We start from the raw sequence: 144179 nt of genomic DNA, 5'->3' as shown, positions 1-144179 counted from the left end.
AATCTCTTCCATTAGTTTTGTAATACTTCTTTCTCTCTCTTTCCCAATTTTGCTCCTACCTCCTGACAACCTCCTTTTTTGAACTCCATTACTGAATCCTCTTCTTCTTTCTGTCCCCCAAGACTTTATCCTGGCTGTCTTTTCTTTTCTCTGTCTATACGCTTTCCTTTGGTAATCACATTCATCAGTGGGCTCTTGAACTAGCCCCCTCGTGCCTCTAAATGAATATCTGCAACGTTGGACCATCTCCCTCTCTCTTCCTTCCGCACCCTCAAGCTCAGGCTTTCACTTGGTGAGTGTTTTCTCTCATGCCTAGAACACGACTTCCCCACATTTCACCTTCCTCGCCTCATGGAAGTTGTTATTCCTTTTCAAGGCTTAATCATCGACTCTCCTAGATCTGGAGCTGAACGGGGATATTGCGAAACCCATAACAATTTAAACCTTTATTTGTATAGCGAGAACTGATGCGTCCAGGGAGGCTGAGGCCTGGTTTTTACATAAGTCTATGATGTTGTGATTGCCTGTTGACAGTAGGTAGTAATCAGACATGAGACTTTCCACTCAACCTGGCACTTTCGTGTATATAATATAGTGCCTCCCTAAGAGCACTTTTTCACATGATGCTGGAGTGACTCCACTCTCTTTGAATCTTTCGGGCCACACTCTGCCCTGTCTTAAACCCTTAAGTATTTTCTAACTTGTATAATAGCTATTGTCCAGGTATTTTTCAGTCATGTTTCAACTCTCTGTGACCTCTTTGGGCGTTTCTTGGCAAAAAATATTCAGGGGTTTGCTATCCTTCTTTTCAGTTTATTTAACAGATGAGGAAACTGGGGCAAACAAGGTTAAGTAACTTTCCCAGGGTCACATAAACTAGTAAGAGTCTGAGGCCCAGATTTGAACTCATGAAGATAAGTCTTCCTGACTAGAGGCAGGTACTCTATACACTATGCTAACTAACTGCCCAAAGGTAAGTGGAGTCCCACCAATAAACCCACCAAAATAGTTAAGCCTACTTTTGTTCTCATTTGTATCTATAGCAGGAAATTAAAGGTTCCTTCTTTCCTTCATACCTATTTGTTTTGGATCAGAACCAATAACCTTCACAAAAATGATAGATTGAAGGGGAAATCTAAGCAAAAATTCATCTTTGACCATCCCCAGGAACTTTAGGGGAGGGAGTGTTGGAAAACTCCCTTTTGCATTTTAATAATCAGTTAAGTCAGATGCCCAAACTTTGAGTTTATAGAAACATTAGTGGAAGTCCAGGACTGGAAGACATAGATAGTAAACAGACAATATTAAGACTGAGTTCAAGGAACCAATCCCAGAGTCAAACCAGACTCGAAATCATGACCTTAGTTTATCAGAGCTTCCCTATTAGAATGCTGGTTATAGATTAACTAGAGAAGAAGGTATTTGAATCATGAAGTACTCTGGACAAAGTTTCATGTCTTACTTAAATTGGTTAGGAAAAAACGTGGGATATTATCTAACTAAGGCAGCATATGGACATTTCCTAAAAATGTTTTTGGAAGTGGACATCTCAGGAGTACTCTCACTCATGGGGCAATATATGGTGCTGGAGACAGAGGAGGGGATGCTGGTGGGGGGAATAATCTAGAGAAATGGCTTGCAACTGTTTTTAAACAGATTTTTTTTGGACGAATGATTTCAATGCTGTAGGAGTTCCCATTGTCGAACCTTCCCTCCCACCAAAGCCGATCACCAAACTTCTGCTAAGTTATAGTGTTGGAGCGAGGACAAGTGACTTGTCATGATCACAGAGGTCGTATGTGTACAGATGTGAGACCTATGACTCTCGGCTGATTTCAAGGTGGTTCATATCCAAAATGCCCACTCTGATTCTTGAAAAATTAATCAAGATATTCACTGAAACACATATCCCATGTGCCCTCATATTGTGCTACAGGGTCACAAATAAGTATAAGACACGCGGAATAATGTAGGTAAACCAATTTGCAAACTTAAAGCCAATATGAATGTCAGCTATTATTATGATTAAGTCAATGAGGATTTATTACTGAGCTTATCATGTATCAGGCACTATGATATTGTTACCTACCCCACCAGTAGCTTCAATCTAGTTTCAAAGAAAGGAACCGAGGTTTGTAGCAAATTTGAAGGGACAACAGAACAAAAATAGAAGAAAAACCTAGGACTGGTTGGCTAAGAAATCCTGAACGTAGGGGCAGCTGGTGGTGCAGTGGATAAAGCACCGGTACTGGATTCAGGAGGACCTGAGTTCAAATCTGGTTCTAGCCATGTGACCCTGGGCAAGTCACTTAACCCTCATTGCCCCACAAAAAAAAGTAAAAAGAAATCCTAAAGGTATCATATGCTGGGAGAAAAAGAAAGAACTAAACAGAGTAATGGCATGAGAGTCTTGATCAACAAATAGTTGTTAAAAACAAAGAGCTTATGGGGCAGATCTGCAGAGAATCTGAGGCCCACTTCTGCTTTCAACTAACAAAAGGACAGAGAGATACTGTTCAAACTTTAGCCCTGCCTTCTGCAGGACAAGAAAGAGTATGAACTTGGAAAGAAGAAAACACAGCCCTACGTGGCGGTGCATTTATTGATACTGTAGACATCAAAATGAATCATAGCCTGTCCCTTCCCCTGGGAAGTTTTGGGCTTTTTTTTCTCTCTCAAAGTTGTAATTGCCCAGTTGGACAAATTATTGCAATTTCAGCCTATTGCAAGCATCTCAGTGAAGCTCATTTGCTGACTTAATGAAATCCAGAAACAATATGTGATCTTACAATCAGCCCAAGCTCATCCCCTGAAAACTCTGAGGTCTAAAGGAGAGAGGTCCAACTCAGGAGAGCAAATTAGTGGTACATTAATATGAAAATGTATTCAAATACATTCAAGGGAGTGGGGGTAGGGGCAAGAGATACATCGTACAGCCTCCTCAGATCCTCAATGCCACTGGCCATAAAAGGGAAGCTCTCTCATTTTTTAAAGAGCATGTACAGGAATTCTATACCTGCCTTGTAGACTACCAGAATATCCCACTACCACCTCTTCCTTCTTTTCTTTTCAGATTTCACAGCATCCTCAACTCTTCCTAAAAACAGAAAGTCACATTTGACAACTGCTACAATAAAGTTTATTGTCAGCCTGTGAAGCGAGAACATAGCCTCAGCTTAATTTATTGCACCAGGCAGGCTCTTACACGTGGTGGTGATAATGACAACAATGCAACTTACTATCTATAATCACATATATTGCTCTAGTAACAGTACTGCTGGGAGAACGAGGTGTACTCAGCAGACTCTGGATATGGTGCTGAGAACTGCTGGATGCGCTGTTGGCCCTGTGCCATTAGACAATGCAGGTCCATGGAACTTTACAATGCTGGGATGTGCTGCAGAACTGTGAGGGATACATACAGTGTTTGGAGAGGGGGTGCTGGGGGCGGACTGACAGGTCTCTGTGAACTCTAGTTACGTAATACTGTTGGACTATGCTGGTGGAATGAATAACTTGGGACTGGGGGCTTTCGAGTATGAAGGGATGTTAAAGATCATTTTAGTGTCATACCCACATTGCGAAGATGAGGAAACAGATTATGTGACTTCCCCCAATGCCAGTTTGGTGGAAAGTAGCTTGAGATGAGAACTCAAATCCAAGTTTTCTGACTACAAATTTAGTTCCATCATACTATGATGTTACCACACTTTCCAATGATCCTTCCCCACCTCCTCCATTAAAAAAAAGTTCCTGGGTCTAATTCTCCTAGCATTGCTACTTTAGAATCCTAGAAATGGAGAATTTAGGGGCCATGTTGTCTATTTATATTATTGTAGGGTCATGGATTGGAGCTGATAGGGAGCTCAGAAATTTCTAGAGCAAATCCCTCCTTTTACAGATGAGGAAACATGCCAGAGATTTGGAGTGACTTGCTCACAGTCTTTAGGTGGGAGAACTCCTAGGTTGAGCTGGGGCTAAGCAGCACGTTCAAGGAACAGAGCCACCATTCAGAGGTAGAGGAGGTTACCTGCAGCATCTGATAGCCATTCAGGCTATACAATTGCAGTGCAAGGAAGAGACCACAGAAGAGCAGAATCTCAGGAGTGGAAAGGACAGCTCCACGCCTGAGCAAAACTCCCCTCTATTTTTTTTTATTTTTGGTGGGCAATGAGGGTTAAGTGACTTGCCCAGGGTCACACAGCTAGTAAGTGTCAAGTGTCTGAGGCCAGATTTGAACTCAGGACTCTCCTGAATCAGGGCTGGTGTTTTATCCACTGTGCCCACTAACTGCCCCGACTCCCCTCTAAATTATAGAGGACACAGTAAGGAAATTCTCTCTCTCTCTCTCCTCTCTCTCTCTCTCCTCTCTCTCTCTCCTCTCTCCCTCTCTTCCCTCCCCCCAGGAGAAAGGCTCTTCCCCAGTCAGCGAACAAGAGGAGGGACCCAGTAACTGGAACTCTTGCCATTGGATTTGTAGTTTGGGATAACCTGAAATATTCATAGAATGGTTATGAGGAGGGTACGATGTAAAGTAAGTTCTTATTTATTATTCCTTCAGGATGCAGCCAGGCTTCCAGGCTACTCCTTTGGCTGTCTTTCAAGGCCGCCAATACTTGGCCATTGCAGGGTGATGGTCGAGAAAGCGGAGATGTTCAGCCGGCCACTGACAATGGCAGTGACATTCACACAGAGGTCAGCACTCCATCCAGGGTGCCTTCCTGACACTCTGCTTGGCCTGGAAGCTGCTCATTAAAGCCAGCGGGGATTCTCAATTTAGGATAATGGGAACTTAATGGGGATTATTTTGCTTTCCCTCTACCAGCCAATGCTTTCATGGCAAAAGCTCTGCAGCCCAGGCTCTGCTGCCAGAACAAATTGCATTCTGAGCAAAGGAAAGCTGTGACCAGGAGACTGCTCCACAAGACTGCAGCAGAGCTCAGCTCAACTCTAGTTGCCCCATCCCAGCAGCCTGATGGGTACAAGCTTTCAGGTTGGCTTCTGGGTTCCTCAGTGGCTGTGTACTTATTGCCCTGCTCTCTCCCCACCCCACCCCCAAGTACAGAGTGCGATGACCTTTATGGAGCTGGACCCACAAATTCCTGGCATCCAGGAATGGGGGGGGGGGCACATTTCTAGGTATGTAAGTCACTATTGCTCCCTCTCCTCTCACCTGTCCCATTCACTTATTTTTCAAAGTAATTAATTGATTGATTAAAAAATCTCATGGAATGAAAAAAGCATTTCTATAACATAGTATAACAAAAAAAGATGATTTCATGTGAAACTGCAATATATTACATCCCAACTTGCCATTCCTTTTATAAATATATAGTAAAGTCATCATGTAAATGTCTTTCTTTTATTAATTCCCCCTTTTTTTCTTCCCTCTCTACCCCTTTCCTCCCCCCCACCCCCTGCCCTGTCATTTCTGCAAAGTGTAGGGAGTGCCCTATGGTCCCATAGGTCTCTACTGGATTGTTTTGTAATAACAACAAATGTAAAACAGAGCTTATGTAATGACGGACAGTTTACAAAGCACTTTCATCCCAACTACCTTACTTCCATATTATAAGTAGGTTTAGCATTAGATTGGTTTTCATAAATCAGAAGGTTGGAATGGGACAATAGTTGTCTTCTAGTTCAAGTAATTACCACCCAAATATACCTGAGAGATTCTGACTGAAGACCTCCATGCTATCTTTTTTTTTTTTTTTTTTTTTAGGCAATGGGGGTTAAGTGACTTGCCCACAGTCACACAGCTAGTAAGTGTCAAGTGTCTGAGGCCGCATTTGAACTCAGGTCCTCCTGAATCCAGGGCCGGTGCTTTAACCACTGCGCCATCTAGCTGCCCCCTCCATGCTATCTTTTGAGATAGCCCATGTTACTTTGGGACAACTCTAACTGTTAGGAAGTTTTTTTCCTGACCTCAAACCTAAATTTTCCACATTATACCTCCTACGCATAATGGTTTCCGGTTTTGTCCTCTGGGGCCAAACAGAATGTGCCTTCGATCAGTCAATTAATTAACAAGGGTGCCGGACACCGTGCTAGATGCTAGGGATAAGATATAAGGACAGAAAGAAACACAACCTCTGCTGAATTCAAGGAGTTTACCTTCTGTCAGAAGAGAGACCATCTCTCCTCCGCATCCTTGGGAAGTGCCCTCTCCATCCTGCAAGATCAGATCAGCTGTGAAGCTCACAGGAGCCTCTGTCCCTGGGGCCTTGCCCTCCCTCCGATACCATTTAAGAATCAACATTTCGGGGCAGCTAGGTGGCGCAGTGGATAGAGCACGGCCTGGAGTCAGGAGGACCTGAGTTCAAAATCCGGCCTCAGACACTTAACACTTACTAGCTGTGTGACCCTGGGCAAGTCACTTAACCCCCATTGCCTCACTAAAAAAAAAAAAAAAAAAAAAAAAAAAGAATCCACATTTCAGGGGGGCAGCTAGATGGCGCAGTGGTTAAAGCACCGGCCCTGGATTCAGGAGTACCTGAGTTCAAATCCGGCCTCAGACACTTAACACTTACTAGCTGTGTGACCCTGGGCAAGTCACTTAACCCCCATTGCCCTGCAAAAAAAAAAAAATCTAAAAAAAAAAAAAAGAATCCACATTTCAGGAGGAAGCTCTGGTCAGCCAGCTCTTCATTTCCTCACCTGGCTCTTGTCTCCAGACCCCATCATGCCCCCTATTCCCACTCCCTGAAATACTTGAACACACCTGCCGTGTCTCTCCTGTCTTCTCTTCTCTGGGTTCAACATGATCATCTTCTTCAACCCAGGCCTCATGGAGTATAGACTGAAGGCTCTCCCCCATTCCTATGGGCCTCCTCTGGGTGGTTCCCTGCTTACCAGTCTGATGAAGGCGAACACAAAGGATGAGAAATGGTTAAAGGACTGGCCCATACCTGCTAAGAGGTGGAGCTAGGACCTGAGATCACGGCTTCACTTTTTATTCAGTTATGTCACCTCTAAAGACCAATAGTTCTCCACATGCAGAGAACTTCAAATCACTCACATCTATTTGGTGTTTCCAAGTTTATAAAGTACTTTTCTCATAACAAGTCAGTGGAGTAGGTCATGTAAGCAGTGTCATGCCCATTTTACAAATCAGGAAACAGAGGCTTGGAAAGGTTACATGGTTTATCTATAGCCATACAGGTGGTAAGTATTGGAACAAGGATTTGAATCAAAGCCTCAACTTTAAGTCCACACACTTTCTACCAAACCACCCTGACTTTCTGTGTAGGTATTTAAAATACGCATCTATTCTTCTGTTCTTAGTATCGATAATTATATATGATCTCTCTCATAGAGATTTCATAAAAGGAAATGACATTTTCTTCACTGGTTCACATTCATCTTAAAATTTATATCTATCTATCCACATGTATACATATGTATATATACATATACCTATATACATAAGTGTATGTGTATACATGTATATATATGTATATGTGTATAATATAGTGCACATATATAGTATATATTTATATATTTATTTTCAAAGAAGCAACTGAAGTAGGGATTTTAGGGATTTTTCTCAGTAAGTAGACCAAAGAAATGTGAGAACTGCTGTTCTAAACCAGGGGTGTCAAATTCAAATAGAAATAGGGACCACTAAACCATATAGAACACCCACCTCTCAGGGTGGTTGAGAAGCTTAAGTGAGATAATAATTATAAAGTATTTAACACAGTGCCTGACACATAGTAAGAACTATATAAATGTTAACTATTATTATATACGGTTCTCTGTGGGCTGTATATTGACTTAGAAACTACATATTACTATTATCTATGTTTTATTATATTTTTATTTATTTTGTCGAATATTTTCTAATTATCTTTTTTGAGTGTTTTTTGTTTGTTTTGTTTTTGTTTTTTTTTTTTTTGTGAGGCAATTGGGGTTAAGTGCCTTGCCCAGGGTCACACAGCTAGTAACCCAATTATCTTTTAATCTGGTTTAGGCCCACTCAGGAGCGTTGTGAGCTATGTATTTGATACCTCTGCTCTAGAGTAATCCAAATTCTGTGTCAAATGGTCAGCTGATTGATTAACTTTTGACCTGCCCTTTTCTTATTACATGTTTGGATCACTCCAGACAATTCTGAATATCAGAAATCCAATGCGGTCTATGCTGCTGATCCATTGACTAGGAGCCCTTAAATCCATCCCATATCTAAGACCCAATTCCACAGCCCATTGAGCCTTTGGTAGAATCTCTGACTTGACTATTGTAGCGTTCTTCATGTATAGCACCATGGACATCCTGTAGTGGCACTCCTCTCAGTATTACAAATAACAGCTACAGAACAGAGATAACAGGTCACTGAAACAGAAACAAACTGCATAGATAGATAGATAGATAGATAGATAGATAGATAGATAGATAGATAGATAGATGGATGGATGGATGGATGGATGGATGGATGGATGGATGGATGGATGGATTGGATGGATGGATGGATGGATGGATGGATGGATGGATGGATCGGATTGGATATGGATGATAGAAACAAACAATATGCATGTATACATATATATGTATATGTGGCACATTAGTAGGCACTTAATAAATTGTTCACCTACTATCTGTACAAGAAAGTCCACAAAATCACTGTCTTAGCATGTTCTAGGTATAGATTCGTTAAGAGGAAGAAGTAGCCATCTACCCATTTGGGAGGGAGGGAGTTCGTTTGAGCTCTGTGGGATGACACAAGGGAGAGAAACTGAGAATAGGGAAACTAAAGGGGAAAGCTCTAAGAGTGGAAATAGGAAAAAACAATGACTATCCCAAGAAGTCAGGAACCAGAGCTCATTGACATCAAGATATTTTTATAATGGTGATTATAAAATGTAAGAGCTAGGAGGGACCCAGATATCATGTTATCCAACACCCTCATCTTACAGCTGATTTGGTTAATTCATTGGAGCAGAGCTGAGACAAGAAACCCAGATATTTGTCTTTTCCTGTTGAAGCAGCTAGGGTGCACCATATTGCACAGAGTTCTGGGCCTGGAGTTGGGAAATCTAGACTCAGACATTTACTAGCTATGTGAACCCTGGACAAGTCACATAATCTCTTTTTGCCATCAGTTGCCTCAACTGCAAAATGGGGATAATAACAGCATAGTGAGAATACAAGGTAATACAGGGTGGGTCAAAATGAAGAGGTCTAATGTTTTAATAAGTTTTTGAAAGTATTTTTTCTTTTTTTTCACCATTTACAAGATTTTATTTTTTATACCTTCATGTAAATTCATTTCCTACATATACTGTGTATGATGCTGTGGTATGGTATATTAAAAACAAAAAATAAAGGAGTTATTAAATATTCATGACTTCTGGTCCAACCTATATTTGTAAAGTGCTTAGCACAATGCCCTAGCAAATAGTGTTTTAAAAAAATGCTTATTCCCTTCCCTTCCCACCCACTACCAGTCTAGCATTTTTTCTGTGATACTACAATGCTGCCAGTGATTAAAATAATAACAGAGTCAGGAGCTATGTGTCAGATTATCTTGGTTGGTATACATGAGCTTTAAGAAAAAATATTAGGAAAAATCATCAGGATAAATGTATTCTGGGAGGGCATCTAGGTGGTATAGTGGATAAAGCACCGGCCCTGGATTCAGGAGGACCTGAGTTCAAATTTGACCTCAGACACTTGACACTTAACTAGCTGTGTGACCCTGGGCAAGTCACCTTAACCCTCATTGCCCTGCAACAACAACAAACAACGACAACAAATGTATTCTGGGAGGGGGTGAGGATGCTGATGGTGGTGATGATGGCGATAACTAACATTTATTTAGCACTTTAAGGTTTGCAAAATGCTTTTCATGTTATTTCATTTGAGTGAAGCAGATTAAAAAGGTGCCTCCACTCCATAAGATTCAGTATCTATTTCATGAATGGATGCAAAGTAAAGTAAGTGAGCAGAACAGGAGAACTATTTACAGAACATCATCAACATTGTAAAAAATTGATACTTTTGGAAGATTCAACTCTGAAAAATGCACTGATCCTTTCTAGCTGTAGAGTCCAATGATGAAGCATGCTATCCCCTCCTGAGAGAAGTGATGGACTAAATTGAAGAAGGAGACATTTTTGGACACCTCAATGGAACAGATTTATTGCTTGACCAGGCATATTTGCTACAAGGGGGTTGTTTTTCCTTTTTTCCTTTTTTTTTATCAGTAGGAAGAGGTGAGGGGGAGAAAAAAAATAAATGTTGGATAATTGAACAATAAAATTTGATTTAAAAAAAGATGAACATCCAAAGATTTCCAGTGAACACATGTCATTGGTAAAAACCCTGATGATGTTTGTCCACATTCAAGGGCTTAGCTTGTGAGTCCACACTGATGCTATCACATAGAACATGAAGCATCAGTTCTCCTCTATGCTCATTCCTCCCTAGGTCCTGACTTTTCTGGTAAAAGGCAGCAGGGACCAAAGGCAGCAGCCACCCCAGCCACAAGGCCTCTGCTCTTCCTACCCACTCCCTGTTCACAGTGTACTCTCTGCCAAACAGAAGTTATCACTTCACATTTCTTACATCTGATGTACTCATGGTCTATATTTCACTTTGGATTCTTACAGCATAAGCATGGTGGAAATAACCTCCTGGTTGATCTCTCTGCCTCAAGTCTCTCTCCCCACACCCAGTCCACTCAGTTGACAAAGCCATCTTCCTAAGTAATGGGTCTGACCTTGTTATGACCCCTGCTCAATAAACTCAATCGCTCCCTATGGACTGCCAGAATCAAATATAAAATTCTCTGTATGACATTCAAAGCCATTGGGGGGGGGGAGGAATGAGGGTTAAGTGACTTGCCAGGGTCATCTACAGCTAGTAAGTGTCAAGTGTCTGAGGCCAAATTTGAACTCAGGTCCTCCTGAATCCAAGGCCGGTCCCCAAAGCCATTCTTAACCTGGCCTCTTCTTACCTTTCTGGTACTTCCTACCTTTCACCTTGTAGTCTGTCATCCAGTAATGTTGCTTTCTTGGTTGTTCCTCAAACAATATCTTCCATCTCCTGAATATGGCATTTTCTCAGGGTTCTCCCTCATGCCTGAGACACTCTCCCTCCTCATCTCTGTCTCTTTGCTCCTCCTTCAAGTCCCAGATAAAATTCTCACTTTTATAAGAGGCCTTAATTCTAATGCCTTCCCTCTGTTGATTATCTCCAATTTATCCTGTATATATTTTCTTGGTACATAGTCATTTGCATTTTGTCTCCCCATTAAACATAGAGAACAGGGACTGTCTTTTGCCCGTTTTTTTTTTTAATTCCAGTACCTGGAATTTTTTATCCCATAGTGCCTGGCACATAGTAGGTATTTAATAAATATTTAGACTGATTGACTCATGTATTTCTAGAAGGGGAGGACCACCTAATTGGAATGGAGCTCCAGCTGTTCTGAAAGAAAAGTCCATAGTTTCTCAGGTCTTAAGTAGGGAAGGGTTTCTCCTACTGTACATTAATTTAGATGGTAGACTAGATCTGGAATTAGAAGAGCCTGAATTCAAATCCAAAAACTGGCTATGTGACTCAGGACAAGTCACTTAACCTCTATCCTCATCTGTAAAATGGGGGTAATAACAGCACCTACCTATAAGGGTCATTGTGAAGATCAAATGAGATAATATTTATAAAGTGTGTTGTAAAGTTTAAAGTCCTTTACCACTTATCATTATTCAAACCCAGATTTGGACATAGGGCTAGACATATATAGGCATATAGACATAGAGAGTAGGAAGGGACATTAGAGAACATTCATTCAACTCCACATTTTAGAGAGGAGGAAAATGAGGTCCAATGAGGAAGAGGTGGTAAATAAGTAGCAGAAAGAGGATTTGATGAAGATCAGTCTTTCTGATTCTAAATTCAGCACTTTCCCCTCCACACTTCACAGCCTCCCCTAGAAAAACTTGCCCACTGTTGGACTTGAACAGGGACATCCTGGACACTTCATTTTCAGGCTGGGATTTAACTCACATAACAATCTTCAAAGTGGGAACTAGAAGAGGAAGGAAATATTTTACTAGGGGAAAATAAAATGGCAATCAGTTCCAAAGGCTTTTGGCTTTGAAAGAAATTAAAATACAACTTCTAATCTAAACTTGAGGATATATTAGGTCCTGACTTCAACCCCAACCGGTCTACCCAGCCTCCTAATGATGGTCTTCACCCTGTCTTGTGCTTGCTCTAGTCATTATCTCAGAACATTGTATAAATATTCATTAATTTTCTAGGAGTCCTGAGGGAAGTCGAGTCAATAGTTGGGCTGGATGATGACAGGAATTACAGAGCTGCCATAAACTCCTGGTCGTCATTGTCTTCCTTATAAGCAGGGAAACTGAGGCATAGAGGGAAGCAGGTGAAAGGGTTGGGCTCATGGCTCTATGCTGAGTCAGTGGGGAAACCAGTAACCTGGGCCTAAGCATTTTTCTATGATCTCCAGGAAGTGGGATATGAGTCGATTCAGCCAGGGTGCTTTCCGCTGCCCACACTTGCATGTCAGCAGATAAGGCTCTGGCAAAAAGGCCCTTGAATTATCAACCTTTGACACAGGCTCATTTTTCTCTCAAGGGAGAGGCAAGGGGGTGGGGACCTGGGGGTTTGGAGTTGGAAGAGAGACATCAGGGATCTGGGCACTGGAAATGAATCCTTATTCCGTGTTGACAAGGTATCTATGACTAAGAACATACAAGGACAGGATTCTGTTAATGATACAGCCCGTGATGACTGGATCCGGGAGGCAGTTGTGCCTCTAGAACTATAATAAGAACTGGACAGGATTTACTTTGCCCATGGCCTTAATAACCATCAGCAACACAGTGGTCCAGTCTAACCCACGATTCTTTAACTCAATCTACCCTGTCAGGTGTTGAACACAGCTGCTAGTCGTTGGAAAGGGGCCATCCTCAGGGGTGGAGGGAGGTTTCACAGATCTTTAGTCTGTTTCTATTGCCAATAGTGGTAAAAATGAATTCTTTTTTGCAAGATGATTATAGACCATTTAGTCTAGCTCCCTCATTTTACAGTTGAAGAAACTGAGGCCCAGGAAGGGTAAATGATTTGTAAAAGTCACACATGTAGTATCTATCAGAGATGGAATTTGAACCCAAGTGGTCTGACTCGAAAGCCAGTGACCTGTCCACTGTACCAAAACTGTCTATTGGCTGGGATAAATCCTAGCCTGTTTAAATACTTTCCTATCAGTTGGGATTTTGATCATAATTTTTAAAAAGTGAATTGGAATAAGGCAGGATGATAAATCACATTATATAATGCTTTAAGGTTTAAAGTCTTTCACAACAAACCTGTAAAGTGGGTGCTGCATTATTTTTTGTTTGTTTTTTTATTAAATGAGGAAACTGAGGTCCATAAATATGGAGTGACTTGTACAAAGTCCCATAGCAGCTAATAAATAGAAGAGCTACGAATTGAAACAAGGTTTCCTAGGATCACCTCCCTCCAAGGATTATTGTGAGGATCAAGTGAGATCATACTGCTAAAGCATTTAGCACAGTGCCTAGCACATAGTAGGTATCCTATGAACACTTGTTTCCTTCCTTCTTATTCCTTAAATCTAACCACTTTCCATTAGATTGGAAATTCCTTGAGGGCAGGGATGGTCTTGCCTCTTTTTGTATCCCTAGTGCTTAGCACAGTGCCTGACACATAGTAGGTGCTTATTAACTGTTTATTGATTAATTGCCCCTCTTCCCACTCCACATCCTCCCTAAGACAAGACAAGCACATCTGATGCCAAGGCACCAAACAGTTTTATTTTTGCCTTTAAAAAAATTATGACCTAGAAAATCATAACATAAATATTTCCATATACAAAAGAAGGGAAGGAAATGGGGTTTATATATGAAGCAATAAATATATTATATACACCTTGTTTTTTTTTAATTATCTTTTAAGAGTTATGAGAAAATCAAAGGAATGTCCATCAATTGGGGAATGCCTAAACAAGCTGTGGCTACATGATGGTGATGGAATATTATTGTGCTACAAGAAATGACAAGCAGGATGATTTCAGAAAGGCCTGGAAATACTTGTACGAACTGATGTATAGTGAAGTGAGCAGAACCAAGAGAACATTGTACACAGATTGTTTGATGAACTGTGAATGACAACTATTCTCAACAATACAATGAAGGACTATTGATGAAACATACTATCCACCTCCAAAAAAAAAAACCTGATATTGATGGAACACAGACTGAAGCATGCTATTTTTTATTTTCTTTCATATTTTTCTTTTAGTCAAGTTTTCTTGTGCAAAAATGACTAATGTGGTAATGTTTTTACATAATCGTACATATATAACCCATCTGGTTGCTTACTGCCTCGGGGAGGAGGGAAGAGAGGGAGGGAGGAGGGATAAAAATTGGAACTCAGAACTATAAATAAAAATGTTTATTACTTTAAAAAAGTAATGAGATAATGTCAACAGAGCCCTGCTTATCTGTGTCCCCTTTGAATTTCCTTCTGTTCTCTTATGTGTATTTTAAAAATGTTTCATTGATTCTATTTCTTCTTTTCTTTTTGCATTCCTATTACTACCTCCTACACCCTCCCCCTCCCCACCAAACGGAAAGACCTCCACTGTAACAAAAGTATAAGCAAGTGAAATCATGTTATGTCGTAATGGTTGTGTGTGAGCTGGGATTCAAATCTGAGGCTGGCTTGATGCCCAGTCCTAATGTTCTTTCCACTGTGTCATACTGCCTTATATGTGCTGATCATGTTTCTTTCCTGGTCTCCCTCAAAAACAAACAAACAAAATAATTTATAAAGCACTTTACCCATACAGCTTTATTCGAAAAAAAAATTATTTACCTGAGATATAAGTAGTATATTGTTAGTACTACTAATAAAAATTTAAAAACTCTTTAACAGTCAATAAACATTTATTATGCAGCTACTGTATGCCAGGCACTGTGCTAAGCACTAGGGATATTAAAAAAAGGCAAAAGGGGGCAGCTAGGTGGCGCAGTGGATAGAGCACCAGCCCTGGATTCAGGAGGACCTGAGTTCAAATCCGACCTCAGACACTTGACACTTACTAGCTGTGTGACCCTGGGCAAGTCAATTAACCCCAGTTGCCTCACCAAAAAAAAAAAAAAAAAGGCAAAAGACAATCCCTGCCCTCAAGGAGCTTATGATATAAGGGGGAGACAATCAAACAAATATATGTGGGTGTATATATGTGTATATATACACATATATGTATGTATATATCCCCCAAAATGCTATATACAGGATAAATAGGAAATAATTAACAGAGGGAAGGCACTAGAAGTAAGAGGGGTTGGGAAAGGCTTCCTGTAGAAGATGAGATTGTAGTTGGGATTTGAATAAAGCCAAGGAAGTCAGTAAGGGGCAATGAGTGGGGAGAACATTCCAGGAATGAAGGACAGCCAGAAGAAATGCCCAGAATCAGGAGATGGAGTGTCTTGTGAGAGGAACAACAGGAAGCCAGTATCACCGGACTGAAGAGTACATGACAGGGAATATGGTGTAAGAATACTGGAAAGGTAGGAGGGGGTAGGTTATGAAGGGCTTTGAACAACATACAGAGAATTTTATATATGCTTCTGGAGGCAAAAGAAAACATTGGAATATATTGACTGTTTGGGTGTTGGGGGGAGGGGTGTAAAATGATCAGACATTCACTTTAGGAAAATTACTGTCTTAAAGGCAGTTGGAGATGTAAGATTGGGGGTCAACAGAGAGGTTTTAAACAGGTTAGGTAGGAGCAGCTAGGTGGTGCAGTGGCTAGAGCACCGGCCCTGGAGTCAGGAGGACCCGAGTTCAAATATAGCCTCAGACACTTGACGCTAGCTGTGTGACCCTGGGCAAGTCACTTAACCCCAACTGCCTCACAAAAAAACAAAAACAAAAATAAAGCAAAAAAGGTTAGGTAGCCTAGAGAGTCATCAACAAAAAGATGGTAATTAAGTCCCTGGGAGCTGATGAGATCACTAAGAGTGGTATAGAGAGAGAAGAGAAACTTGTCCAGGCCAGAACCGTGAGGGACACCTACAGTTAGAGGGTGTGATCTGGTGGAGAAACCAGCAAAGAAAACTGAGAAGGAGCCATCAGATAGGTTGGAGGGGAACCAGGAGAGAAGGGTGTCCCAAAAACCTAGAGAGAAGAGAGTATTAAGGAGTAGAGAGTGATCAGTATTACCAAAGACTGCAGAGAGGTCAAGAAGAATGAGGATTGAGAAAAGGCCATTGGATTTGGCATTTAAGAGATCATTAGAGAAAACTGGAGAGAATGGTTTCAGTGGAATGATATGGTTGAAAGTCGGATTGTAAAGAGTTAAGGAGTGACATAAATACTAAATAAAATGGACATTTCCATATACATAATAGAACATAAAAAGATTCTATAGGGTATCCCCAAATCCTTAAAAGTGCACCAAAAGCACCAAAGCTTTTGGAATACCATATATATGAAACTGTGAACTTCTATTTCATGTAGCTTCATGCTCTCTTCTCAAAGCATTTCCAAATAACGGGACTTATCCACCTCTTCCCTGGATTACTGCAGTAGTTTTCTAATTCATATCCTGGACTCCTGTGTCTCCTCAGTTCAAATTAGCTCCTTCACACTCCTGCTGGATTAATGTTTCTTATGCATAGATCTAAATATTTCAATCCTTTCTCAAAATCTTTCCATGGCTCCCCATTATCTATGGAATAAAATACAAACACCTTAGCCTGGCACTGAAGCCCTCCACAATCTAGTATCAGCTGTGCTAGATATTAGAGGAGAGATTGGCAACCTTTTTCTGTCTAGGGTAAGAGGGAAATGTTTTAGGCTTTTGGGGCTAAGAAGCAAAATGGAGGATATTGTGTAGGTAATTACAAAATAAGAGAAAAAATAAATTTCCATAAAATTTTTGTTTACAAAATTCAAAACATAATTTAACAATTTGGTACATTTTTATGCTACTAGTCTACTGATGAGAAAAATGGAATTCCTTTTTGGGAGGAATAATGTTTTGTTTAATTGGGGTGCAAATCTAGTGTTCCCTATCATAAAACTTGATTGCAAGTGTTCATCTGTTATTTTTGAAATATGGACATTTCTCTTGTACTTGTACTAAAGTTTGAAAAAATGCTATTGGAACTGTAGTTTGAGCTCAGGAAACATATATACTCCAAATTTGTGTAGGAATGAAGTTATTTTTTTCTTAGAACAGTATAAAGAAGATTGGCTAGACTTGTGATTATTGCCATTCTGAGTTTATGCTTCTTATATTTAACAGCTCAAGAAGGGTATGAAGCAATTTGACCTGATTTCTGATTGTCATCAAATTAACTTTATTGCATTATAAGTTTTACACATTAGTGCTGTTCTGTCTTGTAATTTTAGGTTGAACTTATTTCAAAACATTATCAGGTCTGCAGGAAAAGATAATTCCAAAGTCATTCAGTCTTCAATAATAGTGGTTGAGGGTAGTTCTCATCAGAAAAAAAAAAAACAAAAAAATAGTCTTGGTCCTGAACACCAAAAAAAAAAAAAATGCAATGAAACTCCCTCTCTCTCTCTCTCTCTCTCTCTCTCTCTCTCTCTCTCTCTCTCTCTCTCTCTCTCTCTCTCTCTCTCTCTCCTTCTTCCCTCTTTCCTCTCCTTCCCCTCCCTCTTCTCCCTCCCTCCCACCCTCTCTGTCTGTCTCTCTAACAAAATGAGTATGCACTAGTAATAAGATAAATAAAATATTGTGGCATGCCAACATATGTAGCAATTGAAACTGTAGAATTATATTTGCATTACTGTGATTTGTAGTGGGTTGAGCAGCAGTGGGAAGCGATGAGTGGGCCACATATAGACTCTATGACAACTATTCAACTCTGCTGTTGTATTGGGAAAGCAGCCATACCGAATACATAAATGAAGGAGCATGACTATGTTGCAATAAAACTTTATTTTAAAATATGAAAAACATTTTAAACTTTGGGGCCATATAAAACCAGACAGCAGGTTGAACTTGGCCTTCTCTCTAATATGAGAGAAATCATTGTCGACCCTTGTCCTCAAGGCTATGTTGGCATCTGGAACAATAAGTCATTCAGAGCTCAAAGATTCAAACAAGTAATCCTTTTGCTAAAATCATACTCTAATACTTGGTTAAAAGCAGTTTCCAAGGTAATTTTTTTTTTTGCGGGGCAATAAGGGTTAAGTGACTTGCCCAGGGTCACACAGCTAGTAAGTATCAAGTGTCTGAGTTCAGATTTGAACTCAGGTCTTCCTGAATCCAGAGCCAGTGCTTTATCCACTGCGTCACCTAGCTGCCCCTCCAAGGTAATTTTTTTAAAGTTCAGGATGATAAAAACAGATAAAAGCTGGTGGCAGAGAAGTTCTCTGGAGCCTCAGGATGCTTGTACAGTCAGAGGTGTGTTGGTAAATGTTTCACAATGGACTCTCCAAAAAAAAAAATTAATAAAGTACACTGGACACACTTAAGTTTTATCTGTGTAAAAAAAAAAAGAAAAAAAAAGAAAAAAAAAGAAAAAAAGTTTTATCTGTGTTATTAACATTTCTCCATCTAGACAATTTACAAAACAATAAATCAAGTCCTGGTTTATAGTATTTGCTGATTTTTGAGGTGAGAATACACACACTGGACATTTAGCAATTGGACATCCTTGCCTATAGGACTATGTAAGTATGAGCTATTGTTATTGCTAGCATGCTTTCTTCTCTTAGCTTTAGGACACCATACTCTCCTGGTTCCATCACTATTCTCTCTAAGGACATCTAATTCACTTGCAAGTAAAGACATCACCCTCCTGATGTCATTGGTCCTCTTTGAGAAGGAAGGATGAACAACAAACAAAGAATACCTTATCTCTTTTCAGACTTTAAAGTGGAAATTCCATGAAGCCCTATTCTTGGTCCTCTTCTCTTTCTCCCTTGACAATTTAATTCAATCCCTTAATTTCAATTAGTACCTCTATTCAGATGATTCCCAAATATAAGTATTGAGCCCTGACCACTTCAGAACTTCAAACCTGTATTTCCAGTGATATCTCTCCCTTGAATAAGCCCATTAGTGACCTAAAACTCAGTATTTCCAAAATTAAGCTTATTGCTCTCCCTAAACCACCTCTTCCAGCAAATTTCCATTTTTATGATGTGTCATTATTTCTCTCAGTCTTCCATGTAATTCTTCCCTCTTCTTTAGCTCAAATCATCTCATTAGTCACCTAATCCTGATGATTTGACCTTTTCTCATATTTGTGCCCTCTCATCCATTCTGCTAACACAAATTCCCACCTGCCCAGACTACTGAAATAGTCTACCCAAAGGTCATCTCACCTCAATTTTCTCTCCCTTTAAGCCATCTTTCATATTGATGTTGGACTAATCTTTTTGTTTGTTTGTTTGTTTTTGGTGAGGCAATTGGGGTTAAGTGACTTGCCCAGGGTCACACAGCTAGTAAGTGTTAAGTAACTGAGACCAGATTTGAACTCAGGTCCTCCTGAATCCAGGGCTGGTGCTCTATCCACTGTGACACCTAGCTGCCCCTGTGTTAGACTAATCTTTAACCAAAGATCAGACTGTGTCACTTTCCTGCTCAAGAAATCATTCCTGGCCTCCCAAGAGGAATAAAGAAAGAAAAAGGAAGGAAATATGCATATTTATTAAGCTTCTACTATGTACCCAGGACTGTCAATAACTATACAAATGTTATCTCATTTGATTGGAAGTAGAACTCAGCCTCATCCCCTGATAGCCAAAGCTTTTCACAATTTTGCATCAATACTTTCTCAGTGTTGTCTCAATATTGTCTCTATGCTCCAGTCAAACCAGACTACCCTACATCCCTTGAACACGCCATCCCCAATTTCCTATCTCCCTAGCTTTGTTCCCATAACTTACTACTCTTAGAATGTCTTCCTGCTTCCTATTTGCTCAATTTTGAAGCTGCCTCCTCCAGAGTGCCTTCCAGGATTTTAAAAACTAGTAAGTTAGTATAACTTAGCACTTTCCCTCTTAGAACTCATGTAACACTTTATATTGTACCTATGGAATATAGTCAGGTCATTAAGTACAATAGATAGAGGGCTGGCCTTGAGAGTCCCACTTCTGACATATGATTCCCATGCTTCCAGGCAACTTTTTTTTTTTTTTGTGAGACAATTGGGGTTAAGTGACTTGCCCAGAGTCACACAGCTAGTAAGTGTTAAGTGTCTGAGGCCGGATTTGAACACAGGTCCTCCTGACTCCAGGGCCAGTGTTCTATCCACTGTGCCACCTAGCTGTCCCCAGGCAACTTTTTGAGACTATAAATTGTGAAGAACTTGTGACCAGTCTAGGGAGAGGGAGTTTCTTTGTCTGGGGGTTCCCTGTACTGATAACTGTCTAATGCTCTATCTCTAATATATTTATCCTGAATTATTTTGCTCTCTATCTACTTTATGTCTTCAAGAGGACAGGGGCTGGTACTTTCTTACCTAGTACTTTGTCTTCTGCATAGATAGATGGTACAGTGGGTAGAGAGCTGGATCTGGAGTCAGGGAGGCCTGAGTTCAAATCCAGATTCAGACATTTACTAGTTGTTTGACCCTTGGCAAGTCACTTAAAGTCTATTTGCCTCAGTGTCCTCAACTATAAAATGGGGATAATAATAGCACCTACTTCCCTGGGTTGTTGTGAGGATCAAATGAGATGATATTTGTAAAGCCCTGAGCCCAGGGCCTGACACATAGTAGGTGCTATACAAATGCTGGTTATTAAGCACAAAGTAGGTGCTTAATGAATGTTTATTGAATTGAACTGGAATTAGTTTTCCCAGGTTTCTGGGTAGAGGTTTGAGCCATGTGAAAAACAAAGTTCAGATGCCATTTCCAATAAGAGAACTATTCTGAGTCTATCCCTCTCTATATTTTATATGGATTTCTTTGTGTGTTTTTTCCACAATACAACAAAAGCTCTTTGAAGGCAGGGACCACCTATGAAAAGATTGTCTTTGTATCTGGTCAGCCAGACTTTATGTCAGTCAAGATTGTGAGTTTCTTAAGGACAGGGACTATCTTTTGTCTCTTTTTGTATCTCTAGTGCTTAGCACAGTGCCTGGCACATTGTAGGTGCTCAATAAGTGTTTCTTGATTGAAACATTTATTAAGCTGTTCCTATGTGTCAGGCACTGTGCTAAGTGCTGGGATAACAAAGAAGGGCAAAAAAAAAAGTTCTGTTACAGGAGAGACAAAATGTCAATAATTAGGTACATAGGGGCAGCTAGGTGGTACAGTAGATAAAGCACCGGCCCTGGATTCAGGAGGACCTGAGTTCAAATCCGACCTCAGACACTTGACATTTGCTAGCTGTGTGACCTTAGGTAAGTCACTTAACCCTCATTGCCCTGCCCCCCCCCAAATAATAATAATTAGGTACATAGAAGCTATGGATACAGAATAGATAGAAGGCAGCCTAAGAGGGGAAAACATAGCAGTGAGAGGGAAGGAGAGGTAGTAGGGACCTGATGGGATTTGAAATGGGTCTTAAAGGAAGCCAGAAAAATCAAGAGGTGGAAATGAAGAGGCAGAGAATTCTAGACATGGGGGGACAGCCACTGCAAAGTCATTGTGTCTAGCACACAATATTTGTGTGATTGAATTGACCTAGAAAAAAGACAGAAATTAAACTGGGCTTCAGGGCCCTGGTTAATGCACTTAACATTTCCAATATTGTATTATACTTATTTGATTTGTCTCAATGCATTCATCTTTTCTTTTTCATCACCTTCCGTACCTCACATAGTACATTTCAGGGGCAGCTGGAGTCAGTAGGACCTGAATTCAAATCTTACCTCAGACACTGGCTGTGAGACCCTAAGCAAGTCACTTAACCCCAATTGTCTTAAACATCCTGGGTCATCTCCAGCTGTCCTGATGTATATCTTGCCACTGCACCTGGATGGCTTTGGAGGAGAGAATGAGGTTGGTGAACTTGTACGGCCCCACCTCACTTAAATCCAATTCGGTACAAGTCATGACATCATCCCGATGTCATAGTCCTCTTTGAGAATGAAGGCACAACAACAGTACTTTTCAGCAAATGGTTAATGTTGGATTTGAATCAGAATCCTTTCTGCTCACATTCAGCTCCCATTTCTCTTTATTTCTCTGACTTAGCCCCACCATGACCCTTTGAAGACATTTGTTTCTCTGCTTTTCTTCAACACACACTTAGATAGAAATGTGTTTGCATAAATACTAGCAGATGAATTTTTAAAATATCACTTTTTTCCCTCCTGGCACTTAGTGAGAGAATTCAGCAAAGATAAACAGAGGAGTATCACATTAGAAACACAACAGATGGGCTCCTGCTAAGGGCCTGGACTTCCCCAGAGTTTTCACATTTTGGGGATGTAGGATTATGGCAAAATCTCCTTGTGATGTTCTCACTCAGTGTTTCTTGGGTACAATATTAATTGCTTAAAGGCTGGGCTTAATGCATACTTTCAGCCAAATTTTCCCTCTGGGGAAAGACAACCACTTCATGGGAGGAATTTGCTTCCCCAACTGATCAGAAATTTGGTTTAATTGTAGAATCTAGGAAAAGAGAGGAAGGAAGATTTCTTTTTTTCTCTACTCAAGGTTCCAGGTCAGAAGGGAAATGAAACAATTGGCTTTCCAATTTAGGTGGGATTTTAAAAAAAAGGAAAACTGAAATGATTTACTTGGTTGTCCTCTGTGGTTGTCTTTGCTGCTCCCCTTTCAATCCTAACTGTACTTCCCAGAAGCACACCCAAACTCAAGGGAGCTAGCTAGTCTTGGCCCACTTACCCAATCCTAGCTCCTAACCCTAGCCATGGCCTTGAATGAGTGAAGCATTGCATCCTCTATTGGTCAGTTGCCAACTCTCCACCTCCAAGCAGGATGGGACAGCTATGTTGAGGATTAGAAGTGAGTAACGGAGTCCAAGGAAAAGAGTTCTCCTGGGGAAAGAGGGTGTGGTAAGAGTAATGAAAATAAATAGGATGCTCTGCCTGGGTAAGCCAGAGTTCATTTAGCAAACAAATCCAAGAGGATAGGCAGGTGGAAGGGGAAAAAACAGTTTTTTCCTAGCAGTACAAAGCTGGGGAAGTCCATAGGATTATATATTTAGAGATGGAAGAGACCCTTGTGATCACTCTTTATTTTACAGTTGAGGAAATTGGTGTTTATGTGATGCTCTAACATTTATAAAGCACTTGACATGCACTATCTTATTTGAGACTCATAACAACCCTGTGAGTTAGACAGTAAAATATCATCATTCCCATTTTATAGATGAAGAAACTGAGGCTCAGAGAGACTAAATGTTTTATTCATGGTCTCACAGCTAGTGACCATCAGGGGCAAGATTAGAACCCAGGTCTTTTTTTTTATTCCAAGGCTAACATACTCTCCATTATTCCACATTGCTTATGATGACCACCTATTCAACAAAACTAAAGATCTTTTTTTTTTTTAATGAATCTCATTCTATTTACCCTTGACCTTAAATAAGATCGTAGCTCTAGAGCTGGAAGGGGCCTCAAAGGGCATCTACTCCAGCATTCTCACTGCAATGAGGGTTAAGTGACTCACCCAGGGTCACACAGCTAGTAAGTGTCAAGTGTCTGAGGCTGGATTTGAACTCAGGTCCTCCTGAATCCAGGGCCCATGCTTTATCCACTGCTCCACCTAGCTGCCCCCCAGCACCCTCATTTTACAATGAGGAACGGAGGATTCAAAGAGCTGAAGTGATTTAAGGTTAAGTGGCTCTGGGCCACAGCTCGCTCAAATGTGTTAGAGGGAGGATTTGAGAGCAGGTTTTCCTGACTCGGAGGCCAGCCCTTTATCCTTTGCCAAGCTGCTTCTCAATCTAAACTAATAAGTTACCAGGTCTACCATATTCTGGTTAGTGCATTCATCACCAGCTCTAGCAGCCCTCCCCTCTCTCTATTCCCACCAACACCCGAGCTCAGGCCCATATTACTATCTGCTGAGGTGACTCCAACAGTTTCCTCACAGACCTTCCCACTTAGACTCTTCCCTGCTCCCATTCATCCTTTTCATTGCCAGAATACTCTCCCTAAATTTTCTTAGGTTACTCCTCTGCTAAACAAACAAACAAAACATTTTTCGGCTCCCATTGCCTTTGGGGAAAAGTCATACTCCTCCTCTTGAATTCAAGGGCCTCCCCAATCTGTAATCACCTAACTTTCTAACCCAATCTTATGCTTATGTGACCTTGGACAAACATCCTGACATCTCCATTTTCTCATTTGTAAAATGAGAGGATGGGATTAGTTGACCAATAAGCACAGTTCCAGCTCATTATCTGCTATCCTGATACTATGTTATTCCTCTCCTTGTACTCTATGTTCTAGTCAAACTGCCCTCTACTCATGCCTTATGCTATCATGTCTTCATGCTTTTATGATTTCTTATGCCTAGGATGCCCTCCCTCCCCATCTTTACCTGTTGAACTCTTACCTTTCCTTTTTGAAGGTCCACACAAACATCGTTTCTTCCAAGAAGCTTGGTTGAGGATGACTTTCCCCCTTAGATCTCACATAGTATTTTTGTAAGTCTTTCATGTAATTGTCATGTAATATTGCATATCATAACTATCTCCTTCTAGATTATATTGGGATAGTACTAAAGTACTATGTCAGGATCGACTATATAGGGATCTTACTCCTTTTTAGACTGTAAGTTTCTTGAGAACAGGAACAGTGGGTTACCATAGTAACCTCCTCCTCCTCTTGCTGCTGCTGCTTATCACCTTTGGGTAAATCATTTAATCTCTGTGCCTTAGTTTCCCATTTGAAAAATAATAAAAAAAAAAAGATTGGATTTGATGTCCTTGATTCTGTCACGACAGTGTTTTAGCTAAATTTTTATTTATGTTTTTTTTTTTCATTGAGGGGAGGGTTTCAGATCTGTGATTTGTTGGTATAGGGAGTACCTGGTGTGTAAACACTCCTTTCACAGAGGAAAATCCAAACCCCTGTACAATTTATAGTCTTAGAGAGTTACCTGGGGGTATTGAGAGGTTAAATGACTTTCTCATAGTCATACAGCTAATATAGGTCAGTCAGAACTTGAACTTAGGTGTTTTTTACTTTTTGACCAGTCCTCCCTCTCCTGTGCAACACTGCCTCTCCCATAGGGGTGGGGGGGGGGCATTACATTACATGACCGTTGAAGAATTTATTGGGAGACCTGGGGAATTTTTCAAGGCTGAGTTATGATCCTATGGGAGAAGGGGAAGGGAAGAGAATAAACATTTATATTGACATTATTATATTTATAGATGTGCCAAGCACTTTGTTAATTATTTTCTCTCTCTCCTTTCCTCCCTCCCTCTCTTTCTTTTCTTTTCTTTCTTTCTTTCCTTCCTTCCTGCCTTCTTTCTTTCTTTTCTTTATTTTTCCTTCCTTCCTTCCCTCCCTCCTTTCTTTCTCTTTCTTTCTTTCCTTCCTTCCTTCCTTCCTTCCTTCCTTCCTTCCTTCCTTCCTTCCTTCCTTCCTTCTTTCTTTCTTTCTTTCTTTCTTTCTTTCTTCCTTCCTTTCTTCCTTTCTTTCTTCCTTCCTTCCTTCCTTCCTTTCTTCCTTCCTTCCTTCCTTCCTTCCTTCCTTCCTTACTTCCTTCCTTCCTTGCTTCCTTCCTTCCTTCCTTCCTTCCTTTCTTTCTTTCTTTCTTTCTTTCTTTCTTTCTTTCTTTCTTTCTTTCTTTCTTTCTTTCTTTCTTTCTTTCTTTCTTTCTTATATTCTCATTTGAGCCTCACAACAACTTCAAAGTAGGTGATAATAAGCAATAGATGCCTCTTATCCCACGTGTGGGTCCTGCCTTCCCATTTCTTATACCTCTGTCCATCTGGTTTTTGCCCCAAAGGCTCTATGTCCAGTCTTGAAATCATGAATTTTCCTGGGGAGGAAATGAGGAGCCACCAAAGATTTTTAAAGAGAGGAACATCATCAACAGATTTATCCATAAGGAAGATTCCCACTAATCCACAAATGAGTAGGATCTGCCGCAATAGGGCAAACTCATGGGGAAATTCTCAACACTTTCAAGTTCTGACTTTCACTTGTGATTTAAGGCTATGTGAGACCAGGAACAGGGACTTTCAATAATATCCAGCCCTCATTTTCAAAGAATATTTTAGGTTGTTCACAGTGCTATTGGCCCTCAAACTGTTGTTTGCCCCTTTTGGAGGAATTTCGTGGAAACCAGAAAGGCTTGCTTTCATCAAGTCCTGTGCTTGGCTCTTTCTCTGCATATCTATCTCAGGGTTGTTTTCTTCCTATCTACTGAAGCCTTAGTATGTAAAATATTCACTCTTACATCAGGTTTTTCACTTTCCAAATCACTAGCATCTGGTTTTACCCTTGTGAATGATTGCAGTGGGAGAACAGAGGGAGGAAGACCAAATCAAAAGGTCAAGTTCAAATCCATGGACTACAGGCAGCTGCAGTATTGGATTAGAGCTGCCAGGGTAAACCACTCAAATTAACTTGCTTTGTTTATCACTATTTTAACACTGGCTCCTGAACTTCCTGGTTTGGGCCGGAAGGAGCCACAGAAAGCAATGTGAGAAAAGTCGCCCATTGGCAGTCAGATTCAAAGGCAGCCTGTCTGAAAGGATTATCATCTCCCTCTACTTCCCAAAATGTCCAGTCTGGAATACCACAGTAACAGTACCAGGCATTTAGAGCCCTTTACTCTCTGCTTCTAGTTTGCCTTTCTAGGCTTATGATATATTACTCCCCTTCCTGCCCTCCACATTTTAGCCAAACTGACATAGAATCATAGATTCATATCTTTAGAGCCGGAAGTGATTTTAGAAGCCATCTAATCCAACTCCCTCATTTCACATAGGAAGAAACAGAGGCGGAGAGAGTGATTTGCCGAAATTTACACCAGTAGTAAGTGGCAAAGGGGAGATTTGAAGTGTTTTAAGAATCTGATGCGGGGCAGCTAGGTGGCACAGTGGATAAAGCACCAGCCCTAGATTCAGGAGGACCTGAGTTCAAATCTAGCCTCAGACACTTGACACTTACTAGCTGTGTGACCCTAGACAAGTCACTTAACCCTCATTGCCCCGCAAAAACAAAAACAACAACAAAATCTAATGCGCACCAGTGCCTTTGTCACAAACCTAGAAAACCCTCCCTCCTCAAGTCCATCTCCAAGAATACCTAGCCTCCTTCAAGTCTCAGCTGTCAGTCACCTATCAGAAACCTTTCTGGATTTTCCTAGTTGGTAATGCTTTCTCCTTTCTCAAATCATCATTTATATACTAATAAGGTTCTGTATTGTATTCTTCCCCCACCTCCCCCATGTAAGCTCGTTGAGGGCAAGGACTATTTTATTTTATTATTTATTTAGTCTTTTGTCCCCGGGTCTAACTGGCACAATGCTCATAACAGGCATTTAATAAATATCGATTGGATTGGATTGGGCACATATTAGACACTTAATAAAATGATTACTTCACAAATTGGTGAGAAGCAGTGGGGTGAAGAGAAATGTATATTAGACTTGAACATCTTCAGGGCATGTCCCGTAGCTCTGTCCACCTTTTTTTTTTTTGTCCTACAGGTTCTATGTCTAGACCAGGCTGTTATTGACTCTCAACCAATAAAGAAACATTTATTAAGCACCTACTATTTTCCAAACACCGTGCTAAACGCTGGGGATACAAAAAGGGTTAAAAGGAAGTCCCCCTCCCTCAAGGAGCACACAGTCCAATGGGGGAGACAACAAATATATACAAGCCAGCTCTGACCCTAGCTTCCTTCTCCCAAACTCAGCGTTCTCAACTGTAAAATGGGAATTATAATACTTGCACGGGTTTGTTGTGAGAAAAGAGCCTTGTCAATTCCTAATAGGCTATGGAAACGTGAATTATGCCTTCTGTAGAGTTTTGTTCTCCTGATAGGTGAGTCGCAAACGGGGGGGGGGGGGGGCGGGGATAAACCAGGAAAATCCCCATGAAATTAGTCCATTAGGCAGGTTTTACAAGGGCAGAGGCTGCTGGATCTCCCTCCCTACACAGAAAAGGACAAAAAGTACCCATGATGTGGCGGAGAAGGCACCAGTTGTCCCTGTGGGAATAAGCCCCTCCTGGGGTGGTCCCTAAATTCTCCTGGAGAAACAGTCACCTCTTCTTTTCAGGCGTCTTTCAGGGCCAGGGAGGGCCCGTCCCTGTAGACGGCTCGGCTCGCCCTGTTCCATTTTCAGCATCTTAGAGAAGGGGGAGTCGAGCTGGCCCCGGGACAGATCGGCTGCCAAGTTCTCTGGGTAACAGCCTTGCAGAGGCCTTTTCAAAGAGCACTTCAAGCCTGAGAAGTCAGAACTTGTAAACAAAGGAGGATGGCAGTCAGGTGACTTCTCCAGCTGAGCCTTCTTAGACAGCCAGGCTTTTGTAGTTCCCGAGGGGGGCCTCCCATCGCCTGAGTCAGACGGGGTGGGACGGACCACAGCTCCAAGTTCACCTTTGCACGCCGCCCGCCTCCCAGCTCCCCTGCGCTCCCGCCCTCCCTGCCGCCCACTCAGATGCTGTCAGCCTCCTCGGCCAACTTGCTCTTTTTAGTGCCTATTTTTCTCCCTCTCTTCTCTCTGGGTAGCTCCTCTGCTATTTACCCCCAAAACACACCCAGAGATCATCAGAGCCCGGGCCTGGGGAAGTTCTGTGACTCATTTGTTACTTAGGTATTTTGGGTTTGTTGCTGTTCAGTCCTCTCTCTCTGGGAAGAGCGATGCTAAGCCAAAACCGAGAAGAGAGGAGAGGGGAGGGCTGGCGGGGGAAGGGCTAATCCCAGCTATGGAAAAACACCGCGGAGGTGCTGCTGTCAAAGCTGCGACCCAGGGAGTGCGGAGGTTCCGAAAAGCAATGGAGAGAGGAAATAATCCCCTTATTAGAACATCAGCTAGGGCCCCCGCATGCACACAGCTCAGTCTTCTCCCTCAGCTGAGAGGCATCTTCCGGGAATCCAATGGGATTGTGCCTGTGGGGGAATGTTTGGGAGCAGCAGCTGAACTCAAACTGTATCGGGAAGGCCAAGGTCAGGTGGAAGGGTGCGTAGTTTGGGGGTGAATTGGGGATGGTCCATCCAAAACAACGGAGACCTTTTGCTTCTCTCTCATTCCTGCCCCTCCCGAAACAGCCGCCTTTGGTGGGACTCACCAGATCATAGCATCAGAGTTGCGGAGCTGGGAGGGAAACTAAACCATCTAAACCAAACGCCTTTGTTTTACAGAAGAGGAAAATGAACTCCAGGAGGGCTGAGATGTGTGTAGGTGGTGTCAGAGGGGACGGTGTGTTCTTGCTGTAGGGCCCTTTGTCAGTATCCCGTGGAGGCACCACCTAGCTTGGATATAGGTCAGCCTATTGAAGGAGTCTGGAAGGCTTCTTGGAAGAAACTTGTACAATGCAACACAATACAACACAATCTGATACTGTGACAAACACTTATTAGAAACCTACTGGAGGCAGAGCACCTGTTAGTTGATGGGGGTAGGGGAATATCAAGTTTAGACAACTTGAAACTTTAGACAAAGTCTAAAGGAATTGAAGACATGCAGAGGATAAGACACCAACCTGAAGGATCCAACACAACATACAATAGTACACACCAAGCGCAGTAGGGAGTTTCAAAACAAAGTGTTCTGTGGAGTCTGAAGGAGATGTAGTAGGAAGAACGATGACCTTAGAATGAGAAGATCCGGATTCACTAGCCCTGGGATTGTGGGCAAGTGACCTTGCTTCTCTTGAGACTTGCCTCATCTGCAGAATGGGGAGATATGACCACTACTGTCCAACTCCCAAGGCTTTTTATTGGGAGGAAAGCCTAAAGCCTAAAAACACAGTATAAATGGGAATGGTTATTATATTTGGGAGGTAGCCAATTGCCCCCCAAATGCTCCTGTCTCTTCCCTTGTATTTGTTGTTGTTTGTCCTTCTGGGGATGTCATGACTTGCAGTGAATTGGATTTAAGTGAAGAAGGGCTGTGCAAGGTTAACAATTTCTCTCTTTCCCTCCAGAGCCATCTGGGTTCAATGGCAAAATATTTATCTTGTGGCCCTGGATGTTTAAAGCAATTGGGATTAAGTGACTTGCCCAAGGTCACACAACTACTAAGTATCTGAGGTGAGATTTGAACTCAGGTCCTCACAGCTTCCGGGCCACTATTCTATTTACTGTGCTACCTAGCTGCCCCTGTGTTTCCACTTATTCTCCTCTGAAAGGTATACTATATTAGATTCTAAGTTCTATTAGGGCAAAGGCCCCTGTGTTATCTAAACTTTTCGTTTCCTCTAGTGCCTAGCATATAGCAGATCTGTTGAATTGAATTAAATTGAACTTTTGGACAGTAACCTTTATTTCCTTTACTGATTTTTAAAAACCAAACAATGATTATCGCCTGTGACATTTGTAGGTCACTCTCTAGATTTGGGCTTGTTTTCCAGAGACTATTTTATTTCCTCCTAAATATCATTCATTCTGCAAATAGTTATTGGACAACCACTATGTGGAAAGCACTTGGCTAGTCAGTGTGTGTGTGTGTTTGTGCAACTGAATAAAACATAGTCCTTACGCACACAACTTACTTATAATTTACTTAGGGGCTAGGACATGGACCAAAATAACTACACTACAAAGTAGAATATAAGAAGTATCTTCTAAGCGTTAGTAAATGCTACTGTGGTTCAGGTTGAGGAGAGATCACTTCCAGCCTTGGGAGTCAGCTTTCTTCATAAGTCTTAGGGGCAGCTAGGTGGTGCAATGGCTAGAGCTCCTGCCCTGGAGTCAGGAGGACCTGGGTTCAAATCTGGCCTCAGACACTTAACAATTACTAGCTGTGTGACCCTGGGCAAGTCACTTAACCCCAATTGCCTCATCCAAAAAAAAAAGAAAGAACTGGATAAGTCTTAAAGGATGGGTAAGGTTTTGGCTCAGGATTAGTTGAGTGGATTTTTTTTTTTAACTTAAGCCTGGAAGGCAAATTCAGGGTCAAATTAAGCACTGATTGATGCTCCTGCAAGTTTCAATTACTGTCTAATCTAACAGTCGGACATCAGTGAAAAGATTCTAAAGTGTCTATAACTATTTCTGTTTCTTTAACATGTCATCTTCTAACACAGGTTATACTAATATTAGTTGGTTGTTTGTGCTCAGATTCTTCAATAACAAATTTTATTTTTTATATACCAGGGGTAGTCAAAGGAGCCCTCCCTTTCTTCCCAACCCCTCCATATCTACCGGACTGGGAACTTCTCTTGGAGTTGGATGTGTCTGCTCTGGCCTAGTGAGGAGGGATACATTCTCTGTCCACTTGTGAAAGAATAGACATGATCAGCAATTCTTGGTTGGTTCTTATATCTCCCCCTGATTGGGGACAGTGTCTAAAGAGGACTGATAGACCCACTCATTCTTCAAGAAGATCAAAGCGAGGCAGTTTGGGTTTCTTTTATTTCTTATAACTCTGCCAGCTCCCCCTTGGAGTAGGGGAGGGGAGGGGAGGGGAGGGGGTTTCTTTCCCTTCCTTTACCCTCCAGCTGCAGTATGGTTGAACATGATAGCAAGAATATAGGCTTCTCTTAGGGAACCCGAAATCGGACTTCAAATTCTTGGCTGCCCCTTCTATTTTATATCTCTTTCCCTGAGTCTAGGTGATCAAACAGTAATGTTTAGAGCTAGACCTTCTCAATCTTTCCACTTACACAAAGTTCACAGGAGAGTCTTGGTTGGTTGTTGTCCTTCATTCTTGAAGAGAACCAAAATGACATCAGTATGTTGGAGGCAAGGAACAGTGTGACCGACTGTGGCTGATCAGACAATAGGGACTCAAGAGACTCTACCATAGGTTGGACACAAATAGTCAGTATGAACATTTGGAGTGGACATGGCTCTAAATTTGTGCATCTCTTGGTTCTTTTGAGCTATTGCAATTCTGCTTTACTCATAGAGCATAGCTCCTACTTCCTTGCGGACACACCATGCTGGATGGTCTTTTGCTATTGTCTCCCATGTTACTCAGTTGATTCCAAAGTTCTTCAGCGACCTTGAGAGTGTCCTTGTGTTGCTTCATCTAACCACCATGTGAGCACTTGCCTTGTGTGAATTCTCTGTAAAATAGTCTTTTAGGTAAATGTATATTTGGCTTTGAATAACATGGTCAGCCCACTGGAGTTGCTCTGTACTTTAGCTTGAGAAAGAACCTCAGTGTCCCATACCTTATCTTGCCAGCTGATGTTCAGAATCTTCCTAAGACAATTCAAATGGAAGTGATTCAGTTTCTTGACATGGTGCTGGTATACTGTCCAGGTTTTAAAGGCATGCAGTAATGAGGTCAGCACAACATCTCTGTAAGACCTTCAGTTTGGTAGACTACCTAATACCTCTTCTCTCCCACACTTTCCTTTGGAGCCTCTCAAACACTGAGCTAACTCTGGAAATGTGTGTATCAACCTTATCATGTATGTGTTCATACCTGGAAGGTATACTGCTATGGTAAGTGGACATCCACAGCATGCAAAATTTCTCCATTTTCTATAACTGATGGCTCTACATGGGGATGGTGTGGTGCAGGCTGGTGGAGAACATGTGTTTTCTTGGTATTAATTTTTAAGCCAAAATTACTACAAGCAGTGGAGAATGGATCCATACTTTGTTACATCTCAGCTTCAGAGGTTGTGTTGAGTGCACAATCATCTTCGAACAAAAAAATCATGCACCATTTCTCCCTCCACTTTAATCTTGGCTTGTAGCCTTTACAAGTTAAATAATTTACCAACAGTTACAGTAGCTGTTGAAAGAGTCTGACAACATTGCTGAAAATATCATGCTAAAAAGCATGGGAGTAAGCACTTCTTCCCTCCCTGCTTCACTCCTTTGGCTATATTAATGTTGAGAGACAGACCTTTCAGCCTTCCCACTTGCATGTAATTCGCAGGAGACCCTAGAAAGAGATTGGAAGCTGTCTTTCTTTACTCCTTACAAGTCTACTGAGTAGGAAGCTCATCCTGTCTCAGTCACTAATCTTCTTCGGCACATTCTATGTCCTCCCACTCACCCTACAGAGATAGGCAAGAACTAGCTAGAAACCGCTGACCATTAATGTCCTCTAGTAAGCAGAACAAGTGTCTTTCCCAAACAGTGCTTTAGTGGGCATGCTTAGCTTCATGGGAAAGTGCCTCCTTTGATGACACTATATATATGCATGCATGCATCCATCCATCCATCTATCTATCTGACTATATATTTATCTATATGGCTATATATACATACACATTCATACCACATCAAATTTAGATAGAGTGTGTAGATATAGATGTAGATGTAAATGGATAAAGCACTGGTCCTGGATTCAGGAGGACCTGAGTTCAAATGCAGCCTCAGATACTTGACACTTACTAGCTGTGTGACCCTGGGCAAGTCACTTAACCCTCATTGTCCTGCAAAAGAAAAAAAAGAGAGAGATGTAGGTATAAATATAGAATACATATCTATCAATATCTATATCTATTTAAACTTGAACTACCATCATCTGGACAGTTGCGTGTGGCCTAATTTCTGAAAGATTAGCCTTTCTTTAGATGTGATTAACTGGGGGAAAAAATCAATATGTATATCTATTAAATGTTCATAGGATTTAAAGGTGAAAGGGACTCATTCCACTCCCTTATTTTATTCTTTTCAATTAAGTTTTTTTTTCTCTCTCTCTCCTACCCTCCTCCATTCCCTTATTGTATAGATGGAGAAACTGAGGTCCACAGAGATTATAGGATTTGCCCAAAGTCACACATGTAGCAAATAGTGGAGCAAGGAAATGGTCTCAGGTTCTCTGATGCTGTAGACTGTGCTCTTTCTACCACAAGAATACTTATAGTTTTTTTCCAACCAGAAACAATACCCCCAACTTTCTAACTCCTTAAGTTCCTTTATCTTGTTCCTGCTGTTTTGCCCTGTAACTAAATATTAACTAGTCTCCTATAAGACCTGGTGCTCTAGAGTTGTTTTTTGTGGGGCAATGAGGGTTTAGTGACTTGCCTGGGATCACACAGCTAGTAAGTGTCAAGTGTCAGAGCTCATATTTGAACTCAGGTCCTCCTGAATCCAGGGCTGGTGCTTTATCCACTGTGTCACCTAGCTGCCCTCTAGGTTTTATTGCTTGGCTTTTGATACATTCAGACCTTGGGGGAACTTCCCCCTTTCTCTCCTCTGTCTCTGTCTCTGTCTCTGTCTCTCTCTGTGTCTCTCTCTGTCTCTGTCTCTCTCCCTCTCTCTCTCTTCCTCTCTCCTCTCAGTCTGTCTCTGTGTCTCTCTCCTCCTCCTCCTTCTCCTCTTCTTTTTCCTGCACTTAAATGGAATAGCACAGGGTTTTAAAAACACATTATAATGTGCTTTCCTAACACTGTTCAAGAGCATTTATTAAGCGCTGATAGGGAGCACGTTAAACTTGGTTCCTCCTATTAGAGAACTAGGTTAATCAAAGAAAACAAGGAAGCCAAGCTGGAAGGGGAAGGATGGGGTCGCAGTGGTATCATGACCTCTAATTCAGAGCTTCTCTTTTTTGGGGGTCATGGGCCCCTTGGAAGTTTGGGGAAGCCTAAAGAAAAGAAAATACATAGTATTACAAAGGAAACCAGTTATATGAAAATGTTAAGAGGTTAAAAACCTCTGAATTCTAGGGAGTCTTGGGGTTGATTGAAATATTCACTGAATACCTGGAACCAGCTGCTTCTGTCCTTCCTGCTTCTCTTAGTTACAGAAAACAGTGAATCTACTTCCTGTCTATCCTTGTGCCCCTGTGACATAAGAAAAATACAGCCCAAAGCAAGACTGTTGACGCTTTCTTTTGTCACCACATGCTGCGAAGTTACAGCCCCAGGGGAGAGAATTTTATCTGACCATCAGTTTTTATCCTCTTCCTTTAGGCATCATAAAGGGACCAGAGACCAAGCCGGTTCTTTTCCTTGTGGCCACAGCAGCTGCTGCTCCCACTAGTACATAGTGCTGTACTGGATGCACTTAAGTTATAAATCGTCCCTTTTTAATAAATGAAGCATCCTGGAGTGGGATGGGACCAGTAATGGCCTCTTCCAGGTCTCTCAGGTACTCTTTCTTATACTGAGGCAGTGATTTACTGAAGAGGGCCCTAATGACCTGAAAAAATTAATACACCTGTCAAAGTGCTTCATTTAGAAAGCAGGAATAACTTAAATGTTCATTGTGTGCACTTACTTATCTAGCTTATCTCTAGGGGTGGACTCCCCCAGGGAACCATGGGGCAAGTACCCAGCCTTTGTAAATTACACAAATCTCCAATAGCCTGTGGAGTAGCATGTGATTTTCTAGGAGAGGGATTACAGATTAGGGAAGAGGACTATGGGTTCTCCCTTGTCCCAGAGTACTTGGTTGGGAGCTTTTTTTTTTTTTAATCTTCCCACTGCTGGCCATCCCATTTCCCCCTCCCCAGCTGCCCATGCTGACTTTTTGAGGGCAGAGACTGTAAATTTCTTCATTTTTGTCACCTTGTTGCCTTGGATGGAGTAAATGCTTACTTAGTACATATGTTGTTAAATTGAATGGAATCTGGATGACTCCTTATAAAATGGACCATAAGAAGGACTCAAGGTTTGGACAGGGATTGACTTAGACGTCCCATCTGATTGAGATTCTGTGATTCTTAATAAACTGAGAATGGTGGCATAGCCCTAAGTAGGACTGTGTCTTGGGGTGCTGAATTTAGAGGGTTCAGACAACACTCAGAATCTTGCCAAATTGTAAAAAGGAAAAGAGCAAAGTACTTACTTAGCAAGATTAATTCATCAGAATAGGAAGTGACCAAATGGTTGGCTGGGGGCCTTGTTCCTGATCCCCTTTAATGAAGCTTCATGCTTTTACTTCATTCTTTGGTTTAGGGGCAGTTTGTGATACCTCACCAGTTATAGCTACAGCAGTGGTCTATGTCCTTGGAACTTAGAGCCAGGGAGTTTGCGGACTCTGCCCTGGTGGCAGCTTCATTTTCACAATCCATTCCATCCATCTTGCATTTTCTCTCTTGTTAAACTCCTCCAGGGTGGGGTGGATCCGAGTCCTCTTCATGTTTCCCTTTGCAGTGACGCATTGTCCTGTGTCTTATTGTGACAGCCTAGGACTGTAAGAGGAAAAATTCAGGAACAGAGAGCTGACCCTGGACTGAGTAATCTCAGAGTTGATAGCACAGTTTCATGTGGGATTTCAGATTTAGACCTGAAAGGGTCCTTAGAGATTATCAAATGTGTTTCACTTGACAGATGAAGAGGCTGGGGCTCAGAAAAGAGTGGCTTGTCCAAAGTCACCCTGGAAGTAAATTATGGTCTCAGATTCAATCCCAGGTTCTCTCTTCCAAATCCAGCACTTGTTCCACCATTCTATTCCCTTTATCCATTCCCCTTGATAGTCCTTCAGATATTTATTTCCAAAGACGAATGATCTGAAACCCCCTAAGTCCTGATTTATAATACAGCTACTTGGAACTCATTCTCTATAAACAGGAAATGCCTTGAGAAGCACTAACAAGATCTTATTTTTCACTCCTTTTGAACCTTTAAAAACCTAAGCATTTGAGTTGACATTTGCTCAACAACACAGCTAATGAGTTTGGGCTTCACCCTGAAGGCTCTGGCTTTATATGACAGGCATTGGTGTGCCCTGTGCTGCCTAACAGGTGCTTACATATTCCAGAATTAATCTATAACTCATTTTGCCTTGTAAAATGCTTGTCCCAATCAAGGGAGTTGTAAGTTAAACAGCATGTATTTGCTGTCATGGAAAAGGAAAGTATTTACTCAGTCCTAAACCAATATTTAGACACCGCTCTGCTCGGGGAATATGGAAAATTTAGCACTGGGCAGGAGGAAGACAGTGTGAAAACAGCAGATGAGGGAGGTGGTGGTTTAATGGTATCAGAAAGGGGCTGGGTGTCAGGATAGCTCAATTCTAAATCTGATATTACTCCATGCTTTGGACCAAGATGATCCCAATGCCAATTGCCTCTTTATCCCTATATCCTGCCTACCTTGTCTATTCTATCTCGAAATTTAGTTCCTTCAGTAGTGTTTCCATTTGTTGGTCAGTGTCCAAAGATCTCACTTTTCAAGTACCAACAGCTAAGTAAATATTTGTAAAGTGCCTAAAAGTTGTGATTATTAGCATCTTCTCCCTTATCCTCCACTCTGCAGAATCTAAATGAGATGCAAAGGACAGAAGATCATTTTGTATTGCTTCATGGGTTGCCATGCCAAATATTTCATCTACAAGTGGTCAGCCTAGTGGCGAAGAGCCTGCCCTTACTTAAGTTGATTCTTAGAAAGCAAACAGTTGTCTGCTTCAAGGACCAAGCTTGATTCCATTCTAGCCTGGTAGAAGCTTCTGGTTCATGTTGGGAACCATTGGAGTAGTGGTCATAAACCCCTGGGAGGCCACAGAGTCATTGCAAAAGTTCAAGGGGACACTGATAAATAAACAAACCTGCCTTCTATTGACTGATCTAATAATATGCCATGCACATATATACTATTTTCAAGTGTATGTGGGTGCTACTGTGATGAATAAAAATAATTTTAAAGGACTCCTGAAGTATTTCCTCAATTGATACTAATAATACAACCACTATCATGTGGGTGTTTGTAAAATTTGTTGGCAATGAAAATAGTCTTGATACTAAAAGAGGTTAGGAACCTCTGCACTACAGCCTGCTATCTCTCAAGAGCAGATTTAGATAGCACAAGTGTTATTACACCCTTTTTACAGATGAGAAAATTGAGGCTTTGAGTAGATAAGGGATTTTTCTCATGATCACAAAGTCGGTAAACCAAGAACTGAACTCTTTTGACTCTAAGTTCTACTGGAAACAGAATTGACATTCGTTATGATGTGTTTAGAGACTATTATTTGATTTCTTCCTTAACCTTCTCTTCACCGCTCTAAGTAATATGTTACCTTTATTTTCAAAGCTGCTGAATTATCCTTAGAAGGACATGCATAGGACTAGCCTGACAATCAGATAGAGTAGGCAGCTGCCTGTGTGGTATAAATATTTCTGTTTTGTTTTTTTATGGGGCAATGGGGTTAAGTGACTTGCCCAGGGTCACACAGCTAGTAAGTGTCAAGTGTCTAAGACCGGATTTGAACTCAGGAACTCCTGAATCCAGGGCCGGTGCTTTATCCACTGCGCCACCTAGCCGCTCCTATGTGGTATAATTTAAAGAGTGTCCAGAAGACCTAGTCTCCTAAAATATCTCCCAGCTATCTCTTACTATGCCGGAAATTCTGCCATTAAAGAGAACTGCTATTGATGGAACAGACTGAAGCACGCTATTTTTCACTTTCTTTTGTGTGTTTTTTCTTTTACATAATCATACATGCATAACCCATATCTGATTGCTTGTCACCTGAGGAGGGGGAGGGGAGGGAGGGAAAGAGGGATAAAAATTGGAACCCAAAACTATAGATAAAAACATTTATTATTTTTTTAAAATAGCTTTCAGAATTTAAGGCCCTTTAGCAATAATGACTGGACAATGAACTGAGACCAAAATAATAATAATAATAAAGTTTGGGGTAAGGGGAAGGTCAATCAGTCAATAAGCATTAAAGGCATGTACCAATCACTAGGCTTAGTGCTAGGGATAAAAAGAAGGGCAAATGACAGTCCCAGTCCTTAAAGGGGCTTATAGGCTAATGGGGGAAACACTTTAAAAAAGGAAACAGAGAATAGAAAAATGGGGGTGGGGTAGAGAGGGTGAAAAAATTGCTGACTTGGGCTCCAGAAATGGGAAATAAAGAGACAGTAAACTTGGGCTTGGACCTTAAATGGTGGTTCTGGGAGGAGAGGTGTCCTCCTTCCAATCAGATGAAGGGAAGGACCCTCCAAGGCAGAGGTTCTGATGAGTTTCAAGCTGAAATGATCTTGCAGAATGAAGAGATCCCTGGGGCAAGACCCTGAGATTGGGAAACGAAGAAGTTGAGAGAAGACAGGGTGGGCTTGCCCACATGGGGAGATCACTGAAGGTAAGAGAAGTCCAGATTGTGACTGGGAAGCCTCTCTTAGGCTCCACCTCCATTCATTGCATCAGTTGACATTATTCTTCATGGCAGTTGGTTGCCTGGCTTCAACCAGCAATACTCAAACTAAGCAATGCCTGTGTGTGATGAGGAAGAATTTTTCCTATTTGAATTTCAAAGGCAAATGGAAGAGGAGGTGGACATGCAGTCTGCTAGGTTCACAAACTGCTTAGCCACAGCTCTGCTCTCTCATATGGTCTTTTTTTGGCAGGGCAATGAGGGTCAAGTGACTTGCCCAAGGTCACATAGCTAGTAAGTGTCAAGTGTCTGGGGCCGGATTTGAACTCAGGTCCTCCTGGATCCAGGGCTGGTGCTTTATCCACTTGGCCACCTAGTTGCCCCCTCACGTGGTCTTTTTTGCCCCAGAGTGAGCCCATGTTCCCCAAGAGCTAGAAAAATGGTGATAGTCAAAGACCAAACTCTCAACATGAGGGGGTAGGAATCCAGCAGTGATTTATCAGTTCAGTTACTTTTCTTTTCTTCTCTTCTCCTTCCCTCGCCTACAAGCTACCATCCCCTTGGGCCCCGGGATAAATTTGATGTGGATAGCATAAAGGGGATCTCCGGGAGGATCCTGGCCTGGGCATGGTCACACATCATTATCTACTGTCACGGAGTTTATTACATTCTAGCCTTTTGGAAATGGGGTGGGGGAAACCTAATGACTTGTCCCTCCTCACCTCTGCTCCAGCCATAAAGTGGGCCCCAGCGAGTCATGGGACTGTTCTAAGAAGGCAGCTTTCTGGTGTTTATTGGGCAGGCTCTCCTCAATTCGAAACTGCCTTGATGGTTGAACACCTCCACTGTCCCTCAGACCTAGGCTGGAGCTTGGAATTCGGAAGGTGTGAAATTGTTTCAATACTCAGGGAATCCTCTGACCAATAAGAAACCTGGCAAGGAACTGAAGCATAACCTGACTCAACGGGAAATGGGTGGGCCTTAACATAGAGGTCTTCTAAGGAGCCTCTTTTTCCTTTCTTGGCTCTCTCTTTTGGCCCCCTTCCCGATGGGGGGAGCGGCAAGCAGCTGACAGAAGTACTTTACTTGCAGGCAGAGGAAAACCCTGAAGTAGCTTTGCTCTCTTTGTCTCTGTGTCTCTCTCTGACTATCTGCAGGTCTGTCTCTCCCCTTCTCTGTTGGAAAGCTTTGAGGGTCTCTTAACAAAGCAGGCCAAAAGGTAATCTAATTCCATCCTCAGTCAGTCAATAAGCATTCATTAAGGGGCAGCTAGATGGTGCAGTGGATAGAGCACTGGCCCTGGATTCAGGAGTACCTGAGTTCAAATCTGGCCTCAGACACTTAACACTTACTAGCTGTGTGACCCTGGGCAAGTCACTTAACCCCAATTGCCCTTCAAAAACCCCAAAAAAACCAAGCAAAAATAAAGATATACTATAAAAAAAAAATAAGCATTCATTAAGTGTGACAGGCACTGTGCTAAGTGCTAGGGATGCAAAGTAAGGCAAATAGAGTCCCTGACCTCAAGAAATTCATAAGTTAATGTAGGAAATGACATGCAAATATAAAAAGATATGTAACAGGGAAGGTAATCTCAGAGGGGAAGGGGCTAGAGGATGATGGGGTTGTGAGGAGAGACCAGCAAAGACCTCTAGGAAAAACTGGGATTTGAGCTGAATCTTGAAGGAAACCAGGGAAGGTCAGAGCAGAAGTGAGGAAGAAGAGCATTCCAGGCATCGGAGACAGCTGTGAACAAGCACAGAGAGGGAGAGGGACATGGAGTGTTGTAAGTAAGCCAGTTGAACTGAATAATGCATGGAGTGTAAAGGGGAGTAAAGTGTTAGAAGATTGGAAGGTATGAAGGGGCTTTTTAAAGAGCTTTAAATGCCAGAAGGCTATATTTAACCCTAGAGGTAATAAGAAGCCACTAGAGTTTATTGAGTAAGGGGTGTGATGGACCTGTGCTTTAGGAAAATCACTTTGACAGCTGATGGCAGATAGATTGGAATGGGAAGAGACTTGAGGCAGAAAGACCAATCACAAGGCTGCTTGTTGTAGTCCCAATGTAAGGTGATGAGAGCCTAACCTAGGATAGTGGCCATATTGACATATACACAACAGATGTGCATTGTTCTGTATAGACAGAAATGAAAAAAAAATTGACAAGAGATTGAATATGTGGGGTAAGTGCAAACGAAGAGTTGAGGGTGATACCAAGGTTATCAGCCTGGGTGAAAACCTTGGAGGACGGTGGTACCCTCAACCGTAAAAAGCAAATTAGAAAGAGGGAAGAGTTTTATTTATTTATTTATTTATTTTTACGGGGCAGTGGGGTTAAGTGACTTGCCCAGGGTCACACAGCTAGTAAGTATTAAGTGTCTGAGGCCGGATTTGAACTCAGGTACTCCTGACTCCAGGGCCGGTGCTTTATCCACTGCACCACCTAGCCGCCCCGAGGGAAGAGTTTTAGAAGGAAAGATAACGAGTTCAGTTTTAGATATTTTGAGTTTGAGATGCCTATGGAACGTCCAGTTTGAGATGTCCAAAGGAAGTTGATAATGTAGGGTTGTCTATGTAGAACTAGGAATCATGTACATAGAGATGATAATTGAATTCATGACAGTTAATGAGGTCACCAAGTGAGATAGTATAAGAGGGAAAAGAGAAGAGGGCCCAGAATAGAACCTTCAGGAGACATCTGTAGTTAGGGTATGTGATGTGGATAATGAGCCAGCAAAGGATACTGAGAAGCAGAGATCTGATAGGTAGGAGCCAAACTGAGAGTTGTGTCATGAAAACCCAGAGATTGAAGAGTCTCCAGGAGGTGAGGGGTATTCAACAGTATCAAATGCTACAGATGGTTTGAGGAGAATGAGGAGTGAGAAAAGAGCATCATGGGGCAGGTAGGTGGTGCAGTGAATAAAGCACCGGCCCTGGATTCAGGGGGACCTGAGTTCAAATCTGGCCTCAGATATTTAACACTTACTAGCTGTGTGACCCTGGGCAAGTCATTTAACCCTAATTGCCCTGCAAGAGAGGGAGAGAGAGAGAGAGAGAGAGAGAGAGAGAGAGAGAGAGAGAGAGAGAGAGAGAGAGATCACCATTAACTTTGGAGAGAGCAATTTCAGTTGAATGAGTAGACTGAAAGCCAGATGACAAAGGGTTGGGCAGTGAGTTGAGGATGGCACTAAGTATAACTTGGAGGATGGTGGTATCCTCAGCAGTAATAGGCAAATAGGACAGAGAGAATAGTTTCAGAAATGATGATAACAGTGGAATAAGAGCATTTAGCTCAGTTGGTTAAAGTATGGTGTTAACATGCCAATGTTATAGGAGTTTGATCCCCACAGTTAAATTTGCACAGAGAAAAACTCTTCCCCCTAAAGCCCAGTCTTGGATCTCTAATCCTGGTCAGCTATCTCACAAATTCATGCTGTTAATACAGTAGATGGTTCAAAACAAATCTCTCACAAGAATAACTCAAGGTGCTCCGTTAGGCCTAGCTCTAAGTCAAATTGTGAAGCAATGTTGAAGACATTGACTACATTTAACCCCCTAGTTGGATACGGAAGATTGCTCCGTTATCTTGCCATCCTTTTAGCAATGGATCTTTGGTAGACTGAACCTCAGTGATTAGACAGATAATTCTGTTTAAGAGACAGAAAAGTACTAAAGAGTTTGAGGTGCCTATGAAACATCCAGTTTCAGATGTCCAAAAGGCAACTGGTAAAGCAGGGACAAGTAAGAAGAGAGTATACATCATCATGTTGTTGTCATCACCATTCATGGGGTTTCAATCTCTTAGTTAATTTGGTTGTTCTTCTCTGGATAACCACCAAATTGCCCGTGTCGTGTTTTAGTTTCCTGGTTCCAAAAATGGAAAGATCATAGCTGCCGTCCCATTTAGGAACTGATTGATTGACTCATTCATTCAACCAATACTTATTGAATGCCTACTCTGTGCAAAGCACTATCCTACATTGCTGTGGGGGAGACAGAAATATATGAAACGTGCTCCCTATCTTGAAATAAGTTGGTCTTGTTGGGATGCTTAGATATACATGAGAGCATATGATTAAATGTCAGATGAATGGAAAATGAGAGGCTTTGACTAGATGATGTCTATGGCCCTTTTCTAGGTTTTCTGATCTATGATTCTGCAATTTGGGGAGTGATAGAGATAATAGGAGAGAGGAAGAAATCATTGGTTGGTCCATCATTTTGAATTCTTGACTCCTCTTTCCTCTCCCACCTGCTCCAAGCAGAATACATAACCTGAGATGATCTTTTCTTTGTCATGTGGAATGCTTACCTGATGATAATAAATAGCATTTATATAACACTTATAGTTTGTAAAAGTGCAAAGAGAGACTCCGACAAGAGTAGCATAATATGGTCTCTAAGGAGCGCTCTGAGCACATTCCTAGGATGTCATGATATCAGTCAAAGTTTCTAGGGTCTCGGGCCTCTGCGTTCCCTTCCTCTTCACTCCTTCCTTCTGATTTCCCTCCTAGAAAAGTTGCCTCGGAAGCCACAAGGCCAATGTCTGATCGTCCTATGAGGTTATCCCCAGGTTGTATGTTGGGCACGCCAGGAAGTCTAATGCCCTTCATCTGCCATTTATGCAGAAAGAATGGTGTTGTGGAACACAATGGATGTTGTCAGACCAAGGTGAGGCAGATATTGTAGGCTATAGTAAAGATGTTTGTCTTGGGTTGCCTAGTAACATGGGGCTGGGTCATTTTTATCCACTCCCCTTCCCCTTCCCTAATGTAGAAAACATGGCCCTTTGGTTGGAAGCCAATCTGGAGCCCCCTGGAGAAGCTGCCATGGAGAAGTCCAACTTCATTAATTATTATAAACCCCAATGGGAAATCAAGCAGGCATAAGGCTGGCACCAAGACCAGTAACACTTCCCCAAGATAAGGAAACTAAACATTTGTTTACTGGGAGCAAATAGTGCCATAAGCACACCCACACAGCCCAGCCCCATCCCAAAGGAAGGACTAATAAATGCCACCTGGACCATAATTTTTGCCCTCACACTGGTCATGAATATTAAACAACCACTGTGGCCAGTGCCTTCCCTCTGAGATTATCTCTCATCTAATTTTTTTTTTTTTTGCAGGGCAATGAGGGCTAAGTGACCTGCCCAAGGTCACACAGCTATAAGTGTCAAGTGTCTGAGGCCGATCTCCCATCTATTTTTATATCTGTCTGTCTAACTCTGTCTGTCTATCTATGTATCTCTGTTTCTATCTGTCTAATAGTTACTTGCATGCTGTCTTCCTCATTAGAATGTGAGTTCCCTGAAGGCAATCACCCTACTTTTGTCTTTCTTCATATTTTCAGTGGTAAGCACTTTAATGTTTGTTGACTGATAATCAACAAAAATTAATTTTTGTGACTGCTTAATTAAGTGACTACCATGTGCCACTTTGCTAGGGGTTGGGAATATAAATGCAAATATGAAATAATTACTGCTCACGTGGAATTTATATTCTAATGCAGGAGACACCAAGTACCTTTATAGCCATATACAAAATAACTATAAAGAATAAATATAGGGACAGCTAGGTGGCGCAGTGGATAGAGCACCGGCCCTGGAGTCAGGAGTACCTGAGTTCAAATCAGGCCTCAGACACTTAACATTTACTAGCTGTGTGACCCTGGGCAAGTCACTTAACCCCAATTGCCTCACTAAAAAAAACCCCAAAAAACAAAAACAAAAAAAAAGAATAAATATAAAATAGTTAAATGCCAGGTAGCTTGGGAGGAAGCTTTGAGGAAAGGCTTTTAATATAGCAGTACTTGAGCTCCATCGTGAAGGAGAGAAATTCTATGTGGCAGAAGTGAGGAAGGAATATCCTCCAGGCATGGAGAACAGCCAGTCTAAAGGTGTGGAACCAAGAAATAGACTGTTGTGACTGAGGCACAGAGAGGCCATTTTGGCTGGATCATAGAGTGTGGGGAGAAGAGGAATGTCTAATGAGGCTGGAGAGAAAGGCTGGGGCCAGGTTGTGAAGGTTTATATCTAATCCTAGAGGCAACATGAAGCCACTGAAACTGATTGAATAGGGGCATTACAAAGAGAGATCTGCACTTAAGGAAAATCTCTTTGGCAACAGTGGACAGTAGTAAACAGACTTGAGATACCAGGTAGGAGGCTGTTGCAGTAGCCTAGGTGAGAAATGATGATGTCCTGAAGTAAGGTGGTGGTTACGTAAGTGGAGGGAAGGTGTCAGACATGAGAGTTGTAATGTCAAGATTTGGTGACTGATTATATAGTTTAAGTGAGAGTGAGGATGGAAATCTGGGTGACTAGAAGAATGGTGGTGCTCTCAACTAGTAGGGAAATTTGGAAGGTGGTCAACCATTGGGGAGGGGAAGGACAATGAATTCTACATTGGATAAATTGAGTTTGAGCTGCCTCTCAGACGTTCAATTTGAAATGTTTAACAGGTAGTTAGTTAGTGATGCAAGACTGGAGCTTTGTAAAGAGTCTAGGAAAGAATATATAAATAAGTCATCTGCATAGAGATGACAATTGAACCACTTAGGTGCTGATGATGTCCCTAAGAGACAAAGTGTGGAGAGAAAAGAAAAGAAAACCCAGGAGAGGGGTTTGCAGGATACCTACAGTTAATGGGTGTCACATGAATGATGAACCAATGAAGGAAACTGAGAAGGAATGGGTGGGAAGAGAATCAGAAGATTCTCTGAAAACTCAGAGATGAGGGAATATCCAAGGAGATAGTGGTCAAATGCATCAGAGATGTCAAGGAGGATAAGAATTAAAAGGAGATCCTTAAATTGGAGTATTTAGAAAATTGTTGAAAATGTTGGAGAGACCACTTTTAGTTCAGTGATGAGATTGGAAGCTAGAATAAAAGGAATAAAATAAGAGTAAGAGTAGAGGAAGTAGAGACACCAACTGCAAATGACTTTTCCCTTTTTTCCCCTTATTTTTACACACATCTAAAATCTATTTTCCCCACTACTTCCTCCTTCTCCCCTCCCTGCCCCAACAAAAAAGGAAAATCTCTCCCAAACAAAACCATAATCAGAAGCTCACATCGTCAAACAAAGCAAATTTCCACAGTGGCCATGCCCCAAAAATGTATCTCTTTCTCTCTTATAAGTTCTTCACCTCTCTGGTGGGAGGTATAGAAGGCTTTTTCATGAATTTTGGCTGAGAGATGAGAAATATAGGATGATAGCAATCATGGTAGACTCTAATGAGGGTTTTGGGAAGATAGGAGAAACCTGGATATGTTTAAAGGAAGCTGCAAAGGAACCAGTAGTTAGGGAAAGATTGACAATTAGAAAGGGGGGAATTATAATGGGGAATCTGCTGTAGAAGACAGGGGTGGATGGGGATCAAAGGTGCGTGTATAGAAGGGTTGGCCTTGTTAAGAAGGGTCATCTTTAGGGGCAGCTAGGTGGCGCTGCAGTGGATAAAGCACCGGCCCTGGATTCAGGAAGATCTGAGTTCAAATGTGAGCTCAGACACTTAACACTTACTAGCTGTGTGACCTTGGGCAAATCACTTAACCCTCATTGCCCTGCCCCCCCCCACTAAGGTCATCTTTTCATTCAAAAGTAGAATAAAGGAGGAAAAGGTGGGGGGAATAAAATCAGGAAGTTGTAAAATGAAGGGGCAGGGTTGTCAGGTGAGGAGGAAGAAGGAAGAGGGAAGAGGGAGTTCTCAGTGTATAGCCAAATTTTTTTTTTTTTGAACTATGAGGCCAGGTCATCAGTTGAGAGGGTGGGAGGAAGTATTGCCGGAGGCTTAAAAGGGCAAGAAAAGGTCTATAATAGCCATTGTGGAAAATGGAATAGAGAATCAGTTAGGGAGGAGTAGAGGTATTGTCTTGTTTCAGTGAATGGCCAGTTGAGATTAGATAACATAAATTTGTACTAGATCCAGTTGGAAGAGGCTGAGATGGTGGAAGTGATCCAAGATTTAGGTCTAGTGAGTAAAGAAAGGAGAAAGGAGCAAGGGAGTCAGGGAGAGTGAAGAGTTGTACTGGTTTAGAAAACTCATATCTATCTTTGTATCTTCTGCAGAACCTGCCAGTGTTTTTGCACACAGTAGGTATTTCATAAATAATGAAATACACGATGTCCCTGGTAATGAATGATTTTTTTTTTGAGTGCTTACCGTGCACACTATATTGTGCTAGAAGGGGTGTGGCGACCCTAGCGATTTGACCCCAAACCCAGGCACATGGTCTAACAAAGGAGATATCCTCCGCAAAGCTTCATTGAAACCACACTTTGTTTTCTTGACTGTCCTTGGAAATTCCTGGATGGAGGGTGGTCATGGATATGTAGCAAACACCAAAAAACACTCTCTCCTCAAGGACCTTCGGACATAGTTGAGAAGGTAAAGAGAGGTCTCAGAAACGATCACAAAAAGCTAACAATATAGGGCTGGAGATGGTAAAAGTGGAACAGATGGGACAGAAAGTATGTGACATAGTTCAAATTCAACAAAACATTTATTAAATGCCTGCACTGGAACAGGCTCTATGATAGGCACCTGAGAAAGACAAAAATGACAAATAGTTGCTGCCTGCAAGCAGCAGCATACTGGAGGAAAACAATAGGATGACAAATTCAGCATAATATTTTTTTTTTCAAAAAAGAAGATGGTTAGAATTTCTTGTTTGTTTTGAAGGAACTGGAGATGTTTAACATGGAGAAGATTTGAGTGGGTGGGTAAGTGGGTGAGAGGGAGAAATACTATCTAAAGTTAGTAGGGATTATGTTGGCTCTGTTTGGCTTTGGAAGGCAAAACAATGAAAAAAGGTGGAAGTAGAGAGATTCCTGCTCTATGTAAAATGATCAGACCTGTCCCAAAGCAGGATGGGCTGCCTTGGAATGAAGTGATTTCCATTCCTGGGGGTCTTCAAGTGGAAACTGTATGACTGACCATTTGTCAACTGGGTTGTAAAGGGGATTCCTGACCAGGTGCACATAGGAAGAGATGTCTTCTGAGACCCCTTTCACCTGACAACCCTTCCCTCTCCTTTTGCCACCCTTTGCTATCGTTCCCTCACCCTTTGCACTTTGATTCTGAACAATATCTTAGAAGCCATTTTTAGTTCCTACTTCAGTTGGTTTATGAGAAACAGCCTCACAAGGACCCCTAAAAATAGCCTTCCAAAATTGTTGCTGAGGTTAGGACATTGGACTCTGCAAAATTAAATTTTCCTATCTAGTACGACTTCTCTACTTGCCACAGGAAGGGAAGGAGGCACCCTCAAATAGATTTCTCCTTCCCTGGAACTATTTTTAAGAAAGACAAATCTTGTCACCCAGCCATCTTCTGATCAAAGGAAATGAGTACAACTAGAGCTGTGAGTCTGGCAGCTAGGAGTGGACTGGCTTCCAAAAACTCCCATTTAATTAAAAATAAAACAAGATATGCCGTGTCTGCTTCCAGGAGAGTTTTCCTCCCACCAAATATTACTTATAATCATAACAGATCAGGGAAAACGCGACGACTCAGGCTCATCCCTTGCATCCTCTGTTTCTTCTGCAGTCTGATTCTTGTATAGACTTCTGATGAGCCATTCTTCCTTCTTCCTGCCTTCTTTCTCCTGTCTCACCACCCACCCCAGAACAATGGAAAACAATACCACCAAGGACCCCTACTGAAGTCGTATTTGGAAGAGGCATTGTGATATAATGGGAAAGGAAATGAGCATTTCTATAGCCTCTAGCATATTCCAGACTCAGTGCCAAGCACATAATACAAATGTCTCATTTGAGTCTTACAGCAACCTGTAAGGCAGGTGCTGTTATTATCCCCGTTTTACAGTTGAGGAAACTGAGGCAAACAAAGGTTAAGTGATTTGTCCACAATTAGTAACTTTCTGAGGTCACACTTGATATAAGGCTTTCTTTTTTTTTTTTAGTGAGGCAATTGGGGTTAAGTGACTTGCCCAGGGTCACACAGCTAGTAAGTGTTAAGTGTCTGAGGCTGGATTTGAACTCAGGTACTCCTGACTCCAGGGCCGGTGCTCTATCCACTGCGCCACCTAGCTGCCCCAATATAAGGCTTTCTTAACTCCAAGCCCAGCACTCTATCCCCTCCACCACCCAGCTGTCTGTATAAGGGCTCAGTGTGGTGTGGGGCACTGGATTTGTGGTTCATAGAATCATAGATTTAGAGCTGGAAAGCCCCGAGACATCATCAACTCCAACCCCTTCATTTTTTAAATGAGGAAACTTAGGCACAGAGAGGTTCAGTGACTTGTCCGGGGTCATATAGCTTAGTAAGCATTTGAGATAGGATTTGAACTCAGGTCTTCCTGGCTCCAGGTACTGTGCTCTATGCACAGTGCTGCCTAAGTGCCTGGAGGATCAGAATTCTGCCATGTGACTTTGGGGAAGGCACTTTCCCTCTGCCGGCCTCTGGTTCTTCATCTGAAAGAATTGTGACAACTACTAGTGATTGTCTCTAAATTTCCCTCCAACTCTTAATCCTAGGCTTTCTTGCCTGTTTCTTCTTTTTTCAAATTTTTTCCCCCTTCTTCAGTTTCTTAGCTTCAAAAAGTCTGTAACTTTGGATCTTTGAGAAGCTTATCCCAAAAACCAATTTGTGAAACGAGAGATCCTCAGGGTAGTTGGACCATATATTACATGAAGGGGAGTAATGGTTAAGGAGCCTGGAAATGTAGGCTGGGATCCATATGGTGAAGAGCAGAGGGCAGCTAGGTGGCGCAGTGGATAGAGAACCGGCCCTGAAGTCAGGAGGACCTGAGTTCAAATCAGGCCTCAGACACTTAACATTTACTAGCTGTGTGACCCTGGGCAAGTCACTTAACCCCAATTGCCTCACTAAAAAAAAACCCAAAAAACAAAAACAACAACAACAACAAAGTCAATCAGAGGAGTATGTATTATATCATAAGAGGCAGAATGCAGCACCTTAATCACCCTAAAGCACAGAACAGGTCAGTTCTGTGCTTTAGGAATATCAATTCTTTTGATAAGAATTACTGGGAAAATTGGAAAGCAATCTGGTAGAAATTAGGTTTAGACCAACATTCCACACCATATTCCACAACAAATTCAAAATGGATAGGAGACCTGGATATTATTAAAAATTAAAAGAAAAACCGATTATCTACCTCTTATACTTATGGGTATGTGATGAATTAACCAAATAAAATAGAAAGGCTATCAAAAAAGACAAAATAGATCATTTCAATTACATAAAATTGAAAATTTTTAACACAAATACAAGTAATACAACTAGAATAAAAAGGGAAGCCGTCAACTGGAGAAAATCTTTATATCAAGTAGCTCTGATAAGGATTTGCTATCCAAAAACATAGAGACAACTAACATACATATGTATGTTCAGAAACATATATATACACATACTTGTGTGGTTATATATGTGTATGTATATATGGATACATATAACAAAAGCCATTGTAGGCAAAGGATATGAACAATTTTCAAAAGACTTGCAAACTTTTAACAACCATAAGAACAAATACTTCCAATCACTAATAATAAGAGAAATACACATTAAAACAACCATTTGGTTCTGCCCCATACCCAGCACACTGACAAAGATGAAAATGAGAATATACAATATTGCAGGGAGTGTGGGAAGACAGTCAGTCTCACTAATGCATTGGTTGGTAGATCTATGAATAGTGCAACTGTTCTGGAAAGTAATTGAGAATTATGCGACTAAAGTGGTTAAAATGTCCCTACCTCTTAAGCCAGAGATTCCACTACTAGGCATACCCCCAAAAGGTAATTGACCCCTCCCCCTCAAAAAAGGCTCACATGCACCAAAATATTTATGGGCGCACTTTTTGTGGTAGTAAAAAATTGTGGGGGCAGCTAGGTGGTGCAGTGGATAGAGCACCGGCCCTGGAGTCAGGAGTACCTGGGTTCAAATCCGGCCTCAGACACTTAACACTTGCTAGCTGTGTGACCCTGGGCAAGTCACTTAACCCCAATTGCCTCACTAAAAAAAAAAAAATTGTGGTACATGGATATAATAGAATATTACTGTGCTGTAAGAAATGACTAGCATGAGGAATACCAAGAAGCATTCAAAGACTGATATGAACTGAAGTAAAGTCAACTTTGCCAGGAAAACATCATACACAGTGACAACAATATAGATGGAAAGAACAGTAACCACAAAATAATTTAACATGGATATTGTAAAATTATAATGTCCAAGCTTGCTCCTGAAAAGAGATATGAGAAAATGCTTCCCCCCATTTCTTTGCAGAAGTAGGGGCCCACATTGTGGAACATTGCATATAATGTAAAATTTTGAGGTGAAATTTTGAGCCTGTCCCAGCCCCTGCCTCTCGTTGCCCCCTTGACCCTGTTAACTGAGTGCCCCCATGCTAAAATAATGTCTTCCCTCCGATGATTATCTTCCCCATTTATCATGTAACCCAACATATCTTATTTGTACATAGTTTGCATGTTGTCTCTTCCAAAAAGTTTGAGTTCACCAGGAACAGGGGTTGGTTTTTCCTTATCTTTGTATCCCTAATGCTCAGCTCAGTGCTTGGCACATAATAGGTTCTTAAATAAATGCTTGTTCACTTAACATTGATTAATTTTCCTAAATTATTTTTCTCTTAAAAAAAAAATCCAAGGGCAGCTAGATGGCGAAGTGGTTAAAGCACTGGCCCTGGATTCAGGAGTACCTGAGTTCAAATCCAGCCTCTGACACTTGACACTTACTAGCTGTATGACCCTGGGCAAGTCACTTAACCCCCATTGCCTGCAAAAAAAAAAATCCGTTTTAGGTGATGACTATCTGGAAGTCAGGGAGGGATAGAGGAGGAAATCTGTGAAATATAAAAAACAAAATATCAGTAAAAATCTATTTAAGAACCAAATAGAAAAAAAATTCAAAAAGAAAAAAAAAATAGAAAATCAAGAGTCCTGGCTCTCAAAAAGCTCACACTGTAATAGGGGAGACAATACCTATAGGAGGAATCTCCTGCAAATGAGATACAAAAGGGGGCAAATAGGTGGCGCAGTGGATAAAGCACTGGCCCTGGATTCAGGAGTAACTGAGTTCAAATACGGCCTCAAACACTTGATACTTACTAGCGGTGTGACCCTAGGCAAGTCACTTAATCCTCATTGCCCTGAAAAAAAAAAAGAGAGATACAAAAGTTTGATGACCCTTAGGGTGCAGCAACAAAGGAGATAATAGTTCATCTTTTCTCAAATCATTTCCATTGGGGAGAAAAATTTTGTTTCTAATGTCGAACTATTTGACCATGTCAAAGACTTTGGTCATGAGAACTTTCCTTTCCTGCTCTTCAGTAGCTGTGGCTACTGAGCAGGTAGCGACCGCACTAAAGGATTGGCAGAGGCAATTTTTCAGGGTCCAACTCCACAAGGGTTGAGTCTTTAGATGATGGATGTGGGGGGCTGGGCTGAAAGAAGGGCTAGTGCTTTGGGTGGGGTGCTGCTATTTCTGGGGCTCTTAAATCCTGGGCCATCTCCAGCAGAGTCTGAAGGGAGATGACAGTCAGTGGTTTGGCCCATCTGACACATGCTACTTCCTGTCTTTTCTTCAGGGTTCTTTGCTATTCCAGTTAGGCTGACTTGACTGCCCTGCTGATGGCAGTTGGTTGGCAGTTGGTGGTTGTAGGGGTGTTGGCTCTTTCTCTGCAGGGGTTGCTCCCCTAAATGATGGCTGTGGTGGCTGACCTGAAAGCAAGGTCATCAGTCTGATGGAATATATTGCATAGAGAACAACAGGTAAGCCAGTATAGTTGGACCATAGATTACATGAAGGGGAATAAATGAACCTGGATATGTAAACTGGAACTATATTGTGAAGGGCTTTAAAGGGGAGTGGCATATTCAGATCTGTACTTTAGAAATATCAATTTGGCAACTGTGTGGAAGATGGCTTGGAGGTTAGAAAGGATCTGAGTCAGGAAGATCCATTAGGAAGCTATTGGAAAGATGAGGTGAGAGCTGATGATGAGAGTTTGAATTAGTTAAGAGAAGGGGGATGGATTTCAGAGATATTGTAGATCAATTTACAAGCAAAAGTTATTTATTAAATAGACATTGTACTGGGCACCGTCGTTAACAAACTTTGGTGACTGATTGGATATGAAGGTCAAGGGAGAGGGAAGAGTTGACAGTGATTCTGAAGCTATAAACCTGCCTGATTGGAAAAATAGTGGTACCCTCTGCAGAAATAGAGAAGTCAGGAAAAGGGGAAGAATTGAAGGGAAAGATCTTAAAATCATGTTGAGATTGAGATGAATGAAGGACATACAGTTGCGTAGATACGGGAGGTAGTTGATGATAGGCAGCTGGAAATTACTTGCTCCAGAGAGTAAACTGTAGAGATAGAGGATGTTTTCTCTTTATTGCTACACAAAAAAGTTCCTTGAGAGGTTGGGGAGTGGGGTGGGGGAAGGGTGGGGATGATGGAATGGATAGGATGGAAGGTTCCATGGCAGTTGGCTGAGGTGGCCACCAATTGGCACAGAGAATTGGGGTTGAAGAAACTCTAGAAGGATCCTCTGTTGGAGAAGGAAAGGAAGGAGGTGCCAGGTAGGAGAATGAATGGGAGGAACAGCCAGAACAGGCTGTTGCTACTCCAGGCTCTCCACCTGCAGGCAAAACATATTGGGAAGGGGAGGAGCTTAATTTGTTTATTTAAAAATATATAACTCAGGGGCGGGTGGCTAGGTGGCACAGTGGATAAAGCGCCAGCCCTGGATTCAGGAGTACCTGAGTTCAAATCCGGCCTCAGACACTTGACACTTACTAGCTGTGTGACCCTGGGCCCCCATTGCCCCACCAAAAAAAAAATATATATATATATAAAACTCAGAGCTCTTTTGAAATCTTGAATGGATCCTTCCTTCTGGAACCTCAAAGATCCTGGCCCTAACTTTGGAAGCCTCTAGGGAAATTGGAGGGGATAGAGCCATGTCAAGAAAGGAGGGAAAGGCATACATCAGGGAAATGGAATGGAAACAAAGATTTTGTGGGGGACCGCAGTAAAGCAACCTTCAGAATTAGGAAGAACAATCACTTTATTAAACACTTTATGTGTTTTCCTTTATTGGTAATAACTCTTTTTTTTTTTTGAGGGGCAAGGAGGATTAAGTGACTTGCCCAGGGTCACACAGCTAGTAAGTGTCAAGTATTTGAGGGCAGATTTGAACTCAGATCCTCCTGAATCCAGGGTCAGGGCTTTATCCACTGCAGTGCCACCTAACTGCCTCCTATTGGTAATAACTCTTATTTCCATAGCACTTTAAAGTTGCAAAGTGTTTTCCTCACAACAGAGTAGAGCAAATATTATTCCCATTTTATGAAGGAGGAAACAGGCTGTTTCCTACTGTCACAAGGCTAGCAAGTGTTATAGACAATGAACAGATTCCATCTTCAGAGCTCTTTTTGTGACATCACACCATCTCCTGCCCAGGTCCATGTCCACCCTGATCTATAGCTAGCCTGGAAGTCCTGGCTTGGGAGCAATAACTCATATAATCCCCCTGACTGTGGTACTAGGTGTGGTGCCCAGTAAATACTTGTTCATAGATCAATCTGGAGATGAGAGGGAAGCAGAGAAAAAAAAATAGGAAAATTTAAATCTGCCCCCAATTTTTCCCTCTCAATTTATCAAAGGGACACGAAGGATTTATTGCTGTTCAATCTAGGATGAGCCTTAGTTATCACAATGAAGACAAACTCCTTCTAGTTTCCAGCCTCAATCCTATCTGAGAAGCGGTCCTGGGTTTAGTTCAATGTTTGGGAGGGGAAGAAAGGCAAAGCATGCTTGAGAGGCTGGTGGAGGAATGCTGGGAGATGTGGGTAGACCCTGGAGCTTGACTTTACATGGAGACAATTCAGTTCAATTTAATTCAAGTAGTTAGTGCCAACTGTATGCAAGTCACCGTGTTAAACCCTAGGTTTAGAAAGATGAAAATAAAAAGTCCCTGACCTGAGAAGCATATATTTTTCTACAGAGACAAACAACATAGACACAGATAATCATATGCAAAATATATACTTAAGCATATATCACTTAAAGTAAGGAGACCCGACCTCTGATTTCCTTGGTAGGGGTAATTACTGGCTTAGCAAATGCCTTCTACCAGTATAGGTTAGCACCTTCTCTGCTACTTACAGCTGTAGAGAGCTAGGTAGCGTACTAAGAGGTTGAGCCACTTTACAGCCAGTATTTGTCAGATGTGTACTTAGCTCAGGTCCTCTTAGCTATAAGACTAGCTTTCTCCATGACACCACACTGCCTCTCTTATAGAAAGTAAATGCAAAGTAATGTTGGGGTCTGGAATACAGTGGGAGAAGTTCTTTTGTCGATTAGTCATGTGTGACTTTTCATGACCCCATTTAGGGTTTTCTTGGCAAAGATACTGAAGTAGTTTGGCATTTCCTTCTCTAGCTCATTTTCCAGATGAGGAAACTGAGGCAAACAGGGTAAAGTGACTTTTCCAAAGTCACACAGCTAGTAAGTGTCTGAGGCCAGATTTGAACTCAGGAAGATGAGTCTTCCTGACTCCAGGCCCAGTGTTCTATCCACTGCACCCATGTAGCTACACGTCAGTGAGAGAAGACCTCTAATAATTGAGGGGGAATCAAAAAAGACCTCTAGACATAAGTCCCACTAAACAAGGGGTCAACCTAACCTGAATGGAGAAATCTGCCGATTGCTATCAATATTTCTGAATGGGGGGTGGGAGGGGTTAGAATATTCTAGTCTGGGGTAGCAAGGGTCCTTTCTGTCTTCTTGCTCACCTTGTGACCCTGAGCAGGTTGCTCAGTCCTTGGGTCTTGGTTTTTCCGGTCTGTCCCTTTATGAAATGAGGTGATCAAGAATGATGGCCAACTACACAGGGGAATGTCTGGCTAAATTAATACTTGTTTATCTGGGAGATGCTTTGAAGATGAAAAGCCTTAAGTGCTATTTTTCCCATTCAGGGAGTGGCACCCCAAAACAAGGCCACCATCAGAGGCCCTTAGAGCCAAATGGCTAGTGGACAGGGCTAAAGATGGTTAACAGGCTGAGGGAGGTGGGGAGGAAGAGGAGGGAGGGAGGGGGGAGATGTATTTCCAGATATGCCTGAGCTAAAGCTCTCAAGACACATTTTATCCTGAGTCAAAAGAGAAAGAAGTGTGATAGCAACAGATACTATCACTGTGTTTGGAGATAGATGACTGTACCAGGTCAAAGAAACATTCCTAGAATCTGAAGTTCTGAAGTTGCCATTGGCTATAACTGGATCAACTGATCAATGAGAAAGTAGTTATTATGGAAGTACTCTAATAATAATGCCAGTTCACATTTATGTAATACATGAGAGTTGGCAAAGCGCTTTGCGTTCCCTATCTGATTTGATCCTTACAACAACCCTCTGAGGTGCGTGCTATTATTATCTCCAATTTTTTTTCTTTTTTTGGACCACACAGTGATTTCAGAGTGGTAGGCAGCTCAGGGAGGACACTCCCTCTGCAACTGTTCTGCAATTTGTAATCCTGGAGACCTGTCTCCGGCTCTGGGAGCTAGCCCAGGATCCTTTGGCTAACAAAGGTCTAGGTGTATTTGGAAGGCAGGTCTTCCTCATTCCAGGTCTGACCACCAGACTAAAGGGCTCCAAAATAGAGGCCCTGCGGTCCTGGGGAGATGTGGTGTGATTCCCCAGGGGTTCGGGATTAACCAGTGGAAGGGTAGGAAGATGAGTCTCACCTCACCTTTCCATGATAGCCAATCAAAGGCTACCCAAGGGGATGATTCTCCTCATTGCTCAACATTTACACTCTGCCCAGCCCCACCACTGGCCTCCTATGGCTTGTGACAGGTCTGTTAGCACCTGGGGCATTTATAACCTAATCTGACCCAGGACCCTGAAAGCAGCTGCACAGGCAAAAGTGCCCCCCTTCCTTTCCCCAAGTCCTTCTCACCCTCTGCCCTGCCCCCCACCCCCACCCCATTACTTCTTGGTCTCAGCAGGTGCTAGTTTCTGGGCTTTGGGGCAATGGCCAATGAGTAAGACCCCACCCTACCCTTTTCGGTAGGTGAGAATGAGTCATCCAGGATGAACTAGCTTAGCTGTGTTGCAATCTGCATAGCCCATCTCATTACATTATCCGCCAAATCCATATCCATCACTGTCCAAGGCACCCCCATCCTGCACTTCCACTCAGGCCGCACCTAGGAACGATGGTCAGATTTTATCATTTCTACGGCATCATTTCTCACATCCATCCCCTTCTCCACTCGTGCAGCCTTGACTCGAATTAAAGCCCCAGTTCACCCCTTCCCTAGATGATTGTAATCGAGACTTCTTCAAGTCTCTCCCTTCTCTGAACCAGCCTCCACATAGCTGCCTAAGGGATTTTCCTGACCATGTTACTATTAGGCTTCTCGGTAAATTCCAAAGGTTCCCTATTGACTCTGAGATCAAATATCTTACTTTTAAACCTTTTAAAAGTTCTCTTTTTGTGTGTGGGTTTTATAATGTAAATGGTAACGACAATACGTTAGTGGTTGTTGTTCAGTCATGTCTGTGGACCAAGGAATACCAAAAGGATCCAAAGGGTTTTCTTGGCAAAGATGCTGGAGTAGTTGGCCATTTTCTTTTCCAGTGGATTGAGACAAACAGAGGTTAAGTGACTTGCCCAGGGTCACACAACTAGGAAGTGTCTGAGGCCAGAGTTGAACCCAGTTCTTCCTGACTCCAGGTGTGGCACTCTATCCACTGAACCATCTAGGGTGTATGTGTGTGTGTACATACATATATACAGACACATACACACGTATAAATATATGTATGTGTATGTATATGTGTGTGCATATATATAAAAATTTCTTTTACGGATAGCATGCGTGATCAAAAAACTTTAGAGCTCAATAGGCCAGATGACTTTGCTTCCCAAATAACATCTAGAATTTATATTTATTTAGTGCTTTAAGGTTTTCAAAGCCCTTTGGAAATATGATCCCATTTCATCTTCACAACAACCTTGAGAAGTAGGTTCTATTACTATCTGTCTGAGGCAGACAGAAGTTAAGTGATTTGCCCAGGTTCATATAGCTGGCAAATGTCTAAAAGCTGGATTTGAATTCAGGTTTTCCTGATTCCAGGCCCAGAGACCTAGCTGCCACTCCAAATTCCCTAAGTGCTTTAAGGTGTGTAAAACACATAGGACAGAAGTGGGGTGCTTTTTGTGATCCTTTGTGTGTTTCAAGCTGGCTCAGTGGACGGAGCGTGACCCCATTTAGGGTTTTCTTGGAAGAGATTTTGGAGTGGTTTGCCATTTCCTTCTCCAGCTCATTTTACGGATGAGGAAATGGAGGCAAATAGAGTGAAGTGACTTGCCCGGGGGGTCACACAACTAGGAAGTGTCTGAGGCCAGAGTTGAACTCAGTTCTTCCTGACTCCAGGTGTGGCACTCTATCCACTGTTGCCATCTAACTGCCTTGACTCAGGCCCTATTAACTGTGTGATCACAGGTGAGTCATTATCTGTCCCAGGGAATTAATATCCTCATCTGTAGGATAGGGATAATATTATTTGCCCTACTAATTACCTCACAGAGTTGTTGTGAGGAAAGATCTCAGTTTTATAAGGTGACATCATTTCATGAGTGGGTAAAAAAATGAGTTCGATGTTTGGGGAAGACAGTAAAGAGTCTGGCTTGAGTAGAGGCATCGTTTTGTTGGGGAATAACAGCAGAGAAGAGGAGATAAGGCAGGCGAAAATGATAGAGGGTCCTGAAAACAAGGCAGAGGAATTTAGATGTGATGCAGCAGGAATTAGTGAGAGATTATGGATTTTGAAGCAGAAAAAAATCACATGATAAAAGCAGGGTTTAAGAAGATTAGTCTGGTAGCAGCATATAGGATAGATCTGAGCATGGAGATAAGGGAGGCATGGAGAATAAAGAGAGGAAGTGTCAGTTTATTTGGCTAGAAGTTCATTCGTACATAACAAATATTTCTTTTTAAAACATGGATTTTTATTTATTTTGTTAAATATTTCCCAAATACATTTTAAAAATTATTAACATCCATTTTTTAAAATTTTGAATTCCAAATTCTCTCTCTCCTACCCTCTCCCATCCTTTCAGAAGGCAAGCAATGTATTAATGATACAAGTGAAGTCATGTAAAACACACATATAGTCATGTTGCAAAAGAAAAAACACATAAAACCCAAGAAAAATAAAGATGGTGAAAAAAAGTAGGCTTCAATTCATCAGTTCTCTCTGTGGGAGGTGGAGAGCATTTCACATCATGGGTCCTTTGGAATTGTCTTGGATCATTGTCTTGATCAGAGTAGCTAAGTCTTTCACAGTTGATCGCCTTTACAATGTTGCTGTTACTATGTACAAGGTTCTCCCAGTTCTGTTCACTTCACTTTGCAACAGTTCATGCAAGTCTTCCCAGATTTTTCTGAAAGCATCCTGCTCATCATTTCTTATAGCACAATGTTATTCCCTCACAATCATGTATAACAACTTGCCCATTCCCCAGTGGTTGGGCATGCCCTTGATTTCCAATTCTTTGCTATCACAAAAAGAGTTGCTGCAAATAGCTTTGTACAAACAGGTCTCCCCCCCCCCCCTTTTCTTTGATCTCTTTAGGATACAGACCTAGTGATGTCAGCAAATATTTCTTCAAGACCTACCTTGGGCAAGTTGAGGGTGGATACATGAAGGGCTGGTCTTGCAATTAGGAAGATGTAGCTTAATTTAAGTACTGCTTCTGATTCATATTGGCTATTCGACCACGGGAAAGTCGCTTCAACTTTTAGAAGTTCCCCTGGCTACACTCTAATAGTATAAGTGGCAGGAGAATCATGGATCTGTATCGCTGGTGAGAGTTGCACACTAGGAGTCCCAAACAATGATGGTTTGTGGTATGAGATGAAGAGAAAAAGCTGTTATCTGTAGGTAGTCTGAACTCCAAATGGCAGAGAATCAATAGAGGGAGGCTGATTGAGAGTCTGGAAGTGGCATCAGGAAGCATGGGCAAGGTGGAGCATCTCTGTTTGTTTAGAGGAGGGGAAGGTGAGGACCCTGTGGGAGAAGGCAGCAGCATGGCGGGGTGGGGGGGGCACTTGGAATCTTTCAGGATAAGAGCTGTTTGTTAAGGGGGGAGAAGGCAGAGGGAAGAGGGAAACACCTACAATGAGGCAGGGTGCAAATGAGGATGATCTGCTCACATCTAGTGTGGAAACCAGGAAAAGAACAGTGGGATGGGGGGGGGGGGCGCTCAGGGGGGAATGGTGGTTCATGTTAAAAGTAGGTAAAGAAGGAGCATTGGAGTGACGGGATATTATTTCTCATGGTGTAAGGGAAGTTAGGTGACTGAGAAGGCTAAAGGGTCATGTCCATGTATGTGACGTGTATGTAATATGTAAAGCCAGTGTATGACCTCTATGAGATGCATAATATGTCTTGCCTACCTTCTAGGCTTGTGGTGAGATTAAAGTGAGCTAATATTTATAAAGAGCTTTGTGAACGTCAGAGAGCTATCTAAATGTTAGCTATTATTATTATTACATGTAACAATATGACATCATTTTGTTGTTCATTCACTCTTGCTGACCCTGTGCACCACATGCAGCATGCCAGTGCTGTTCATGGGGTTTTCTCAGCAAAGATACTGGAGGGGTTTGGCGTTTTCTTCTCCAGTGGGTTAAGGTAAACAGAGGTTAAGTGACTTGCCCAGGATCAAACAGCTAGTAAATATCTGAGGCTAGATTTGAACTCAGGTCTTGCTGACTCCTGGCCCAGAGCTCTATCCACTGAGCTACCTATCTGCCTCTAATGTAATTTAATAATATATGATGTAATGATCCATAATAATATATAATCATCATCATCACCACCATTCAACTGTTGTCATTTGACCTTCGTTCTCGAAGAGGACCAATGACGTCGTAGGTGATGTCTTGCCTTGTACGTGAATTGGATTTAAGTGAGGCAGAGCAGTGCAAAGCTGTCAGCTTCACTATCTCCTCTAGAACCTTGGAAGTCCATACTTGACTGTGGATCACTTCGAGTAGGTCAGACCATGCATGATGGTCTAAATGAAATGACATCGTGATTGCTTGTGCTTGTAGGCCTCTTCCTCTGAATCGGGATGTGAAGATGGCTTGGAGGTCTTTCTCACTGAGGCCAGGGCCCCCAGTCAGAGGATCAGGCTCTGCTCTACCTGGGGGGTCTCCAGGATGATTTGACAGCACTGGGCCTTCTTTCCCTCCCTGTCCTTTCTTTGCTGTTTGCAGAATTTCTATGGGGGAGAAGTCCAGCCAGCATGACTGACTTCTCGCTGGCTCCCCTCAGTTTACTGTCAGCCCTTCCCACCCCCTCCCCATTCCCACACTACCATTTTTCAACCTGAAGAGAAAGGGACTGGGAGGAGGGAGGAAGACAAACTCTAGTAGAGTCTGAGAGGCTCTGGGTAAAATCAGTCCCCCCTGTACTCCACTTCAGCACCTTCATCTATTGCCTCAACTCAGGTGAGAGCATTTTGGGTGCTTGTGTATTTTAGAGGGATGTTTGTGGGTTTGCAAAAGCTTTACTTATAAAGAAAGAGGACCAGTGATTCTACGTGAATACCCAAGACCAAGCAGTTGGGTGGCTTAGCCAGTTAGAGTATTGGATTCAGAGTCAGGAAGATTAGAATTCAAATCCTGCCTTCATCTAACTGTAGGACCCTGGGTGAGTCAATTCAACACCCTTGGCCTCCCCTGTAAATCAGGAATACTAATGCTCTCAGTTTCACAGGCTGTTGTGAGGCTGTGGGATGATATTGGTGAAATGCTTTGTCAGCCTTAAGGCCTAGACCTGTAATGTTGGTTATCATTTTTATGTGACTGTGGCAGAACAGAAGCTACACCTCAAACATCTGCATTTTGATTCCTGGTTCCTACCACCACATCACTTCAGATCATTTCAATTTAATTCAATTTGACAATCAGTGATTAAACGCCAGTGACATGCTACTGTGCGGCGTCCTGAGCATATAAAGATCAGAATGATACAGTCTCTGTCCCTAAGGAGTTTACATTCACTTGGAGGGGAGGGGGATAGGAAACATTCAGAGAGAAGTCAAATACAAAGTATGCTGCAATGGAAGCCAAGAAGAGAGCTAGGTAATTGTCCTTGGAAAAGTGAGAAAAGGAGCTGACACTGTCTGGCAATGCTAGCTCCTCTGAGTCCAAGGGGAAATGGATTAGAGGATCATAGGATAATCAATTTATTAGCAAGCATTTATTAAGGGTCTGTTGCATGCCAAGCTCTGGGGACACAATGAATGACATAATCCCTCCCCTCAAGGAGCTTACATTGATCTGTTGTGAAAGAGACCTTAGAGGCCCCTAGTCTAACCCTCTCATTTTACAACTGAGGGGACCTAAGGCCCAGATTGGATAAGTGATTTTCTCAGAGGTCAGCATTAAATGGTAAGTTCCTTGAGGACAAAGATTGTTGTTCCTCTCTTTTTATATCCCCAGTGCTTAGCATATTTCCTGTCACGTAGTAGGTGCTTAATAAATGTTTATTGACTGACAGGTTTCACAGTTAGTGGGCCTATTCTCCTAGTACATCTTAGACTGTATTTTGACCTTTGTGGGCTCAATAGTATATATATATATACACATGCATGTACATGTATGTGTATATATACACACACGCATATGTATGTATACACACGTGTGCATATATGTATATATACACACATGTATATGTATATATAAAAGAAGCCCAGGCCAATTCCTGTTTCACAAGAAGCCAGTTCTCTCCCTGGAAATCCTTTTGAATTAGATTCAAGGCCCAGAACAAATTGCTATTACTTCCACCTGCATAGATGGATAGATAGAAAACAATTTTGTGTTTGTTTTTGATTCAGCAGAAAGGAGCTGAGCTGGTGGAAGCATCAAGCCCCGCACAGCCATACAGCTGACCGATAATACCACTCCAGGCCCTGTTGTAGCTGTGAGGTACGTGCTTCCAAGGCTGGTAACCCTACAAGGAGCAGAGACCAAAAGGTAATTTTCTTTAAGATGATGTGTCTGCTCCACGGGCTGTGGCTGAATCTTGTGTATGGGGCTAGAGGGTTTCTTTGAAGGATAAGGAAGAAGGACTTCTAGCTAGGTAGAAATTACCATGGCTTCATTCATTGCCTATTGGACTAGGTAACGTGTGCTGCAACACGGCCCCTGAAGATGGGGCTACTAAATCAAGGGCAAGCTGAACTGTTAGTGGCCAGAAAAGTACACAGAATCCAGGACCTGAAGTCAGGAAGACCTGGGTTCAAATCCTGCCTCCAAAAGGCAGTGGGCAAGTCACTCCCTCATAAAATAAGGCAAGTGTTAGCATCTATCTCATTGGGTTGTTGTAGGGGGTCATTGGATGAGGGACTTTGCAAACCTTAAAGTGCTCCATAAATGCTAGCTATTATCATTTTTTATTAAATCCACCAGACTGACAGTTCCTTCAGAGAAGAAACTGTTTTGATTTCGACTTTGTATTTCCATTGCCTAGTGTGGTATCTGAGGTGGTTAGGTGGTACAGTGACTAGGGCACTGGGCCTGGAGTCAGGAAGATCTAAGTTCACATCTGACCTCGGACACTTAGCTGTGTGAGCCTGGGTAAGTCACTTAGCCCCTATTTGCCTCAGCTCATCATCTGTAAAATTGGAGACACACTAGAGAAGGAAATGGTAAAGCACTCATATCTTTGCCAAGGAAACCCTAAGGAAAATGCCCATGGGGTCATATAGAGTCGGATACAAGTGGACTACTTAACAACTATGCAGAGCCTGGCACCTAGATAGTGCTTAATAAATACTTGCCAGAATCAGAGAAGAGAAAGGAATTAAAGGAATTAGAATAGGCAAGGAGGAAACAAAACTATCACTCTTTGCAGATGATATGATGGTATACTTAAGGAATCCTCGAGAATCAACTCAAAAATTACTTGAAACAATTAACTTTAGCGAAGTAGCAGGATATAAAAAAAATCCACATAAATCATCAGCATTTCTATACATGACCAACAAAGTCCAGCAGCAAGAGATAGAAAGAGAAATTCCATTTAAAGTAACAGTAGATAATATAAAATACTTGGGAGTCTACTTGCCAAGACAAACCCAGGAACTCTATGAACACAACTACCAAACACTTTTCAAACAAATCAAATCAGATCTAAATAATTGGAAAGATATCAGTTGCTCATGGATAGGCAGAGCTAATATAGTAAAAATGACAATACTGCCTAAATTAATTTACTTATTCAGTGCCATACCAATCAGACTACCTAAAAATTATTTTATAGAGCTAGAAAGAATAATAACAAAATTCATCTGGAAAAACAAAAAATCAAGAATATCCAGGGAAATAATGAAAAAAAATTCAAAGGAAGGTGGGTTAGCGGTACCAAACCTGGAGCTCTACTATAAAGCGGCAGTCATCAAAACTATCTGGTACTGACTAAAAAAAAGAGTGGTAGATCAATGGAATAGGCTAGGCTCAGGAAATGCAGTAGTAAATGACACTAGTAATGTAGTGTTTGATAAACCCAAAGACTCCAGCTTCTGGGATAGGAACTCAGTATTTGACAAAAACTGCTGGGAAAACTGGAAGATAGTATGGCAGAAATTAGGCATAGACCAACATCTTACACCTTATACTAAAATAAGGTCAAAATGGATACACGATTTAGACATAAGAGGTGATACCATAGGTAAATTAGGAGAGAAAGGAATAGTCTACCTATCAGATCTTTGGAAAGGAAAACAGTTTTTGACCAAACAAGAGATAGAGTATATTATAAAATGCAAAATGGATGATTTTGATAACATTAAATTAAAACATTTTTGTACAAACAGAAGCAATGCATCCAAAATTAGAAGGGAGGCAGAAAGCTGGGAAACAATTTTTGAGGCCAGTACTTCTGATAAAGGCCTCCTCTCTAAAATATATAGGGAACTAAATCAAATTTATAAGAACCCAAGTCATTCCCCAATTGAGAAATGGTCAAAGGATATGAACAGGCAGTTTTCTGATGAAGAAACCAAAGCTATCTATTCCCATATGAAAAAATGCTCTAAATCTCTAATGATTAGAAATAAATAAATAAATACTTGCCAGATTGAATTTATTGTGTGTTAGCATAGTGCCAGGCATATAGTCAGTGCTTAATGCATGCTTATTGATTGATTGGAAGGAAAGGCTCTCTATAAATATATAATATGGGTAAGGATTGACTTGCCCATAACAGGCCTTCTAGGCACACTTTCCAAGAGCCCTCAGATGTGAAATGATGGATTGAATCAGGGGCCATGCCCTTGGGCAGGAAAGAAAGGAGAGGGAGAGCCAAATGGAAAGGAGAGGTTAAAAAGTGTTTCTGGATTAGTATTTCCTTCCACAATTGGATATTCTGCCACAAGGGCCCTGGGATTCTGCCATCCTGAAGCTTCCCCTAGAGAAGATCTGCTCCCTTGTCTTAGCGCCACAAGCACTTGGACCTATTCATTCAACATTTATTAAGCACCTGCTGTGTACCAGGCACTGCACCAAATACTGGAACTTTATTGGGGGGACCAAAGGCAAAAATCCCTGGCTGGCTTATACATGCACAATTCATCTGTTCTTTTGCATGGACATCTCCATAGCTCACGGCAAACATAGGGTCATACTTCAGAAGACAGTTTCCTAGGATCGTAGATCTAGAGCTCCAAGATTGTCTACTCTGACTTTTCTTTTTCATAGATAGGGAAACTGAGGAGTAGGGAGGTGAAGGGACTTGCCCAAGGTAATAAAGTGCAGAGGTAGGATTTGAACTCAGCCAGTGTTCTTCCCACTGTGCCACAACACTGCCTGTAGATTTGGGTACCCTAAAAAGGCTTTCTTTTGATAGACTGGTAGATGTTGTCATCAGGGTCCCACAACCCCCAGCTACTAGGGACCCCTCTGCTACTGGCACACCCAACCTAATGGGGAATGGTGATATCTCAGGAGATGAGGTCGAGGACAGAGCTGTGACCTTGTGATAGCGATTCAGCACCACCCAAGTCCTTTAAGATTCTGACATCTCCGTTCTTGACTCTTTAATATTTCTTTCTTTTCTTCTTCTTCTTCTTCTTCTTCTTCTTCTTCTTCTTCTTCTTCTTCTTCTTCTTCTTCTTCTTCTTCTCCTTCTTCTCCTTCTCCTTCTCCTTCTCCTTCTTCTTCTTCTTCTTCTTCTTCTTCTTCTTCTTCTTCTTCTTCTTCTTCTTCTTCTTCTTCTTCTTCTTCTTCTTCTTCTTCTTCTTGCAGGGCAGTTGGGGTTAAGTGACTTGCCCAGGGTCACACAGCTAGTAAGTGTCAACTGTCTGAGGTCGGATTTGAACTCAGGTCCTCCTGAATCCAGGGCCAGTGCTCTATCCACTGCGCCACCTAGCTGCCCTTCTTGACTTTTTAAAAAAAATTTATTTTCCAAAATATATGTAAAAACAAAATTTTAACATCTGAAGTTTTGGGTTTTTTGACTGTTTTCTCCCTCTTGACTTTTTTATGAGAAACTTTGGGGTACAGGAAAGGCACCTGATTTGTAATTGAGAAGACCTGAGTTCAAATCCTGACTCGGTCCCTGGGCCAACTCACTGGGCCTCATTTTTTCCCCCATGATATGTGAAGACTCTAGACTTCTCTGGACTCTAAGGTCCCTTTCAGCCTTGAATCAAGGATCCTTCCATCGTCTCTGGCCAGGACATTGGGGATGGCATAGCATGACCTGGCATATGAGACTTCCCCAGAGATATGCACAATACAGAAGAATACAGAGACATCCAGGACCAGCCATCCAAGAGCTGCAGAGAGATTTGCATTGTTCTTTCTCAAAGAGGCTCACTTTCTCAGTTTCTTCATCAGTGTAATGAGGGGGGTTGGACTTGACGGTCTCTGAATTCTCTTGCAACTCTGATTTCTGATCCATGTGTAAACAGCTCTGCAAGAAGAGCAGAATAACCAAACCTAAAAATGTCAGCCCCCTCCCACTGCCTACCCCCAATTTGGCTTCTCCCTGCTTTTATCTGCCTGGAGGCAGTGTCAGAAGTGGGAGAGGAGATGGTGCAGTTGCCCAGGGCTACTGCATGCCATGCCTGTAAGTCAACTGAGAGCAGGACCCCTCCCCCAACGTTCCTTGGTGTGATAACAGAGCTCCTGCTGTGATCATCTTGGGTGGTTGCCCAAGACAAGGGAGCTGGGGGTTTAGAGACAGTGGAAGATGATAGGATTGCATGACCTCCACAAAGTTGGACAGTAAAACAAATGCCCTCATTGCCAGGACATCCAGAGGTGGCTGTTGGAAAAGTATAAAAAGTTTAGATCACTCTGTAGATCACTGAACTAAAAACCCAGATACCCCTGACATAGCCCTAGCCTGGTAGATACCAGAGACAATGGAAACCTATTTCTTCCCCAGTGCCCTGATAGGCACATGCTTCCTTGGTTTGCATTCCACTGATATCAAGTGTTGCTATCACCTGGTTGATAAAATAGCTGTACATGAGAAAAGAAATATCTTGGCTGGGTAGAAACAGTGTCCTATGGGAGACATTGTGGACTTGGTTCCTGGACAACCCAAAGGGAACAAATGTATTTTGACTCAAGCAGGTTGGGGCTCTTTGGTCAGATATTCCCACCGTATGCAGTAACCTGATAGTGACAGCATGGAAGAGTCGGCCTTGGAGTCAGAAAGACATGGATTCAAGTCCCCGAGTCTTGACACATCCCAGCTCTGTGAGCACAGACATACATATGCTTTAAATACTCATTGCTTGCCTGGGCAACTCTTTCAGACTGTAAGTTACAAACAACTTGCCAGGCTACATTGGGTGAGGGAGCTCTAAACAGTGATGAGATCAAATGTCCAGACCCCCCAAAATAAAATAACAAGGAACACAATAAATGAGTGTATGAATAAAAAGCCTGAATAAATATTCTAAGATTAGCCAAAAAAAGGTAAGTTAAGTCTTTCAGTGAGATTGGTGCAATTTCTGTGATAATATCACTCTCAACATCACTGTCTGTCTTTATCTATATCTATCTACTCATCTCTATCTATCTACATATGAACACACTAGTGGCAGTTTCATGAAACATTCTATTATGTTCAGCTTTCTAATGAAACTTAAAAATGAGTTAGAAATATATAATAAATATATAATATAACATAACATAATACAATATAATATAATATAATCAATAAACAAATGGCCTGAGGGGTAAAATCATGGGTCTCATAGAAGTTACTTGGTTAGAAAGAGAACCATCCAGGCAGATATGGGTCTATGACATAGAAAATGGAATAAATAGATGTTTAAAGGATTCCACAAAAATGATGCATTCTATATCCACGTAAATGATCATGGCCCCTCTGCGTCTCACGTTACTAAATTAAACTGTTTTAATCGTCTCTAAAATATATTCCTTCCAGATTGGTCCCGTCTCCCTCAGGCTTGATAAACAAGTGATGTTTCCCTGGGAAACATAATGTTAAAGAAGGAAAATGTTATGAATGAAATCAGATGGCATGCTTTCTTTTCAGATCCCAGTTGCTCTTGAAGTTCCCAGTAATTTTTACCCAACCTGCCTTTATGTTGATGTTCTCCAGACCGCACACCCCACCCCCCAACCCTGCCTCCTCCCCTGGGGAGTAGCCAGCAGCCTTGGATACAAACTCTTGGTTCCACCCAAGGCAGGCAGGTTGGCTGGAGCAGGGATTCCCCTGGAACGAGCTGAGGGCTTCCTTCCTTATTTCCTACTGAGAAACTCTTCTCTGTCTTTTCTCCCTCCCACCTGGTCTTGGGAAGTAGACTCTGATCCAGTGGGCCCCAGGAGGGAGCTGAGGAAAGAGCAGAAAGAGGGACCATTCGGCTCAGGGCTGAGCCCCTCACTCCCCAAAGCAGGCCGGTCAAGTTCATGTGTCAGATTGCCAGAGTCACCAGGGCCTTCAGGGGACCAGCTCATCTAACTCATCCCACAAAAAGAATCTCCACAAGTGGTCACCAGCCTTTGCTCTTAGACTTTTTAGACAGCCGTGAAGGAGTCTCTCCCCGCATCAAGCCCGATTTTGCCTCTTTGCAACTTTCAACTGTGCCCCCTGAAGCTAAAGAAGTCTAGGCCCCCTTGTGGGACCAAGAATGAAGGCACTGACATAGATACAGCACTGGGCCTGGAGTCAGGAAGATGAGTTCAAATCCAGCCTCAGATGTTTGCTAGCTGTGTGACCTTGAGCAAGTCACTTAACCTCTGTTTGCCTCAGTTTCCTCAACTGTAAAATGGGCCTCCTCCCAGGGATGTTGTGAGGATCAAAAGAAATATTCATTGCAAAGCGCTTAGAGCAATGCCTGGCCCAGAGTAGGTGCTTTATAACTGTGTTCTCTTCCCCTTCTCACTCAATCACCCTTCAGGGTGTTAACAGACAGCTCTCAGGCATCCCCCGAGTCTTGACTTTTCCAGTTTCTTCAACCAGCCCTCACATGGCGTCTCTCTCAGCTGCTCTCCTCTGTTCAAGCTCCAGCTTATTTATCACTGTCCTTCCTAAGATGAAGAGCCCAAAACTGACATGAGAACTCCACAGGCAGGCTGCCCAGGGCAGAGGTCGGCAGCACTGTCTCCTCCTATTCCTGGGGGCTCTGCCTCAGTCAGGCAACAAGCATTTGTGAAGAGCCTGCTGGGTGCCAGCTTACAAAGAAAGGTAAAAATGTGGTCCCTGACCTCCAGGATTTCAAATAACCCTGTAGCTACAAGTATAAGTGTCTGCACATATGTATGTATGCATGTATATATGAGGTGAATGCTGTGCGACATAATGTGTCACTTCTATACTGTATATTACAAAAGGAAGCTGATCTCAGAGGGAAAGAGATGGAGGTGAGGAGTAATTGAGACCCCACCCCCACGAATGGTGAGATTTACATTAAGTAGTGAAGGAAGCCAGAGAAGCCAGGAGATGGAAGTGAGGGAAAGCATTTCAGGCATGGGAGGTAATTACTACAAGGGTCCAGAGTCAGGAAATGAAGCACAGAGTATAAGGAACAGCAAGCTGGTCAGTATCGCTGTCGATGGGGGACACATGCAAAAAGACTGGAAAGGTCAGCAAGGCCCAGCTGGCAGACTTTAAATGCTGAATAGAGGGCTCTGTATTTGATCCTGGAGGTAACAAAGAGCCACTGGAGTTTACCGAATGGGGGTAACATGGTCAGACTGACTGTCTAGGAAAATCCCTTTGCCAGCTGAATGGAAGATAGATTAGAGTGGGGAGCGATGAGTCAGAAAGACCTACCAGAAGTGAGGCAATAAGGGCCTGTTCCAGGGTCTGGGTGAGTAGAGTAGGGGACAGACCTGAGAGATATTATGAAGGTTATTTTGTTCTTTGGGGGGGGGGGTGGAAGAGAGGACTGATAGATCACACCATTGATTGATTACTTTCAATTGGTCAACAAATATTAAGTGGGACCACCATTGTGTTGGGCACTGTTTAAAAAGAGATTAAGAAGACATGGTACCTGCTCTCAAAGAAACAGCAAACTACCTATTTGGGGAGAAAAGACAACCATCCACATGTCTTAGCAGACTAGGCAATATTGTCAATCGATGTCTCTGAAACCAATATGGCTCCAGAATACTTTGAGATTTGAAATAGATTAACAAGACCCACAAATGTGGCTCCATATCCCCATATGCCAGAATTAAGGGGATTAGGGAAATTGTAATGTGAAGTAAAACTGATTTTCATACTCCAGAAATTGCATTCAAGGAGTGCTTTTGACAAGTCAAAAAATGTTTAAATAATATTTCCCCCCAATAACATGTTGTTTTGTTTTTGTTTTTGTTTTTTGCAGGGCAATGAGGGTTAAGTGACTTGCCCAGGGTCACACAGCTAGTAAGTGTCAAGTGTCTGAGGCCGGATTTGAACTCAGGTCCTCCTGAATCCAGGGCCAGTGCTTTATCCACTGCGCCATCTAGCTGCCCCCCCCAATAACATGCTAAAACAATTTTTAACATATATTTTTTGAAGTTTTGAGTTCCAAATTCTATCCCATCCTCCTTTCCATCCCTCCCCTCTCCCTGAGATGGTAAGCAATCTGATATAGTATATACATGTGCAATCATGTAAAACATTTCCATATTAGTCATTTTGTACAAGGAGACGAACAACAAAAAAGAATGAAAGAAAGTTTGCTTCATTCTGTATTCAGACAATATCTGTTCTTTGGAGGTGGATAGCACATTTTCTCATGAGTCCTTGGGATTGTCTTGTATCATTGTACTGCTGAGAATAGCGAAGTCATTCACAGTTATTTGTCATATAAAATTGCTGTTACTGTATACACTATTCTCCTGATTCTGTTTACTTCACTTCGCATCAGTTTATGTAAGTCGAAAAGCCATAATTTGACATTTAATTATTATTATTTTTTTGGTAAGGAAATTGAGGTTAAGTGATTTGCCCAGCATCACACGGCTAGTGTCAAGTGTCTGAGGTTGGATTTGAACTACTCTGGGAGGTTGATACATAAAACTTTAAGACCTGATGCCGTTTGCAATACTGTTGAAAAAGCATTTTGCATTTCACTTTTGCTCTGAATTGTCTCCCTCAAAGTCTGTCTTCTGGCCAACCCATGCCAGGGCTTGGAGCTCATCTGGCTGGTGGTCATTTTCTTTAAGAGCACTGAGTTTAGGAGCAGCTAGGTGGCACAATGGATAGAGGACTGGCCCTGGAATCAAGAGGACTTGAGTTCAAATCCGGCCTCAGACACTTGATACTTACTAGCTATGTGACCCTGGGCAAGTCACTTAACCCCAATTGCCTTGCAAAAAAAACCCAAAACACTGAATTTGTTGCTAGGAACTCCTCTCAAAGTGCAACCAGCACCCACTGAGGGCCCAGGATGTCTGAACCTGTGTAACTCACATGGCTGCTTTCAACACTGGACACATCCATCTCAGGATTGCTGTTCTATCACCTATACTAAGAAAATAAAACACAAAATGGAAAATGCAGTTAGGGGAAGGAAGCAAGCATTTATAAAGCATCTGTGTTCCCGGCACTGTGCTAAGCACTTTTACCTACATTACCTCATTTTATCCTTAGAAATATCCTGGGAGATTGGTGCTATTATTATCTCCATTTTACATTTGAGGAAACAAGCAGGCCGAGGGGAATCGACTTGCCCAGAGTCACAGAGTTAATAAGTGTTTGAGGCAGAATTTGAACTCGGGTCTTCCTAACTCAAGGCTGGTGCTCTATGCACGTTGCCACCCTAGCTGCCTCAAAGCCTGCCTCATCTTTCTTTGCCAAGTGCCCCCTCTAGCTAGCTGTCAAGTGACAGCAGTCAGCTTTTCTGTTGGGGTGTGAGGGAGGGGTGGGGGAAGGGAAAGAATCCTCTTCCCTCACCCCTCCAGGGTTAGACTCAAAGAGACCTGACATGAGCTACAGCTGGGAAGAGAAAGAGACCAAGGGTGGGTCACTCCCTTTTAAAGTTCCCCTGAGTCATGCCTCTTCCAGCTCAGTGGTGGATGAAGATCCTCTTCAAGAATGAGTCACACTTGGCTGGCCGGAAGCTTCATCATCTTTAAAGTGCCAAGCCCTTTGGTACATATATGGAGTGCTTTGGAGTCATAGAGAGCACTGAAAACATTTTCTCATTTATTCCTCAGGATGACTGCAAAGAATCCCTGTATTATTGGAAAAGTTAAGTGACCTGCCTAAGGTCACACAACCTAAGTGGAAAAGACAAGCCTTAAACAAAGGTCTTCTAAAAAAACCAAACAAACCAGAAAACAAAGGTCTTCTGAATCAGCCCAGGATCCTTTTCACTAGGATGAATCATGGGACCTTTCTGGTACAAAGATAACCTTCTGTCCTAGACTGAAAAACTGTGTTTCTGAGTTGTGTAAGATTTGCATAGACACACTAGGCTTGTACATGAATCCTGCGCCGGATATTTACTATCTGTGAAACTGTGGGCCAATTATAACTTCTGAGAGTCTCGGTTAAGCTGAAGTTAATACCTAGGTTTCCCATTTTCCAAGCTTGTTGTTGAGATAATATATCATGGGACCTACTTGACTTTGGGAACCTTTGATATCCCAGGTATCGCATAGAGGTGTTTGGGGATAATCATAATTATGTGAATATGGCTTAAGCCCCAGCCAGTTCACTCTCTTTTTTTTGGGGGGGGGGCAGGGCAATGAGGGTTAAGTGACTTGCCCAGGGTCACACAGCTAGTAAGTGTCAAGTGTCTGAGGCTGGCTTTGAACTCAGGTCCTCCTGAATCCAGGGCCAGTGCTTTATCCACTGAGCCACCTAGCTGCCCCCAGTGCATTCTCAATCAACAGACCAGGCAGGAACTATGAACCAGATAAAAAAGGATTTAATTAGGGCCCAATAGCAAAGTAAATAATAAGGGGAAATTAAGTAGTTGAATCACTCTTGGCATCCTTTCCTCCCATAAACAAATGGGCGACACCAGTGGTTTCAAACTGATCCCTATAGGAAGCATGTTAGACTTAGAAAACCACAAATTAACATTATGTTGTACTTTTATTTTGTTTATTATGCCTTAATCTGGCTCAGGCCACACTGGGGAATTTTGTGGACTTCCCAGGAGCACTTCTGGGTTGCATTATCCCATTAACACCCACACAAACATCCTGGAAAACTGGCGATCCTCAGTGAGGAGGGGGGGGGGGCATGGGATCAAAGGATAATAGTGTGAGAAAATAATGGGATTTGGCAGATACTCAAAGGCCCACCTGGAGATTAAACTAATTGAATTAAGTGAGAGTGATTGACTTTGCTGATTAGCCTACTTCAAATTAATTAGATTGTAACCACACCTGGCTAGCCTTTAAGAAGGTATTGTTTGGGGCAGCTAGGTGGCGCAGTGGATAGAGCACCGGCCCTGGATTCAGGAGGTCCTGAGTTCAAATCCGGCCTCAGACACTTAACACTTCCTAGCTGTGTGACCCTGAGCAAGTCACTTAACCCCAATTGCCTTACCAAAAAAAAAAAAAAGAAGAAGAAGGTATTGTTCTCAGAAGCGAAGGACTCTGAACTCAACTTGAGACCAACTTCAAGCCCAATGAACCAATGGATTTGGATGCTGCCTACCAATCAGCTTGAAGCAGTGTGTAAGGACCGCCTCTACTCCAGACCTATAAAAAGCTTCCACACTCAGTTTGAGAGAGTTCATGGTTGAAGCAGGCTCATGGTGGAGGACTTGAGGAAGAACCTGACCCAGCTGGAACTCTAGTCTAGATAAGCCTCTTCTTAACTTTCTCAACTCCACGTGTTCTCTTTTTTCTAATACCTAGTATGCTTTAATAAATGCTTAATGCCCAAAGACTGGGACTAAATCTTCTAATTTAAGGCCACCACACATTAGGTTTTTTTAGACATTACATTTAGATTTTAAACGTCACAATAGGGACCATCAAGGCCACTTAGTCCTTCACTTTACAGATGGAGAACCTGAGGCCTAGAGAGGTTCGGTGACTTGATGGATGTCACATGGGGAGTAGGATACAGAGCAGGATGTGTGTCCCAGTCATCTGACTCCCAAATCTAGCTTGCCTTCGCTTGTACCTGTCCCTCAGAAACCAGCTGTGCCTCAGGATCCTGAGCTTTGCTTCAGTCCTAGAATCAATCGATTGAAAAGCCTTGGCTCAGCACTTGCTCTATATGCCAAGCCCCATGCTAGGCACTGGGTATACCAAACACAACAAATACAAGAAGCCCTGGTCTTGAGGAACATATGCTCCCTTGACTCTCCCCGTATCTGCCTCTCCTTCTCATCATCAAAACTACCTTTTGCTGCTTCTAAGCTTTGACTGTCCCTGCTGGAGCTATCATCTACTGTGATGTCTCCTTCAAGGGGAATGCTACTTTTGTGAGTCTGCCCCAGGCTAATGGACACATTTTTTCTTTCTTTCTAAATGATTTTTTTTTTTTTTTGTGGGGCAATGAGGGTTAAGTGACTTGCCCATCGTCACACAGCTAGCGTCAAGTGTCTGAGGCCAGCTTTGAACTCGGGTCCTCCTGAATCCAGGGCCGGTGCTTTATCCACGGCGCCACCTAGCTGCCCCTCTAAAGAAATTTTAAAATTTATTTCATTAAATATTTCCTAATTACATGAAAATTTGGGGGGCAATGAGGGTTAAGTGACTTGCTTAGGGTCACACAGCTAGTAAGTGTCAAGTGTTTGAGGCTGGATTTGAACTCAGGTCCTCCTGAATCCAGGGCTGGTGCTTTAAGCACTGTGCCACCTAGCTGCACCCCCCCCCATGAAAACATTTTTAACATTGATTTTTAAATATTTTGAGTTCCAGATTTCTCCCCCCTCCCACTTCTCCCCCATTCCTTGAGAAGGCAAGCAATATGAAATTGATTATACATGTGAAGGCATGAAAAATATATTTCCATATTAGCCATGTTGCAAAAGAAAACACACAAAAGCAAGAAAAATAAAGTGGAAAAAAAGTCTGTTTCAATCTGCATTCAGAGTTCAACAGTTCTCTGGAGGTGGATAGTATTTTTCATCATGGGTACACTGGAATTGTCTTGGATCATTGTCTTGAACAGAGTAGCTAAGTCATGAATGCCTTTAAAAAAATGTCGGGGGCAGCTAGGTGGCGCTGGATTCAGGAGGACCTGAGTTCAAATCTGGCCCTAGACACTTGACACTTACTAGCTGTGTGACCCTGGGCAAGTCACTTAACCCTCATTGCCCTGCCCAACCCCCCCCCCCAAAAAAAAACACATAAAAACAACAACAACAAAAAATGTCAAGGGCTATGGCAAATCTGGATGACCAGCCAAAGGTTACTCAGACCGCTAATAAGTTCTATATTTTACACTTCTCCCCCCTCACAGAAAGGTTCCCAATCCTTACTCTTGACTAGGTCAGGCAGACTCAGCTCTTTCCTCTTTCACCTCTTTCCTGTCTCAGAGGTCAGTCTGTGTGCACAGTCCAACTACGTGATCTTTACTTCCTTCTCTCTTGGAGAAGTTGGTGCTAATCATTGCTTTTCATTCTCCTGTTAAGCTCCCATCACACTTCCAACAGAGAGTGCCAGGCCATGAAAACTATACTGCCTTGAAGGTGTGTGACTATGCTTCAAGGAGGTGATTCGGAGCAGTGGAAGCTGAGGGTTGGAACTGGAAACTTTTGCCCTACATTCGTTCCATTGTGGCAAAAAGTACCTCTCTTTACAAATGTTTGGCAAACTTTAATACACTCTCTGAATTTTAACTCTTCTTGTTACTGCTTATAGAATACTTTGACCTGGGTTTTGCTCAATAAATGTTCATTGCTGAAGATGTTAACCTCAGATAGACCACAGGGTCAGCTAATGCATGAGTGTGAAACTTCACTATGAATTTTTTGGTCTTTTGATGACCTCCAGGTAACTGCCCTCTGGTTCTTTACATTCTGAGCAGGGATCAAGCACTTCACTAATTCACTCCTCTTTAAGGAAAGTGAGATTGGACTAGATGAAGTCTGAGATGCCTTCCAGTTGTAAAGTTTCCTGATTCTATGATTAGCTGCTGGTTTGAGTACCCTTTTCCTTACAGATTCACTCAGGAAGCAACCCAAAATGTCGTGATTAGAGATAACTTCTCCTCTAAGCCGTAGGAACTTAGGCGAAACAGGAGAAAGGCACGGAAAGGAGCTAAATAGCCTGTGATCTGAAGGTTAATTCCTCACTGGTTTGGAGGATACCATCCCCTTAAATGGAAGCAGTGGCGATGGTGTTATTTTTGCCAGGGCTCCAGGACTTAAATGGAATTAACTTCTCTTGCAGAGATGGAGAAGGGAGAAGAAGGAGGGGCCTAGGGTCTGAGTTGGCAGTGTGTGTACTAGAGGTCCAAGTTCAGATTTGCTTGCAGTCAAATCTGCAGTTCATTCCAATCTTTTCTCTCCTCACAGTAAGGCTTTTGTGCATCCAGAGCCTGGGAGAAGGCAACTGCATTTCTGGGCACTTTGATGGGCACTGTCCTCTTGAACCCATGAGGTCATGCTCTTGGAGACAGCCAGTGGGGCACAAAGCCCTCACCTGAAGATCTTTGAAGTTAACATTTTCTAGAGAGCAAAGTGTTAGTGATCCTTAGAAGTACCCACCAATCAAATTCCCTGCCCCCACCCCATGAAAAATCTTTGATTAGGAATAACCTGACTGAACCAAGTGTCTTAGCTAGTATTTCTTACCTTCATTCTCCCATACCCTCTCTTCACACACACACACACACACACACACACACACACACACACACACACACACACGTGTATGTGTATATATATATATATATGTGTATGTATTTATGTATTATATATAAATCATTTATATATGTTATTTTAATTATTGGTAAGTTTCTTTTAGATTTTCCATTCAAGTAGTTCTCCAATTTCTCATCTTTGTATGGAAGAGACCCTGACTTCTCAAAGGTTATGTCAGTGGAGGGAAACTGTGGCAATGCCTACCAAACTGGAAAGGCTTCCAATAGGGGTTAGCATTGTTCAACAACCTCAGATCATTCTAGGTTTTAGTGATCTACAGACTAATCTTATAGGATCATGAAACTGTTGTTTATTAGTCCCCAGTGAACAGACCTTGATGGCATATTTTATTCAGGTCTTTTAAAAAATCTGAGCTGGTCAATGAAGTTTTCTGTGGTTGTCAGTCTCTTTGGGCAGCTCTTCCTTTTCCTTCTCATTAGGCAGGGAACAGTATAAGTATTTATATATTATTTACTATATGTGGTATATATCTATGTATAGATAGAGATATATAGATATAATATCAGGCACTGACACATTTTAAAATTTTTTTCTTATGTGGGTATTGTATTTCTTGCCTTCTTAATGGGAATGGAGGTAGGAAAAGAATTTGGAATGAAAATTTAAAAAAATATATTTTAAAATAATCTCATTTGATCTTCACAACAACCCTGTGAGGTAGGTGCTATTATTCTTCCCAATTTACAATTGAGGAAACTGAGGCAAACAGAGATTAAGTGACTTGCTCAGGGTCAAATAGCTAGTAAGTGTCTGAGACTGAACTCAGGTCTTCCTGACTCCATGCCTGGGCTCTATCCACTGTGCCACCAGCTGCCTCATTGAAATAACTTTTATGTCTTCAGAATTTCATTCTCAAAAGTTTCTTGTCCCTCTTGGGCTCACATTTCTTCCCTCACCCTTGATATTAGACCTTTAGATTACAACTATCTTTTTTTCTCTTCATACTCTGAAATCTCTTTTCCCCAAACAGAATTTGCACATTAAAGTATTCCCAGTTGACCTTTCCTTCTCCACAATGAAATGGTCACTTGTCCCCAAAGTTCTTAACATTTTTACTTTGGGAGCCAATTCTTTCTTGTTGGTTAGAATCAAATCTGGAGTAACAGTTCTCCTTATCATTTGCTTCACCCTTTGAAGAATGAAATGATCATTAAGACAAATTGTGAATTTCTCAGCTGCTTTGATTTTGGAAGAGAAAAATTTCTTGCAGATGTCTGCTTCATTGACATTTCTCGGTCCCCATAACATCCTGCCTCCCCCGTGCCAGATGTGTGATCTGCTTCCTAAACTTCTCAACTAATTCCTTCTCTGTCTCAGTGACCTGTAGTACACACACTCTGATGAAATGTGTCACTTCTGTTTCCTTAATCTATCCTGATCTAGATAAATTCACTCTGCTCCCCAGCTTTCTCTATGTGTGCCTATTAAATAAGGTGTATTGTTCTGCACTCATCTTTCACTTGCGAAATCCCATCCAGGTATTTCTGAGGTATTGAAATAGGTTTTGAAAAGGTAGGGACCACATGCTGTTTTTAGTTTAATTTCATATAGTGCCATGGACAGAAATGCCTCTGATTCTGAGAGCCCCTACTGCTCTCTGTGCCAACTGCTTGTCGTCTTTAATTAAATGCTTTCTGAAACTGCTCTGGCCTTATCTATCTTTGGGAAAAATTTCTAGAGCAGAGTTGAAAACTCAGCTCAGCCTCTGTGAATAACGTTTTGTGTTTGTTTCTAGGACAGACTGAGTCCTGGGGGAAGTTTTATGAAAGGAAGCTGCCCGCGGGGCATAAGTCATTTATTTAGTGGTGGGTGAATACAGTGGCCACATCCCTGAATCTCCTGTCCTGGAAACTCTTGTTGCTTTCTTGTTCCAACAGCTGAAAATTTTCTTTTTCCAGGAACTATCTGTCAGCTTCCTGTTATGGTTGCCAACCGCCCAAGGTGTGACTTTGAAAGAATGGGGGTGCTGCCACAAGCCCCATGTGTGCCTCTGCCTCATTAGGTTAGAGTGTCCCTGAGTACGTGTTCCCCAAGGCTTCTTCCACAGCTCTACTCATTCCCCTGACAGGTTCTACACTGCTTTCCCCTGTGGACCTCATCCTTTCCACCCGGGTCATTATTCCAGCCAGGAAAGAGTTGGCTTCCTCTTTGAAGGCTTTTAGAGAACAAATGATTGGGGAGGAAGAATAGAGCAAGAACTGATCAATTATAATAAACCAATACTGAGCACAAGACAATGAGCACCTTTAAACCAAAGAAGGAAATCTGCCTCTGGGAATTTATAATGAAAGAATATAAACACATAAAAACACCGACTTGTTTATGCAACCCCCAACCCAACATTTCCCCTCAATGCAAATATAAGCCCAGTGCTCTGAAAGTATCATCCTAGGACTGAGTTATTTACAAAAGAAATATACTAAGGTTTTCCAGACCTGAGACTTTTAAAAGAATTCCCTCTCCAGAACAAGAGGAGAAATGGTTGCAATGAGGCTATAGCAACAGGGTCAGGGGAGAAAGGATGTAACACCTAGTGCATCCATGAAGGACTGGTGAGACCCAGGTTGGGTTTAGAAGTGGAAAGAATAGTTTGAACTGTAATTTAATGAATATGGAGAGGAGAGGACTGAGGACTCAGTCAAGACAAGAATGAAAAGTGGAGAGGAGCCTCTGAAGTCAGTTCAAATCTGACCACAGATACTTACTAGTTCTGTGTGACTCTGGGCAAGTCACTTAACCTCTGTCTGCCTCAGTTTCCTCAACTGTAAAATGAGAAAACTGTAAAATTATAGCATCTACTTTCCAGGGTTGTTGTGAGGATCAAATGAGATACTATTCAGAAAACACAGTGTAGTGCCCAGTACACAAGGTCCTGGGCCCAGTGACCCCTGAGCTTCCTTTTTAGCCCTAAGTCTATGATGCTATAGCTTACCAAATTAAGCATTCCCCAACCTTTATGGCACAATATAAATGTCAGCTATTTTTATGATCAGTTATATTTATTATCCTGGCCGTGGCCTGCATTAATGTGGCTTCCTAAGGTACCAACCGTCCAATCAGAGATCTTAAACACACGGGAAGTCTGGCTCATTGTCTCTGATCAGATGGTCTCAAACTTGTGCTGTGGTTGCTGCCTATTCCCAGAAACCCGCTGGTTAAAGTACTACCAGTTTAATAACTACAAATAATTAATGGAGCAGACAATATGTAAATACATACAGACTTGTAGCTGGGGAAACCAGGAAAGGCCTCTTGCAAAGAGTCTTAAAGGAAGCCAGGGATTCTAAGAGTGAAAGGTGAGGAGGGATAGGGGACAGCCAGTGCAAAGGTGTGGAGGTGGGAGATGTAGCATTATACAGGAGGAACAGCAAGGTGAGTGTCACTGCATAATAGTGAGAGTGGTTAGAAGTAAAATGTAAGGAGACTGGAAAGGTAGGAAGGGACTAGATTGTAAAGAGCTTGAGATGCCAAACAGGGGACTTTCTATTTGTTCCTGGAGATCATAGGGAACCACTGGAGTTTATTGAAAAGTGGAGCACCTACACTTTAGGTGAATCACTTTGGCAGCCGAAGGGGAGTATGGATCACAGAGGGGAGAGACCTGAGGCAGAGAGACCAGTTATCAGGCTGCTACAGTTGTCCATGAAGGAAGCGATGAGGGCTTCAACCAGGCTGGTGACTTTGTTAGTGTAGTGGAGCAGGGCACGTTTGAGGGAAGCCATAGAGGAAGAAAATGACAAGAAGTGGCAGCTTGCTTGGCTAGGTGGGGTGAGTGTGAATTGAAGATAATACTGAGGTTGCAAGCCTGAATGACTCGTCCGATGGTGATGCCCTCGACAGTAATAGGGAAGATGAGAAAACTTGGGGCGTAAAGATGATGAGTTCTGTTTTGGACATGCTCAGCTTGAGATACCTGAGACTCAGAGTATTATCAGAGTAAAGCACCCACCCCTGCCTTTTGAAAAAGACAAACCCACCGTTATGCATGATTTTTGTGCTTTTATTCAGGCAGTAATGACTTCTTGACCACAGTCCCTTTTCCACCTTGAGATCAGTGGAGGGAGGCAGGGAAGGTGTTTGGTTTTCACAGGGAGAGTGGGCTCCCTGTCCCTGAGCAAGGACAGATCAGTATTGATTGTGGTAGTCTGAGCAAATAGGGCCACACACAAGCACACGGGGAGGTTGGGTTTCAGGTGCCACTGCACCTTGCTGCCTTGCGGACGTTGCAGGAGCTCCTTCCCTGGGCCTGCTGCTTTCAGATGGGTTCTCTTCTGTCCTTCCCAGTAAAAGCAGAGGTCACAGGAGCAAGCAGGCTGATATCAAATTTCATAGGAAGGTCTTTCGAGTCTATTTAGTTTTCTAGTGTGGTGCCACGGGCAGACTGGTATCTTGTAGAGTGACTTGCATGAGTAACCTTTCACCTTTCCCAGGGCCTAGTGTGGGTCACAGTTTAAGAAACAAAGGGACCAGGGTTGTACCATGAGAGGAGCATCTAGAGAAAAGCATAGACTTAGAAGGGGATTTTGACCAGAGCGAGAACAGTATCTTTCCTTTAAAATGTTTTTGTCGTTGATTTTTTTTTTTCTTGCAGGGGTGGGTGGTGGGGGAAGGATGGTTTACAAATGAGATTTTTTTAGGTTTTTTTGGTGCATTCTGTGTCCTTAATGATGAGGTATACGAATCGATGAGATTTGTACTTCTTTTTTCAATCCCAGAAAAAAAAATTGAGAAGGTGTTAGTAGGCAGGTAGTACTTTAACCAACGGGTTTCTGGGAATAGGCAGCAACCACAGCACAAGTTTGAGACCATCTGATCAGAGACAATGAGCCAGACTTCCCGTGTGTTTAAGATCTCTGATTGGATGGTTGGTACCTTAGGAAGCCACATTAATGCAGGCCACGGCCAGGATAATAAATATAACTGATCATAAAAATAGCTGACATTTATATTGTGCCATAAAGGTTGGGGAATGCTTAATTTGGTAAGCTATAGCATCATAGACTTAGGGCTAAAAAGGAAGCTCAGGGGTCACTGGGCCCAGGACCTACCCAGATCATAAATCCTACCTAGCCGAAAAGGGCTGGGTGATTCCATGGGTAGTAGCAATGGCTTTATGTGGATAGCAGGAGGCAGAAGCAGAATAAAACAGCACTCAGTGGGCAGGGGCTGGGGCAGGGAGAGGGGCCTACAATCTCCTTGTTCCAGTCCTTTGCACAGGTGTGAGAGGCAACTCACAGGTCTACCTCCCACTGCCCTTTTAGTCTCTGTGTGCATGCATGGTTGAGATCCACCTTTTCCCTCTTGATGCCTTAGTTGGTTTCATTCTGGTCTAGTCAAAGGGATAACTTGTTTGACTCCTGTCAGTCAGTCAGTTGGTGAGCATTTATTAAAGCGCCCACTACGTACCATGCACTGTGCTAAGCACTGGGGATACAAAGAAAGGTCAAAAAAAAATTCTCTGCCATTAAGGAGCACCCAGTCTAATGCTTGTGCTCATTCCGGGTGGTGTGTGCTTCTAGCTTCAGATGGGACTCACTACTATATCCTGAAACTAAGAGATAACCTTGGTTCAATTCATTTTTCCATGTAAAGGCTTCTGCAAATTCCTTGTCTGGCACAGTCATCCATCTAGTCTTTGCTTGAAGACCACTGGTGCCAGGGGAAGCTTAGAAGTAGTTACCCCTTCCATTTGTGGTCAGTTGTGTCAGGAAGCCAAACCCTTTCTTCTTAGTGCTCCCACCATTCATCCCTAATTCTTCCCCACAATTAGTCTGATCCCTCTTCCAAATGACACCCATTCAGATATTTGCACGTTGCCGGGTATGTGTGCCTTTACTAAATCTTTTCATCCCTAGTTCCCTGAGCTGATTCTCCTGTGTCACGAGCTTGAGACCTGTGGCTATCCTCATTACCCTCCTTTATGTACTCGTCCTTGTGAAGATGTGATGTGCAGAACTGGCTGCCCAAGGCAGAGCCGTCACCTCCCTCGGGCTGGGCATTCTACCAGCACTTCTACAAATGAAGCCTGAGGTCACCCTAGCTCTTTGGGCTCTGTATCCTATTGCCCCAGAGCTCCAAAAAGTAGTAGAGAGTCAGTTTCTAAAAGTGTCTCATTTATAGCTTAGGGAACAGGTGACTGACAAGAAGCTCTGCGGTGTTCTTCATGAGATGTAAGCCAAGAGATCCAGTTCTTCTCCTCTCCTTTCGTTTCACAGCTTTCTATTCTAAGACCCAATGAATGAGAAGTGAGTCAGATATTTTCCAACTGCCCGCCAATTGGGCATGATGGCTATCACTGGCCTTGGTGGTATCCCTGGGCGCACTGCTGCCTCATATGGAAACCACCTACCGAGGAGGAGACTAGCCTAGCTTAGCTTGGCTTGGGACCCTGTAGCCAGCATTCTTCTCCTGCCTAGAGAAATCAGATGATGAGGTGGAATCTGCAGGCAAAGGAAGGAGTGAACTGATGGGCATCTGAAAAATACTCTTCAGCCTGACAATATCTTTCCATGTTGTATGGCTACTTAACACTGACTTCAGTTTCTCACTGATTGTTAGATACTGCCTTAATGATTGGGATAATACAAACATTTATATAGCACCTACTATGCGCCAGTTGCTTTATAAACTAACTCATTTTGTCCTCACGATAACCCTGGGAGCTATTATTTCCCCCATTTTACAGTGGAGGAAACTGAGGCAGAGATGAAATGACTTGTCCAGGGTCACACAGAGATAGTATCTGAGGCTGAATTTCAAGTCAGGTTTTCCTGTCTCTGAGAAAGCTAGGGTGAATACTCAGCCTGGAGTCCCGAAGACTCATCTTCCTGAGTTCAAATCTGGCCTCAGACACTTACTAGCTGTGTGACCCTGGGCAAGTCTCTTAACCCTGTTTACCTCAGTTTCCTCATCTGTCAAATGAGCTGGAGAAGGAAATGGCAGACCACTCTAGTATCTCTTCCAAGAAAACAAACGATACAAATAATACAACACTGATACAACCAAACAATGACAACTTCCTGACTGTAGGCATGGTACATTATCCTCTGTGTCCCCTTCATTCTTGGTCCTTAGTTACCTGGGTCCCATTCTGGCCCTCTCTATGAGGAGCTGTTCCATGGTTGGATGACCTCTTGTGTTCACGTTGTGTCCATTGGAAGTCTTGCCATTGATAGAATTACTGAATGAACTGGACACTGCCCCTTGTGAGCTCCAAGCAGACCTTGGGGTGGCAGTGACCGTGTAACAGTACAACGCAGCTCATCTCCTCTCTTGGTCAGGGAGGTGGATGGTCAACATGGAAGACTCCATTTGGCCTCCGAATTCTTGTCTGTGGAATTTTTACATTGGACAAACAGCATGGTGTAGTAGTAGTCTCTGACGTCATAGAGTCTGAAGGCAGAAAGACCTGGGTGCAGACCATGGTTCTGATAGCTCTGAGCTGAATGACCATGGGTGGGTGGCTTAATTTCTCTGAGCCTCTGTCTCCTCAACTGTAAGATGAGAGCATTCAACCAGGTGGCCGCAAGGGCTTCTGGCGCTAAATCCCAATGATCCCAAGACTGAGAGAAACAATTCTAAGCATTTCCCAGAGTATCTCATTACCTGGCTGCTTTAGGAGACTTGATTTCCTTAATCTCTGGCTGGAAAGAATGCTATGAGTGACATCAACACGCAGTCACTTAATGGGAGCTTTCAGAGGAGATGCAGGAATGGGGCCATTTCCTTTGATGAAGGCCGCCCCAAGGTGGAGTTACTGAAGAGGGCAAAAGGATTCTCAAGGCCCTTCAGCAACATTAACCAGAGGAGCAGCCAATACTAATGAACAAAGTTTAAAAAAAAAAATCCATGTCTGCAATTTAAGCCTTTTTTGCATAATGTTTTATTCTTTTAAGACTGGTTTTCCTTAGCATTGTCTGAGATTATATAGAAAGTGGGGGGCAGCTAGGTGGCACAGTGGATAGAGCACCAGCTCTGGATTCAGGAAGACCTGAGTTCAAATCCAGCCTCAGATACTTGACACTTACTAGCTGTGTGACCCTGAGCAAATCACTTAACCTTCATTGCCCCTTGGAAAGAAGGAAGGCAGGAAGGATGTGTTATGGGGGAAATGGGGTTACAGGTTGGGTTAGGGGTTGGGGTTCTTAGGAATTCCTCTTTAAAGAATTACACCCTCTTGCACACAAAAGCAGTTAGAATAAGATGGCAGTTTATTTAGGGGCAAGGGAAGGGAAGGGGGGAGGGAAGGGAAACCATGAAAGAAATCCTTGGACTTTTCATGGGGAGATAGGTATGGAACAAAGCACGTGGCTCTGAGGTACCAATCTCCTTGAGCAGGAGACCCGGCAGATATTTTTATAGAGGACTGATGGGGGTGTGACCATCTGCCTGTGGAAAGTTCCTTTAGTGAGGGAGGACCATCCCCCATTGGTGGTAGCTGGGGGAATTGGGTGAGGGGTGGCTACGAATCTCTCAAGCCATCTCTCTCTTCAGGATACTAAGGCAGCAGTCACACCCAAACTTATCTTCCCAGGGGTAAGGGAGATCTGAATGAAGGGTGGAGGTCCGGAAGCTAGCTCAGTCCCATCTGATTCTGCTTATCTCTCTAGGTGTATCTGTCCTCTAGTTTAGTTTCTCAAGGAGAAGATTCCTCGGTGTGCCCCAGAGAACTTCTGGGGTGCTCTGCACCCTCAACAGAAAGAAGGAAGGAAGGAAGGAAGGAAGAAAAGAAAAAAAGAGATTATATGGAAAGTGTTTGTTGATTAGGGGCCAGATTTTAGGAGCAATCAGTGACAAGTCATTTAGACTCTCTGGTCCTCAGTTTTCTCATCTGTAAAAAGAAAGGGTTGGATTGGATGGTCTCTTAAACTCCTTTCCAATTCAGTCTTCGAACTTCCGAGACTGTGGTTTATGACTAGATCTTGGAGGGGGGGTTTAGGGGTCAGACAAGAGAAGGCTACCTGCAGTGATAAAAATGTAAAGACCAGAACTCAATAGAATACTCCCAAGTTCTCTGTGGTTTCAGTTATAGTGGGGAGACTCGTCTATGAGAAAGAGAAAGAAAGGAAGATGACCCAAGAGTGTTCAGAGGCATGTTTGCACGTTGTATAGGACTACTTGGGTGGCTGGTGGAGCTCTGGTCTCCAAGCCCAGTCTGTTTTATTTGCCCTTACATTTTATTCCTGAATCCTTAACTGTAAAGGAAGCAAAACTCACCATCAGAAGCTCAGTTAAGTTGTGAATTTGACCCTTGGCCCTTTTTGAACAATGACTTTCTGAAAAGCATCTGGGGGAGTAGCCATTCTTCTTTCTCTGAGGGCCTTGTTATCTCTGGATTGTACATAAAGTTGCCCCAAGAAGATAATTTTAGAGGAACCTGTGGAGACCACTGCTGTCCTTTGCTTGTGGGCCTCCCCCCCCATCATCTCACAGTCTCTGCCCAGAACCAGGTTGCTGTACTAGGGCACACCTCCATGGAAATGGGCTTTCAACCAAATTGGAAATTCACTGGCTTGGCAGAGTGGTCTAGGACACACTCTCATTCTAAAAGTCTGTGGCCTAGATCCTACTTAGATAAGAAAGTAGCTAAATGTTGAACATTTGGATTTTGGACACCAATTGAATCTTCCAGCAGAGGTGTCAGACCCATGGATGATTGCTTTCCAGCAAAATTCCTGAGTGTGGCCTGAATGAGAAGCTGTAATTGGGAAATGTGTAACAGAATAACCTAAGATACAATACAAATAATGTTAATTTGTGGTTTTCTAAGTCAATCTGGGGCTAGTAGGAACCCTTTCTCTTTGAATTTGACATGGTGATAGGTTTAGCTATTCCTCCCTGGTTTGTTTCTCCCAAAGTTTGGCTCTCAAGCTTTCTGTATGTTCACTGGGAAAGCAGCCTGGAACCATAGAAAGGGTACTGTGACTCTGGTGTCAGAGGATCTGGGTTCAGATCCAACTTCTGATGCTTAGTACTTGTGTGACCTCAGGGAAGTAACATGACTTCCCAGGGAATTGGTGGCTTCATCTACAAAATGAAGAAGCTTATATTAGACTGGGACTGGCTTGAAGCCGAGGGAAAGACTCCTCGGCTTTTTCTAACCCCAATAGATATCTTTCATCTTGAAAGATATCATGTTTCCCGAAGCTGATCTCTGAGAATTTGCTTTGATTAATATTGTTTCTAGGGCAGCTAGGTAGTGCAGTGGATAGAGCACTGGCCTTGGATTCAGGAGGACCTGAGTTCAAATCCAGCCTCAGACATTTGACACTTACTAGCTGTGTGACCCTGGGCAAGTCACTTAACCCCAACTGCCTCACCAAAAAAAAAAAAAAAAAAATATATATATATATATATATATATATATATATATATATATATATATTGTTTCTAAATCTATCCAAGAAGTCTCTGCATGTGTTTGGAGTTTAGTCCCTATGTCAATAGGCTGGGCATGAATAGGAAGGTTTCACTGGTCTCCGAGAAACCTGAATGAGATTTCTCAGGTGTTATCATGAGCTGCTGGAGACAGAAAGTGGGTCTGTAGCCTACGGCCTCTTAGCTTCAGCTCTGTTCTTCACTCTTCCGGGATTTAATTACTTCATAATGTGCAAAAGCCCAAGCCGTCAGTTTTCTCAACCCCAGAGAGGAGAAAAGAGAGCACTGGCCCCTCTCAGCGGAAGCTGTTGGAGAGAAAGAACATCCGGGTCCTAGGGACGGTTTTAGCCTTGCTGCTGTGGCTGTGGCTGCTATATGGGTTTCCCCAGGCTGAAGGCAGGGCCACCATAACCTCCTTCTTTGGGAAGATCTTGTCCCTTCAGTGACTGAAATACTCTTCCAAGTTCACTAACCTGACTGTTTAAATTTAGAACAGGAAACAGATGCTAGACCAGTACGGAAGCTTCTGCAGAGAACGCAGGGATTTTGATGACAACTTTGCCAAGGCTGATAAGCAGGGCCTGAGCAGCTTCTTTTGGCTGGAGGTGGGGGGGGGGGGGCCTGAACTTGGTTCTTTTCTGATGACTGATAAGGGAGAGTAATTTTTAAGTTCAGCTTTTTGTGGTGTATGTTTGCCCTACCTTATTAACTCTCAAACACTTGGAGACCATCTTTCTGCTCAGACTAACTTTATCATTCAAGAATAAATGAATGAATGAAAATGCATTTAGTAAGCATGACTCTGTACCAAGCACTGGGGATAACGATGCTAAAGCAAAGACAGTCTCTGCCTTCAAAATGCTTACATTCTAATATGGGAAGAAAGCATACATGGAGATGTTTGGTGTCCAGGGAGAGGCATTTTGGTCCAGAACGTTAAAGGAATGGAAAATAGGGCCTAAGGGGAATAGATTGACACAGCCCTCCAGGGAGCATGGGCAGAGTTGGTTTGTTTGTAGTTTAAGAATTGGAGGGGCTGGAGGGGCAGCACCGGCCCTGGAGTCAGGAGTACCTGAGTTCAAATCTGGCCTCAGACACTTGACACTTACTAGCTGTGTGACCCTGGGCAAGTCACTTAACTCCAATTGCCTCACAAACAAAAAAACAAAAAACAAACAAACAAAAAAACCCAAAGAATTGGAGGGGCTGCTGGTGGTGAGAATATGACCTTGGAAATAAAGCTGTTGTTGAGAGGATGTCCCAGGAGTGGGGATCAAAGAGCACTGGGGGGGGGGGGTAATTTGAGTATGGATCAGCCCAAAGACTGGAGAATCACGTCATGGTATAGTGACTAGATCGGTAGACTTAGGGCTAGGATAAGCTGGGTTCAGACCCTCCCTCCCACATTTACTAGCTGAGCAAGCCACTTAACTTTTCTGGGCCTCACTTTCCTCATCTGTAAAATAAAGGACCTAGACTTCTAGCTCTACATTATGATCCTATGTGTGGGGCCCTAGGGGTGGAAGGGGGTGGGGGGCTGGCTAAGCAAAAGAAGCCTGCTGCTCCAGCTCAGGACCTATGGGTTGTCTTGGCTACAGGCGCTTCTTTTCAACTATGTCTTTTTCTGAGAGGAAAGGGTAGCCTTATCGACCATCCATATAACTGTAACAAGCAGAGACTTCAAGTACATGCCACTATCTAGTGGTGACCTCCTGACCAAAGGAACCATCTGGGCCTTTGGCATGCCATCATTCTGAATAAGACAGGAAGATGTAGGGTAGATTGTAGTTCACCTAGTCAGATGAGAAATGGTTGAGTGACTGGCCTCAGAGAGTGGTTATCAATTGGCTGATTTTAACTTGGCATTTTATTCATTGTTGTGACCCATCAACATTGTTATCTCTTGTGATTTTCTAAGGGGGAAATAATTCTATTATCCATCCCAAGATAAACCAGCTGCTGTTTGGCCTGGTTCCTTATCCTTCTTAATCATTACTACCAATCAGTTGTCACCAAATCATAGGCTATAGGGGAACGCTCTGTCTCATCAATCATGAAAAGGCTGGTCTCTGCATTCAAAAAGTCCAGGAAGAGCATGGCCTGACTTTGCGTGCATCCCAGCATCCTTACATTGTGTACAAGAATGAATCATGTCTCACTGTCTCATTCTCCTGTGTCATTTTTGAGGGAGAGGGTGATGAAATGTTGACATTACGGCTTGGAGGGGGGGGGGAGGGGGATGTGGATATTTCCTGCTTCATCAAAGAATGAGAATGCCTTAGGGAGACTGTGCTATGGGAAGGTCCCATCCAAAGTCACCCTCAGTGGCTTTCTTCTCCTCAGAAGCCCAGCAGCGGGCAGCTAGGTGGCACGGTGGATAGAGCACTGGCCCTGGAGTCAGGAGGACCTGAGTTCAAATCCGGCCTCAGACACTTAATACTTACTAGCTGTGTGACACTTGGCAAGTCACTTAATCCCAATTGCCTCACTAAAAAAACAAAAACCAAAACCAAAACCAAAAAAGAAGTCCAGCAGCAATTCTGACTGTAGAGCTAAACAACCCAACACCAATTTTTTGTTTGTTTTTAGTGAGGCAATTGGGGTTAAGTGACTTGCCCAGGGTCACACAGCTAGTAAGTGTTAAGTGTCTGAGACCAGATTATAACTCAGGTACTCCTGACTCCAGGGCCGGTGCTCTATCCACTGTGCCACCTAGCTGCCCCCCAACACCAATTTTTACAAAGATCCTTCCCCCGCCACATTGGCACCCACCAGCATGAAAGACACATCCTCTTGGAAGTGTTCCTCAGAGCCTGTGGGAAGGAGACTGCTTTTGAGATACAACTTCAAGATGAGGTGCTCAGCTCCTAGCAAGAAAAAAATGAACACTTTATCCATCTCCTCTCCTTCCCATCAGATTACTGACTCACAAGACATAGCATGTGATCTCCTCATCAAATCACTGTTCTCTGTGCTTGGAAGGCCTTTCCCTACTCTTCTCCCTGTTGAAATCCTATGCAAGGGGCGGCTAGGTGGTGCAGTGGATAGAGCACCGGCCCTGGAGTCAGGAATACCTGAGTTCAAATCCGGCCTCAGACACTTGACACTAGCTGTGTGACCCTGGGCAAGTCACTTAACCCCAATTGCCTCACTAAAAAAAACCCAACCAACCAACCAAACAAACAAACAAAAAAGAAATCCTATGCAAGCTTGAAAGTCTGGCTGAAATGGGATGGCGGAAATGCCTCTTCTTCCATGAAGACTTCCCTGATTCTACCACCCCCACCCTAGACCCAGCACCTTGCTCACACCTCTGCCTCATGAAGCATGACAGAGACCCTCTTAGCTCTCTAGTCTGCTCCATCTCTCCAGATCATCTCAGGAGCTCCTGTGGTTCAGCGATCACTTCTGTGCAGAGTATGCCTCCAACATGTACACATTCAGCCCAATTGGGTTCCTTCATCATCAACTGCCCGCTAGACATCTCTATCTGGATATCCTGTAGGACTTCAATCCTGACAGGCCCAAAACAGAACCTTTTATATCTTCTCTCTTTCCCTAACCTGCCTTTTGGACAAACTTCCCTATTTCATAGTCACCAAGGTTTGTAACCTGGGAATCATGCTAGACTTTTGCCTTTTTCTTACCCTCTTCAACCAATCCGTTCCCAAGTCTTACCAAGCTTACCTCCATGTTATATCTTGCATTTATTCCCTTCCCTCTATTCATGTGACCACATCCCAGTTTAGGCCCCCATCATCTCTCACCTGGACTACTGTAATGATAGGAATGACGCCACCTGCTGGAGACTTACTGTAGAAGAGCTCCACCCATGAAGTGAAGGTCTTTGAGGGCAAAAACACGCGGCTTTTCTTTGGCTTCAGGAAGTGATGTTGGCTAGTGGGAGGAAGAAGGAAGAGACTGGCGCTCTGTCTCACGCTCTTTCCTTTGGACCCTGGTGGAGAGCGGAGCTAGAAATGTGGTCTCCCTTTAATAGATAAATGAATGTAGGCCTTTCTCTCTCTCTTTACCAAATTCTTATTTTCCTTAATAAATGTTTAAAAGTCCAACTCTTGCTAAAGCTTAAAATTTATTGGCGACCACTCATTAGATATTTTAGACAGTTTAGCTAGAATTTTAGCCCTTAACACTATTGCAATTGTCTCCGATTTGGTCCTCCAAAAGGCCTTCCCTGATCCTCCACAACTGTTAATGCTTTCCCCTCTAAGCTTGCCTTCCATCTATTGTATTGATCTTGTATCTACTGATATATATATATATATATATATATATATATACACATATACATATATACACACACATACACACACACAGAGTATTGTTTTCCCCATTAGGCTATAAGCTCATAGTAAGCAGCAGCTGGTTTTACTTTCTGTCTGCATCCCTAGCACTTAGCCGTGTGTCTGGCACATAATTAGTACTTCAGGGGGCAGCTAGGTGGCATAGTAGATAAAGCACTGGCCTTAGATTCAGGAGGACCTGAGTTCAAATCTGGCCTCAGACATTTGACACTTACTAGCTGTGTGACCTTGGACAAGTCACTTAACCCCCATTGCCCTACCAAAAAAAAGAAAAGAATAATTAGTACTTCAGAAAGATGCTTTTTGATTGATTGAATGATAAAGTACAGACTCAAGACCTTCAGCTCTCCTTGTTGCCTCTACTTTTTAGCCAAATGGGTTAACTTGCTACTCCTAGAACTTGACGCTTCATCTCTCTCCTTCATGCCTTTGTGCAGGCTCAATTTTTATGCCTGGAATGTGGGCTCCCACCTCACCTTTGTCTACTGAAATCCTAACTTCTTTTTCTATTCTACTCAAATCACCACCTACAGGCTTACTATAGCAAGCCTTTCCTCATACCCTTAGGGGTTAGTGCCATCTCCCTCCTCCAGTGTTCTCAAATTTTCCTATCTATTTGTTTGTTGCATTCCCGTCAACTCCTCTAATATATGATGTGGTTTGGGGGGGAGTGGGGGGGAGGGTGTTTGTATCCTTTGTAACTAGCACAGTTGCATGCAGTAGGTGCTTAATAAACATTTGCTCAATTTAATTATGGATATATAATAAATGGTGAGATCTATGAGGGCTGAGATAATGCCTTAGCTAATCTTTCTGTCTTTGCTAGGGTTAGAAAAGCACTTGATACATAATGAGTAATTAATAAATGTTTATGGGATGAGTGATCAGTCCAGAAGACCCATATGGGGGCTATTGAGAGCCAGTAGATCCTTTGTAGTTATGGTCAGAATCTGGGACCAAGTCTCAGGGAATGTACCTCTTCTCTCATTAGATACCATATGGACAGGAGAAAAGCTAGTCCTGGGGATGCCATTCAATTGAAAATAGAAGATTCTACCTTTTTCTTTTGTATGACAAGGTATTAAAATGAGAAATGATCTTTAGAAAAAAGAGCAGGCCTACGCCACCTCCATTTACCTCTCTGATCTAGCAAGAGTTAATACAATAATCTTGGACTGGCCCCAACGGAAGAAGGGAGAGGGGCAAGATGGCAGCTGATCACTGACTTAAAGTGTGAGAGGGGGGCTTATAACCCTGTTGCAAGTCCCAGATTTCACTTGGGCCTATCTTCCCTATTCTATTTCTGGCTCTGCAGAAGTTTCACCCTTTGTCCTCCTCATTAGGAACTCTGAGACCTTCTTCCCCATCCCCTTCCTTCCCCCCAACCCCCACCATCTCCTAGGCCTCCCATGGCTCCCAGCAGATGTTTCCAGTGTGCAGATTGTCCAGAGTTCACATCAGTCATTTGTTCCACTTGCTCTGAAACAACAGGCAGCATTCTTGGGAGGAAACAGAGAGGGTGCCAGCTCGAGGGGGATGGGGGGGTAGCACAAAAAGCCCTAGTCATGGGCAGTGGGTGGGAGGGGAGGAGGCTGATTGGCCCTTGTGATGCAATGTTCCCATAGTCCTTGACTCAAGTCATGGCCGCTGAAGCTTGAACCCTTCTTGGCCTACCAGAAGATGATGCATCCCGTTGGGCTTGGGGCAAGAGGCTTTTTGGTCTGACTCGGAGGTGGGGTGGGCCCCAATGCTCGATCCCTGTCCTGTTTGCTTCTGACCCACTGGCCCAATTCTCCCCATGCATTTGTGTTTCTGAAATGGCGAGAAATAGCTGGTGGTCAAATGAACCAATCGATTAATTAATAAGTGTTTGCTAAGCACTTACTATGGGCTGGGCACCTACCTAGGCACTGGGGATACCAGGACCTCGATCAGTCTCTGTTTTCAAGGAGACAGTGTTCTATGGGTGTGGCAATACATACTTATAGATTTATAGATAGAGATGATATAGATGTACAAAACATCGGGGAGGAAGCTGGAGAAGGGTGGGGTGTGGAGGGTGACCATCAGAAAAGGACTTAAGTCAAAGAGTTGAGCTGGGCCTTGAGGGGAAGTAGGGTTTCTAAGTGGTAGAGGCAAGGAGAAGTAGAGCAGCTAAGTAACACAGTGGATAGAGCACTGGGCAAGAAGACTGAGTCAAGAAGACATGAGTTCAAATCTCACCTCAGACATTCGCAAGGAATTTAAGGGAAGGAAAGGGAGTCTGGTACAACTCACAGTAGCACACCCTCAGACACTTACTAGCTGTGTGACCCTGGGCAAGTCACTTAACCACAATTGCTTTAAACATCCAGGGACCATCTCCAGTCATCCTGATGTATATATCTTGCCACTGGACCCTGATGGCTCTGGAGGAGAGAGTGAGGCTGGTGACCTTGCACAGCCCTCCCTCACTTTAATCCAATTCAGTGCAAGTCATGGCATCACCTCCCCATGTCACAGTCCTCTTCAGGAACAAAGGATAAATAACAACAACAAGGAGAGAAGAAGTATTTTCGGGCATGGGAGAAGAGATAAGAGATGGAGTTATATTGTATAAAGACTCTCCAGGAGAATCTAGAGGAATCCAATTTGGCCGGACCCTAGGGTGTATGAAGGGGAATAATGTGGAGCTAGGCATTTGACTCTGGAGGTAATTAACAGGGAACCCTTGGAGGTAAGCTTTAGGAAAACCACTTTGGCAGCTGTGTGGAGGGAGGCTGGACTGGAGAGGGGAGAGGCTTGAGGCAGGGAGATCCACCAGGAAGCTATTGAGTTAGTCAGGGCAAGAGGTGATGAGGACCTGAATTAGCATGGGGACTGGGTGAGTGGAGAGAATGGGCAAATAGGATAAAAAACAGTGGCAGAGTAAGAATTGGAGAGACTCAGCAACCAAGTTGGATTGAAAGGGTGAGGGAGATCCAGGTTGCTATGGAAGGAGATGGCTGTGCAGATTGAAGTTTGTCATGCAGCCACCTTTGCAGGGGTTTGCCAGGCCCATCCTTTAATAACCCTCTCTACATGGCCAAGCACTTTCACCCATGCTATGCCCCAGATGTAGCTGAATCCTGGTGGGGAGAAGCATGATGCTCTGTGTGGCCCCTGGAAGAGAACAAGGAGGGAGCTGGGAGCACCCATAACTTCTTCTTTTGTGTGTGTGTGTGGGGGGGGGCAATGAGGGTTAAGTGACTTGCCCAGCTAGTAAGTGTCAAGTGTCTGAGGCTGGATTTGAACTCAGGTCCTCCTGAATCCAGGGCCGGTGCTCTATCCACTGCGCCACCAACTGCCCCTCATTCCCCTAACTCCTTATAGCAGGCTGTCTCTGTAGGTATGGCTCTGTAAGATTTTTCCCGTTAGTCCCCCCACTGTATTTGAAAACAAAGTGACTGGAGACAATTGGTGCCAATAACATGGAAGAGTTAACATCAGGGAGAGGAATTATGGCTCTGAATGTCCCTTTGTCCAGTGCTCCCCCCACCCACTCCTGTGAGGCGCCAGCAACAGGCCTCTTTGGAGTGTCCACCCAGAGGCCCCGCCTGTGTTTCCTTGGCACCGTTGGCAATATTGACATGTCACTCAGAAGCGAAGGGAAGCGCACACTTCCTGCCAAACTGCAGGGCAGGGATAGGAAGAGATGACTGACTTGCAACAAAGGCCTCTGGACACTTTCATTTTCTGAAGCCAGCCGCAGGAGTGGGTCCTTTCCTTTGAGAGGCTGACCACTAACCTAGTACTTGCCCAGCATGTGGCCTCTCCAGATCTCAGGCCTGCTGCCCCTTCCAGACCCAGGAAGCCTGTAGAATCTATCTTATTCATCTAGTCTAACAGCCAGACACACAAGGGAGCTTTGGTAAAAACAGCTTTCTAACGCAGGAGCTGCACAGACCTTAGCCTCGCCTTGAAGGACAAAAATGTTCACTCAACAAACATTGATCACACATCTGCTATGTGGAAGTTACTGTGCTGAATATGTGGAAGATGCAAAGATGAATCATACCAATGTTGATAGCTTCCTTTTCTAGAGATAAAACTTGAAGGGCTACAAAGTACTTTCCTCCAAAGAACCCCAGGAGGTTGATCAGTCAATGAACAAGCATTTATTATCACCTTACTATGTGCCAGGCTGAGCACTGGTGGTACCTTTGTAATAACCTGTGTAATTCATGATGTAAAAATAATGCAAGAAGTCATTAAGAGAAATTTGACTGAGGAGGAAAAGAAACCCTTGACCTCCTTCCCACCCTGCAAACCTCTAGAGGAGAGACCCTTAGACACCCAGAAGCCACTGGCCACTACCTGGAAATAATGAATATTGTCCTCATTTTGCAGATGAGGACACTGAGGCTCAGAGTGGTAGAATAACTTACCTACACAGTTAATGTCACAATCCCTGTCTTACAAAATTTGTCTATCACTGTTGTTTATTTGTGTCTGACTCTTTGTGACCCTATGGACCATACTGTCCATGGGGTTTTTGGGGCAAAGATAATGGGGAGGTTTGCCATTTCCTTTCTCCAGTGGAGTAAGGCAAATAGAGGTTAAGTGACTTGCCCAGGATCATACAGCTAGTACATCTCTGAAGACAGATTTGAACTCAGGTCTTCCTGACTCTAGACCCAGCTCTGTCACTGAGCCACCTTGCTGACACCTTGCTTTGTCTAGCTGAGGGGAATCAGGAACTACTTTATGGAGTAGGTGGCATCTGAGCTGGGAACCATAACTCACACTTTTGGTGCCCAGGGCAATGAAATCAAGTCAACTCCACAAAAATTCTTTAAGTGCTTCCTATGTGCTAGGTGCTATGCTTAGCTGAGAATACAAACACAAGCAGAAAGAAAGACAGAGCCTGCCTTCAGGGAACTTACAACACATAAGAGTTAGCTGAAGTGGGATGGGGGAGAGACTTCATACAAGATCCAGGAAGCCCTCTGGGGACCCAGAGGAGAAAGTCCAGAGTCCAGCCCAGAGGACAATGAAGAGTGGCTGGCCGGGCTGGCCTTCTTAAATGAAGGCCCTGAGAAGGAGGCGTCCCACCACAGGGAGAGGCAGTAGGCACCGAGGGCACTTCCAGTGTGTGGATTCCAGGACTGCAGAGAGTGTCCACGTGGTATCTGGGGCATTAGTAAGAGATACTCTGGAGTGGAGCTTGGTAAGGGATGAAGAGCCCTAGTGAATCTCTCAATGACCTTTCAGGATGTCAAAACGACACAAGAAGTAATGAAGATAAATTCAGTTGAGAGGGAAGGGAAACCCTGGGATACAGCCTTCTTCCCACCCACACCCACCCCCGCCCCCACCCCACCGCCCAATCCCCATAGGGAGAAACCCTTGGACACCTAGAGGCCACTGGCCACAGCTGGGAAGCTGTGGGAAATAGAAAAACCAGGCCGGGCTGGGCCCCTGGGGCCCTTCCTTATCTGGGGTGTGGCTAGGGTGGGGTGGGGCAAAGAGGGAGAGGAAGGACCTTTGGTTGCTTCCTATTTTAACTAATTAGTGTGTCTAAGTAGGTGTCCAGCTCAGCGGATTCTAGCTAATAAAAGACTCGGGAGGGAGGGCCATCAAACATGCAACTATAACAACTTTGAAAGCTGTACAGTCTTGTATGTCCTGGTGGAAAAGGCACGACCTGACTTAGTGGAGACATAAAGGCTATGGAAAGAAGCAGATTAGATTGTAGGGGAGTGCTTGCTTTCCAAACACTGCAAGGGAAAAGCTAGAAAAAGCCAGGAAAGTCAATTCCAGCCGGATTGTAAAGAGTCTTGAGTGCGAAGGGTTTGGGTTGGATTCCATTCTGTAGACAATGAAGAACCACCATTGCAGGTTTAGGGTGGACTGATTGGCATCCCTGAAATTGAGAGAAGTTAGATCTGAGAGTACTATGGACACCTCTACTTGAGGCTGTGGCTAAGGATACAAGGAAAAGATGTCCTTGGATATTGATGTTTCGAATGTTACCTCGAAAACTACTCCCTACAGGTCTCATTTCCGGGTTTGTTCCAGAATTTATTTACTGTCAGATTTCCTTGTACTCAGACTGAGCTTTCCAGATGTTGTTCAGCCAGAATCACAGTGGATTGAGTTTAACCCCAGTCTGGCTGGGGTCAGGACAGTCTAAATAGAATTCTTTTTTAGATGTGAATATTTAAAAATCGTAACTGGGAGGGGAGAGAGTGGGCTCTGAGTGTATGGGAATCTAAGATGAGATGAAAAACTTTGGATGGTAGGTAGTACTTGGGGTGTTTAAGTTATAAATTCAGAAAGTATCAGTTAAATACCTACTATGTACAGAAGGCTATGGTATAAATTAGGGGAGATGCAAAGTTTAAATAAAAATACCTGCTCTCCTGAAGCTCAATCTAGCACACTACACACACACACACACACACACACACACACACACACACACACACACACACGTAAATTGGGGGGGGGGGCAGGCAATGAGGGTTAAGTGACTTGCCCAGAGTCACACAGCTAGAAAGTGTCAAGTGTTTGAGGCTGGATTTGAACTCAGGTCCTCCTGAATCTAGGGCCAGTGCTTTATCCACTGTGCCACCTAGCTGACCCCAAAATGATTTTTAAACACCAAATAAATACACTGATAAGCATATGAGAGCATTTGAGCTCCAAGGAGGAAAGGGGAGAGGGGGGATAATATCACAAAATGGTTCATGAAAGAAGGAGGCCATGGATTGAGTAAGCTTTCATAAAGTAGAGGAAGAGAAGGATGTTATTGGTATAAGACCACAGACTTAGAGCTAGAGGGGCCGTTAGAGGCCATCTAATTGAACTCTCTCATTTTACAGGTGAGGAAACAGAGTAATGGGGCGGTTAAATACTCACCCAGCATCTCCCAGGTGGTAAAGTAGTGGAACCAACATTAGAACCCAGGTCCTGGAATCCCAAACCTAGTTCTTTTTCCACCATCCAGTCCTACTTCAAAGGGATTGATCCGTTTGAGCAGCCACAAATGCAGGAGATGATGGGATGGATGGATGTAGGGGACTTCCTCAATTACTTGTTTTTGTTTTTATTTTTTTTTAGAGGAACTGTGGGTTCAGAAAAAGAGGAAAGCTTCAGAGAAGAGGGGAGCTCAGAGAAGAGATTAGGGAAGTTGTATAGGCAGAAACCAGGGAAGGAAGGCGCTGAGTCAGGCAAGAACACTCTGACTTGAGAAAAAGAAGTGTATCTGGGTCCATCCATAAAGGAAGGGCTTGGCTTCCTAAGTGAGCAAGGGAAAAATTGGCCTGGGCATTTTTTTTTTTTAAGTGAGGTAGTTGGGGTTAAGTGACTTGCCCAGGGTCACACAGCTAGGAAGTGTTAAGTGTCTGTGGCTGGATTTGAACTCAGGTACTCCTGACTCCAGGGCCGGTGCTCTATCCACTGTGCCACCTAGCTGCCCCTGGTCTGGGCATTTTAAAGGAAGGATGAACTAGGGGGAAAAACCAAATAAACAAAAAAACAACAGCAAACTCCTTTAGAAGCCAGATCTGCATGTGATCCACCCCTGCTAAACTGAGTAATGTTTGACTGCATACATGTAACTTAGCAAATTTGGGTAAAGCAGGGTCCAGCTCTGTGGAATTTGGGAGTGGCAGGTGCAGTTCCTCTCCTTGTTTGGGATATAGTTCAAAAAATATCTAGGTCCTAGAGGGCTGGGGGATGGGCAGTTAACCAAGTATGAGCCAAGTGGTAGTGTGGGAAGACTTGAAAGCCACAGAATCTGCGAATGAGTTACAAAACTGGCAGTTGGACACAACTCTCAACGCCAGAGGCCATTTGATCCAGACAGTACCTGGACACAATTCCCCTCTATTTTTCCATGCTTGCCTTTTCTAGAAAACTTCCAGGGAGGAAAAACCTACTGTCTCTTGTCAAAGCCACTTTTGGGCAGCTCTAATCCTCCCGTCTTCCCCTTCTCCTTCTTCATTCCCATCCGTATCCCCAGCAGCAAGCCCCAGTTAGCTGGCTAATGTCTTAGAATTTCAATTTAAGACTCCATAAATCTCTTTTACTTTCTATCTGGCTTATCAGGATTTGGGAAAAGTGCTTGGGGCATAGAGTGGAAGTAGGGACGCGATGCCATCTCGTGGCCAATGGTGGGAATAGCCCCATGGCAATCCTTTTCAATGCCCAAACTTCAACGGACCAGTTTGTTGGCTGTTTATTGTCCATCCTTGCTCTCGAAGAGGACCAAAAAAGCATCAGGAGGGTGATGTTTTGACTTGCAGGGGAATTGGATTTAAGTGAGGCAGAGCTGTGCAAAGTCATGCGCCTCACCCTCTTCTCTGGAGTCATCAGAGTCCAGTGGCAAGATATAGGTGACAGCCCCCATAGAGTGAAATGAGGAAAACTTGAAGAAGGGAGACCAACCAGAAGCTCATGGTGATAGTTTAAGCATGTGGTGATGAGGGCCCACACCAGGATGGTGGCAGTGTCACAGGGGGAAATGAGCATATATAAGATTGGTTTTGAAAGAAGATATGACAGGAATGGGTTATGAGGGGGTAAGAAAGAGGAGTTGAGGATGACACCTAGGTTGTGAGCCTGGGTGACTGAGAGGATGGGGTGGTAATAAGCACTTGAGAAACAAGTTTGAAAACCTGAAATGAATCCCTTTCAGTGTCAGGAGGTACCAAAACAGAATCCAGTTCATTGGCACTGGATCAGGCAGGAAAGTACTAGAGATTCTCTATAGTGTTGGCTTCCAAATTTTGACTTAAGATATCTAGAGGGGCAGCTAGGTGGCACAGTGGATGGAGCACCGGCCCTGGAGTCAGAAGTACCTGAGTTCAAATCTGGCCTCAGACACTTAACACTTACCTGTTCCTGGGCAAGTCACTTAACCCCAATTGCCTCACTAATAAAAAAGAAAAAAAAAGATATCTAGAGTCAGATTTATTTTGGATACATTTGGATATGAAGAAGGAGGATGACACAGGTTTGGGTGTCTGGGAGAATGGTGGCACCATTCGCAATAATAGGAAATTTAGGAAGAGAAGAGCATGTTGGGGAAAAGATGAATTTTGCTTTGGAATATTGAGCTTGAGATGCCTGTGAAGATATCAAGTCTGAGATGTACAAAAGGCAGTTGGGATTCCAGACTGGAACTCAGGAGAGAAGTTATGGCTGGCTATAAAGATCTGGAAATCATATTCAGAGAGATGATCACTTAGCTCGTGAGATCTGATGCCATTGCACAATGAGATGGTTTCCTCGTAGAGATGGGCTGGAGCCAAATCTAGGCAGCATCAAGAATCTATTGTTATTTTTTTTTTTAATTTAATAAATAAATAAATAAATAAATAAATAAATAAAAGGGGGCAGCTAGGCGGCACAGTAGATAAAGCACCAGCCCTGGATTCAGGAAGATCTGAGTTCAAATCCCACCTCAGACACTTGACACTCACTAGCTGTGTGACCCTGGGCAAGTCACTTAATCCTCATTGCCCTGCAAAAAAACAGAACAAAACAAAGCCCCCCAAAAAACAACAACAAGCAACAAAAAACATTGCTTGAACTCAACAGGCTTGTAGTAGAAGGCTGGGGGAATGAAGTCATGACCAGACCAGAAGCCTGGTGACTGGAGGTTAATAATAATAGACATTTATATAGCGCTTTAAGATTTGCAAAATGCTTTAAAGCCATTATCTGGTTTGAGCCTGGCCTTACCCTTGGATGCCATACCCCAGGGGGATGTCATACCCCAGGGGATTGTGGGGGATGGGGAGGGTGTGCTACTGTGAATTGGGCCAGACTCCCTTTCCTTCCCTTAAATTCCTTGCACTTTGAGCTCTTTTCTTTTTTGCCACCACAATTCAGCCCTTGTCATATATAAAGTGGGAATACAAATAGCACCTATCTCAAAGGGCTATGATGAGGATCAAATTAGTAGTGTATATAAAAGCACTTTGCAAACCTTAAATACTATGCAAATGTTAGCTATATTATTATTCTATACTGACCTGATTTCCTCTTAATATTTTTTGGGGGGATTAATAAGCAGGTCAAGCATTCCTCATGAACCTCTCTCTGGGTTTAGGACCCATAGCATAAGGGAAGGGACCGACCCACCTGGAGTCAGCCCCAGGGTAGCTGTGGATGGCCCCCTGTCTTCTCAAGACAGGATTTCCTGTTAATTCAAGATTTTATAATTCTCATGTGCCTTTCCTAACTCTACCCAGAAAGTGACTCACGTCATAGGTGTCAAAGTTTTTCCTACCCTGTTTTCTTACTATCAAGTTTAAATGTAGTCACACTAAAGACTCTATGAAGTCACTGGCCTCCTAATGGCAACTGGAATTTCTCTAGTAATACACAATAGGGACAGGTAGGTGGCGCAGTGGAGAAAGTTCGCCAGACCTGGAGTTAGGAAGACCTGTGTTCAAAACCAACCTAAGACACTTAGTAGCTGTGTGACCTGAGCAAGTCACTTAACCTTGTTTGCCTCAGTTTCCACATCTGTAAAATGAGTTGGAGGAAGAAATAGAAAACCACTCCAGTATTTCTTCCAAGAAAAACCCAAAGGCCTGGAAAGTCATGTTTGAAATGATATATTGTGAAGTGAGCAGAATCAAAAGAATATTGTATACAGAGACAGCAATATTGTTTGATGAAGAACTGTGAATGACTTTGCTATTCTCAACAATATGATGATCCAAGACAGTCCCAAAGGACTATTGATGAAACATACTATTCACCTCCAAAGAAAGAACTGATATTGATGCAACAGACTGAAGCATAGTATTTTTCACTTTCCATCACTTTTTTTTCTTTTCATCAAATTTTCTTGTACAAAATTACAAATATGGTAATGTTTTACATAATTATACATGTATAACCCATATCTGATTGCTGCCTCAGGGAGGGGGAGGGGAAGGAGGGAAAGAGATAAAAATTGGAACCCAAAACTAAATAAAAATGTTTTATTTTTGAAAGAAAAAAAAGAATCCCAAAGGGGGTCATGAAGAGCCAAACACAACTGAACAACAACAATACACAATGTCCTAGAAAGAGGATTCCTTGGGACAGTGGCCTAACTGGTCTTCATAAGAAGAATACATGAAGATCCTAGTAGCAGTTTGAGCAAATGGGCTGTGGGCTCTCCATTTCTTTGACCTCCACAGCTCTGGCCTTGAAGACCAGGGTACTTAGGGATCTTAGAAAGCAAAAAAAAAAAAAAAAAGAAAGAAAGAAAGAAAGCAAAAAAAGGAAAAAAAGGGCTATGTGTGGGTCTCCTCGTTTCACACAGGTGTGTAAAGACATTCTTGTTCATGGACTTTTGTTATCATACTTTGTGGCAGGTGTTTGCAAATCTAAGTGGTTTAAAAACCAGAGGCTTTGGGGAAGTGAAACTGTCCAGAGAGGAAGTAAGCAAATGGGCCCTGTGAAATCCTGCAGCTCCCAGATGCATCAATGCAGGTTGAGTGACTTGCCCAGGGTCACACAGCTAATAAGGGTCTGAGACCAGATTTGAACTCAGGTCCCCCTGAGTCCAGGTCCATCATTCTATCCACTGTGCTGCCTAGCTGCTTCTGTTCCATAGGCCTAGTTCCGTATCTACTTAGGCTCTGTTCTTCCCCATATGAAAGTTCTCTCCTGATATCATGCCGGGAATGCTCTCTTCTGACTCTTAGAACCCTCAGCCTCTCTTCAACTGATGAGGCTTCTCCTTCATTGCTCTTTTTCTCCTTCCCCCAATCATTGGTGCCTTCCTGAAACCTATTCTGTATTTATTTTGTATGTGTATATATGCAGACAACTATGCATGCATACACATATACACATGCGTGTTTACACATATGCATGTATATTTTACTTATTTCTGTGGCCGTTCCCCTTCCTCCTCCTCCCATACCCAGGAGAATGTAAGCTTCCTGGGGACAGGGAGCTGCCTCGTGTTTTCCTTTGCCTCCGAAGGACCTAGCTCAAAGATGGGCACAGAGCAGGTGCTCAATAAAGGCTTCTTTAATCCGTTGATTAAAGCTGTTTTCTTGCTTTCCTTTGATTCTCAGAGTATGAAACAGAAACATTAGGGGCAGCTAGGTGGTACAGTGGATAAACCACTGGCCCTGGATTCAGGAGGACCTGAGCCGACCTTAGACACTTGACACTTACTAGCTGTGTGACCCTGGGTAAGTCACTTAACCCCAATTGCCTCACAAATAAAATAAAATAAAATAAAAAATGGAAACATTTCCATAGAATATAGGTTCTAGGAAGTCTCCAGGCTGGTTGGCTATCAGGAACAAGTAAGTCTGACAAAACCAGGCAGGGTTTTTGTGGCTCCTTTCCTCCTCTGTGCAGTTCCACAACTCTGTAAGCAGGATGCGACTAGCGTTTCTTCCTCAAGTTCGTCAGACTTTTTATTTTCCCTGCTTTGGCCCATAACCCAACAAGTACCTGTTCTCTGGACCCCCCTGGACCCCTTTGCACCTCTCCATGTCTTGTACCCTATCCTATAAGCTGTCTGTCTTACTCCTGATTTTGTGAGCCTGCTTTCTGCTGTTTTGGTTCCCTATGTTATCCTCCAGATCTCAGGCACGGGACTGGGGGAGAGCATCATCCTGTGTCAGCACCTAGAGTTCTGGCACTTCCTGCTGCCTCTCCTAAGACCTTAGGGGCCTCATCAGTGGCCTGGGAAAGTGGCCCTTCCCTCTAGCCTTTAGCTTCCTTTTTGCTTCCGTCTTGCTGATTTTCTATCAGTTCTAACCACAAACTGTACCCTAGAATTGCTCTAGAGACTGAGAGAGAACAGGACACATCATATCAAGGCTGTAGAGAGTAGCCCATGAGGGGTGGGTGTGTAAGTCTTGTCTACAGGTGAATGAGATGCCCTTTCTCCTTGATTCCTACGTTCATCTTTCTAGCTTTCTTCTTTGTTTCAATCCTCAGTAATGCCTGTTACATCCAGAGCTGAGGCCCGACAAAATTGTGAAGTGATTTCTCCCTTCCTCCCTGGAATCATCACCTCTTTTCCTTTTGATTCCCGTGTTGTGCGAAACTTTCCTATTTCACTTGCTCATTTTACCTGGGCTTTGAAACTAGCGATGGGCTTGTCCTCCTCAATGCAGTCTTCAGTGTGTCTTTCATATTAGCCTGCACTTTCACTGGACCTGAAGTTAGGAAAGATTGGGACGTGACACTTCCTAGTTGTGTGGCCCAGAGGTCAAGTCCTTTTATTTCTCTGAACTTCAGTTTCCTCCTATGTAAAATGGGGAGAATAATCCCTTTGCCCCAAAGGCTTGTTGTGGAGATGAAATGAGATAATGTATGGAAAGTGGTTTGCAAATGTCAGCTACTATTACTATTCATCCATTCATTCAACAAACCTTTACTAAGCGCCTAGAGCATTCTAGGGATTATGCTAAATGTTTGGGAGACAAAGAGATACAACACTGACTTCCTAAAGGAATTTACAATCTAGTTATGGAAGAAAAAAGGCCACAATAATCAGAGAGGGGGGGGGGAGGAGGGAGGGAGAGAGAGAGAGAAAGAGAGGGAAGGAGGGAGAGAGGGAGGGAGGGAGGGAGGGAGGGAGGGAGGGAGAGAGAGAGAGAGAGAGAGAGAGAGAGAGAGAGAGAGAGAGAGAGAGAGAGGGAGAGAGAGAGAGAGAGAGAGAAAGTGAGAAGCGAGAAGCGCTGGGAAAAAGTACCTCCACTGCTCAGCAAAGTACCTAGCACTTAATGAGAAATTAATAGAATGCTCATTCATTCGTGTAAGAATAATAAAAAAATTCCAGGTGGGAGAGAGCACTTTCACTTAATAGGCAGTGAAATCAATGGTCAGAGAGTGGGGAATGCATTCTAGGTACTGGGGACAGACTATGCAAAGGCAATTAGATAATGAGTCTGGATACTGGATAGTAGGCCAACGTAGCTGGAGTATGTATTTTCTGAATTATGGAATAACATGAAACAAGCCTATAATAGGAAGCTCCTGTAATAGTCAAACTCTATAATAGGGAAAAAAGTCTAGGAAGGCGCCACTATACTTTTTTTTTTCCACTATACATTTTTGAGCGGGGCAATGTGACATGTCATCCGTGTGTTGGTAGGAGATGTATTTGACAGTTGTATGGAAATGGATCTGTGAAGAGACAGATGAAACAGAAAGGGCAATTAGGAGGTTTTATTAATAGCCTAGGTTAGATGTAATGAGAGCCTGAATTGGGGTGGTGTTGATGGGAGTTGGAGAGAAGTAGGTAGATGGTACAATTATTATGAAAGCAGAAACAACTAGACTTGGCAATTAATTGGGTATGGGGCACTGAGAGAGAGAGAGAGTAAGAAGCCAAGGATGACCCTGAGGTGAGTGTCAAGTACTTGACTGAAAATCAAGTCAAATCAAATCAACAGGCATTTATTATTATGTGCCAGATACTGGCTTAAGCTAAAAACACTTCCTACTCTCAAGGAGTCTACATTCTAATGTAGGAGACAAAACAACTAGGAATATATAAGATACACACATAACAGATGAATCACTCTGAGAGCAGCAGGCACCAGCAATTGAGGAAATAGAGGGGAAAGATGTAAGGATATGTGAGATGAGGAGAAGGGGGAGGGAGGGTTCTTGGGGAATGGCCTCAAGTTTTTCAGTGAAGTATGAGACATGGTTCTCTGCTGGGAGGGTAAGGGAAGAGGGTACTGTGGAAGTTTTGAGGAGAGAATTGGTTCACCAATGGGTTGATTTTTTTTTTTTTTTGGTGAGGCAATTGGGGTTAAGTGACTTGCCCAGGGTCACACAGCTAGTAAGTGTTAAGTGTCTGAGGCCGGATTTGAACTCAGGTACTCCTGACTCCAGGGCCGGTGCTTATCCACTGCGCCACCTAGCTGCCCCACCAATGGGTTGAAATAGAGAAGGAAGTAGGCTATGGTCAGAGGAGGGATGACCTGGGAAAGAACTGATGAATGGAGGGAAGGGGAGGTCACGGTGAAAACAAAGAAGAGGGTCAAGAGTCATAAGATTTAAGGAACTTTGGCATGGAAAAAAAGATATAATTAGATAAAAGAATTCTAGAGGTCATGAAAAAAGGAAATGGGATTATTTGTGGGTTATGCCAAGGTCAAAGCTATGACCATCTCTCTAGCTTAGGTAAAATGGAGGAGTAAATCATTGGAATTGAGTAGATTGCAGAACTGAGAGGTGATGTAGCATCAACATATGTATGAAATCCTCTAATATAAAGGAGATAAGGAGGAAAGAAAGATGATAAGCCAGATGCCTAACTCATTGAGGAAGGAAGTAGACTGTCTTGTGGGTCCATAAACAACAGCCACGAGGGTGTGAATTGGATCATCAATTTGGATAGTATGAACCTTAATGAAAGAGGTTGCTTAGTGGAAGCGGTAGAGGATGTGTCTGAAAGTGGAAATGGGGAGTAAGAAGTATTCCAGCGCCCCGCCCCCATGACGAGTGAAATAGGGGCTATGAGTTAAAAAGTAGCCAGTACTGGAAAAGGAAGCAAAATGAGGCAGTATCATCAAGAGGGAGACAGTGAAAGTCAGAAGACAGAAGCAGTAAGAAAGAGGTTTAAGATAAAAAGCAGCTTATTATCAAGCAGACAAACAAAAGGACACAATTGTATTGATGAACAAATCTGGAATAGAAGCTTGGGGGTGATTCTTTGCCCTGAGATGCCCCAGGGGAGCTGCCTTAGAGCAGGCAGGAGCCAGTGGAGGTTTGGGAGCATGGTCAGGATATTGGGGTGCCCTGCTTGCCATGGAAAAAGGCCTTGGGGGCCAGGAGGAAGATTAGGGTTTATCCCAAAGGGTGTTGAAGATTTCTAGATGGTCCTGGGCAGGGTCCCACCAATACAGGAGGCAGACAGCTAAACCCTGCATACTGTGCAAAGGAGCTTGGAGGGTAGGGGGTTGGGGATCTTTTCCCCGGCATGTGGCCAGCCCTGAAGAGAGGAAACTGACAGGAAGTTTGCAGTCACAAGAAGAATGATGGCTCCCTCAAAATAGGGAAGTTAGAAAAGGGGAGATTGTGTGTGGGGGGGTGTGTAAGATAAGGACTTCTGTTTGGGAAATGTTGAATTTGTGATGCCTGTGATGCCTATGGGATATCTAGTTGGAAATGTCCAATTGGCAGTTGGCAATATAGGAGTGGAGTTCAGAAGAGAGACTAGGGCTGGATATATAGAGCTGGGATTCATCTTCATGGAGATAACAGGATCTGATAAGATCATCAACAGAGTATTAGTGAGAGGAGAGAAATGGGCCCAGAAAAGAGCACTGGAGCATATCTACCCATAGTAGGTGAGGGACATGGATGATGATCCAACAAAAAAGACTGAGAAAAATTGTTGTATAAGTTGGAGGAAAAAAACAAAGAGTAGGTGGTGCAGTGGATAAAGCACCAGCCTTGGATTCAGGAGGACCTGAGTTCAAATCCAGCCTCAGACACTTGACACTTATTAGTTTTGTGACCCTGGGCAAGTCACTTAACCCTCATTGCCCTGCAAAACAACAACAACAACACACACACACACACACACACCAGAACAACAAACCAAAGAGTGCCATGGAAATCCAGGGGGGACCTAGGGAAGAGGGGATGGTCAACAGTGTCCAATGCTGCCTAGAGGTCAAAGGGAAGAGGAATGAAAAGAGGCCATTTTTATTGGTAACTTTACCAATTGTAAGGATAACTGGTAATCTTAAACAGTTCCATTTAAGTAATGAGGACAAAAACCAGATTATGTGTAAACAGATTTTTCTAGGAGTTTGGCTATGAAAGGGAAAGACATATGGGACAATAGTTTGAGAGGATGGATGGTAATGTCAAATTTCAGATGACACAATGCTGAGAGGGCTGACTAATACACGTAGTGATAAAGTTAGCATGCAAAAAGATCTTGACAGGCTACAACATTAGACCTAATAAGATGAAATTCAACAGAGTAAAAGTCTTGCTCATGGGTTCTTGCATGTGGCACTTGCACATAGAAGTTCAGCCTGAAGGAAACATGTTTAGGCAATAGTTTATCAGGAGAGGATCTTGGGGGTTTAGTGGCCTCACATGCAACAGGATTATGATATGGCAGCTAAAACAGCTGATGCAATGTAGGTTTCGAGTAGAAGTTGGATGTAATCAGATGACTGTTAAGTTTTCTTTAGGTTCTCAGATTCTGAGTTTGTGTGATCCCTAAATCCTGTGAGGGCCAAATCTAATATATGGAAAGTTAATTGGGTGACTGGCCTAAATATTGGGGTCCGGGAAATAATGAGGGACCTCTAGGTTTAAAGCTCCCTCCCCTCTGAACTGCCCTTTTAGATATTTCTCCCAGGTCAATAAGAAAGGAGCCTTACAGCTTCTTTTCCATAAAAAGATCAGATTTTATTACTTGGGAATTAATTAAACAACAAAGGTGAAGTTAATAAAAATCAAAGATAAGGAAGTAGGGAAAAAGAAATACAGATAAATTCTCATAGCTCTAACCTAAGTCTATATAATATCCAGCTCATTTCCAATTAAGCTAATTCAAAGGAATTTGTGTTCACTCACCACACCTGGAACATCTGCAGTTGTTCAAGCCACTGGAAAGGCAGAAGAGAGAGAGAGAGAGAGAGAGAGAGAGAGAGAGAGAGAGAGAGAGCAAGCAAGCAAGCGAGCATTCCGGAAGCACCTCAGCTTCCCCTCAGGGAGCATTCAATCTTCTTCCCCCAAAAGGGGAGGTCCTTCAAAAACTGCCTATGGAGAGGTTTCTCCTTCTGACCTCAGTAGCATACAGAACTTCAGGGTGGGCCAGGTGTGGCCCCTCCCAAATGAGTCAGCTAAAACTCCAATAATTTTTACTACAATCCCACTTCCACACCAATAACTATCCCCTGGATATCTCCCCTTGGATGTCCTACTGCCATCTGAAACTGGACATCTACAAAGCAGAACTCATTATCTTCCATATGAAACTCACCCCTCTTCCAAATGCCCCTATTCGTAGAGAGGGCACACTGTCACTATCCTCTCTTGCCTTGACTAATTCTAGTCTCTGATGAAGATCTAGGCCTTCTCACCAAAGGCAACCCCTCTACCTGAGTCCTTGATCTCATCTCCTCCAGCAGATTTCCCCCATAGTCATCCCCCTCTAATTCCCATTCTCTTTTAATCTTCTGGGTCCTACAAACATGTCCAAGTCTTCTCAACTTGGGTTTCTCCTTCCATTGACCTTCCCAGACTCATAGATTCTGAAAGTTGGGAGGGACCTCAGTGGCCATCTACTCTTTTTTTTTTTTTTTTTTGGTGAGGCCATGGGGGGTAAGTGACTTGCCCAGGGTCACACAGCTAGTAAGTGTTAAGTGTCTGAGGCTGGATTTGAACTCAGGTCCTCCTGAATCCAGGGCTGGTGCTCTATCCACTGTGCCACCTAGCTGCCCCGGCCATCTACTCTTAATTCTAGATGAAAGGATTCCCATTATCACAAACCCAACAAGTGGTTGTCTAGCCTCAGCTTGAAGACCTTAAAGGAGGAGGACCCCACCACTTCTCAAGGAAAGCCACTTTACTCTTGGACAATGCTAATTATTGGGAAGGATTCCCTGACATCAAGTCTACATTTATCTGCTCCTAGTTCTGTCCCCTGGGGCCAACCAGAACCAGTTTAATCTCTCCTCCACAACATAGCTATCATGTCCTCTGAGTCTTCTTTTCTCCAGGCCATACATGCTTAATTCCTTCAACCAATACTAACACATCATGAACATTTTTTTAAATTATTATTATCCTGTTTGCTCTTCTCTGGACACCCTCTTTAGTGTTATCAATGTCCTTCTAGCCCAATGGGCTGGCAGCAGGACACAATATTCCAGGTGAGGTCTCATGAGGGCAGAGTACAGTGGAATCACCACTTCCACATTTTTGCAAGTTATACCCCATCTAAGGCAATCTGAGCTTGAATGAATTTTTGTGACTGCCACATCACAGTGCTGAGTCATTTAGATCTTGCAACTCATGAAAACTTCTACAATCTTTCCAGAACAACTGTCGTCTATCCATTCATGCTTTCCCCATTTTATATTTGTGGAAGTGATTTTTTTGTACTCAAAGCCAAAACTTTACATTTATGAGGATCGAAAGAGATAGCATTTAGCACAGTGTCTGGCACATAGTAGGTGCTTAAATGCTTATTTCCCCACCCCCCCCTTGGCCTATCATCATTCTTGCTTTGCTAAGCCCCAATCCTAGGTTCCCCTCATAATCTACCTTCTCTACTCCTTCATCCATGCTGTTGAATGCTACTGGAGAAAAATGATGCAACTCTGCTCATCAAATCCACCAAAAATTTAAGTTATTTAATCTCAGCTGAAACTGCTACTTCTGTGCAATGATTCTGTTTTCTTCCCTGAAAGTATTACATTCTTTATGATAGCTATCCTGGATTTTCTTCTTTCCACCAGACTCTACACCACCACCCTTTTCTACAAAGAACCTCACTTCTTTCTTCAGAAAATAGAGGCCATTCATCTTTGTTCCTTCTTTTCTCCATGATACCCCTCCATAATCACATGCAAGGCCCTTCTATATCATCATCATTCTTCTCTCCTTTGCTCCAATTTCAGAGGAAGAGGGGACCATTTTTTTTTTTTTAGTAAGGCAATTGGGGTTAAGTGACTTGCCCAGGGTCACACAGCTAGTAAGTGTTAAGTTTCTGAGGCCGGATTTGAACTCAGGTACTCCTGACTCCAGGGTCAGTGCTCTATCCACTGTGCCACCTAACTGCCCAACCATTCTTGCTAAAACCAACTCCACTACTTATGCCCTTAAAAGCATTCTCTCCTGACTCATCTGAGGACTTTCCCCCTCACTTATTGTCCATTATCACTCTCATTTCTAGTATCTTCTTGAACTATGACATCTTCCCTAATGCCTTCAGATATGCCCAGGTCTTCCCTCTCATTAAAAAACCTTCACTTCACCTTCCCATCTATCCCCTTTAACTAGCCTCCTCACATCCAAACTCCCAGGAGGTGATTGGATTGTCATCTCCATTTACTCACCTCCCCCTCACTTCTCAATCCTTTGTATTTTGGCTTTGAACTTCACCATTTAATAGGAATTATTTATTGTCTCCAATTCAAAGGCCCTTTATAAGTCTCTCCTTCTACTTGCCCTTTCTGCAGTTTGAAATTGTTGATGACTCCATCCCTCCTCCCTTGGTTTCTGTGAAGCTATCCACTATTGGTTCTCATCCTACCTGTCGGCTTGCTCCTTTTTATTCTCCTTTGGTAGGCCATCATTTCATCTCCTAACCACTAAACATGGTTGTCTCCTGGGATGCTTCTCTTTTTCTAGACAATCACTGACTTTTAATAATAAGTCCTAAGGTTTTTTGCCAAAAATCAAAGCCAAGTTCATTGGTCTATAGTTTGTAGTCTCTATTCTTTGTTCCTTTTTGAAAATTGAGTGGATGTTTCCCTTATATTTTCTATAATCTACAGTGTTTTAAAGAGTATTAATAGGGACTTTGATTCTTAAAGGGCTGTGGAGCCAGAGATTTACAGCTGGAAGGGATCTTAGAATCATCTAGTCCAATGTCTTCAATTTATAGATTAGAAATCTGAGGAAGGGGTGTGCTGGTAAACGTTTAATGACCAACCCTCTGGAAAAAAATAAAAGTGCCTATGGAACACTCTTTCAATCTGCATATTAGTATTTTGCCCATCACTTTCTTAAGTCTAGGCAATCAACAATGTTTGCTGATTTCAGCACAAATGCTCACTGAAAATTTAAGGATGGGTGCTTTTGAGGTTCAAGCTAGCTCCAGGACACCCCTGAGCTGAGGTTCCAAAGATGTAGTGCTTTGGCCAAGGTCACACAGCTGGGATTTTAGCCAAAGGGCCCTGATTCCAAGACTGATATGTTTTCTTTTCCTACCCCTTTCCCACAGCCAACACTACATTATAGCTTCTTGTTGCCACTTGCGTTGACTCCAGCAATAGTTTTCTATGCCTCTTCCTCTGCCAAACCATATTCCATGGATGGCTATACTCCGATATATAATCCTGATGTTTAGATCTGGTTATATCATTCTTCTACTCAAAACCCTTCTCTTTTTTTTAACATTCCTTAAGCTGGAATTCAAGGTCAGCATATATTATATGCCTGCTGTATGTCAAGAACTGCACTAGGTCCTGGGTCCTACTAAGACAACCAGTGTCTGTTTGAAACAGTCTTTGCCTCCAGGGAGCTTTCTTAGGAGACAACATACATATATAAGCATATTCAAAATACATGTGTACAAGATAGATACAAAGATAATTTAAAGAGACAGGCCCTGGCAGTTGGGGGGGAGGGGTGCAGAAAGGCCTCATTTAGGAGGTGGGGTTTGAGCTGAGCTTTGAAGGAAAGCTGAGATTAGACGAGGTAGCAATGAGTTGGGAATACATTCTAGGAATGAGACAGACTGAAAAAAAAACAGTGGAGATGGGAGATGGAGTATCACATGGAAGGAAGAGCAAGAAAGTCAGTTTGGTGTGAAGGGGATTGATGGATAAGAGGGCTGGCAAAGCAGAGAGGACTTTGCATTTGATTCTAAACATAATACAAAGCCATTGGAGCTGATTGAGCAGAGAAATGACATGGTCAGACCTGTGCTTTGACAGATGTGTGAAGAACGGATTGCATGGGGAGAGGCGGGAGGAGGGACACCATTGAAAAGATGATGGCAATTATCCTGCAAGAGCTCATGAAGGCCTGAAGAAGAGAAATGGCTGTGTGAGTGAGAGGAGGTGGGGAATGTGAGAGAAGTTACAGATGTGAAATCAATGAGACTTGGCAAGTGATTGGATGGGTAAGAGAAGGAGAAATTGAGGGAGATTCCAAGGTTGTGAATATCAGTGACTGGAAGAATGGTGACAGGGCAGCTAGGTGGCACAGTACTGGCCCTGAAGACCTGAGTTCAAATCTGGCCTCAGTCACTTGACACTTACTAGCTGTGTGACCCTGGGCAAGTCACTGAAGCCTCATTGCTCTGCAAAAGAAAGAAAGAAAGAAAGAAAGAGAAAGAGAAAGAAAGAAAGGAAGGAAGGAAGGAAGGAAGAAAGGAAGAAAGAAAGAAAGAAGAAAAGAAATAAAAAAGAAAGGAAAAAAAGAGCTTCTTTCTGGAAGAATGGTGACATCTTTGACCCAGGGTTTGGGAAAGGGGGAAGTGGTGTTGGTGATGGAAGATGATGAGTTTTGGCCATGTTGAGTTTGAGATGCCTTTTAGGATATCCAGTTTGAAACATCCAATAACTGGTTGGTGGTTTCCCTTGGCACCTGGACTCTTCTTGCCACCCTGCTTTTCAGCTCTCTCATATGTTACCTCTCCTTGAGGACTCATGTATTATTATAATATAATATAATGTTTATATATATATATATATATATATACTTTTAAGGCAGTGTCCATGTCTTATGCAACCCTTTAATTTTCCCCACTGCCTGGCACAGGACTTTTCGCATAGTAGGCATTTCCTTAATGTTTACTGAACAGAAATTCTCTTGCAAAGTCAGCAAAAAGTCAAGAGTCCTACTTGATAATCACATGTTTTCCCCTTGTTCTCCAAATCTAGACTCATGCCCAGTTCCACAGTTTCCTGGTAGAGTTTCAAATACACAACAATCTTTATATCAACCTCAGCTTCTTTCCTTTCCCTAAGTTTTCCTTCTTCCTCTTTGGTCTTCAGACTGAGATCTTTCTTGGCCCAATACTTCCTCTTGATTATCTCAGTTCCTGAAATACCATCAAAGAGTGGTTTTATCTTGATGGAGCTTGGAGAGAAGTCTAGGGGTAGCAGTTAGCAATGAGCTTGACACTGTCTGTTTGGGGAATCAACAGTAATAGCTTTGGGAAGCCACACTCTGAAGACTCCAGTCCACAAAGCACCTTCCATCAAGACTTACAGGATCTTAGTGGTGATGCAACCCTTTTAAAGAGTTTTAAATGGCTTTGTTCTTCAGTGGATACTCTGTAAGGATCAGGATGTCTCCAAGACTGCTCTCTACCAGCAAGGACAAGAAACGGATGAATTATGAGTCTTGACAATTGCTGATCTTGGGCTTCTGGGGAGGTCCTTTATTAAATTGAAATCTTAGTGCCCTCCTCACTACCTCCAAGTGCTTCCTTGCCTGAACCCCCAGTCATCTCCCAACTGGAAAAAATGCTTGGAAACAACACGACTGTGATGACTCTGACTCCTGGCAGCGTAGTATATATCATCATAGAGATTATTATTGGACTTTGTGCCATTGTAGGCAATGTGCTGGTCATCTGGGTGGTAAAGTTGAACCCAAGCTTGCAGAATACCACCTTCTATTTCATTGTCTCTTTGGCCCTGGCTGACATCGCTGTGGGTGTGCTGGTCATGCCTCTTGCCATAGTGATTAGCTTGGGCATTATTATTCACTTCTATAATTGCCTTTTTATGACCTGTCTGATGTTGGTCTTTACCCACGCCTCCATCATGTCCTTGCTGGCCATTGCTGTGGACCGCTACTTGAGGGTCAAGCTCACTATCAGGTATGATTTGCTTGTGTTTGCTGTGGAGTTGGGGAAGAGAATGAGGATTTGGGAGAATGAGGAATGGCATCTGCAAAGCTCCACTCTGGGACTATATAGGAAGTGTGGTACAGTGATTAGTTCACTGGCTTTGGAGTCAGAGGGTTAAAATCCTGCCTTTGAAATGTATTACCGGGGGCAGCTAGGTGGTGCAGTGGATAAAGCACCAGCCCTGGATTCAGGAGGAACTGAGTTCAAATCCAGCCTCAGACACTTGACACTTACTAGCTGTGTGACCCTGGGCAAGTCACTTAATCCTCATTGCTCTAAAAAAAAGTATTACCTGAGACTTAAGGGACCAGATGGCCTCTGAGGTCCTTTGTAGCTCCAAATCTATGAATCCCGGTATTCAAAAAGAGCTTCCAAGTGACACTGGAGGTGGCAGGGGCAAGAGAGAACTAGAACCTTTTTTTTTCACATTCATAGTTTTGCTGCCTAAGTATAACTGAACTAAACCCCTCTCTGCCCCCCATCCCCACTCCCAGTCCTGCACTCTGCTGTCTTTGTGTCTATTCATACTATTCCTGATACCCACCTCAGGGGCAGAGTGGTGTTCTCTTGTCTCAGCTCTGTTCTCACAGAATGATTGACAACCTGATCAATGTGTCTTCTGATCAAAAGCATTTAATTCACATGAAATTTTCTAGAATATTTATGTGACAGAAAAAAACTATTTACTTAGGCCAGTGACAAAGAGACAAAAAAGTATGGCAGGAGGTGATGGTAATTGGTTTATTGCCATAAAGATACAACCTTTTCCCATTTTATTCGCCAACTGGTTAAGTGGTTTCACAAGAAGGTTTTCTGTTGGCTCTGTGCATTGAAAATGTGTCCCCAAACCAGATTCTTTCCCTCTGTCAAGTGGTTTAGATCTTGATTAAGTAGTAATGAGAAAAGGATTCCAAGGGGAAAAGTCAAAACTCCTTAAGAGATCAGTTGTGTTCAATCTCTATTGTGTTTTTGAAGTTATTAATTTCTTTTATTTTTATATTACATTTACTTCTGGATATATATATATATATATATTCCATCCAACTCCCCTCCCCGGCAAGTTTTACCTAGAAACAAAGGTTTGGGATATTTTTGTTTTTTTTTTTAAAGAGCTCAGCAAAACCAAAAACGGTGTAGATTGTATCTTATAGTATCTATGATCTTTTGTACCCATAGTGGTTCCCCACCTTGCAAATGAGAGTAGTGCATTTCCTTGTCTACTCCCTTGGGTCAGGGTTGATCTTTATAATTTTGTAATATTCAGCTGCCTTTTATTGGTCTTTCCATTTACATTGTTGTAGTCGTTGTTTGTATGGTTCTCTTGGTTCTGTTTGCTTTCTCGGCATCAGTTATTACGTCTTTGGACATTTTCTGAATTTGCCACACTTGTCCTTTCTCCTGGCACAGTTCCATTCAATTACATTCGTGTGCCACAGCATGTTTGGCTAATTCCCCAAATGATACAGTCCTGCTGTTCTACCTCCTTATTTCTTGCTGCCCTAACCTGCTCAGATAGGATAGGAAGATGGAAGTGGGAGTGGAGAGCCTCAATGGGAAGTGGGAGTGGAGAGCCTGCATGGGCCCCTGTCACTTCTCTCCCTTCTAGAAACACACCCCTTTCATCAAAGACGTGATTTTGTTCTTGAGAAGTCATTGGGCTGGTTCCCAATTTATCCCGAATATGACTCTTGCCTTAAGGAAATATCCCCAAAGAAGCTTTGGAAATCTTTATTCCAACCTCCTCTGTTCCTCTTGCTCTCAGATCTATACTATTCAAGCATGGAAACAACAGAATTAGAAGCCTGTTCTTGAGAAAGTTCTGAGGATAAAACAGTTGGTCCCCTTCCTCCCTGTCTCTCTTTATCTCCTCTGCTTTCCAATCTATAGGAATTTCTGACTTAAGACTCTCAGTTCTTTCCCCTCCCAACAGATACAAGAGAGTGACCACTCAGAGAAGAATATGGATGGCCCTGGGGTTCTGCTGGCTGGTATCGATCCTGGTGGGGTTGGTCCCCATGTTTGGCTGGAATCAGAGAATGAACCCAGGGGGCTCTGGAAACTCCAGCTTCCTCCCGTGCCTCTTCCGCTCAGTTATGAGGATGGACTACATGGTCTATTTCAGCTTTTTCACCTGGATCCTCATCCCACTGGTCATCATGTGTGCCATCTATGTTGACATTTTCTATGTCATCCGGAACAAGCTCAGACAGAACCAATGTGGCTCTAAAGAGACAGGGGCCTTCTATGGGAGGGAATTCAAAACAGCCAAGTCCTTGCTTCTCATCCTCTTCTTGTTTGCCTTGTCCTGGCTGCCTTTGTCCATCATCAACTGTGTTTCTTATTTCTTCCCTGAGGCTGAAATACCCCACCTCTTGCTTGCTTTGGGCATTCTGCTGTCCCATGCCAACTCTATGATGAATCCCATTGTATATGCTTTCAAAATAAAAAAGTTCAAGGAAACCTACCTCCTAATCCTCAAATCCTACATCCTACACATGTCTTCTGATTCCTCGAGCACTGAGCAACCTTCCGAAAAGAAATCCTGGGAGTGACGTGGCCAGTCCCCTTGACCTCGTCACTTCCTTTGCTGGAGACCAAAGGGGTCCTTTGCTTCATCACCCCATTAACTGGATCTACGCCTCTCTCTGTCTTTGCTCTGCAGAGGATTGGACTCCAGATGACAACTATTGGAAAACTCCACGCCCCATACTTTGCTTTCTTCTGAGGAAGTCAGAGCAATAAGTGACAGAGATTGCTCCATTTTTTTATCAGTAAAATGGGAACTAAAAGACTCAGTAGGTGGTAAACATGTTGGGTGATGATTGAGTTCTGTACCCTTGTATCTACCCTCCTCCTAACAACGGCCCCATTCTTTTTTTTTTTACTTGTGGGTTTTTTTTTGGGGGGGGTAGAGCAATGAGGGTTAAGTGACTTGCCCAAGGTCACACAGCTAGTAAGTGTCAAGTGTCTGAAGCCGGATTTGAACTCAGGTCCTCCTGAATCCAGGGCCAGTGCTCTATTCACTGCACCACCTAGCTGCCCCTGATGGCCCCATTCTTTTTATTTTTTATTTTATTTTATTTTTGATGACCCCATTCTTAATACCTACTGGGAAGGATGGGTGGGAAGCAGACTGAACAAAATGATGGTTTGAACTATTGAATTAACTTGTGGGTATATTTGATGAAATAAAAGATTGGTATCTTAACACGTGGCACAATTACTTGCCTGGGGAAGGGTTGCCTGAGACACTGGGGCACAGCTGTTTGCAGCTGGGCACATGGCTAGCTTTCTACAAGAGAGCCCTACAGATCTGCCAAAAAAAGAAAAAAGAAAGAAAGAAAAAAGAAAGGGGGGAAGCTGGGGCGGAGGTCTTCTTGTCCTCTTCCCCACAACATCTGCACCCTCATTCCTGGGCTAAAAGGAGCACATTTCGATCCCATGAGCCATTCCCCTCTACTCCAAATCATAGGATGGAAGCTCTCTATACTGTGGAGTCCTGAGCCTTCTCCCAACTCCACTCCTAGTACATGGTTTCACTTCTTATTTCGTGGAAGGAATTTAGGCAACAGGAGAGTAGGCAGTGCTGTCACTGCTACCCCACACCCCAGGCTCAACAGCAGTAAGTACAATTAATTTTTTTTTTTTTTTTGCAGGGCAGTGGGGGTTAAGTGACTTGCCCAAAGTCACACAGCTAGTAAGTGTCAAGTGTCTGAGGCCGGATTTGAACTCAGGAACTCCTGAATCCAGGGGTGCTTTATCCACTGCGCCACCTAGCTGCCCCCACAATTAATTTTTAAAAAGAAGCATCAACCTGGCATCCGATACTTACTTAGCTGTGTGACCCTGGGCTAGTCATTCCACCTTGTTTGCCTCAGTTTCCTCATCTGTAAAATGAGAGGGAGAAGGAATTGAAAAACTACTCCAGTATCTTTGTCAAGAAAACCCCAAATAGGGTCATGAAGAATTGGATATGACTGAAACAACTGAACAACAACAATATCCCATCTTAAGCTGTGTGTGTGTGGGGGGGGGGGAGATTAAGACAGATGGATAGATTGTCACAAAATTGTCACCCTAACTTGTACAGGCTTTGTGATATACGAAAAGCCCTGGATTGGGAGTCAGACAAGCTGAGGTGGAATCCAGGCTTTGCCACTTGGTCCCTGTATGAATTCAGGCAAGTTACTTCTAGTCTTAAAATCCTAAAATGCCCTTGTGGCTCCATGAGGGGATTGGACTAAACAACTCTAAAATCCATCGCACTGCCCCGTCAGCATCTGAAGAATGGGGGTATTGGGCTTTAGTTTGTTCTTCTGTGGACCTTCAGTCCACTGCTACCATGTGGTTAATGAAGTGTCACGGTCATATATGGCAGGCATTTGACCTGAAATTCAGGATGGTAGCCTTCTGCTTGAATCTGCCCAAATCACAGGGTTTACAGCTAAAAAAGACCTCAGGGGTCATCTGGTCCACCCCCCTTCATTTTACTGATGAAGAAACTGAGTCCCTGAAAGGTAAGGGACTTACCTAAGGTGACACAAATAGTAAGGATCATAGATGGGATTTGAACTCAGTTCCTCTACCCCAGAGTCAATGCTTTCCCCTCTGTACCATGCAGAGATTTTCACTTTCATATTAAAATTATTACTTTATTGAAATGAGACAAAATAGCTTTTGATTAAATAACACTGAGGAGACCGTTCTTTAGAAACCAACTCGTTAAGTGTGAAAAGTATACAAGGAGCTTTAAATACAGACAAAAAAACAACAACCAAAAAACAAAGAGGATCTTGGGGGCAGCTAGGTGGCTCAGTGGATAAAGCACCGGCCCTGGATTCAAGAGTACCTGAGTTCCAATCCAGCCTCAGACACGTGACACTTACTAGCTGTGTGACCCTGGGCAAGTCACTTAACCCTCATTACCTCACAAAACAAACAAACAAAGTAGCTCATGAGGTTTAAGAGGTAACCCAGAGGGGCAGCTAGGTGGCGCAGTAGATAGAGCACCAGCCCTGGAGTCAGGAGTACCTGAGTTCAAATCCGGCCTCAGACACTTAACACACACCTACTAGCTGTGTGACCCTGGGCAAGTCACTTAACCCCAATTGCCGCACTAAAAAAAAAAAAATTAATTAAAAAATAAATTTAAAAAAGAGGTAACCCAGACCAAAAACAAAAAACAAACAAAAAAAACCAAACAAACAAACAAATAAAAAAGCCCCCAACAACCAAAAACCTTGACATTTTTACATTTCTAGAAGGTTGGCATGATGGTTGGTAATTGCTGTTTTCTGCTTCAAAGAATTAGTCATAGTCAGAGAGGAGGTGACAAAAGAATCTACCCAGCCTATAATTTTGCTAAGTATTCAAAGGAACTTTCCTAGGATTTTGAGGGGGCAAGAAACATGGAGATTCCCCTGGTCAATTTAGCCCCCTTACTGTGCACATGAGGAAGCTTGGGCTCAGGTGATGGGTTTATGAAGGTCATATCGTAAGTAGCCCGATTGTGATTCAAGACTGGAGACCAGGAGGCCAATTAGGAGGCCAGAGTCCTGGTTGAGTCTTGAACGAGGGTGGCAGCAGCAGCACGTTGGGCCGCACAGCCACGTGCAAATTGTCCAAGACACTTCCTCTGGATTCTCAATGATTTAACTGTCTTCCAAGGTTTGTTCCAAGGAGAAAAGAGATGGAACTGCAGCTCAGACATGTCTGTATTCCCCTGAACAGATCCAGCCGTGGATCCACAGAGGCCTGGGAGTCCCTCGAGACTGCTCTTCCATCTTTCCTTTCAGGGATTCCCTTCTTGAGCGATGCAGCTCTTCCTCCTTCTTCTGAGTGTTCTTTGTACAGGTAAGAGCTCTGACATTCCTAGCTCTGACAAGAGGTTAAGTAGGGGAAGGAGTCTGAAACCACTGGCCTAATGAAGGGTTAGGAGTCTCATCTTCTGATATCCAGGCTCTCCCCTCCCCTCCAGTAACTCCCCCTCCCAGTCTAATGTCAGTACTCACATGCACAAAAAGTAGAATGTGATTCTCAGAAATGGAAACAGCATTGGATTGGAGTTCAGAGACCTGGATTGTTACCTTGGCACTGACATTCTCCTGTTGTATGTGCATGGACTAGTCACTCCTTCTCTGAACATCATCTTTGAAGTGAGCCTCACTTAGGACAGCTTGAGAAGGGCCAACAGGGTGACAAGGGGAGATGGCTGTGCTAGACTGGGAGTGGGGTGGGGCTAGGGGGTGATTCTCCTGGTGCTTTGGAGGTAGGGGTCCTTGGTTTGAATCTCAGATCTGCTACTCACTAACTTCGTGACCTTATGCTAGTCATTAAATCTTTTTTAACCCAATTTGCACCTCTTTAAAATGACCTTTTTCGGAGCTAAATCTATGATCTTTTTAACTGTTATTTTTTCCTTCCTGAGACTGTTTCTCTAAGCCCTGGTTGGGTGAGGAAGACCATTTTATGTGGTTCTTTCACTAGTTGAGTAGGGCTCTCAACACAAAGCTTTTCACATCTTGAAACCCAAACTAGGGAAACCGAACAACAAAGACTATCCTGCACATACTATTTTAAGCTTTATGCAGTGACAGGAAGAAAAAAAATCCCCAACCTTTCTCATTTCCCTTTTCTATGGCAGTATGTGAAAGAGGCCATATTTTTAAATTTTATGTCTGTGAGGCTGGAAACTTGGAGTATGGTGAGAGAACAGTCGACAGTATATGTTTTTCAAGACTCCTTATTAAGACGTAATATGTCCAAGACAATCCCAAGGAACTAATGAGGAAGCATACTATGCACCCCTATAGAAATAACTGATAAAAAGAACACTTGTGGATTGTACATATATAACCTGATTGTGATCTTGTGGAGGGGGGAGGAAAGGGAGGGAGGGAGGGAGAAAAATTTGGAACTCTAAAGCTTATGAAAATGAATGTTGAAAACTACCCTTACATGTAAATGGAAAATAAAATAAATGTTTGATAATTAACCAATAAAATAAAATAAAATAATATAAAGTAAGCCCTTGGACAAGTATGGCTGGACCACAGAGTAGTAGAGGGAGATTAAAGTCTAAGACTAGAAATGTAGGTAAGGGCTAGGTTATGAAGAGTTTTAAATGCTAAATAACAAGCTTTATATCTGATCCTTAAAAAGCATAAGATTGGGGGCAGCTAGATGGCGCAGTGGATAGAGCACCGGCCTTGGAGTCAGGAGTACCTGAGTTCAAATCCGACCTCAGACACTTAACACTTACTAGCTGTGTGACTCTGGGCAAGTCACTTGGCCCCAATTGCCTCACTAAAAAAAAAAACAAAAAAAAAAAAAGAAAAAAAAAAGCATAGGATTGAAGATTTGGAGAAAGGGGAAGAAGGTTAGGAACAGTTTCTCTGGGAAATGGACTACAGAGATAAAAGACAGGAATTATAAGATGGCTATGAAGAAGTACCAGTTGTAACACAAACTTATAAAGGAACTAGTTTGTACAATTTCATGATATCCTCCAGCAATTTTCAGTCACTCAAGTGGAACAATGGAAAGAACAGGGGGAGTTAGGCATCATTAAGCATAAGTAGGGCAGGATCAACAGAAAGACAGAAGAATAAAGTAGAAAATATATCCCTGAAATGATTGATCATAGGACAGGGAGCAATAGGAGGTCAGAGAAGAGTGCGAATAAAGAAGGAAGATCAAGGATCCCAGATGAGGGTAAGGAATAGGTTTGGAAGGATCAAAGTAGTGGGAAAGGTGGTAAGTGGAGCTGTTTCTTACAATTCTGAGACGTCAGTGGGCTAACTGTGAGTATCAAATCAGGAGGGTGCAGTGGAATGAGCAACAGTTCAAATTCAAATCTGAAATACTGATTTCCTATGTGATGTTAGTCCAATCACTTAACCTCCTGGACCTCAGTTTTCTCATTTGTAAAATGATGGAGTTAGACCAGATGGAAAAGTACTTGTACTGAGATACTCGTATCCCTTAACCAAAGTTATTAAATTGACAGAAGCACATAAGGACTGAAAAGAGGAGTGTGTACAGAATGACAGAGGATATTTTTAATAAGACATAATATGAATCCTTCCAAATTCACAGTGTCTTCTAGGTCATGTTGGTTCAAAGTCTGGAAAAAGGTTTTGGCCAACACATATTCATAATAAAGGCGGAGATATAATTGGGAAATGAGAAGACAATGACTTTGTCCCATGGGCTTGCTTTTTCTTTTTATTCTTTGCATGAGAGGCCAAAAGAACCTTGGAGTTGAGAAAACAGGGTGAGAGACCTGGAGAATTGTTGGCAAACTCTAAATTGATGATATGTAGGTGCATTGTTCAAATCACACATCAAGGAAAGAATGATGAGGAGTTTCTAACCCTATATCAGAATGAGGCAAGTGACAGAGACCAAAAGACAGATGGATAAATGGATTCCCTATGTAGAGAATAGACTTAGCTGGAATAAAAAAATCCCTGATGAAGGTAGGGAAAGGTATTGAGTGATTTGCTCACTGGCAGGGAAGAGCCTACTATAATGCCCAAAAGGGTGACAGGTATTTGTTTGTTTGTTTGTTTTTACCCTACAGATGCTGTAGTCATAGATGGAAAGGTCAAGGAAGCCTTTGTGCAGGATAAGGCTTCTGTCACTTGCAGCTATGACCCCTATTACAAGGACTATCCCAAGTATTGGTGCAAAGGCTATTATCGCAACTACTGCAATGTCATTGTTTCCACCCCAAATAGTACCAACCGAGTGTTCCTGAAGGACACAGGAATGCAATTCATCATCACTCTGACATGCCTTACCAAGGAGGACACAGGCTGGTACTGGTGTGGCATCCAGAGGGACTATGCCAGTGACTACATGGACTATATAGAACTGATTGTGTTCGATGGTATGACAGACACAGCAGGTAGCTCTGGGCTGGAGAGAAGGTAGAATCAGGGGGAAATCCATAGTGGATGCTCAGCCATTGGTGTGGCAAATGGGCATTAGGACTAGCACTCCCAAATTAGTTGCACCCCTTCATTTCACTCATTCATTCAATAAACATCAAGTGCCCACTTTGTGCAAATTGGTTGCACCCCTTCATTTCACTCATTCATTCAATAAACATCAAGTGCCCACTTTGTGCCAGACACTCTGCTACACTCTGGGGACATCAAAAGACAAAAATTCAATCCCTGCCCTCAGGGATTTTATAATCTAGGGAGGGAGGAAACATGCAAACAAATATATACATAGCAAGCTATGTACAAACTACGTACAAACTCACAAAAGCTAGGTACAGAAAAAATTTGGAGGTCCTGGAGGTGACAGGGAGCCACTGGAGTTTACGGTCAGACCTGGGCTTTAGGAAAATCACTTTAGTGGCTGAACAGAAGTAGGATTGGGGTGGGGAAAGCCTTGAGGCAGGCAGACCTGGCAGTAGCTATTGCAGTAATCCAGGCATGAGGTGATAAGAGCCTGGACTAGGGAGGTGCCAGTGTCAGATGAGAGAAGGGGCCAATTTGAGAGATGTGGCAAAGGTGAAATTGAGAGGCCTTGGCAACAGTTTAGATATGGGGAGGGGTGGGTATGGGGGGGGTGATGAGAGATAGTGAAGAATCCAGGGTGACTTCTAGGTTGTGAGCTGAGGGATGGGAAGAAAGTGTTGCCCTCTACAGTAATAAGGAAGGTAGGCGTGGGAGAGTATTTAGGAGGAAAGATCATGAGCTCTGTTTTGGATATATTGACTTTAAGATGTCTACTGGGTATCCAGTTGGAGTTGCCTGAAAGATTGGAGGTCAACAGAGAGAGTGGGGCAGGAAAGGTAGATTTGAGAATCATCAGCATAGAGATGATAATGAAATCCATGGGAGATGATGAGATCGCCTAGTGAGGTAGTATAGAGGGAGAAGAGAAGGGGCCCAGGACAGAGCCCTGAGGGACCCCTAGGGTTAGAGGGTGTGATGTGAAGGACGATCCAGCAAAGGAGACAGAGGAGGAGCGATCAGGTAGGTGGGAGGAGAACCAGAAGATCTAGAGAGAAGAGAGTATCAGAGAGGAGAGTGATCAACAGCATCAAAAGCTGCAGAGAGGTCAAGGAGAATGAGGGCTGAGAAAAGGCCATTGGACTTGGCAGCTAAGAGATCGTTAGCAACTTTGGGCAGAGCAGTTTCATGGAATGATAAAGCTGAAAGCCAGATTAGAAGCAGTTAAGAAGAGAGAAAAAGTGGAGGAATTTAATTGCAAAGGGCAGAAAAGATGCAGGGAAGATGGTTAGCAGGAATGGAAGGATCAAGTGAAGGTTTTTGTTTTTTTTTCAGGTTGGGGGAGTTGTGGGCAGAAGGGAAGGAGCCAGTAGGCAAGGAGAGAGAGGAAATAAGTGAGAGTGGACATGACAGAGGGAGCTGTTGGAGGAGGCAGAGTGGAACAGAACGGTTTGAACAGGTAGAGGTTTTAGCCTTGGTAAGGAGTAGGGCTATTTTATCATGTGAGACATGGGTGAAGGAGGAGAGAGTGACAGAAGGCACCTGAGTGATAGGAGATGAAGAGGAGAGGAGAATAGGGAGTTCATGGGCAAATGGCCTCAATTTCATCTGTAAAATATGAGGCAAGGTTCTCAGCTAAGAGTAGGGGCACTAGGGGAGGTTTGAGGAGGGATGAAAAGATTTGGAAGCGCCATTGTGGAGAGTGGGATAGTGGTTGATAAGGGAGCTACAGTGGGATTGCCTGGCAGTGGTGAGGACCCAGTTGAGGTTTTATAACCTAAATTTGTAGTGGGCCCAGTCAGAATAGTTGAATGATTCCCTCTACATTCATTCAGTAGGATTATAAGGAAAGCAGAACACTACAGAATTGACATTTTTGTGGTGCTGCAGCAGACTTTTGAGAGGCCCTTGGACAGATGAGGAGATCAGATCAGTCAATACCTGAAGAAATGAATTCAGGCTATTCACTGGAAGGTCCAATACTTTGGCCACATAATGAGAAGACAGGACTTATTGGAAAAGACTCTGATGTTGGGAAAGATTGAAGGTGAAATGAAAAGGGACGACAGAGGATGAGATAGATAGATAGTATCGTGGAAACAACAATCATGAACGTGGACAGACTTCAGAGATATGGAGCATAGAAGAACCTGGCTTGCTCTGTTCCATGAGGTCGTGAAGAGTCAGATGTGACTAAACAACTGGACAACAACAACAACAACAAAATTATCTCTAGATGTGTATGTGTGTATTATGCACACATGTGTAATGGAAAACATGAGCAATAACTATAGGAGATTTATGGTATTTTGGAGTTGGGGACATGGGAAGACTGATGAGCAGAAAGAGCTTTGAAGTTGCTAATTGAATGCTGTACTCCCAGATTTGGCCTTGAATGTCTGGAGCCTCAATAGCTAATTCGTCCAGGCTTGATTAGGCCCAGAAAAAAACCAAACCGAAACAAAACAAAACTGATTTGTGCTGATTTGTGTGAGACAACCTACGTAATAGTTTACATTGGGAAACAGAAACACTGGTTACTTAGCGTTTGATTGAGTCTTCTCAGTAGGGAGGCCAAGTTAGGGAACCAAGTTAAGGTCAGAAAGTTGATTGGTGAATTATACTAAAGCAAAAGCAAGCAAGCACCCACAGGGAGAGGTGGTCAAAACTGACCCACTGTTTCTTTTGGCAAGTATGAGAACTCTCTATTTCTACCTGTGGTGGAGCTGCATTGCTTTGGACGACTCCCCTGGGAAGCTTCAAGCCTCTATGTCCAGTGCTTCTCATTATTTCAAAGTCCCTGGCTTTTCACAAGAATGACTCTTAACCTCTCTCTTCAGCTGTTGCTGGCTTCTGATCATCTCTGTTCGAGTAGAAAACTTGCTCTTGCACATGACCCAGTCTGATGACTTCTACCCTTCACAATATTGATTGGTGCCGATCATCTGCACCTTACCACAAGTATTATCTAGCAAGATAATATTGATAAAGCACATACCACAGTGCCTGGCACCTAGTAGACACTTCATAAATTGTTCCTTCCTCCTCTTATTTGTCCCCATAAGCTATGTTGCCTATTCCTTGATGATGTACAACAACAGACAACATAACAAGGAGCACATGATAGGTGCTGTCAGCCTATCATTTGGCCAAGATTATAGACCCCTGGAGCGTAGGATTTGGCTCCCATGACTTCTGATTGTATCTCCCTTTCCACAGCACCAAGCCCAGTGCCAGTATACCCAAGGCTCTAGTTTGTAGCAAGCTGAGTATTAGCCTCCAGGTAAAAGGAGGGCCCTGGAGGGAAGCAGCACCTACTAACATAAACTTCTTTCTGGTGCAGACCTACAAAGGAGGCAGAATAGAACCTGCAAGGGTGGCATTATTGGCTATCTTGGAAGTCACAACAGGTGCGTCAAGAACTTAAGGGAAAATTGGGCATGGAAAGAGAAGATTTAATTCAAACTTAAGGTCATGGGATCAGAAGTTAGAAGAGATTGATTAACCCAGGGGTTCTTAACCTGGAGTCTCAAAGGGTCCATGGATAGATTTAAGGGGGTCTGGAAACTTGGATGGGAAAACAACATCTTTGTTTCAATATAATTGGTTTCCTTTGTAATGTGATGTGTTGTATTTCATACATTTAAAAATATTATTCTGAGAAAATAGATTTCATCAGAGTACCCAAAGGGTGGAGCATGGGGGTCTGTGACACAGAAAAATGGTTAAGAATTCCTGATCTAGGGGGCAGTTAGGTGGCACAGTGGATAGAGCATTGGCCCTGGATTCAGGAGGACCTGAGTTCAAATCCGGCCTCAGACACTTGACACTTCCTAGCTGTGTGACCCTGGGCAAGTCACTTAACCCCAATTGCCTCATCCAAAAAAACCAAAAAACAACAACAACAACAACAAAAGAATTCCTGATCTAATATAAGGAGCCTATTTATTCTCTATTTCCTGCTGGTTCCCTATTAAAGGCTTTATAGATAAGAAAAGAGCCTTAGAGAGGGAAAGGGACTTGTCCACAGTCCCACCAGTAGTAGTAGAATTGGCATCTGAAGCCAAGCTGTCTGACATTGGATCCAGGGAATTTCCTGTGGCATTCCCTTCTAACTTGTTGCTCTCGTATAGGATTTGTTCCCTGGCCTAGACTGTAAAGTCCTCAAGGAGGGCCACTGAGTTTTCTCTTTTATCATCTTCTCAGCCCCTAGGGCTCAATAACACTCAGGATGTTTTTTCTTTTCCCTGAAGTTCTTGGGATTTCCAGCTCAGAGAGGGCTTGGCTTGGACATGGTGGGGTTTAGGATAAGGGGTGGAAGTGAAGATGGAGATGTCATAAAAAGGCGAAACAGGGAATAAACATATGAGTGTGTCACCATGAACTTTTGAATGAGGAAGACAAATTGTTTTGTTTTGTTTTTCCTTTAGAATAACATGTCACCAGTTTGTGCTCCCTTTGAGGCTGTCTCTCCTGTCTATCTGCATCCTGATCATGGGCATGGGGTTCATCACCACTTCAGTTGTTTTACTCAGGAGGAAGCGAATTCAAAAGCACAATCGGGGTAAGTAGTAAGAAGCTGGGGTAGGGGTAGGAGGAAGCAGGAGAAGACACAAGGGCAAGCTCGGTAATGGAGACCTTGGCTCCCAGACAGGTGAAGGAAAGCTGCCCCTTAGCAGCCTGTGAACTGGGGAAAATGTGCAAGTCTCGGGGGATTGGGTGACGCCACGGAATAATAAAAATAGCGCATGAAAGCTTGCAAAGGGCTCTCTTTCCATACAATAACTCATTTTTCTCCTCACGATGTTGACTGGAAGCCAAAGGCCTTCCCAACTCTAGAGCGGTGGGAGGAGTTTCTCCCCTTGTCTAGGCCCCCTCCAGTGAAGGTTAGAGTATTTGTTCCTGGCGATGTTGCCAGAGCGAAGATTTTCAGGACCCTCTTGGGCCTCCTGCTCATCAGATTGAGCTTGTGAGCAGGTGGAAGAGGAAGCAGCACTCAACCTTGGCAGACTAGTAGAAGCGTCCCATGGTCTAAGGTTCCCTGTGCCTTTATGCTTCCACAGGTAAGGTCCTGATTAGACTCGCGGATCACAGCCTTGGATCATCTCCTATGATACCCACGCCCCTGGTAAGCTGCCAGATCTGCTGTTCTATCCCAGGCCCCAGCCTGAGGTGGCTCTGCACGGGCCTTCAGCAGAGAACAGGTATAAGGCCCTGACCGCAATGCAGCCTCGGGGTGCTCCAGCTGGAAGGTTTGCTTCTCTTTCCAGTTATTAATGTTTTGGTGCGCCCCAGAACTATTTCTGGGCCTCTGGTTAGTACAAAATTCCTGGAACCTAAGTATCAGAAAATACGAAGTGTATTAATCTTTTTCCATACGGAGGCTCAGAGGGAGCTTGCCGGCAGGCATTGCTGGACACCAAGAAGCCCTACCTCATAGCCTGGGTATTTGAGTCAGCATCCCGAACATCTAAATCCTCTTGAGGAAGGGGAGCTTAGTTGTCCGGCAGCTGTTATAGGCTAGTTGGGCAATGTTTCCCCTAATACTTCTAGTATTTACAGAGGAGAGAAACGACTCTAGACACAAGTGCTACTACCGATGCCTGGGAGCTGGTGGCTGGCTAATCCCAAAAAGCCAGAAATAGCCTGGGCTGGATAAAGAGGTTATAGAGTGAAGGCATCCACGTTTTTCCAGTAATGAACCACATAATCAGAAATCTGTATTGATGTGGCCCACACAAATGTAATTTTAGAATTAATGACTCATTCATCTAACCCTACTACCCTCCAGTGACACAGCTGGAGTGTTCGATAAGTCGTTTGGACCTTATGGCTTGCTAATAATTCCTCTGGGCCTAGTGCATTTGGTAAATTAAAGAAAGGTCTTAGGTGACCTGTAAGTGCTGGGTCAGGTGGCCTGAATTCAGCATATGTCGACGCTACACCTTGGAGGCCTTGTCAGTAGAAGCTAGGGATATGAACATGGGAGAGAGAGGGCAGTTAGACTGGAGACCCCCTGTATAGAAATGGAAATAATGGAAACTTTAACACAGTAGATCCCCCAGATAGAGGAAAAGAAAAAAGCATCTTCAAAGGTTTTCATTACAGCAGAAAGATTAAAAGATCAAACTGATACTTAAGAAAGGCTTTAAGATTTGCAAAGTGATTTTGGGGGGGGGGTTTTGAGGGGGTGAGGCACTGAGGTTTAAGCACTGGCCCTGGATTCAGGGGGACCTGAGTTCAAATCCGGCCTCAGACACTTGACACTTGCTAGCTGTGTGACCCTGGGCAAGTCACTTAATCCCCACTGCCCCACAAAAAAAAAAAAATGTGCATGCAAAAAGTATGTACATGGTAGCAGGTGATACATCTCAACTCAACCATTTCTTTCTTTCCCCAAAAAGTAGATGACGACTCTGTGAAGTCCTTGGACCAAGCTTTGATGCAGGAAAAGGCTCATGGGAACAGATGGGATGGAAGATTTCTCAAAAAACAAAAATCAGAAATAAACTAATGGCATAAGCAAGAATCACATGGCCCAGGTCTCAGGAACTGGTACCAAACTCTCAGCCTTTAATTCCATTTGCAAATGATTGTAAAAGGGGGTTACAGGTAGGCAAAACATCCTTAATAAGGCCACAACCAGAGAGCAACCCAAAGACCTCTCTACTTGGGTTCTTTCTATTACTAGACATGGGCAGGGGGATGAGGTCTGATTACTGGGCCCAGAAGAATGTCCACATTTTCTCTGGAAACCTTTAAATTCCTGGATCAGACAGTAATATACCTGAGTACACCATAGATTTCTCTAGGGATCTCAGCTGGTGACTTCAACACAAATTTTTCTGAAAATAGCTCCATGAAACCCAGTAGAAGGTCATAGAACTGTAAAATCTTAGAGGCAATTAGGGGGCAATCTTATCTGGAGTCCAGGGGACAGACGGGATCAATGAATTGTTCACATGATTCTTTGGTGGCACAAAGCAGTGGGGGCCACCAGCTTTCACAAGAATTCAGTAGCATCGCTTTTGATGAGCCAGATGCCTGTAAGGGCTGTCACGAGAAAATTATAAATTCATTCTGGAAACAGAAGTCTTGACATGGTCAGATTACAAACATTAACACCAGGGGACATCAGCTTGCCAATGACCTGGAAAATTTTACTGTCACGTTTCTCAAACAACCAGGCCAAATGACTCGTAAAGGTGCCCAGAGCCCTCCAATTCCATTTGGCTGTCACAGAACCAAATAACAAAAAGCGAGGGGTGGCTGGACAATGCCCTGATGCATCTAGAGCTGGTTTTAAGAATTAATTGGGGGCACCTAGGTGGCACAGTGGATAGAGCACCAGCCCTGGAGTCAGGAGTACCTGAGTTCAAATCCAGCCTCAGACACTTAACACTTACTAGCTGTGTGCAAGTCACTTAGCCCCCATTGCCCCACAAAAAAAAAAAAAAAAGAAAAAAGTATTAATCAAGGGGCAGCTAGGTGGTGCAGTGGATAGAGCACCAGCCCTGGAGTCAGGGGTACCTGAGTTCTGTGAGATTAAAATTGGACTAACCGACTGTTAAAACTTTTTGCCACAGTTCAAATCCAGCCTCAGACACTTAACCCTTACAGCTGTGTGACCCTGTGCTAGTCACTTAACCCCAATTGCCTCACTAAAAAAAAAAAAAAATTAATCAGTGAGTTTTTGAGCCAGAAACTTTGCACTCCTCATAGGAGCCAATCTTACCCCATGTCCCACAACCACAGAGAAAGAAAAAATAAGGATTTGCTGATCACAATAAACAAGTGGAACCTGTAGCCCTCCTCAAGAAGGCAAGGGAAAGGGGAGCTTAAGTCATTTCTCAATCAGAAGCAGAGAATCACAGGATTTCATATCGCTTTATAAGGCATATTTCCTCAACAGAGGAGCGTGAGGAAGAGGACCTTACCCAGAAGTTAGGGAAAACCCTCAGTTCCCTTGCTTAGACAAACCCCAGGGGAAACAAAGGGGAAAGTTCTCTGATCCTTCACTGCCATCATGGGGCTGGTTGGCTTCACTTATGCTCCACTTTTTCTGCTTACTGTTACCGTTTTCCCCAACTTGGTTTCCCTTGCAGTGGCCTTTTCTCTGCCTATGAGTCTACTGGAAGAGGAAGGGTGTAATGACTTTTATCCAGATTCTTCTTCCTCTGTCTCTTTTCCCCCTCAGATTCCTAATTCCTTAGAAATTACCCTTAATCCCACTTCTGACTTCTGGCTTTTCCTTACCATTGTGGTAACTGACTCCCTCTTCTGAGGGTCTGTGATCTTGTGGTTCTGAACTCTAGAGAAAGTTTTGGGTGCTCAGGCATGGGTTATCAAGAAAAATCCAAGTTTGTATAAGGTTTCTTTATTTGGAATTTCCCACCTGCTCCTCCAAAGTTATTAACACCCTTAATGGAGCTCATAGAGGGTTGCATGATCTATATAACTAGAGCAGTCTAAAAAAGAGACTTAGCCCCTACCTTCATGAATGGGAGGGCAATCCTTTCCATGGATAGAGAATGCTCAGTCCAGCAGCTTTTGAAGTGACTGGGTTAAGTACTTAAGTGTGTCACCCCCATACCAGGATTGTTAGGATGCTTAGAATGAAGGGGACCAATATCTGTAAGAGAGGGGAGGGGTGGGACCATTGGTTCTAGCGTCTCTCCCTAACTTCCATTGGTGGGAAGGCTGGCTTTAGTTTGCACTTTGATTTGCGCATAGACAATGGGGTCTGAGTCTTCATTCTGGCCTTGGGCAAAGTGGACTCTCTTTTCTTCTGAATCTTGGAGAGACATGTAGGCACAGGTAAGGGCCTCCTCAGCACTGGAGCAATGCTGTAGGGAAGGTATGGAACAGGAGAAATGAGTAAGATTGAGTTAAAGTGCCCGAGGAAGCAGGACATTTGATCAGCCAGGAACCAGAGGTCTGGAAAGTTTGGGACTAAAAGGTGAAGGGCCACATAAAAGTACCAGAAAGAGTCCTTCTCAGAGTCATGTCCCTTAGCTTTCCACAAAGTCCACGGTGCTGCTGCTTCTGGTGTTGAAAAGTCCAGATGGAAGTTTCAGTGCTCAGCTCATCTTAAACTTGCCCATTCCATGCAGTAATAAATAAAGGCAGGCAGCTAGGTGGCACAGTGGATAGAGCACCAGCCCTGGATTCAGGAGGACCTGAGTTTAAATCTGACTTCAGACACTTGACACTTACTAGCTGTGTGACCCTGGGCAAGTCACTTAACCCTCATTTCTTGGCCAAAAAAATGGATGGATGGATGGATGGATGGATGGATGGATGGATGGATGGATGGATGGATGGATGGATGAATGGATGAATGAATGAAGGCATTTTGGCTCAATGTCCTGTAACGATTGGAATAACGCCACCTGCTGGATACTTACTGTAGAAGAGTTCTGCCCATGAAGCGAAGGTCTTTGAGAGCAAGACCAGGAATCAGGAAGTGACGCGGGCTAGTGGGAGGAGGAAGGAAGAGACTGGCGCTCGGTCTCGCACGCTCTTTCCTGAGGACGCTGGCGGAGAAGGGAGCTAGAAATGTGCTCTCCCTTTAATAGATAGGAATCTAGGCCTTTCTCTCTCTCTTTACCAAATTCTTATTCTCCTTAATAAATGCTTAAAAGTCTAACTCTTGCTAAAGCTTGTAATTGATTGGCGACCACTCATTAGATATTTTAGACAGTTTAGCTAGAATTTTAGCCCTTAACAGATGGCAGAAAGAGAAAAAAACCAACAAAAAGAACAAATCAAAACAGAATCTTCTTACCTTGTGGGAAGGGTCTGAGGTGTGGGAAGTCTGCCCGGAGAGACTGGTTGGATCTGTCAGAAGAGCAAAGAGAGGCACAGATCTCTCAAACAGGGCCTGGAGAAGAAGCTATCTTCCCTCTTGCAGATACTTAGGGGTTGTGGGGTGAGAGGATAGTGGTGAGGAGAGACAAAGCAGGTTCTTATTGTATGCCAGGCACTCTAATAAAGTACTGGAGAGAGAAAGGCAAAAGTGCAGTGCCTGACTTCAAGCAGCTGCTTTTCTAATGGAGACCACCTGCCAACAAGTCTATGCATAGAAGATAGACCCTGGGTAAATGGAGGAGCTAGTGGTGGTGACAGGTAAAGGCCTCTGGCAGAAGGTGAGGTTTGAGTGGAGTCTTGAAGGGAGGCTGAGGGGGCAGAACATTCCGCGCATGGTAGACAGCCAGTGACGAGGCACAGAGAGGGGAGATGGAATGTTCCACGGGACAGAAGAGCACCATGAAGGTCAGTGTCATCGGATCCGAAAACGAGAAGGGCTGGCAAGCTGGAAGAGGCCAGGTTGTGAAGGGATTTAAAAGCCCAACAGAGGAATCTCTTTGATCCTGGAGTTGCGGGGTGGGAATGGGGGTGTCTGTGACTCGACTTTCCAACTGCTGCTCTGTAGAGAGAGGAAGGCCCCTCTCTTAGGGACCACTCACCTTTGTGACAACACTTCTTGATGAGGCAGATGATGACAGTGACCAAAAGCGTCAGAAGAATCCCAGCAACGAAGGCCACAATTAAGTAGATGTATGGTCTGTTTAGGCAAAAGGGGAATAAAGGAGCCCTTTGAAATCCAAGCCCCTGCTCCCCAGGCCAGACTGTAGCTTTGCCTTAGCATAGCAAAACGCTCACAAAATAAACATTATTCACTGAATTTATCCTTGGCTTGTCACCCTACTCCCATCTCTCCTGCCAATCACGGAGTCTAAGCCATAAATTGTTCAAGTCAACAAGTATTATTAAGTACATACTATGTACGCCTCTGTACAAAGCACTGAGGCTGAACCTGCCCTCAAGGAGTTTACAGTCTATTTATTAAAGGAAGGCTACATATGAAAGAGCTGGGAGGTAGGGAAGGTCTGAAGAATGAAGTTCAGATAATAAGGAAACTCTTGAAAGATTTCAATGACCCTTTCATCTCCCAACTCAAAACCAAAAATATTCTTGACCCCTAGGTAAAGAAGATCAAAGATCAACTTACTCACTGAATTGCAGGACAGTTGGGCAATTTGTAATATTAATCTCTGGGTTTTCTGTTGATGTGATGCCTACAATGGAATACAAATATGTGTTAGGGAACCCCTTCTCCGTGAAGCGTCCAAGTGTACCTCAGAAGCTGGCTGCGGGTGGTGACAATGCAAGTGGAATTGGGAATGAGATCAGCAGGGATCAGAGATTCTCCCATTCTGGACTAGCTCTTTAAGAGACAGAATGCCAGGGTGAAGAGTATGATAGACTTAGGAAGCTCTTGGATTCCAATTCTGCCTCGGACACCAGCTCTAAGGTGGGATAATCGCACCTATCTTAGAGGGCTGTTGGGTTCAAATGGGACGCATGTGGAAAATGAAGGGCCTCAAAGTGCTAGATAAAATTTAGAAGCATTAAGTGCCAAGCACTGGGAAAACAAAGGTAAAAACAATGCTTTCCCCAAGGAGTTTGCATTCTACTTTCATACAATATCTATACAAATAAATAAGCAGCACACATTTCATTCAGGTTTGGGTCAATATCGTCCTGCATCTTTCACCTTGTGACAGAGGGAAAAAGAAATGATCATGTCTATGTGAGTATGTACATGTGTTTGAGTGTGTGTATATGGCTGGGTACACATATGCATATTTACACATATATATCCACCACAGAATATTGCAAACCATTTCTACTTGCACCAATATATATCCCCCCACTCTGAACCACCAGGTCATTTGGCAGTTTTGGTTCTGGATGGACAAAAAATCAACATGGAGCCTATGATGATAAGGCCTTTGTGCTTACATACTCCCGAGTGTTATCACCTCTGTCCTTAATCCCATCCTCTCCCATCTTCTCCAGAGGTTTGCTCCTTTGATCATCTTCCCCCCCCCCCCCGCCCCCCAACTCTTTAAAATTTCCAATACCTTCTCACCTACTACTGTGTACAAACATGCCTGCATCTCTCCTAGTCTTTAAAAACAATATCCCTTGGCCTTATCCTCTCAAGCTATCATCCTGTCACTACCAAACTCCGAGAAAAAGCTGCCCATCCTTGTCACCTCCACCTCATCTACCATTTTAACTATGATCTGGCTTCCGGTCTGCAGTGCTAAATCCAGTGGCCTCTCCTCAGTCCCCATCCTACCTGATCATCTTCCACTCCTGGGTTCTCTTACCTGGGTTTTCATTAAGCTGCCTTCTCCTAGTTCTTCCTATATGACTGCTTCTAAGTTCCCTTTTCTTGGTCGTCATCAAGACATTGCCCTCAACTGTGGAGACTAAAATAGACCCCATTATCCCTTACTCCCAAACCCATCCCTCATCCCAATTCCCCTATTGAGGGAAACACCATCACCCTAATCATCCAAGTTGAGACGAATGCCATCCTTGACTGCTCGCTCTCATCCATCTTGTCCACTTCTTTGTCAAATCTTGTTAACTACCGGCCCTGGATTCAGGAGGACCTGAGTTCAAATCTGGCCTCAGACACTTGACACAAGTGTCACTCTGCTATGTGACCTTGGGCAAGTCACTTAAGCCCCATTGCCCCGCAAAAAAAAAAAAATCTTGTTAACTGTGTGCCTGCCTAATATTTTGGGGGGCATCTAGCCCTTTTTATCTCTACTCCCACAGCCTCCACCTTGCTAATTTTTCTCATGATATTGCAATAGCTGCCTCAGGTCTCCACTCCCATCTTCCATCCTGATTTGCACTTTCCTTCTTGATACATTCTAGCGGCTTCCTATGACCTCCAGAATCGAATACAGGGAGTCCCAGAAGTCTTAGAGCTTTAACACTATGAAAGCGGAATGCCGCACCAAGACTTCTGGGACACCCTGGATGAACTCTCTGGTAGGTAAAACTCTTCACCACCTGGCCCCTTCCTGCCTCTCCTTGCTCCTCACAACACTCCAAATCCCTTCTCTCTGTACCCTTGTGCTGGCTGACCCTCCTCAATGCCACCTCTTGGAATTCCTGGTTTCCTTCTGGACTCATCTCAAGGCCCTTTGTGTGGGAGATCCCCCAGCTACTGATGCCGCCTTCTTTCGGGTTACCTTTAATGTACATGCTTCTACGTCCTGTTAGAAGATAAACTCTTTGAGAAGAGGTTATTGCTTGTATCCCAAGCACTTGGAAGAGATTGGGAGTTGTGTTCCTGGCACATAGCAAGCATTTGATAAATACCTATTGATTGACTAAAGGGCTCTGTTCTGCTTCTCCTTCCTAAGCTCTTGGAGAGACCTCATCAGCACCTAGAAGCTATCAATTCTCTCCATGTAGATAACTCCCTAGTCTTATCTCCTAAATACTCATCCTGCATCACCAGCTTGTCCCATAAGCATCCCAGACTCTCCATGCCAAAAGCCACTCCCTCCTCCAAACTACCTCAATTCTACCAATCATGGCATCACCCTCTTTTCAGTGGCCGAAGTTTGCAACCTCAGAATCAATCACCTTTGACTCTTCCCTCTGCCTCACACCTCTATGTACATTCGCCATGTCCTGTTAATTCTACCTCCCGTCTCTCCCATCAGGCATTCATTCATATAGACATTGTTTCAGTGTCGCCTCTTGCCTGGGCTTATGGCACTAGCCTCCTAAATGCTCTTCCTGTCTCCAGTCTCATCTTCCTGCAACCCATCCTCCACCCAGGTGCCAAGATATGTCTAAAAGAACATGCCTGATCATCCTGCTCCCTTGCTCAAGATGTTTCTGTGGATCCCTAGGATAAAATACAGCCTCTTGTGACTGCCCCTCTTGTACTCACTGGCCAAATAGACCCTACTTACTTTTCCATGTGTTTGCAAAGACTGCTCCCCATGTCTGGAATGCTTTCTCCTCTCCACCTCAGAGAATCCCTAGTTCTAGCTCAGCTCATCTTTGGCCTCCAGTAGCAGGCCTTTTTCTGATTCCCACGTTTGTTAGTGCTCTCTCATGTTCTCTCTCTTGCTGTCTTTCTGTGTCTGTTTCTCTCTCAGTCATTGACTGTCTCTGATCCTGGCACTGATTCTATCTCTCTCCAGAGACAGCCCTACAATTACTTTGTATTTACTCAGCATATATTCTGTATCGATTTCTCTAAGTAGATGCTGTTTCTCCCCACTAGAATGTAACTTGACAAGCATGGACTATTTCACTCTTGTCTTTATATTCCTAACAGGTAATATAATGCCTATCCCATAAGAGGTGCTCAAAAAATACTTGTTAAATTGAACTGAATATAGTCAACTCTCAATTATCTTTGGTAACAGAATGGAATAATGTGGATAAGTCAAACAGAACAAATAATTGTCATCGAAATGCAATATAGGGGCTTTCCCCCCATTTTGGTTAAGGAGAGGGACAGTAGTTGTGCATTCTTAATAGGGTTTTTAAATTTAGCTTATAATAAAATTGAATAAAATAACAGTGATAATTAAAAATAATGAAGGTGACTGTCCTAAGTCCAGTAACAAAACCAGGACTGAGTTCAGATGTTAGAATCATGGGAGATTAGAGCTGGAAGTTAAAAAAACCCATCTGGGGGCAGCTAGATGGCACAGTGGATAGAGCACTGGCCCTGGATTCAGGAGGACCTGAGTTCAAATCCAGCCTCAGACACTTAACGCTTACTAGCTGTGTGACCCTGGGCAAGTCACTTAACCCCAATTCACACACACACACACACACACACACACACACACACACACACACACCCCAAAACCATCTGTTCCAATTCCATCATTTTCCAGATGAGGAAATTTGTGAGGTTGGACCTCAGAGGCCATCTAGTACAATCCATTTGTTTGATAGTCATGGAAACTGAGGAAACTTATGGAAACTTGTTTTCTAGTCATGAAGCCAGAGAGAAGTGGTAACTTATTTGTTCAAGTTGATACAACCAGCAAGGGGCTGAGTCAGGACCCAAACCTGGGTCTTCTGAGTTCACATGGGAATGTAATGGACTGCAGGCACCAAGGCTGGGGTGCCTTTGGGAGCCTATTGAAGTTTATTGCTTTTTAAAAAAAATTTTGGTGAGGCAATTGGGGTTAAGTGACTTGCCCAGGGTCACACAGCTAGTAAGTGTTAAGTGTCTGAGGTCAGATTTGAACTCAGGTCCTCCTGAATCCAATGCCAGTGCTCTATCCACTGTGCCACCTAGCTGCCCTGAGCCTATTGAAGTTTATGGATTACTCAGAATTACTCAGAAAAATGTTTTTAAATGCATAAAAATACATCGAATTACAAAAGAAACCAGTCAAATTGCAGTTAACAAGATATTTTAAAAAAGAAAATGAATTCTTGGATCCCCAGTGCTAGGCTGACTGCCCATTCCTATCCCTTTTCTATAATTTTTGTCCTTATCCTAGTGAGAATTAAGGACATATGATGTATCATTTACAAAGGCTAAAATTCCTAGTTAGGAAGCAAAGTTATTTGCATTTCATGACTATTTGACAGTAGGGGAAGAAGACATTGCAGAGGGGAAACATGCCTATTTTGAAAATATTCCCTCTGTGTATAAGAATTAAATAGAAAATCTGTGACTATGCAAGACAGCAGGGAGACAAATGAATTAGACCCTAGATCCTCTCTAGCTATTACATGTGTGAGAACAGGAAACATTCCGTATTCACAGGCCAAGGGCAGTGCCCTTCTCATTTCCCTGTTTTCACCTCTTAGGGCTATAGTGAAGCTATGTTCACATCTGCAGTGATGTAATGATCAATGGTTTCCCATTATGTTATATGGGCACTGTTCCCAGCAACCACAGTCTCATAAGTCATCAGAGCCCAGGGGTGATGCTCCCACTCAGAACTGAGGGAGGTAATGGGGTTGCATATTCAGAACTTACCAGGGTTTGCCATTGGTTTGGTGGAGCCTCCTCCCATTCTTTGTTCCTCTGAGGTCAAAAAGAAAAGGACAAGGTAGAAACTTGGCAAGTAGAGATCTCCTGAGTTGCCTATGTCTGAGATTGTGCATATGAAAGATGAAATCAAATCTTTCTTTCAAGAGCTGAAAGAAACTTTAATAAGGAACCTCAAGCCCAACTCCCGCATTTGGCAGATCTTTGAAGAGCGATGACTTGCCCAGGATTATATAGCTATTATTATATGGTTTTGCAACCTCAGTGTCATCCCAGACTTTCTTTTTCTTGCTTACCCCACATATCCAATCACTTGCCAAATCTTGGAGATTTTTTTTCTCTACAATATCACATACACACATGTGTGTGCCTATATTTATACATGTATACACACATGTATATGTATATGTGCATACATATGAAAAACCCATCTGTCTCTATTCACAAAGCCACCATGCCAGTTGGGCCCTTCTCACCTCTTACCTGGACCACTGCCATAGCTGCCAATGGATTCCTCTCTCCATTCCAAATCCATCCTCAACACAGCTACCAGTGATTTTCCTAAAGTGAGGATGTGACCATGTCACTACCTCCCCTGGTCCCTGACCCAATACATTTCAATGGCTCCCTGTTACTTCTAGAATCAAATATAAATACCTCTGTTTGGCATTGAAGACTCTTCACAACCTGGCCCCTTCCTACTTTTCAAAGTGTTTGACCTGCCATGTACTCTACAATCCAGCCATACCGGACCATTCACTGTTTCTCACAAATCGCACTATTTCTTTTCGCTGGCTATTCTTGTTCCTTCCCTCTGACCCTTAAGACTCCCTGGCTTCCTTCAAGAATCAGTTCAAGGTGACCTTGGACAAGTCACTTAACCCTCATTGACCCACCAAAAAAAAAAAAGAATCAGTTCAAGGGCCACCTTCCAAGGGAGATGTTTCCCAGGCCCACCAGCTGCAAGTGCTTTCCCATCTGTGGCATCCATCTATCTTGTATGTACAGATTTATGTCTGTGGTGTATCTCCTCTTAGAAGGCAAGCTCCAGAAAGGCAGGGGACTGGTTTTTACTGTTGCTTTGTGTTCGTAGCACTTATCAGAGCACCTGATACAAAGCAAGTGTTGAATACATACTTTTTGATTCATCGATTGGTTTAACCCTGTCCTTGTGAAATAATATTAAAGCCACTGAAATCATTCTCCAAACTCACAAAAGAAAAAAGCCACAAGATGCCCTCAGGAACTTGTTTCTTACTTACATACATAGAGAAAAGGAGGAAACATTTGAAAATTAATTCAAACCCCAAATATTTGGCAAAATCAAAGCCTGGATGACATAGACACATACCTTAAAGTAATTTTTGCTTGACTAAATCCTGGAGCACTTCGGTCATACAAACTTCACTCTCAGGAGGATGGTATTCCCCAACCATTTAAAGACAACCTTTTCCTGCAAACAAAACAAAATAGATTTAAACAGGCAAGACTTTTACCACCTAAATGAACAGAAAGGTTACTTAGCTGATGATTTCTTTAGGAGAACCATTTCTTTTGGCCTAACAGAGACATGTGAGAAATGAGTTTACCTTAGAAGAAAAACTCCAGTAAGACGACTGAAAAAAAGTTACATTGCCTGTTGTGCTTGCTTCCTTTTTAGGAGCATTTATGCAACAATGATGAAATATTGTAGTTAAACCACCAATCATGCCACTCAGTCACTCATTGCAAAGCAGCTGCTACTACTAGTGTTCAGCATGAGACTTCCTCTTACAACTAAGTCACTCGGAGGGTGCTGGCAAGTGGCCTTGTTTCATAAGCAGAGCTTCTTACTGAACTGTTTTGGTTCTTAAATGTCCCTATAGTCACTTGTCAATCTGACTTGAAAGAGGAACAGAAAAGAAGAATAGAAAAGGACAATTTTATTATTCACTCAAGTGTCTATTGAATGCCTGAGCAGCATGGTCCAGTGAAGAGGAGGACCCCAGTTTGGGGTCAAATGACCTGGTTTTGATCCTGGTTCTGCCATTCTTTTTTTGGTTTGACTTCCCTTTCATTGCCTCAGTTTCCCCATATGCAAAATGCGGGCCTTGGACTAGGCACTTTCTAATGTTCCCTCCATCTCTAAATCCATGAACTGATGGTCCTACTTTGTATTCAACATCCAATCAAACTTTAAGAGCCTACTGTGTTCTGGGCACTGCACTGAGCACTGGGGACATAAACAGAGGTCTCTGCCCTGGAGCTTACAATTTTACTCAAACCCAATTGTTGTTCCCTCCTTGAGCCAACTCTGATGAGAGTAAGGTCTTTGAGCCAATTCTGATGAGTGTAGGGCTCATTCACTGCCCCACTCCTCCCCCATCTCTCCCCCCACTCCATAAGCCCTTTCCTGCTTCTTTCTTGTGAGATTTCACCCCCATTCTACTTCTCCCCTTCCCCCTCCCCAGTGCAATCCTCTTCCCCTTCAATTTTACCCTAAATATGTCATCATAGGGCAGCTAGGTGACACAGTGGACAAAGCACCCACCCTGGACCCAGGGGGACCCGAGCCCAAATCTGGCCTCAGACACAAGACACTTACCAGCTCCACGACCCCAGGTATGCCACCCAACCCTGACCACCCCACAAAAAAAAAAAATGATTAACAAAAAAATAAATCCTTTACAGATATCATCCCTTCATAATCAATTCCCACCTCCCACCTGTGCCCTCTATCTAAATTTATTCCTATCATCTGCCCTAAAACTGAGAAAGCTCTTATGAGTTAGATGTATCATCTTCCCATGTAGGAATGTAAACAGTTTAACCTTTTAACAACCCTCATGATTTCTTTTTCCTGTTTACCTTTTTATACTTCTCTAGGGTCTTGTATTAGAAAGTCAAATTTTCTATTCAGTTCAGGTCTTTTCATCATAAATACCTGAAAGGAGCTTACAATTTAATGGGGCAGACAATGTGCAAACAAATTTATAGAAAGCAGGCTATATACAGGATAAGTAGGAAATAATTAATAGAGGAAAAGCACTGGAATTAAGAAGGGTTAGGACTTAAAGGAGGCCAGGGAGGTCAGTAGTTGGAGCAGAGGAAGAAGAGCATTCTAGGCATAAGGGACAGCCAATGAGAGTGCTCAGAGCTGAGAGATGCAGTGTCTTGTTTGTGGAATAATCAGCAGTCAGGAGGCCATGGTCACTGGATCAAAGAATATGTATCAGGGAGCTAGGTATCAGAGGAAGGTAGGAGAGGGCTCTGAGCACCAAACAACATTTTATATTTGATCCTGGAGGTGATAGAATGTATTTGATTCTGAAGGCAATAGGGAGCCACTGAAGTCTATTGAGTAGGTGAGAGTGACATGGTCAGACCTGCACTTTAGAAAAATTTACTTTTTAAAAAATATTTCATTTCTTCCCCAATTATATGTCAAGACATTTTTTAGCATTCATTTTTATAAGATTTTGAGTTCCAAATTTTTCTCCCTCCCTCCCCCTTCCTAAAGTGGTAGACAATTTGATACGGGTTACATATGTGCAATTATGTAAAACATATTTCCATATTAGTCACAGTTGTGAAAGAAGAAACAGATTAAAAGGGGGAAAAATCACAA

General features: G+C 43.0%; 2 protein-coding genes across 9 annotated transcripts; one reads left to right on the top strand and one right to left on the bottom strand.

Moving 5' to 3' along the window:
* Window positions 1-28940: 28940 nt before the first annotated feature.
* Window positions 28941-131248, top strand: ADORA3 (adenosine A3 receptor). Of its 7 annotated transcripts, none has more exons than XM_044000128.1 (8): window positions 28941-29095; window positions 63035-63170; window positions 121478-121600; window positions 124332-124640; window positions 128063-128129; window positions 129150-129283; window positions 129783-129847; window positions 131127-131248. In XM_044000128.1, the coding sequence occupies exons 3-8, from the start codon at window positions 121561-121563 to the stop codon at window positions 131139-131141; spliced, it is 630 nt and encodes a 209-aa protein (XP_043856063.1). In that variant the 5' UTR covers window positions 28941-29095; window positions 63035-63170; window positions 121478-121560; the 3' UTR covers window positions 131142-131248. The 7 variants fall into 7 exon arrangements, with proteins under 7 accessions (XP_043856063.1, XP_043856060.1, XP_043856061.1 ...); XM_044000125.1 differs by having other exon boundaries at window positions 124332-124658; XM_044000126.1 differs by having other exon boundaries at window positions 28941-29108; window positions 63032-63170; window positions 124332-124658.
* Window positions 131249-132336: 1088 nt separating this feature from the next.
* C4H1orf162 (chromosome 4 C1orf162 homolog) lies at window positions 132337-142290 on the bottom strand. Of its 2 annotated transcripts, XM_043962774.1 has the most exons (8): window positions 142162-142290; window positions 141924-142025; window positions 141056-141133; window positions 140561-140608; window positions 135734-135800; window positions 135189-135286; window positions 134507-134559; window positions 132337-133565 (listed from the first exon to the last, which is right to left on the bottom strand). In XM_043962774.1, exons 3-8 carry the CDS (start codon window positions 141105-141107, stop codon window positions 133398-133400), a joined length of 486 nt encoding a protein of 161 aa, XP_043818709.1. In that variant the 5' UTR covers window positions 141108-141133; window positions 141924-142025; window positions 142162-142290; the 3' UTR covers window positions 132337-133397. The 2 variants fall into 2 exon arrangements, with proteins under 2 accessions (XP_043818709.1, XP_043818710.1); XM_043962775.1 differs by lacking the exon at window positions 141056-141133.
* Between the last annotated feature and the right edge of the window lie 1889 nt (window positions 142291-144179).

This window comes from Dromiciops gliroides, chromosome 4 (genome assembly GCF_019393635.1).
Source record: "Dromiciops gliroides isolate mDroGli1 chromosome 4, mDroGli1.pri, whole genome shotgun sequence".
Lineage (NCBI taxonomy): Eukaryota > Metazoa > Chordata > Mammalia > Microbiotheria > Microbiotheriidae > Dromiciops > Dromiciops gliroides.
The sequence above is the reverse complement of the archived record's forward strand: the minus strand, read 5'-3'. Positions and strand labels throughout refer to the sequence as shown.

What these genes read in the sequence shown, in the direction of transcription:
- ADORA3 (XM_044000123.1), top strand. Translation starts at nt 115,359, where the DNA reads ATGCTTGGAAACAACACGACTGTGATGACTCTGACTCCTGGCAGCGTA. An exon ending in AGGGTCAAGCTCACTATCAG is followed by an intron (nt 115,718 to 117,677) that starts GTATGATTTGCT and finishes CCCTCCCAACAG; the next exon opens with ATACAAGAGAGTGACCACTC.
- C4H1orf162 (XM_043962774.1), bottom strand. Translation starts at nt 141,107, where the DNA reads ATGGATTTGGAATGGAGAGAGGAATCCATTGGCAGCTATGGCAGTGGT. An exon ending in CAAACCAATGGCAAACCCTG is followed by an intron (nt 135,801 to 140,560) that starts GTAAGTTCTGAA and finishes ATTCCATTGTAG; the next exon opens with GCATCACATCAACAGAAAAC. An exon ending in ACTGTCCTGCAATTCAGTGA is followed by an intron (nt 135,287 to 135,733) that starts GTAAGTTGATCT and finishes TTGCCTAAACAG; the next exon opens with ACCATACATCTACTTAATTG.